At 41.1% G+C, this 118,405-nt stretch overlaps 3 protein-coding genes and 2 non-coding genes across 13 annotated transcripts; 3 read left to right on the forward strand and 2 right to left on the reverse strand.

Annotated features, from left to right (window-relative positions):
* The first annotated feature begins 1,243 nt into the window (after positions 1-1,243).
* LOC124626326 (U5 spliceosomal RNA) lies at positions 1,244-1,359 on the forward strand. Its single transcript, XR_006981086.1, has one exon. It is a non-coding gene; the product is annotated as a U5 spliceosomal RNA (small nuclear RNA).
* A 4,934-nt stretch (positions 1,360-6,293) lies between these two features.
* On the forward strand, positions 6,294-6,365 carry trnad-guc (transfer RNA aspartic acid (anticodon GUC)). The gene has a single exon. It is a non-coding gene; the product is annotated as a tRNA-Asp (tRNA).
* Positions 6,366-9,709: 3,344 nt separating this feature from the next.
* Positions 9,710-104,605, forward strand: fryl (furry homolog, like). 9 transcript variants are annotated; one of them, XM_017455657.3, is made up of 63 exons: positions 9,710-9,973; positions 21,816-21,914; positions 50,549-50,769; positions 51,868-51,921; positions 54,401-54,540; positions 54,673-54,769; positions 54,921-55,000; positions 55,584-55,664; positions 56,382-56,550; positions 57,941-58,033; positions 58,579-58,677; positions 60,134-60,235; positions 62,626-62,670; positions 64,105-64,208; positions 64,354-64,462; positions 65,212-65,298; positions 65,393-65,564; positions 66,032-66,164; positions 66,321-66,428; positions 67,074-67,311; positions 67,539-67,715; positions 67,806-67,892; positions 68,070-68,338; positions 68,750-68,966; positions 69,181-69,305; positions 69,456-69,513; positions 69,688-69,779; positions 71,291-71,463; positions 71,625-71,785; positions 71,972-72,082; positions 72,176-72,330; positions 72,412-72,511; positions 72,664-72,832; positions 72,996-73,252; positions 73,463-73,603; positions 74,312-74,477; positions 74,592-74,676; positions 74,788-74,900; positions 75,079-75,229; positions 75,507-75,610; positions 76,661-76,843; positions 77,030-77,225; positions 77,722-77,843; positions 77,965-78,152; positions 79,084-79,178; positions 79,310-79,950; positions 82,124-82,392; positions 82,488-82,628; positions 84,028-84,228; positions 84,346-84,507; positions 84,770-84,844; positions 84,944-85,120; positions 87,576-87,776; positions 88,733-88,915; positions 93,426-93,709; positions 96,046-96,253; positions 96,364-96,513; positions 96,772-96,870; positions 98,092-98,160; positions 100,627-100,644; positions 102,100-102,210; positions 102,790-102,983; positions 103,914-104,605. In XM_017455657.3, exons 3-63 carry the CDS (start codon positions 50,650-50,652, stop codon positions 104,197-104,199), a joined length of 9,195 nt encoding a protein of 3,064 aa, XP_017311146.1. In that variant the 5' UTR covers positions 9,710-9,973; positions 21,816-21,914; positions 50,549-50,649; the 3' UTR covers positions 104,200-104,605. The 9 variants fall into 9 exon arrangements, with proteins under 9 accessions (XP_017311146.1, XP_017311142.1, XP_017311140.1 ...); XM_017455653.3 differs by lacking the exons at positions 9,710-9,973; positions 21,816-21,914 and adding an exon at positions 26,668-27,376 and having other exon boundaries at positions 87,576-87,737; XM_017455651.3 differs by lacking the exons at positions 9,710-9,973; positions 21,816-21,914 and adding an exon at positions 26,669-27,376.
* Positions 104,606-106,919: 2,314 nt separating this feature from the next.
* zar1 (zygote arrest 1) lies at positions 106,920-108,705 on the reverse strand. Its single transcript, XM_017455676.3, has 4 exons — positions 107,973-108,705; positions 107,549-107,641; positions 107,398-107,472; positions 106,920-107,326 (listed from the first exon to the last, which is right to left on the reverse strand). The coding sequence occupies exons 1-4, from the start codon at positions 108,648-108,650 to the stop codon at positions 107,183-107,185; spliced, it is 990 nt and encodes a 329-aa protein (XP_017311165.1). The 5' UTR covers positions 108,651-108,705; the 3' UTR covers positions 106,920-107,182.
* A 1,068-nt stretch (positions 108,706-109,773) lies between these two features.
* slc10a4 (solute carrier family 10 member 4) lies at positions 109,774-115,692 on the reverse strand. Its single transcript, XM_017455663.3, has 3 exons — positions 115,036-115,692; positions 114,497-114,707; positions 109,774-111,034 (listed from the first exon to the last, which is right to left on the reverse strand). Exons 1-3 carry the CDS (start codon positions 115,485-115,487, stop codon positions 110,492-110,494), a joined length of 1,206 nt encoding a protein of 401 aa, XP_017311152.1. The 5' UTR covers positions 115,488-115,692; the 3' UTR covers positions 109,774-110,491.
* Positions 115,693-118,405: the final 2,713 nt, after the last annotated feature.

A 118,405-nucleotide genomic window follows, 5' to 3' on the forward strand; every position in this document is an offset into this window, starting at 1 on the left:
ACTAAGCATAATGTGTGTATTATGTTGAGAACTTTCATAACCATCAAAGACCAGTGTGTTGCAGGGGCAGCAGTGGTATTTACCTGCGCTGAATTATTCATGATCATATTCACACACCTTTTACAGTTTGTTTATAAAATAGTCCTATTAAAGATGTGTTTTTATTTTGTTTGTTTCTTTGTTTTAAATATCTGGTCACTGTTCAATATGTCATGTCCAGTTGAAATTAATATTTAGTGCTCAACTTGTTCTGCAAGTTACATTTTGCTAATTTAGTATATTACCTTTTTTATTAGGGCTGTGATGTAAATGAGTAAATAATTAAATAATATTGCTTCTTATGTTGAATGGTGGGATTTGTGTTTCACCCTTTCACACATAAACTGTTTAAAAACATATTAGGTTTTTTATTACTTAAAATAAATATCCCTTATATAAAAGTGAATGGATTGTCCATATACAGGAATATCATAAATAAAAATGGATAAAATGGATGGATAAAATTTTATAACTGAAATGAAAAGAAAAAAAGAATCTAAAACATGAACTGTTAACACTCAGATCTAAAATATTTATGTTGATGAAAACATTATAGAAAATATTATTTTTTTAACAAAATTTACACAGTGCAGATGATTTCAGAAGATTTTTTTAAACTTAGTTTTAATAAAGTTTTAGTTTTTAAAAAAATGCTATGGTATTCATTGCAGTCTAGCACTATTTTTTTTCTCTCTTAACTTGGGATTTTGTGTAGAAAGTTTGTAAAGATATACCAAATCCATAGACTACATAGTCTAGGAAAAGGATTTATGTTAAATTACAATAATATTCTCACCTGATTTGGAGGTGAGCTTATATTTTCCTTTAAATAGAATTAAATTGACAGTCTATAAGTGAGACCGTGAAAGAGTTAAACCCTTACAGATCACCTCCTGGGGCTGAATGTGCTGTCGAAGAACCTTGTCAGTGGGCGGTGCCTTTCCTTGTGGCTGGAGAAACACGTCACCAAACCAGGAAGTAGAAAAGGCATTCCCACAATGCATCGCGTGCAAACGCTTCATCAACTATCTAATTGGTTTTAGTTTATATATATCGTTAAATTAATGAATAGTAATATTAAAATCTAACTAGTTTTATATCAGGTGTTAGATATGGTGTTTTAAGTGCGTCATGTTCCGCCTACCTTCATTGGGATTTGTGTTGTTGTGAGTGCGGTGGTGGTCGGTCACTACATCTCGGCAATACACTCTTGTTTCTCTTCAGATCGTATAAATCTTTCGCCTTTTACTAAAGATTTCCGTGGGGAGGAACATTATGAGTATAAACTAATTTTTTGATGCCCTGCCTCACGGCGGGGCTTCCTTTACTGGTTAAAAAAACAGATCACTTTATACGTTATTGTTAGTTCGGAGATTTCTTTCTGAAATGATTAGAGATTCAAGTTTCCGTTTTAATACGTCATTCACGTGTGAAGTGAAATAAATACTCACTATACCCTGTCTACTAAAAGGGAGTAAAAGTTAGCTAGCTTGTTTAATGCTTAATTTGTTTATTCATTTTAAATCGGATGTGATGTTTCCCTGCTAAAAAAAAACCCAATAGAAACCATCACAGAAATTGGTTTCCAGTACAAATACCATTAAAACCATTACCACCATTGGTCCTTCATGGTATCCACTAGACATAACATGCCACCAACCGAAGGCATCAAATTACCAGTAGAGACCCACAGGGATCATTACAGTTTCCATTAAAACAAATACAATTCCCATAATAACCATTAAAACGATTTCAAATTCTGAGGGTTTCTTTTGTTTTTCTGGGGTTTTTTGTTGTTTTAGCAGGGTTCACTGTTCATGGTACCAAAAATAGCACGTAAGAGCAGTTTGATCAAACATATCTTACAGAAAGCGAATTAACATTTCGATTATCAAAGTCTCGCCCTGTATTTAGCGATTTCAAATATAAACAGAAACTCGAAAGACTTATGTCTCTTCTTCTTCCTTTTCATTATGAGCGCCGCCATGTTGGAGTGACGTCACAACCCGGAGAAGTCGGCGCTCTCGAAAAACTTTGACTTTCAGATTAGGAATTGCGAGTTAGAGAGGCATTCAAATGGATTTTTCCAAAGTTCACACTTGGTCATTAACGTAGCATTGGTGTATTATCAGCATTGGACTCTGCTGTGGACTCAGTTTCCCAGAATCCATCACAACATAGCCGATCCGGACTTCATTTCCCATCACACACAAACACTGGGTGTGTCTCAATCAGCTCCCTATGTCGTTAACATGAAATGTATTAAAGTAAATAAAACATCAAACAAATTATGAAACAAAAGTCAAAGTTTTTTTCAATTCAGAACAAAACTTTGCCAAGAGTGTGTGTGGTTAATGGTTAACAGCGGATGGTTTGTAATGGTATTTGTAGTGGAAATCAGTAGCATTTCTGTGATGGTTTCGAATTTACCAATAAAGGTACATCTATATTAATGCATCTTTTTTTTCACCAGGGTTGTGCTCCCCCTGGCGTTAGTTAGTTGTATTGTTAGTTTGTTTGTTTTCTCGTTTATTCTTTTCTATATTTATTTGCTGTTTGATTATCATCCACAGTAATGTTTGCATCACCTTATACTCTGACTTTCTCTGTAGGAAATACGAATTGCAGAGCAGTTCAAACAGCTACTTCCCAGTGGTTTTTCCCACATATGGGGTTTTCCCAGGAAGAAATAGCCTTTCTTGGTTTAGTTTAACAGGTCAGTCCAGGGGCCAGTACCATGAGACTAGTTGAACAAAATCAGATTTACGGGATTAGTTTCGAGTTGACAAAACCAAACCAATCTAATCAGGCTTTGTTGCTACAATGAAACTGGTTACCAACATACTCTGTCAACTCAGGCTTTGATCCTTAAACTATGATTAGTCCACGAGCGTGCGCGCATAAACGCGTGACGACGACACCGAACAGCCAATAGCGTTCATCATGGGGGAAAAAAGCAGGAGTGCACACTTCCGGTTGAAAAGCAAGAAATTATAAATATGAGGAATTTAAACCTACTGATTGTGTAAATGTGTAGGTTTACTTTTATAGGCTCACAATGAGAATAAACAGATTGAAAACTTAGAACCCCAACATCTTTCATATAATTTCATTTAAGATAAATGTGAATTGTTTTAATTAGATGTTTCTCTGCGAAGTGCTCTTCTTACAGCTTGCTCTGGGGAGTTGAATTAGTTGCGTCACTTATATGTCACTCTGCTCACAGCTGAATGGTCCAAATTGGGTTTGCGTTCTCTTGCCCAGAACATAGCCTGCCATGGAGCACAAGTTACTATGGCGATATGGCAATAAAAGCCGAGTCACTTTCATGGTAGCCTACTTAAAAGTCCAAGTTTGGCACAAACTAACTGAAACTTACCTGGCTAGCCACCTAAACCAGCTTCATGGTACAGGCCCCAGTGTTTGTAGGTTTTTTGTTTTGTTTTGTTTTCCTAGGGTGGATAGATGTTTAATATATCTATCTAAGAAAATATTTATAAGAAAAACTATAAGAAAATAAAGGCTTCATGTTTATGACTTGGTACTTGCTAGTCGCATGTAGGTGTGGAGCCCTGGCTAGCCAATAGAAAGCGCAGAAAATCCAGGAGGCGGGACGGACGAACCTATCGAAAAAATAGCGGTTGGAATCCCTCTTTGGCTAAAAAGTGATTTTTAAAAAAAACTTGTTTTTAATGTCGAATCCATAAAAATATGATAAACATATTAAAACAATATGATATACAAAAATAAAAGTAATTTCCTAAGAGATTTATTTGTTTAAGGTCAGCAAAATGTAAAAATGATCATTAATAAACCATTATTGATGGGGACATTGTCATTAGTAGTTACTATCACAAATATGTAGATATTTATATTTAAAATGAAAACACCGCACATTTTGATGTTTTGATCATGTTTTAGTATATTTTTATTGTATTGTTTGTTACATATTGTAACTATGTAATCTTTTTTTAAAAGAGGCATTGTCAATATTTACTATTTTTATACACTTTCAGTGTGTAAAATTAACTGTTAAAGGAGAATGTGAAATTCACTGTTTGGCAAAATTAAAACAACTATGTAAATAATATATGCAGAGTGTGTTATAGTAAGTTATTGGAAAATGTATTGCAAATAAGGATTAAGAGTTTTAAAACATTTACAAATACAAGCAAGATAAAACACATTTACAAATACACAAGACAAATAGCTTTTTTTTTTAAATACAAAGATGTCTGTACACAATTCCACAGTGGTAAAGAGAGAGGGGGGGGGGGGGGGAGCGAGCGAGAGAGCACGAGAGAGAGAGAGAGCACAGAACAAACAGAAACAGATTCATGAACAACAGTATTACACAGTAAGTGTTTGTGGATTTGTAACTATTTACTAAAGTCCAACCTTGTGCTTGGCGTGGAATCAGACATGCCATGCATAGACCTTAAATGCTGTGTTTCACAGCAAAGTTATTTTCTCTTTTCAACAATCCACCTCTGCCTCTCAGCCTCATAGAATGGGAACTTCTGAAACTCTGCCCATGTCGTCTCTGCATTCATTCCCTGTGCCTGATACAGGGAGAGCACTTTAGCAGGACAGTAAATGTATTTGTCTGCCACTCCAGGAGATACCAGTGTGGATATGAGGGCTATTGGGTCCTTGTTTTAGTGGCTGGTGGCAGAACCTGCACAGACGACCAGAAGGATGCTCCATTAATGATTTCCTCTTGCCTCTCTCTTCAATCACCCTCTTCCTCTATGCCCCACTCTGCTTAGAGGCCTCCAGCTCCCGCTGAAAGAAGGGAGTGTCTACAAAATCTTCAAATATGTCCCCAGAGTCTTGCATCATATTTTGGCTTTAACTTTAACTCACATGTGGAATCACATGAAGTGAACGTACTCACAACTGAGGAGAAATCTGATTGTCACCTAACTGTCTTAACCTAACTGGCACCTAACTGTCTTAACCTAACTGTCACCTAACTGGCATCCTGGGGTTGGTCAGACCCTCTGCAGAGTATACCTCAAAGACTTTCCTGGAGCAGTAGAAGTATTTAACATCACCAGCCTGATAAAAGAAATGCACCGAGGAGCCATCACCCAGGTAAAGAGACTTTGGCTGACCACAAGCTAAACAGGATCTAATTTGTTTTTTTGGTGTCTGCTGCTGCTGTTGTTGCAGGGCTGTCTGCTGCTTCTCTAGGATGTCTTTAACCATCTTCTCAACTGCTGCCTGTGTCAGAGGAACGTCTTCAGGAACACTCTTTGCAGGTGGATTGAACGGAGCAGGTGGCTGTATTGTTCCTGACCACATCTTCTCTTTGAGGTGTTGACTTGTCTCGTAAAGAATGACTGTCTTTAATCCTTCTTACCTCTTCAGATGGGTCCCAACATAAATGACCTGATGGGCCTCTCCTGAAGGACATGTTGATTCTCCCAGGGGGAAAAAATGTTTCCTTCATGCTGATAGCCTGAATAGTAACCATAGATATGAACAATTTACATAAAGAAATATATAAAAGCATTTACATAGTTATGCATAATGTTTTTTAAAGTAAAATTATGGTAACTGATTCTTTTAAAATGACTTGACAGTTTTCATGCTATAGTAAAAGATCAATGACCCAACATTTAATTATGCAACTATTGAAAAGACACACATCTACTCTAATATATTCTAACCTAATCTAATCTAATTGTGTGATCTGCTCACTTGTTACCAAAAGACTTTATTTTACTGTGTGTTTGACTAAACGTATAATAATTTTTCTGAATTGAACCTACACATATATCCTACAGTTACAAATCATTCAAATGATATTCATAATATACCAATTTTTTTTTTTTGAGTAAATAAGTGTACAGTTATCGCGATTTTTTTTTTTCAGGTAAAATGACGAATGTTACCCTAACCATAATTCGACGTATGGGGAAAAAAGAGAGAGAAACAAAAAGAGATGAAACCCGAAAAAAATTAAGCCGGTAAAATATTAACGGTTGATAGGCAGCGGAGGAAATATTTAAAATGTAGGTCTTTAAAAAATGATAATAAAAAAAATAATAAATAAAAATAATTTAAAAAAAAAACTTCGGAACAGCGCCATGGAATCAACATGTGGCCAGAAATATATTGCATCCGTAGAGATAAGAACTACCATTGAGAATGAACTGGAAAAGTTAAGAGAAGTTAAGCAGAACTCTTTTTGGTCTAAGCTATTTGTTAGCTTTGTTAGCTAAACCTTTAGAGGCATAGTTGTCTAATCCTCGTTAGTATAGTGGACAGTATCTCCGCCTGTCACGCGGAAGACCGGGGTTCGATTCCCCGACGGGGAGTGAGTCAGCATTTTTGTGTAGTGAATCTAATGTTATGAAATTATACCGTGTAAACACACAGTTACCGATTTATGATGCTCAAACAAGAGCGTTAGCTGTGTGTTAGTATTAGAGTATTACCCAAACCCCACCGCAACCGCCTGTAATTTTCTGCACTTCATCTGTCTGACCGCTAGATGTCACTAGCTTGTACTGTGTTAAAAAGGCTTCAAGTAATGACCTCTTAACAGTTGGAAAGAAAGTGCCATCTTTAGCCCTATTCGGATTGGTTTCCTTTATCAGGAAGACGACTGTAATTTTTTTTAAAATATTGTCTCCTCAGTGATAAAACTCTCGCATCTGGACAGCAATAACATTAACACAGGAGGAGCGTCATTAGGAACGGGCGGTGATACAACTAGTATGATTAGAATCATTATAATGATACAACTAGTATGATTACAATCATTAAAATGATACTAGTTGTATCATCTTTATCATATCAATGTTATTGTAGTGATAGAACTAGTATCATTTGTCATTAAGGAACTGGCAGTAATACAACTCGTAATTATTTACAGAAAACTAAAAGTCGATAACATTGTGCATATGTAAATATAAAGTAATGATTTATACCTGTTAACAGCGTATGTTAATGGATCCTTTAATCAGCCTGTGGGATCTCGCTATTCTTAATGCTTTCATATACTTTATCCTCCTTGAAATGCTTTCCCAGGTAGCATGTGTGGTTGAATGCCTCTTCTAAAGCATCCATTGTTTGATTCGCGATTCAGGAAGCATTTAATATCTAGGAGAGGGTCACTGATACACATGCTTCAAAAAATGCTAAATCGCTTCATGAATCAACATCTGGCCATAACTAGTTACCACTAGGGTTGGGGGTTGGGGATTTGATTTCCACCTCCGCCCTGTGTGCGTGGAGTTTGCATGTTCTCCCCATGCTTCAGGAGTTTCCTCCGGGTACTGCGGTTTCCTCCCCAGTCCAAAGACATGCACTGTAGGCTGAATGGCATTTACAAATCGTCCGTAGTGTGTGACTGTGCCCTCTGATGGATTGGCATCCCATCCAAGGTGGCCCCCGCTTGTGCCCCAAGTCTCCTGGGATAGACTCTGGGCTTCCCGTGACCCCGTGTAGGATAAGCGGTACAGAAGATGGATGGATTTATTATAAATAAATTTTATATTACTCACTTCTTACCATAGACTGTTTTATACTCAGGAGAGTGGAAAGTAACGGCCTACGTGTACTCTCCTTACTGTACTTATACAGTATACGGTTCTCTGTAATGGTACTATTTAAGTAAAATTAAATCAGAGCTAGCAGCAGTAATGTCTGAGACAGTGGAGTCAGATGAGCACCACTGGTCCAGTTTATCAGATATAATAGTTGTAAATGCTTCAGTTGTAAATGCTTCAAATAAACAGCATGATAGTGATGTGCAAACTGTGCACTCTGCACCCAAGAAAATCTCAACTTCAGTGTTCTGAATCCTTCAATTTGATTGTATCGAAGATAGATTAATAGACACGTTAACAGATCTTGAGATCGGACCTAATTATTGATTATTTACAAACTTCTGTTAATGTTATTTATTGACTTGTCAAATGTTTTCCTTTACATTTTTTTTTATCGATAAATTAATTTTTATTTTCATGTCCTTGTTACATGCCCAACGCAATAAATGTGATGCCTCGTAACTCATGCTTGAGTGCAGGTGTTATATTTTGACCCAAATGCCATTATGTCTGATGGCAATGTCAGAGTTAAGGGTGGGCGTGTTCTTCAAAATTCCTTTTTTCTGGAATATTCCCCTCATGTCACAGTTTGGCTGCAGTTTTAATGGAATAACCAAGATCTATAATTAAAAACACTGTATTAAAAACATTTGTTTACGGAAATAGATAGATTATATAGTCATTATGAAATGTTGTAATTACATAACAATAATATGGAATCCACAAAATGTCCAAGGTATATGCATGTGATAAGTTGTAATTACAACTGAAACCAAAATGATTATAGAGTGAGTTAAAGAAATGTTTTTCATGAGTTCATAATTCTGAATCAGTCAGTTCTATTAATTAAAATAAATGACTATTGCACTTCACTTCATCATTTACTTAAATTTTCCATTTATTTAAATTTTCTTGTTTTCCTATTTTATCGACCCCAGCATATGTTTAATCGTTTACCTGTTTCCGATTACTCAGATAGTTCCCAATCTCATCACTGCTTATGACAATGAAGAGGTGTGTATAAACATATCCAGGTGTTAGATTGGTCCAGGGGGTTTGAATAATATTGCTGGTTAATGCATACTAGAGCAATCAAAAGTGTCATTGTCGACGCACCGTCTCTTCCCATGCAGGAAGTTTACAGCCGTGCCTTCAGTGAAGTCAGCATTACTGATGACACCTCAAATTCAGTAATTTTCAGAAATGTTAAAGCAATTAAAAATATCATGACACACTGAAGTTTGCCTCTTTATTTGGGTATGAAAACACCAGACTAGATATTGACCGATACTGGCAAGAGCGAATCTACTCCTGGTTCAGAAGGATTTGACTCACACATTTAGGGCTAAAGTGCACCAATACACACTTCTATCCAAGATATTTCTCTAGGTTGGCAACTTTCACTTGAGGCTTGGCTGTTTTATAGGAAGCACCTGTGTGTTCTACTTTGTTTATTGTTGAAGGTGTGAGCGGCCATGTTGCTTTGACATCACTTGCTGAACTTGGGGTTGAGTAAACCGTCTGCCCTTGATTTTTCTTTGATTTTCCCTGGTCGGTTGAGTTATAAGCTTTAGCCGAATACAGTATTAAACTGCCACAGATCTAGAATGGATAGAAAACTGATTTCACCACTTAAAACCTGTATACAACCTTATATCAATATAAAAAATTAAATATGAATAATCATGGTATTCTTTTTAGCTTTCTCATAAAAATTTCTATTTACTACTACAGCTACGTACACTTCCCTTTAATATTAAATTAATTTGTTATCTTAACTTAACTTTAAAGTGTTACTAAAACGCTACAAACCCTGAACTTCTGAGGGGAAAAAACACGCCGTAGCTTCACAGACCAATGGGAGATGAGAACCTGAAAGTTTTGTTTCCTGATCAGCCAATCAGGTGCGGGTTTGTATAGCCTAACGTTCGATTCATCGACTGCTAAACGAATAGAACGGTAAAACAGTTCCGCGTTATAGATAAGGAGCACCAATCAGAGCGCGGTGAAGGTGGGGCTACACTCTATGCTCTCTGACAGCTGTCTCGTCCAATCAGAAGGCAGGACGGACACAGCCGTTAGATCGCGCAGCTCCAATCTGACGGACAGGGAGGCGGGCCTGTTCGCCATCCGTCGAGTTTTTTTTTTCTTTAGATGTTTTTAAAACGACAAAAAAAACCACAAACAAACAAACAAACATCACCATAAGGTGAAAATACAACAGCACGTATATAAGAAGTACGTTCAACATAGGTTTTAGTCTGTATTCCGTGGGAGTGTTTACAAAGCGCTTTGGGAGACAGGAGAAGAAGTCAAAGGGATTGTTTTAAAGCTAAGCTAAAGCTGTTGGAGAAACAGAGCAGCTCGTGAAGGTAAGAAGCGGCCCATCCATCCATCAATCTCTCTCTCTCTCTCTCTCTCTCTCTCTCTCTCTTTTTCTTTCTTTCTCTCTCTTTCACACACACACACACACACACACACATACACACATACCGTTCTTTAGTCTCCTAGTGCCGGATACACAGCTGATGCCACACGATGTGCCTTCATTTGGTGTCCTAAACACTTTACTAGCTGTGAGTTAACTAGTTAGCTGAAGCGCTCAACTAGGTATGTTAATCTAACTTAACCTAGTTAGCTACTTAGCTAGCTCCCTTTTCAGTCTAGTAGTCCCATGTCATGAGCTTGACGCTGAGCTAATCAGCTAGCGCTTCTGTACAAATGGGTTTCTGTTGTTTTTGTTTGTTGTTTAATACCAGATAGATAGATTACCAAGTAGAATGTTTAGAATAAAGGGATTAGAAAATTATACCCAAAGAGCTCCAGAGTGTAACTGTTATCGGACTAGTGCAGAATGAAAACACACACACACACACACAAATGCAGACATAATAATAATTATAAATACAACAACACTTTTCCATCCAAAGGTCAACTGCAAATATTAGTCATTACGTTATGAGGAATGAATAATGATTATGAAGTTGTATAAATTGTTTATAATTATTATTTTGTCTACATGTGTGTGTGTGTGTGTGTGTGTGTGTGTGTGAGAGAGAGATTTTTAAGGAAAATATACAATATAAATCAGCTCCAGGTTACTTTTAAATCATATCTTTACTAACGTTCTACATTAAAAAGCATGCCAGATCCCACTGAAGCACTGAAAACTGTTTTGGGGATTTATTTATTTGTTTAATCTATTTAGTTATTTTACCTGTGTAAATTTTGCACATGTTCGGAGTAGTATTGACTATTCCATCCATGTGCTGTTTGTTTAATATAAACAAATATATCAATTTTTGAACAGGATGAGCTGTGTAAATTGTTACTATTTTGTTTAAATATCTTTAAAAAAAAAAAAATTATTATTTAGTACCGCCCTTCAGACGCTAAATAAGATGGTATTTTGTCTTCTGGGAGACCTGTAACTAACAATTTACACTGATCATCTTGTTCAAAGTTTACACCCTTTGGCGTGAAGCAGAGTGCATTAAAATCATGTAACGCACACCTAACAGTGGATTATCTCGCTTGTACCGTAGTCATTTACCAGCATCGACAAGTTAAAGCGGACTGAAAGGATAAAAATGACAGTTAGTTTTTGTTAATTATTTTAGAGCTAGAATTTCACCCGCTCTAAATCATACAATGATAACGTAGTGCTATCAGATTACATTTATTAGAATGGATTATAATAACTAGTTATTAGAGAGAGAGAGAGAGAGAGAGAGAGAGAGAGAGAGAGAGAGAGTGTGTGTGTGTGTGTTTGAGTGGGAGAGAGAGCGGGGGATATTGCGTGTGAAATTACCTGCATCTAAGCCGCATCTTTACTAATAATGAAGCTGTGAGTTTTACTACTGTATGCCCTGTAACTGTATGTTACTACTGTTACAATTGAGTATATATATGCACATAAGAAGCTGGAAATGTTAATAAATAATTAATATATGAAAGGGTTTGGGCACCAGGACGCCCCAGGCACGTTGTAAAATATTATATTGATTTGGCTGGTTTACTCCACTAATTCTTGTCCGATTTCTTGTCATTACATGAACAGAGTAAAGATCGTCTTATCCTCTAGTCACACTTCACACCGCAGTTCTGAACTTACTGAAGTAATACGTCTTCGAGACATGTCTGTTAAAGTCATCACAGAGACGGCAAATGAATTTTCTGTGAGCAAAAGCCTTGACCTTTATTTTAAATTCCAGATTTTATAATAAAGGTCTATTATCACATTTGAACAATAGCGTTGTGTGCGACGTGCGGTGGCTATCGGTGGACTTTAGACGAGTTTTGTAGCAACGCTCACTCTTGGAGTTTCTGACACTGCCAGAACTTTGTCTTTGGACAAAGGACAATAAATGGACCATTAAGATCACTGATCTCAACTCTTGATCAAAGATTGTCCTCACACAATGTGCAATTTTTCTCTATGCGGCAGCAAAATTGGGCAGAATATCCCGAAGTGTAAAGCTGGCTTTGCCCTTCAGAAGAGGGAATGACTGAAAAGAGCTCTTCCTGAAGTGTCTTTATACTGAAGGAAAAAAAGCACAGGACATATCGGAATTTTTACTAACAGGATAGATGCTCACTGTCCACTTTAATAGGAAGCTGTACACCTGATAGCTCAACGAAACTGGATGAAAGCTAGGGTATCCCTTTAATAGTCCAGCTTCCGTGCCCACTGTAGCCTCAGATTGCTGACAGGACTGTAACCTCATGTGGCTGTTGTGGCCCATCTGTCTCAAGGTTTGACATGGTCTGCATTCTGAAATGCTTTTTTGCTCACCACGGTTGTAAAGCATGTGTATTTGAGTTGCCGTAGCCTTCCTGTGAGCTCAAAAACCAGCCTCATCATTCTCCTCTGACCATCTCACTTTTTTTAGTTTTTTGCACTATTTCTGGAGATCTACCTTCATGAAGACTTTAGCTCCACCCATAATCATGCCCACCTGACAATCTAACCTTAAGAAGTTCTTGATTAACTAAAATAGGTGTGTTCGAATTTGGTTGGAGATGAAACCTGCAGGAAGGTCCATCTCAAGGAAGAGGCTTGGTGACCACTGACCTAGAGATACTCAGATACTCCGAAACCAGCCCTTCTGGCAGCAACAACCATGCCACAGATCACCTTTCTTCTCCATTCTTATGTTTGATGTGGACATTAATTGAAGTGCTTGACCTCCTTGATTTTATTCATTGCACAGCTGCCACACGTACATTTTAAAACAAACCCAATCCAAACAGATTCTGAAACTATGTGCATTTAACACACTACTCGTTAGAGGAAGTGGCAGAAAATCTAAATTAGCTGCGCGTGCGACAGTGCCATGACTGTTTATGAGGCAAACTCACACGATGTTTCCTGACATTTCTGCAAGTTTTGTTCGTATTGCTTGGCTGTGTGTGTGTGTGTGTGTGTGTGTGTGTGTGTGTGTGTGTGTGTGTGTGTGTGTGTGTGTGTGTGTGTGTGTGTGATTTATTTATTTATTTTTTTTAAAAAATTTTACCTTCCTTTTTTTTTTTTCCCCTACTTTTTCCTCAGACTGGAGAAAAACCTCCAGGTGTTACGCTATAAACGTTCCTAAACACTTGGAATGATGCACACAGACCTGCTCTGTGAGACAGTGCAGTTTTCAACCAGCCTTCATAACTCTCTGTTAAAACAGAAAAGCAACCCTCTAAAATCTATAATCTTTCTTATTAACATACAAAAGGCTGTAATTGCTCCATTTAGGCAAATCTCATTTCACAGCAGGTATGCTAGTCACTGGGACGTCTGCCTGCAGGTGATGGCTCGTGAATGAACGTGAGATTTGGTGCAGTATAGTAATCGTCTCATGGGAACCGTTCAGCATTCAGAGAGAGAGACATACGGAGAGACACAGAGAGACACAGAGATGGAGAGGCACAGAGAGCGACACAATGGGGCTGGCGAATGCCCCGAGTGCTTTTCTTATATAGGTTATTTGCTGCCTAAATTATTCCTCTGTTACACTTGGGTGTTTATTATCCATAGACTAGATCCTTCCCACCTTTTTCCTTATGATAATCAGATCTTTTTTTTCTTTCTATGAAGTGTGTAATTAGTACAGAAAGTGCACAAGTTGCCCAGCCGTGCGTTTCTCTCGCACCTGGTGTTTTGAACGCGCGTCTCCAGCGAGCACTCGGATTTCATACAGCGTTTCCGCGTGGAGGAGGAAAGGCGTCGCTCACGTCAGTCTTCCTCTGCGTTTTGTTTCCAGACAGAAATCCGATCTCGTACACCTGTGCAGGCCCGTTCAATCGCGCATTCAGTCTGCTAACGAAACCTACAAAGCAACAGGAGACGAGACATCGAAAGGAGCTACGAAACGCAGCTGCTGTTAGCCTCATCTTTATCCATTACCGCTCAGTGCCATTTCTAAACAGTATCGCAATAGGTGCGTCTCAGTCAGCTGCCTAGCTCCCTAGGTAGTGAATCAGTATATGGTGTACACGAGGTAATGGTAAGAATCCTGTCGCACTACACAGTGGGACACTGCTGACTCAATTTCCTGTGATATGACTACATACTCGTGTTGCAAAACCTCACCACCGGATCTTATCAACATCAGGAAGGACCCATATCTTTCTGACGTTATACGCGTTATTTTGTCGGGAACGAACGTTCCAGTGCACTGGAAGGATTTTACGATTGAGACAGTCTTTAAAATGGCCGCCTCCCTGATCAACGCCCTGAACTAGGGCACTGATTGAGACACATCCAATGATTACATATTTTCCAGCCATTTCATCTAGCCCAAATACCCCCAAAATCATGGGCTAAAGAGGCATACACAACTAGGCCTAAAGCTGATTCACTTTACCCCAATCGATGTCTTTGACCGATATCTTTATAAATTTGTTAGCTTAATCACTGGAGAGTTTGTCTGCAATGTTTTCTTTGAACTGAGAGGCTTCAGAAAACAAGATGTCGTTTCCAGTAAGGGAACGTAGTGAGCATTGACGCTCCCTGGTTTTTGCGTTGCATTGTGGAAATTTGTAGGGTGCGAACGTTCTAGTGCACTGGAAGGATTTTACGATTGAGGCATCTTTTTAAAAAGGCTGCCTCCCTGATCTGCACCCTGAACTACTGAACTAGGGCACTGATTGAGACTCATCCAATGATTACGTATTTTCCAGTCGTTTAGTTGGTCCTTCGTTGTTCTCTGGGACGCTTCGGGATACTTTTATTCTGGTCATATGCGTCCTAGATCAGCTCTGAATTGTGTGATCGGTGTCACAACGCGGCAGTAGTTCAGAGTTAATGGATAAAGCCTAGTTTCGTTAACAGACCATGCAGTCGAAACCTTTGCTATGCGAGATACGAGTCTCAGGACACTTCTGCCTGAAGACTGACTCAATAAATGTTTGCGACCCCCCCCATCTTCAGGATAACGATGTCCAAACTCCGATCGCAAGCGCTCACTGGACCCATGCTCATAACGGCAGGTTTCATTTGACCGGGTCATTCCAGGTAGGTGGATGTTAATCCCGGGTGTGGACAGGGTCCTGGTCTCTGTGTTGTACAGTATATGCTTGATATGAAAGGATTTCTTCGTTCTTTCCTCGCAAATCTGCGCATTTAAAAAAAAAAAAAAAAAAAGAGAGCCGCTGGTACGTGGGGTTTTTGTTTTGTTGTATCAGATGCCTGGTGCATTGGTGCATTGTGTAGTTGTGCTTTTATTTAGCTATAGATGTTTGATTTTCTATAAAGCAAACAAAGAAAGGTAAACGCATCCTAGCATTAGATTGCAGGAGTTGGAATTGATGAGTGTGTAAAGACAACATAATGCAACCGACAATTCCTCTGTCTGCACTATTAAGGGATTAACTACTAATGGACTGCTGTACAGTGTAGAGATGTGTGTGCGCGTGTTTAATCCAGTCAGTGCCTTTAACGTGGATACGTTTGCTCAGTCGTCTGTCCACTCATGATCTCTGTCTGCTGTGTCAATGATCACGTACACGTTAAATTTCATGTGCGGTATCAATGCTGCCGTAATGGAAGTGGGAAGAAGTGCTGCTTTGTTTACTGCTTACGCTGTGAGCAGCCATTTTGATTTGACGTCACTCGCCGAACTCTGGGGATGATCTCCTCCTGGATTGAGAGGACAGTTTCTTTTGGGTTTTTTCCTGATCCAGGCTTGTAATCCTGTTTGAGGATCTCATGGACCTGAACAACTTCCTGTGAACGGTTACCACAGGATAGTTTTTAAATGTAAATTTATTATTTCTTTTGTTGTTGCTGAAATCAGACTGTGGTTAAGAAATGATGTTCTTCACACCGGATGAGGTTTTGTGTACTAGGACAGGATTTTCAGCTCTCCGGATTATGGACGTGGTGGATTCCTACGACAGGTCTGTGCCGAGTGGCTGAGCTTCACCGTGTGGAGTTGGTCAAGTGCTGTAATTAAACTACTGCTGGCGACGTGACGATATAAAAATAAATAAATAAAACGTCAACCTGACTGGAGACAGCTGGACCTTTTTTGAAATGTTTTCTGTTTTTCCAGACTGTTCTTTTTAAAATCTAAACTTATTTATGAATAAACAAGTGCATGTATTTTTTGTCTTTTAAATACAGCACTACTGTTTTGCTGGCAGGAAACCTATACACCATGATGTGTATCATGTATCTTAGAAATGCCTTTGAGTATTATGATATTTTTGTCACGTTTCCCAGATCTACCACTGAAGCTACGTTCACACGTGCAGCGATTTTATCACTGCGAGTCACCAGTCTCTGCACTACGAAGTCGCCAGTAGGCGTACCTGTTACTGGTTGCCGTAGTAACGCTTATCAGAGGGTGGCGCAACTAGCATTCGACTTTTGACAACAAATCAGTTTTCTTGCCGCTAAAATGAAACATTCTGGAGTGAGAGAGTTCGGATATGAATATAATATATATAATCATATCCTATGAGATGAAGGAGAAGCAGCGTGTGCTCTTTGACATTGTGGTCATCTCTCAGCAGACAGTCTGGGTCCAGGAAACAATTCGGACTCACAGGCAGCTTGGCAGATCACGCATCACGGGCGTTATACTGTCTTCACTCCCATTGGTACTCGTTGCACCAAGTCGCTCCAAATCATCTAGTTGCTGGAAGTCCCAAGCTCTCATTGTACAAGAACAGTCTAGTCGCTGGGTGTGTGAACGTTACCTTAAAGGCCCTTTCTCGATCAAGCGAATCGCCGATGAACACGGAACGATTGATAACATTCAACTAATTCATGCCTGCACGATAAGTGGCGCCGACCGAGAGTGCATTTTACTCCTGAACGATAGGTGGCGCCGACCGAGAATGCATTTTACTCCTGAACGATAGGTGGCGCCGACCGAGAATGCATTTTACTCCTGAACGATAGGTGGCGCCGACCGAGAATGCATTTTACTCCTGAACGATAGGTGGCGCTGACCGAGAATGCATTTTACAACTGAACGATAGGTGGCGCCGACCGAGAATGCATTTTACTCCTGAACGAAAGGTCGATCACTATTCAGCCGATCGGCCTATCGTCTTTGACCACCGATGAGAGGAATCACGTAAATGTCGGCATGTAGCTCCACAACACAAACTGTTAAGAAGCACAGAAAAAGAAAGAAAACTGATTTGAAAATGGATTTCGCTGTGACTTTTTATCATAAAGTTCTCTGTCCATTCCAAATCCATTCTCTTCTCTCTTCCGGAATACTCTTCTGTGTTTATACTGCTTTTCAAACCCGCTTTCTGTGCTATAGCACCACCTATCTCGCCCTTTTGTGTAACAGCAGCGGCTCCGGGCTCGTGATCTAAAGCTCAAATCTAATTGGACGGCCCATTTCATCGCAGTGCATTAGGGGGGATATCAGCACACTGGTTGAAAAGAAAAAAAAAAAAAAAAAAGATAAAAATCTCACTTTGTGAATAGCACCATCGGGATCTTTGTTTCGATTCAAGAGCGTCATCGTGCCGTACATTTGCGCCGCTTAATCGCGCTCAGTGTGAAAGGCCCTTAAGTCTTATTAATTTCATTGTGCGGTGTGCTGTATTCCTCTGCTCTACTTTTCTGAAATACTTGTTCCCATTGCTGAGGTCTATATTGAGACATGATGCTATTGATCTTTGCTCTTTTGTCCGTCTCTCTCTTGCCTCTCTGTTGTCCCCCGCGTTGGTGTTTCAGGTGAGAGAGCTGCAGTGCTTCACGTACAGAGCTGACATGCAGCAGGGGAAATTCTCTCTGCCCTCGGTGTATCATTAACCCTCACTCTCAGTGACCGTACGCCATCATAGACGAGGCTGTTACAATCTTTCATTTATTAATGAACGACACGTCACACATTTGAACAGTTTAGAGTTAATGTTGTGGAACGTCTGTGGAACAAGCTAGTTTCTATTAGCTGTGATAAACACCACTGCACCTCTTTCGTGCTCTCTCTCCCTCTCTCTGCCTCTCTCGGTGTGTCTCTCTCGGCCTCTCTCTGTCTCCCTCTAAGGTCTAAGTCAAGCTCTCTCTCCCCTTTACTCTCCCCCTCTCTCTCTCGCTCACGCACTCTCTCTATCTCTCATTCAATTCAGTTCAACAAGCTTTATTGGCATAACCATATACATGTACAGTGTTGCCAAAGCATTACAGGAATGTAGAACTGTTATTAATAAACATTAATGTAGTGCTGGTATAAACATATGAGTAAACATATTGTATTATTGTCCATATAGAAACATGGAGACGAGGGAATAGAAACAAAGCATCAATACAAATGTTGGCAATTTTAAAGAAGTTAAACAAAAAAAACTTGATAAAAGTAAAAAAAAACAAAACTATCTTTCTCTTTTTCTCTCTGTCTGTCTGATTAGTGTATTAACCGGGTGTCTCGTGTGTGTGTATGTATGTATGTATGTATGTATGTATGTATGTATGTGTGTGTATGTATGTATGTATTGTAGTCATAGGTTGGGAATTACGAGTTGTGACTGCAAGTCGCATGTAACACAAGCAGAACGCGTGTGTGTGTGTGTGAGAGAGTGTTGAGGAACTGAAGGCTCTGTTTGGATGTTGAGAAGCTCATCACTGGCTCTGCTCAGTATAAAGTAGAGCAGTCTCTCTGTGACTGACCCCCAGTGAGCACTTTATTGCAGAAGCTCTGAGCCCTTCTCTTGGAATAGTGATAAAGCATGTAGTAAAACATGTAGACTATAGAAAAGAAGCTGGTGATTGTCTTTCCTCTATCAGGAACTATAGCGCCCTGTGTTTATTCTGTTATTTATTTCCGCTTCATGTTCCCCTCAGTATTTGTGCAGGCAGTTACAGAGTGGTGAGTTTACATGGCAGGTGCTTTTGTGTCTGATCTTTGCCCGAGTACGTTACTGTGGGTTAAATATCAAACCGAAATGTGAACGGTTTCCGTTCTACAGAAATAAAGGATTAGAGAAAGTTTGTTTGACTTGGATTGCTCTCTTTACATCCTCTGCGTTATCCTGGTGGAGACGGTGAGAGCAGGATTTATGCAATTCTTTATTCTAAACTCAGGAAAGTCTGTATGAATTTCTTTTATTATATTTCCTAAAATATTGGAGGCACGTCCCATTTCTCTGATGTCGCATGCGGTAACGATTTATTTATTGACCCCATTTTAAAGTCTGAACGGTTTCTGCACTCATTGACCGTGCATTACTGTAAATGAACACAGAGCCCATGGAATTCTGGGAAAGCTTTTTTATTTCAAGATTTCATCTGAACATTTGAACAAATCAGTATAAAAGCGAACACGCAAAAATATCACGTCACACTGAAGTGTTACGCATTAAAGAGGTCAAGGCCGAGTATGGGTTTCTGATTGAATTGTTAATCATTTTTATTTATTCAGTTATTTAAGACTCATTAAATATTCCATAAATGAAGTTTATTTGCATTAAGTAACGCTCTGGGGTGGAATGTTCTACGTGCCACACAGGTCGCCTGAGACCACATCAGGGTTGAGAATCCATCCTTTTTTTTCCTTCCTTCATGCATACATCCATATATCTGTCCCTTAATCCCTCCTTCATACTTCCTTTGTCCAAACAAACATCCCTTCCTCTGTCTTTTTTCTTCTTCTACCCGTTCATCCATCCCATACACCCTCTATCCTACTTTCTTACCTTTTTTTTTTTCTCTATCCATCCAACCATCATTCTGTCCCTTACTCCCTCTCTTTTTTTTTTCTCTTCATCCAATCAAATATCCCTTCCTCTGTCTTTTTTCTTCCTCCACCTGTTCATCCATCCCGTACACCTCACCTACACCCTCTAATCCTACTCTTTCCTTCCTTTGTCTATCCATCCAACCATCCATCTGTCCCTTACTCCCTCTTTTTTTCTTCTTCATCCAATCAAATATCCCTGACTCTCTCTTATCCATCCATCCATCCATCCATCCAACCTATTTTTCCTTCTTCATGCATCCATACAGCCATCCATTTCTTCTGTCCTCTTTTCCTCCATCTATGTATCCCATCCTTTCTCTCTTGCATCCTTCACCCATTCAAACATCCCTTGCTTCCATCCATCCATCCATCTATTCCTTCCTCACAGTATTTCTTCTTCTTCCAGTCGAGTTCATTTTAAAACATACCACATGAGAACTTGTTAATAAAAATGGAATGTTTTCTTCCCTTGTTGTTGAAATGGGCAACTATGAATTAAAAAAAAAAAAAACAACAACCCTAATAGTGCTGACTCAGCTCAGAGATCATTGCTCTTTGTTGGTCTTCTTATGATGTCATGCATGTTGTGTCTGGGAACCGTGAGCATGAACACCCTCTATTAGCTGTCTCTAGAGCAGCAGCCTGATGTCAGAGCGCTGCAGGAACTGGCAGCAGTAATCACAGCTAATGACATGTAGAGATACTAATGCCTAATGCTCACCACATCTATAAAAAGACTGGTGGAGACTGTGGGCTATGTCTAGGCTGCTGGAGGACTATTGGTCTGTAGATATGTGTGTGTGTGTGTGTGTGTACGTGGAGTTGTTTATGTAGCAGACAGGATTGCTGTCAGTGTTGAAGGTGAGGCGGAGCACAAACGCAAATTGTGGCCCGTTTTTCTCCCCTCGTCGTCTTGGTGTTGTGACTCATGAATGGTGTAACTTTCAGACATAAAACATATCATTACGTTATAATCTCTCTGAAGACGGCAGAATTATCGACGACTTCCAAAATGAGGTTCGACGAGACAAGCTGTGTTTGCCGTTACCTCCACAATGCACATAAACAGTGACCTTAGTAGTCCGTTTTTCTGTTTTTGACCATGGCCCTGCATCAGCGCTTCCTGTTTAGTGTCAGGAATAGTAGTGTCATGCCTGATACAGATTAGTCAAAAGCTCCTAAAAACCGGTTTCATTCTCGAAAAGAAAAAAAAGCCATGTATGGTACTGCGCATGTAAAAGATATTTGTAATAATTACACCTAAAAAATTACATGCTAAAATGATTAGATAACATGTAAGTCACTTAGGATGTCTGATTAAAAAATAAATAAATACCGTATACACTGTGTAAGGCTTTGAGCTTGGTGAGAAGTCTGAGAAGTCTTTCATCCTTGTGATTATTGTTCATGACACCGATCAGCCATAAGATTAAAACCACTGACTGGTGAAGTGAATAACATTGATTATCTCGATAAATTGGCACCTGTAAAAGGGCGGGATATATTAGGCAGAAAGTGAACAGTCAGTTATCGAAATTGATGTGTTGGAAGCAAGAAAAATGGGCTATAGTAAGGATCTGAGTGAATTTGACGAGGGCTAAATAGTGATGGCTAGACGACCGGGTCAGAACATCTCCAAAACTGCAGGTCTTGTGAGGTGTTCCCGGTATGCAGTGGTTAGTACCTACCAAAAGTGGTCCAAAGAAGCACAACCAGTGAACCAGCGACAGGGTCATGGGCTCCCAAGGATCCCTGATGCGTATAGGCAGTGAAGACCAGCTCATCTGGTCCGATCCCTCAGAAGAGCTACTGTAGCACACATTACTGAAGAAGTTCATGCTGTCTCTGATAGAAAGGTGTCAGAACACACAGTGAATCACAGTGAAACACACCTAGTGCTTTTATGCTTTTAGATGCAATCAAATGATAATTAAAAGCAAACAAAAATGATGATGATGATTGCATTTCTGAGTGTTGTTTACATCATTTTGTTTTTGTCTTTTATTTTTATTTCCTCAAGTTGATGAGATTTAGGACTGCTGGACTGCGCTCGCTCTCTCTCTCTCTCTCTCCCCCTCCCCCTGACCTGCCGTCTCTGCCGCTGCTCTATGGATCACAGGTATGTCATCTGTGTGTGTGTGTGTGCGTGTGTGTGTGTGTGCGTGTGTGTGTGTGTGCGTGTGTGTGTGTGTGTGTGTGTGTGTGTGTGTGTGTGGCTGGTTTTGAAATGACTCCATCAAACCCTAAGTACTACTCTGCACTTTAGAGAAGCGAGCGATTGTGGTCGGAAGGCATTTCGGAATGACCTCAGCTTCCTAACTTAGCTACTGAATAGCGTAACTTCCGTTAAACGGTTCTGAGCCAGACAGAACAGCTGTGAACCGTGAACTATGTTTAAAGACAACGTGAAATCACAACTGACTTTATTTTACCTCATTAGTTAAAAAAAAAAAAGTATGCTTTCATCACTGAGTGGAGCAGGCACGTTGTTTACGGATTGTCCGTCCGTCTGTCTTCCCGAGGTTCCCGTTAGCGTGATCGCTCAAGAACGTGTTTTGAATGTTTTTGTTTTTTTCCCAGGATTGATATGGAATAATCATTTAGAACCAGCAAATATAAACTGATTTCATTTTGGATTGATCCAAGCAAGGACAACGTCACAGCAAGGTCAAACGGCTGAAATGTTTGTACTTCCTTCACGTTTGAAGTGTATTTAAAAGATCTTTCCGGCGTACGAATGAGTAAGAAGAAGGACCAGACGTCGATATCTATCTCATCAGCGATGTCATCAAGTTCGGCTTTTGATTTTGAGTATTCGGTGATGAGAATAAAAACTTGAATGGATGACCAGTTATAGTGAGACTGTTATGAGAAACATTTTACTTTTGCACGTGTATGCATGCGTGTGTGTGTGTGTGTGTGTGTGTGTGTGTATGTGTTAGACATGATGCAACTAGCATGAACTTCTGGGGAAATTTCCCTGGTGTGTAATAAAGAGGCTCACCTCTTTATCTTATTCATGTATCACTGTTAACTTTATTGTCCAAATTCTAAAAAGTTTTCCTGTTTTTCCCAGGCAGAGCAATGTGTGTGTGTGTGTTGTGGGAAGATAGCATACTGCCCGGTATTGTTCCCGTTGCTTCCTCCCTGACATTCCTGTGCTGATTGTGGCTCGGGGTGGGATGGGTTCATCTACTGGACAAGTGAATATAGTATCATTCACAATCGTACTGATATATAACTTTTTTTTTTTTATCTTTTTTAAGTATGATTTTTGCCATTTCGCAATACTGTGAGATGTAAGCATGGTTCAACCAATGGGTGTGTCCGCTAGGCTCACACAATATTAATTTTATTATCCCAAACACCCCACACCCTTCTCGTGATAAACGATTTCATTGTCAAGAACCTACATCCTAAAAAATACAGGGAAATGAGCATTTCCACCATTTCAGGTTGAAGTACAGTAGAGGAGCGTGTGATCTCATCAGCTGTGCAGTCAGGGGCTGCTTGCTGGCAGCGGCAATCGCAAATACTCAGCTGGATGTTCAATTTTAAGTGGTTACGTAAAAAATAAAATTACGTTTTCAATACAATCCTTTTCCAGGTCGGATGTTTCGTGTCCAGATAGTCGACCTTTTCGGCAAAAGTGTTTGAAAACGTATCTGATATCAGCTCCTGTAACTCCTTTTCTCGAGCTAATGCTCTAGTATGCTAAGGAGAAGGGATTAAATAAAGTTTTTTGCACCTCACTAGATATAAGCTGTGTTTTATGACTAAACCCGTACTTCACTACGCAGCCTGTCAGATGTTTGATACAGACATTGAAGGATATGATATTCCGCTAGCAGCACCTACTCCTTTAGTGTAAATGTGACCCGAACTGGACGACATTGTAAGCGAACGGATTAAAGTCGACATTATCCTGCTATGAATTTTGCGCACGAGCGTGAGCCGCTCGCTCTGTATTTCCACGTTCGTTATTAGCTAGTGGTTAACGATTAATTCGTTAATCATGCGCATCCCTTTTGTAGGGACTGACAGACAGTACTGTTATGCCATGCGTGTACAGTAGATGTACTAAGTCTACACACCCCCTGTTAAAATGGCAGGATGACAGTCTTTCATATTCTTCACATGCCTGGTCTATGGGGTAGGGTGACTAGTGAGAAGCCCTTTCTCACAAACTTTGCCAAAACAATCACCTCAAACCTTGTGGCAAAGTGTTGTATGGTCTGATGGGAATAATGTAGAACTTTTTGGATATAATTCTAAAAGACAAGAGAGCTTATCACCCAAAGATTACCATAACCCCCCAGTGAAGCATGGTGGTGGCAGCATCATGTTATATTATATAACTGCTTCTGTTCAACTCTAACTGGAGTTAGAGGGACTCAATCATGGATAGATCTAAATACCTGACAAAAACTGCAGGTGTCTGTTAGACAGCTGAAGATGAAGAAATAATTTCACCTTCCAGCACGATAACGATCCAAGGCACGAATCCAATTGCATAATAACGTGTGGAATGATATGAAGAGGGCTGTGTACAGGAGATCCCCTCACAATCCGATCGATCTGGAGTGCTACGTTGGGTAGGCTCTTACCCAAAAACACAGAGTGCTGTATTACAAGCAAAATGTGCTTTTACGCATACAGTATTAGTTAAGGAGTGTGCAGATTTTATACACCCGGGTTGTTTTATTTACGTTTTATTCTTTTACTTTATGTTTTTCCCTCTAAAATGAGGAGTTTTTCAGTCGAATTGTGCTGGTCACATTACAGGTGGAAAAAGTTCTGACATGATTTTATCTCAGTTTCATCATACAAACCTGCCGTTTCAGCAGGGGTGTAGACTTTTTACATCTCCTGTACTTGGTTTTGATAAACCAGAGACCAAGAAAGGAGGAGATCAGGTTCCTCTTTCTCCTCAAACATGTTGTTACACGATCGTGTTATCAACTTCCTCCGTTTCACTCTTTTCTACTTTCTACACCCCCCCTTTTTTTTTTTTTTAACTGATTTCCTTACTCTTTGTGTCTTTAACGTCATTTATTTAACATTTTCCTCCCCTTGCCAACACACACACACACACACACACAGATGAGTCCTAAACGTAATACAGACACTTTTACAGTTTCACAGTTTATAGTGTGAGTGAGAAATGAAGAGTTGCCCTGACAACAGTACAAAGCCCTTTGCTTTTCCGACCCATCAATACCCTTCCATTTCTCTGTCCACTCTTTTATTTATTTATTTATTTATTTATTTATTGGAAAAGAGAGAAAACGTATAAATTCCAGCATGAAGCCCCATGCAGGACGCTACATGTGGTGACTGCTAGAGGGCAGCAACTGGTTCAGAGGTCAGTGACATACCGTCGCCTCATTCTCAGTCGTTCTTCTGGGAAAAAAACCCAACAACAAACGGCTATCGAGTTGCTGTATGTGTGTGTGTGTGGGACACCGTTTCACACGTCGGAGGGCGGAAGTGAAACCGTTACATCATCGGCCTGACATTTTCACATGTCTCGGAGGGTGTGAGCGTTTCCTGTGTGAGCCTGTTTTCTCTCTGTCACTCACATATACACACACACGTCTACTTTCATATTCTCACGTTCTCTCTGCTCAGTCCAGTGTTATTTATGTAGGATGCTGAATCGGACTGCTTGTACAACACAATATGAGCCTCATAATCATAGAAAAGTAGAGTGTGTGTGTGTGTGTGTGTGTGTGTGTGTGTGGTATTTTTATCCTGTTGCCACTTCCATTTTGGTCTCTAGGTGGTGCTCTGGACCACAGTACCGCAGCTGAACTTCTGCGATCGTTGTCGCCTGTGACTTCTTCATATTTAACACAGACAAATACTGAGAAATGCTTCAAATAAAACCTAAAACATGCTGTTCAGTTCACTTTTGTCTTCAGTTCAGGTCAGTAACTTACACCACTGGGTTTAATCCCAAACTATTCAGCAGACTGTGTGTGTGTGTGGAGGGGGGTGTTAATGCAGTTTGCTTGTGTTGTGTTTGTTTTGAATGAAGGGTGGGCAGACGGAGTCGGTGGCATTATAACGATGCACGTTGTCAGCGAAAGCGGAGCCATTTGAATGTGTAGCAGTGAGTCAGCACAATGAGCCCTGCCTTTATGTAAAATGCCTTCCAGCATGAACTCTATCTTTGATTCCCTCGCATTACCTGAAATACTTTCCAGCAACTTTTCCCTTCAGCTCGTCTCGTATGGAATACATTTGATTGTAATATCCGATAATTTCTTTCTTTCTTTCGAATTTCTTCCACGAATCGGTGACGTGAACCTGTAACATGCAGCACACCCTGGAGTCAGTGTGTATCATACAAACACAACCTAGCTGATAATACGATCAAAACATCTGCTTGGTACACACATGCCCACAGAAATCGTTACTCACCATACACCAAACCTGTTTGTGACTCTTCCTCGTTTTAGAGTTTCATTTCGGAAACACTGCCTCGGTTTTTGTTGCATGAAAAGATTTGATGCATTCATGTTCATAAACAGTAATAAACTTAGTGTGAAAAATCAAAGACATGAAACTGGGCTTGTGAGGCTTTGGTAGAGGGAGAGGGAGGAAATCGCGGTATTGTCTTTGAAGCATGATATGCTAGTATTCAGTGAGTTATCAGTGTGTGCAGAAGCACTGAAGATGCCACACCCTCCTGCTTTGCACTCTTTCCCCAAAACAAGGGTGAATGTGTGTGTGTCTTTATCCCCTGAGAAGAAGCATGACTAGGCGTGGCTGGTAGAGCCTGTGTTTTTAATTGGGTGTTGGCCCAGGCGCATGTTATCTGCTGTCAAACATGTCCTGACCCCGCCCAGATAGTGCCTGGCACCCAACCTGTGCCACTCCGCCTACCAGCATTACATCATCACCCCAGAGGAAGCCTTGCGCTCGTTTCTTTATTTGTTTTTCCGTCCTGTCTACCCTCTGCGGACGTGCAGGTAGCAAGACGAGGTCCTTCGAAGCCACACAGAGCAGAATTTTAAGACAGTTGGACTGTGGGAGATGTTGAGGTAGCTGTGAGATGTTCCAGTGCCACACCGTACCTGTACCTGCCGCCGCCTTCTTCTGGTTACGACGGACACCACTGGTGGATTGTCCTTTCTCTGGATGTGAGAAATGTACTCTGGTTTTGTGGACGTTATTGAAGACTAAACACTAATACTACTGCATTTTAAGTGGGAAAGTACAGAAAATGTAACGTGGCTGTCGGGTTAAACGAGCAGTAAGAAGTCGTCATCTCTTCCTGGAGTGCTGGAGGTCAGGGGTCCTTTCAGGTGAAAAGATGGAAGGTCGTGGATTGTTTACCGTGCATCTGGAGTGAAAGTGCTGCACCACACATGGAGTTCCTCAAGAGCCTCGTGATCTCCGGGGACGGTGGAGGAGCGATGGAGTCTGGGGGGCTGTTGCCACGGGAGACCGGCCCGCGCTTACTCAGAGTGAAGCGTCTTAGTCTCTTGTCAATGGGCCCAACCATTGACGAAGACCATGAGGTGTCGGGCCAAACTAATCGACTGTCTCGACTCATCCGACATCGTGCCAAAGGTATAACGCCAAAATTGACATAAACATTCAGTCATTAAAACTGAAACTAATAGACAGTGTAAACTTATTTATTTAGTTATTTATTTATTATATAAGCTTAGATGTAGGTCAGATTTCAGTCCTTGATTAAGAGATGGACGTTACGGATGAAGGCCGAGTTTCATCATGCTTTGAACATAACCTTTTTTTGCATTTTGGTCATGTGGTACACCAAATCCATCATTGTGAAGCCCCTTGCGTAAATGAATAAATCAGGACTTTATTTCATTTTGGAGTTTAAGCTGTTTGTTTTGGACTGGTGGCACTAGAAATTCACCTTTCTATATTTCCTTTTGGTTTTTGGTCTTGCATTTATTACTTGAGGAAAATGTTATTACTCATAGGTTTTGAGTAGAAGGACAAAATTAATCATGTCATCTTTTACTTTTTGTCATAAGACCTGTTCAGATGGGATTAAATTTTCGTGGGGTCCTGGGGTGATCCCCGCCCCCATATTTTACAGGTACTAGTGTGATGTGGTTTGATTTGTGTCCGGATCGGCCACGTTGGTGTTTGTCTCCGTCCTCCGTCTCCTCACGTGCTGCCACTTGCTGTATTTAGTCCAACCATCTAGTTAAAAATGAAAGCGAGACTAAAATGCTAACATTCATTAACTTTCTTTTTGGAACAGACGATGCTGAGTGTCAGACCCCGTCGTCTTGTCATGTTTCAAGCATTTACTCTACTTTCTCTATAACACTCGATCCAGTCAAACGTGGCGCGGATGGAATGACACGACTTGGTTATAACTTGTATTTTCAAACCGTTGCTGGAACCTTTTGGTTTCTTCCCAAACTGTAATAAGATCCAGCGTGTCTCCTCTACTTCCAGCACCTCTTCGACTGCTTGGACACCATGTTGCGTGATCGTGTGACCACATGATGCAAGAACATCCACGTTCATAGAAAATGCAGCCCACTAGAAACTCGCTTCAGATATGACTGATATTATCGTACATCCCTAGTCTTTAAGATTTTCCTGAGATTTCTTCCTTTACTCTCCTGTTTTTAAGACGTTTTAGTTGACGAAATAGCTTTTTAAAGCTTGAGCAGATAATAGTTCGTACACACAAGCTGAAAGTGAGAGCAGTACGGACAAGAGAAGCTAGGAAGCGTCAGAGAGTGAGGTTTTGTTGCTCTGCTCCGAAGTCAGACAGCAGGTTATAAAAGTTTCCATCACACCCAAACACACCTTATGAAATCCAATCTGCTTTAGTTGTGCTCCAGACACTACGTTTTCCCCACATTGACATTTAAATCGTCCGACTTGATGAGATTCCAGCCGTTGCGATGGCAGTCAGCGATTCCCGGTACTCATGTCAATCATCCCAAGCCTAATACAAATCATATCATCGCTCTTCCCTAATGTATACGCACACGCAGGGCAGCACCGTACGGCAGATTCTGACTACACAGTCTCTGTCTCTATCCATCTCTCTATCTCTCCATCCACACATCCATCGCAATAGTTTGTTACACCGAAACAGTTGCTACATTTACCATTGTCTGTCAGTTAGTTTGTGCGTTGGTATGGCAACATGCAACGCTCTTTCCAGCTGTGGCTTCTTTGGGAACCATTTTCATCGTTGGCGCAAAAAATAACAAGATATTTGTCCATATTGTGTCCGAATTGTAAGTTATGTGGTATTACGTTTATTGTATATACTATAATATAGTATATAATTATAATATATATAAGTTTATTTTATGTTACCAGAGTACTGCTGTATGAAAGCAGGATGTACTTACCTTGTTTTGGAAAACAGTTACATTGAGAAACAAATTGAAGTTAGGATTTTTATGCAAATCCACACTCTGCAGTGTGTGTGAGCGCGCGCAAGTTTTCGCTCATAACATGCTTTACAAAGCTGATGACTCCCCATTGTGCAAACATCTTTGTATGGTAGCTTGCCTGCCATGACATGCACACAGTTATGGCTGTGTGTGTGTGTGTGTGTGTGTGTGTGTGTGTGCGCTCATGTCTGTGGCTGATCCCCACCTTGCCTCAATATGTTATATACAGAAACAGAAGCTAGACCCTGATCTACAGGTTTAAGAAGCTGCCTGACTGCTTTAATAACAAGGCCAATAAGACCTGCCTAGTTCAGTCACTTCTTCTGCACACAAGCTACAAACAAAACCGCTCATAATGGAAAGGGGAATGCCGGAGAGCGTACCACGTTATTAACACAGTCGAGCACAGCAGCGAGACGGTAGCGTGTGCAGTAAAGCCGCTATCATTTGAGTTTATAACCTGGCTTTCATAAATTCATTTGAATATGGTCCATGCAAAAGAATCTGCAGTATTATGCATGCACGTTACATACGGCGGTTGTGGGATCGTAGTCATTTTCTTGACACGGAGCTTTAAAACACCTGCGTCTAAAATAAAACAAAATAAAAGTCATAGTAACAGCTTTATATCAATTCAGATGCATTCGGGTAAACCTTGTTAAATTTTTGTTGTTGTTTGATTTAGTTTAAGATCTTAGAATACTAATTTCACTTTGAGTTATGGTTTAATTGCTATAAGGGTTAAAGGTTATGTGAAGGGAATAAGTCCGGTGGTAGATTCACTCCAGGGTGATGAATCGGCTTTGACGGATCTGATGCACTGTGGTTGTGTTTGTGCCGTAAGGCTTTCTGTTTAAGCACACCGGGTAATTTGAGAATTACGATATATTTGTTCTGTAACACGCTTTCTTTTTTTTCTTTATTGTAAACGTCATAAGAAGCAGTAGCTAGCGAACAATGTTTAGCCAGGCATTCATAAATAGCATCACTAACATTTCGTAGCTGAACGTCGGAGTAGACATCGGAAACGATTTACTCTCTCAGAAGTATTTGCAGAAATTATCTGTTTAATTGAGAAGAATAGTCTTGCAGTTAGAATTGGACTATATTACTTCAGCATGTTTTCAAGCCACCAGGTTTCGAGCAGTTTGACGATCTGTGAATGGAAATGATAAAAGAATTCCAACATCTATTTTTTTTCTGCCAGCGGAGAACACCCGGAGCCGCACCCTTTTCCAAATAATTCCCTACCACACCTATACCTATATTGCATCAATTATTTTTTTTTCTTTCTTTCTTTTTCTTTTCCTCCTTTCTGATATCCTGCTCTACTCTCCGTAGCTAAACACTGACACGAAGCTCCATGTAGGGGCTTTACTTAAGGTTTCATTTGGTTAAAGGACACCAGAGGATTCTCTGAAAGTATGTGAGCCTGAGTTTTATCGTATTTCATGTTCTTGGCTGCCGGGAGTGGAACGCTGTGTTTTTATTTATTTATTTATTTATTTATTATTATTTTTTTTGTAGCTCATCCGCCTCAAGGTTTTCTCAATGTGTTGCGCTTTCTGAGATGCTTTTCTGCTCACCACGGTTGTAAATTGTTACCGTAGCCTTACTGTCAGATTGAACCAGTCCAGATATTCTCCTCTCATCTCTCTCGGCAACAAGGTTATTTATTTATTTATTTATTTCCTTCTGCCACTCGCTGGATGTTTTTTGTTTTTCACACCATACTCTTTAAACGCTAGAGACTGTTGTGGGACAAATTCTCCGGAGATCACTGGCACCAACATCCATGCTTACTGTATTCTCAAACCTCCATTGTCCCGAACAGCAGGAAATAAATGACTAAATTACAAATAAAACAGTAATAATAAACAGCCTTAACAAGTTCGGAACCATAGCTTTGCGAGAAGCTTTGTATTAAGGCAAATACATCTATTGCCTTTGTAGTGTTGCTGCTGGTGTGTGTGTGTGTGTGTGTGTGTGTGTGTGTGTGTGTGTGTGTTGGTTTTTTATTTCTTTTGTTTTTTATATATATATATATATATATATATATATATATATATATATATATATATATATATATTAAACTACCACAATAGAAACAGGATTTAAAAATCCAGACTTTTTACTATTAAATGTTATTTATAGCCTACTAGTAGGCTTGGAGTCGATACCTTTTTTAACTTATAGATAATCTGTATATTTTCCTGATGATGAATGATTTATCTGCAGTTTTCAAATATAAATACCGGCTGCTGTAGCGCGTGCTTAAATCCATCAAGTAGACCTATGTGTATGCTAAACCACACTGACCGTGTCATATCATGAGAACTCACTGGATTGAGTCGTATTACGTGTTCATGATGTTTCTACATGATCTGTTATATCTCCCCCCTGTGGTTACACAAAGCCGTTACACCAGGCAATATTAAACAATAGTCTAATAGTGTTTCCTAACCTGGGTGCCGTGGCACCCTGGGGTGGCGTCTGATGAGACCAGGGGTGCCGTGTAAAAATCCTTCAGATGTTGCTAAAATGTGTATAAAACATTTCAAATATATGATAAAAATTTGATGTCCGAAATAATAACACAGACGTAATAAGACATACACATACACACAATAATAATAATAATAGTAATAAATTATAGTAATAAATTATATATTTAAAAAATTCCCTGTAAAAACCCCCCCCCCCCCCCCCCACGCTGATCTGTCAGCATTATGTCAACATCAGTATGTGTAACGTACACGTGTGTTTTATTCTAATAATTAGCGTGTGACGATGCGTGTGTAGTGCAAAAGATTATGGACATATCTCTTAAAAGAAAAGCTCTGGATGTTTCTGGACAATCAAGTTCATCCGCATGTAGCTAACGTTGTCTAGCATTAGTGTTTGTGTAGGGTGCCACAAATGCCACAAAGGGTGCCGTGACTGAAAAAAGGTTGGGAAACGCTGCTCTTAATGGTCTGTAATGTGAAACAGCTAGCAAACACAAATTACCCATTTCATGAAATTTTAACCATCAGTATCTCAAAGACTCATCGAGAAATTAACGTGCCAGTAAGTATATCAGAATATCAGTGTTTTTATGATGTCCCTAACTTCCAGTAATAAACTACGGAGACCCGCACATGACATGCGATGGGGAAAAAAAACAATATATTGTGGACACAAATGAAGAGTTCGTTCCCACGACTTATTAATACGTGAGCACTTTTTATTAACGACATACATACATAGTAGCCTTTATTTTTTATTTATTAACAATAATTAAATATTAATAATTAAATTATTTTTTATTTTATTTATTATTATTTTATTTTTTATTTATTAGTTTATTTTTTCACTCTTTCCCTCGTTTTAAGTAAACGCGTTTGCGGGAACGAATGAATAAAACATGGCCATGATGTATTGTTTTTTTTAACCCCCATGTCATGCATGGGGCTCAGTAATAAACTGCCGGCTGCCATCTTTCATCCATTTGCATTTAGCTGAGGATGGGACTTCAGTCAGGATCACAGCTAAATAAATTAAAGTGCACCTATTATGGTTTTGAAACATGCTGAATTTTGTTTTAAAGCTCTCATAGAATACATTTACATGCATAAAGGTCAAAAAACACTTTAATGTGCTCATAATTTAAACTGCAGCATTTCCCTTTTTTCCCCCCCAGTGTGGGGGGAACAAATGACTCGTTAAATGATTCATTCTAAATGATTCATTCTAAACTCCTCCTTTCAGAGAGCATACTCTGCTCTGATTGGTCAGACATCCCAGTCTGTTGTGATTGGTCTACTGCTGTCAGCAAGCAGAGGGTGCAGACCAGAGGTGGGGCTTTTTGTTACAAACCTAGGTAGGTTAGTACAGTAAGTAAGTCTGGAATCACAAACAAATCATTTCAGCTGTTCAGAATCGCTTCCTCTTTTGTCATTCAATAACTCCGTTTGTCCTGCGCTTTGATTTTTGAAACTTTGCGGACTTTTTACATTCACAATCAGCTCTATAACACACTACATGAAAGGTAATATCTGAAAAACCATAATAGGTGCACTTTAAGTACTTCTGCCATGTAGCTTGAAGTGTATCTAGCTACACGGCTCAGAATGTTGTTGTGTGGGTTTTTTTTTTTTTTTTTTTTTTTTTTTTTTCCCTCCCCTCCTGTTTGCTTTTAATGGAACCACATTACAGATTTTGAACAATAAGTTGTAAATAGCTTGCTGAAATGCGGTCTTATTCTGTATGATCTTCAGAAACCGCGATATCTTAATCTTCATCAAAGCTTTCCTACATCTTGTTTGAACGCTTTCGCCTGTTTACGAATCTGTCCCCATTGTTCGAGAACCTTCAAACAGCCGCAAACTTCCTACTGTTATTAAAAAGTCGTGAACGGTTCAGAAGTTCTGGGGCAGTTCTCAGAAACGCTTCTGACGCAGCGTAAATCCCAATCTGTGTTCCTCAGCCAGCAGGATTGATTGGGATGAAGAGTCTTTGTTTTCTCTGTCTTTATTCTGGTCTCCGGTGCTTTTCATTCACCCATAAGCATTATACGTGACACTAGCCATTTAAAAAGACTTACCATATGTGAGTAATATACTGAGGGAGCTACATGCTCTGGGATGTGATCTGGGATCTCTGCAGTTTTTGCCCATCAGGGTTGCACAGTGTTTCATAGATCTATATGAAACTTGTCACGTCCAAAGACTCCCCTGGAACCCTGATTATTGTTAAAACTGAGAGTGCCGGTGTTTTATAATTTGGAATTTATGGGAACTCTGCATAGGCCGATTTTCGTAGGCTCGTCTGGAGATTGTGGAATTCGAATCCCAACGATGCCACAGCCGTCCATCCACGGGCGGAAACCCATGTAAGCGTAATTGTCCGTGCTCTTTGATAAGGGAGAGAGAATATGCCCCTCCCACCCAGTCACAGCAAGACTAGCCAATTGTGGGTGTCTGTGAGCTCATGCATGCGGAAGAGGGCAGATAGCGCTTGTTACACTGACCTGTGATGCAGCAGAATTTTCAAAAGGGTGCAGTCGGCTTGCTTCACATGTCTCTTGCAGGACTGACCAGGTGAACAACTTGGGGAGAAAAATGGGGATAAGTAAGACGCAACACATCCAGGATTAATAATCATTTTGTTGTGATCTTGATGCAAGTTTTGGTGAGGAACACATCTTGGGAGAGCTGCAAAAATAATTTAAAAATCTGCCAATTCAGTGTGCACAAAGCGCAAAAAGTCTCTTTGTGACTCATGCTGTACTTTTTTTTATTATTATTTCTTTCTTTCTTTCTTTCTTTCTTTCTTTATTTAAATTCCACTGGAAAACAAGTGCCGTGAGGTCAAATGCTGGATAAACACGTAGTGAGAACGTCAGTGAGGAGGAAGCAGTACTGAAGACTCTGTAGATGGCCTGGTCAGTCCCGGGGTTTGTGTAAAGTGTGTTGGGGTAGTATTGGCTCAGGTAATACTTTTTAGAGTAACTTTTTAAATAATCTGACTTGTTTTTATATTCGTGTGCATGTAACGCACAATGTCTGCTGTACAACACAACAATATACGTGTGCACTGCGAGTTGATACCCTATGTAGTGACGAATTGGCGAATAGGAAGTCATTTGGGATTTGGCCTAACTGCGACATGTAATTAATGATGTCTTTATCATTTCGCACAATAAGAATATTATCATTTGCCTTCAAGAAATAAATGTTGCTGTTATTTTTATTTCATCTATTGTTAAAGGTGCAATAGGCAGTTGCACAATTTTTATTTCTTACTAGTATAAATAATCTGGGGGAAAAAATATATAGAAATGATTTTTAAAAAAGAAATAAAATGGTTTAAGCCATGGATTCAGAACAAGTGTATTATGTGGCTGAGAAAACCCGTTAGACCAGAAGGCTTGTTTGTGTTTTAAATAAAATTCTTGTCACTCAATTTATAAACCCTCTGTAACGCCCCTTCACTCCACCCCCCACCTCAGTCCCAAAATCAGCAAGCACCCAGCTCAGCCGGATAATTCTCCTGGGAGCAAAAAATTCACTCTGTGCTTCAAAACACAGTAAAGCCAAATTAAATACTGGTAGTGCTTTTCATTTATTATTGGTGAAGTTGGATGCCGAATTAGCGTTGTTGTCCCCAGACAGGTCTTTGAACGCTGTAAATCTGCACAAAGCTTTGGATTGTTTGATTGGCCGGCTTTCCATAACGAATCAATTAGATACGTGTGGGGGGGGTTGTTTTGTTTGTTTGTTTGTTTGTTTGTTTGTTTGTTTGTTTTTCATTTCATAATTTGTGACCTTTCTCATAATTCATTATGAGCCGAAGTGTGAGCAAGTTGTAGCTTTTGGTTTTCAAGCAGCTGAATGTCTCGTCTTTTAGCTAGCGATGCTAACATACTAGTTATCCTAGGTTACAAGAGCTGATTTAACCACTGTCAGGAAAAAGTAAAAAAAAAAAAATTAATAATAATTTTTCAGCATTTCAGCAAAAATCATTCAAATCTTATTCAACTCCACCTATTTGCAGTGCTGACAGGTGCGCTTGTATCCTGCAAGGTATGCAGAGTCCACGGCCCTGATGACATCACCTAAAGCCAGTGATGTCATCAGCGTGCAGTGCGGCGGTCAGAGTGGCGCCTCAGCAAGTGCTTTCTAAAGGTACTGAGCGCATCTGGAGGTCGTACTGACAAACAAGCCGTATAAGACTGAAAATCAAGGTTTGATACGAGAGGTTTAATACGAGAGCGCAGTTCAGGAAGCGCGTTCTGGCCGTGCAGAGTAGGGAGTTGCGTCATCAGGATGCTTTTTCCTGCTCTGTCCCGAGGAAAGCGAAGTGATTTTTGCGGGGTTAAATTACAGTTTGTATTGATTTCTACTTTGTTCTCATTCAGTAGTCCCACCCCAAATCCCTCTCTCTCTCTCTCTCTCTCTCTCTCTCTCTCTCTCTCTCTCTCTCAATCTTGATCTGTCAGTGAAGATCTGTTCAGTCCAGGAAGTGCACTCTCTTGGGGGGTTAAAAACCCTTTCACAGACAGCATGGAGACACTAGAGTCAGCTTTCAATCATACAAGGCGTGGTTCACCCACTCCACCTCAACGCTTTTATCGAATACAGCCCAGCTTATGTACTTCACATGACAGAAATCACGCAGTACACGGCATCCCGCTGTGATCAGTCACTTGCTCCTGGTGCTACGACACATCTCTGTTTCTAAATTGTCCGGATCTCGAGGTTCCAGTTCAGTACTAGGGCTGTAGCTGTACAGCGTGACGCGATGCATCGTGATTAGAGCTGCAACAACTAATCGATAATAATCGATTATGAAAATTGTTGTCAATGAATCTCATTATCGATTAGTCAGTCTGCGTGTGGCACAGGATACATTTACATACTACGTTACTTCTGTTCCGAAAACACACTCCGGAGAGTAAATACTAAAATTGTGTCCCAAATGACGTACTGTACACTTACACTATGCACTACATCCTCTACCGTCTAGTGTGTGAATTTTAGAAAGGTAATATCGTCTCAAATGGTAACTCTAGCGGGTTTTTTTTTTTTTTTTTTACTAACCGGAAGTATAAGCCGCTTCTTAGTCAACGCATGATGTCTTATGCACGTAACGTGACGCCGTTAGCTTTAGCCTTATAACCAGAGTCACTAACAATGACTTTCTTCAGTTTATTGTTTGTCACCTTTACCCTTTATAGCAAGTAATGCATAAATACTATTATATAATATAAACTGATATATTAGTATTTATGCATTATTTTTATGGATGCACAAAAAGCATTGAATTAAACTACAGTCCTAAGTTAATAATATATATTCTGGTGTGTATTGGGTTCTTTTCAGTCTTATATAATTGGACATACAGTTCTGTAAAGTTTTAGTCTGAAGTTTATATTTGTAACTCTGGATTTTATTTAATAAAAAAAAGGGAACTGAAAGTTTGCCCCCCCCCCCCCCCCCCCATCCAATTAATCAAAAATATAAAAATATAATCGGACAACTAATCGATTATGAAAACAATGGTTGCAGCCCTAATCGTGATGCAGAAAACGTGAGGTGCATTGTGGAAACGTGCATCATCTTTCTCTTTCTGTTGTCTGTCCTATATCTTTATGTAATGCTGCGCTTGCATTGTTTGAACACCAGAGATTCCAGTGACGTTTACAATCTCGATCCTCTGTTCATGGAAACTGAGAATGCGTTTAGTTTCCACCTACATTTTGCATTATTCACATTGTTTCACGCCGTGTATTGTACAGAAATTTAAAAGGAAATACGGCAGTTTAGTGGCAAGTGTAGTGAATGAGTCAGGAATACCTTTTAAACTTGCTCACAAAATAGGTTCATAGATCAGGGCCTGGTCTCCTGAATGCCCTAGCACGAAGCTCATCAACATCATCATTATCATCTGCCATTACATCATGACCGAACAGCCATTTAACCGGAGTTACTCTTCCTTGCACAACAATGTTTTTTTTTTTGGTTTGTTTGTTTGTTTACATCGTGTCCAATGACCAGTCCATACCGGATGTCTTGGAATTTTTTTGTGATAGTCACGACCAAAAATGCTCGATTTTGCCGCAGCATTTTTTTTTTTCCTTTTTCTTCTTCTTTTCAAAATCTGCGATACAACTTGTGGAGTTTTTTCTTCAGAAATCTACTCGAATTGGCGGAATTGCGATCTCAATTTTTAGTTTTGTGCGGTCTTTCACAGTGATCGTTGGTAAATGAAATCTTTTAGTTGTCCTCATGTTCGCACATGAATCGAAGAGGGCTTCGGCTGAAAGCTCAGCCCAAATCTGCAGAAACTCGCCAGTAATTTAGACAAATTGCAAGTTCCTCCGAATACTGCGGGGTTTCCTTGATTTTTGCGTTCATTTCTGCGATTTTGCGATCAAATTAGCAATAAAATTCGAGTAGAAAGCAGTCTAGGATTTTTTTTTTTTTGTCATGAGGAGAATGCAAGAGCCTTGTACTTCGGCCAATGCTTGTCATTTTTGTTGTTGGTTCTTTTGTGTATTTTGTGTGTGTGTGTGTGTGTGTGTGTGTGTGTGTGTGTGTGTGTGTAAGCAAGAGTGTATAAGAAAGCACATTGCTCTGTCACCTGCCACCCTGTGCTCTCTCAACAGCTTTAGTTTATTGATAGAAGAGCAGCATTCCAGGAGTCTCAAGCAGGATCTTACTGTTTATCCCCAAACACTCTGAGGGTGTGTGGGAGGGTGAGCGTGTGTGTGAGGAAGGTAGATAATGCTTGCAGTATGACCTTAGTCATGTTGCCTACTCAAAAGGGCAGAAACACTCAGTATTAGAGGGACAGACATTTTCAGAGGGACATGACCTCATAGGTTGGTTTGGCAACGTTTCATAAACCGGTGCATTTTTTTTTTTTATTTTTTAAAAATTTATTACATAACATCATCTGTCTTCGAGAACGTTTTCTCACCGAGGATGTGATGAAGATTTGGAAGAACTATTGGAAGCAGATGTCGTCGTCGTCTTCTTTGTTCACGAAGAAGCTAGAGATGTAAAGCCTGAGTAAATACTCTGAAGCCAGTCCCCATGTTTGGACCCATGTGTGTGTATGTGCGCAAGCGTGTGTTTTTGTGAAAGCCCAGTTCGTCAGTGCCGCTGTGGTGCAGCGTTTGAGCCACAATGCAGGCCTTTGTGCAGTGTGTTTGTTTACAATGATGCCCTCCTGCTTTGCATAACTGCACAAGGGAGGGCCGGTCATGTGATGGAGAGAATGTGAGCGCACAGAGAGAGAGAGAAGAGAAGAGAAAAGAAAGCAAAGCAAAGCAGTGATATTAAATGGACTATCAGTGCGGTCTGTGTTTGGGCCATTTATTTATTTATTTATTTTTTTCCTCTTCTCAGGCCTCAAGCTGGATGATGTCATGCACTTTGGGATTAGTGCTAGAAGGGAATGGGTCAGAAGTTATTCCAGAGCGATGCTGGGGTTAGCCACATTCTCGATTTCCGCTCTAATGGTTTATCACTGGGTTGGAGGAAAGTCAAAGGGTCATGCTTAATGTTGATGTTAAAGGTGGGGTTGTAATATTTGGTGACGTTCTGCTCACAGTGTAGCGACAGTCAGTAAATTATGCGCTCAGAAGAAAGACTTTGGTGTCTCTCTGGTGTCCCTCATGGGTCTAAAAACAGGAAGAGAAGCACACGATGTAAACCGTCCAGCCAGTCCAGAAAAGACGTTGCCCATCACTCGGATTGTCCGTCGATTCAGAAAGCTTTCCTTCACTGGTTGTAGTTGAAGTTGTGACTTTGGTGTATAAACCGAAGGGATGGACTTTTATCCATAGACATCATCACAGAGGACTAAATTCCACATGTAGATCCCTAATGAGGCGATGTCGTGAAGGAAAAACCCCCTGAGATGATAAGAGGATGAAACCCACCTCTTCCGAGTGACCCCAAATAATAAGAGAATAACTCGTTATAGTCAAAAGATGTGTAAATCGTTATCCGTCTCGCTCATGGAGGAGGTTCCATGATGGTTTATATTGATCTGACATTTTCTTTCCTTTCATTTTCCTCATTTCATGTTCGTTTATGTGCTAAAATAAACGAGTGTCTGTGAATCCGAACCGTCCGTTACCCACCGTCTTCCATATTAAGCTAGTCAGTAAATAGCTAGCTACATTTTTATCCCCCCTATGTGCCTGGCTAGTTAGTTTATTGAAAATCATCCTATTCAAAAGTTTACACCCCCCCCCCGGCTCTTAATGTATCGTGTTGCCTTCTTCAGCATTGGTGAATGTTTGTACCTTTTTGTAGCAGTTGTGTACGAGTCCCTCAGTCGTCCTCAGTTGTGAAAAGATGGATCTCAGCATCATATAGACACTGTTGGAAAGAGGTCAAATATGCAGAAGATGCTGGAAAAGCAGAGAATGTGCAGGACCTGGATTTTTCTAAAGAACAGAGCAGTTTAACTGCTCAGGACAAACAAGGGACTCATGACATAAAAAAATCACAAAACATAAACACATCATGTCGTTGATCATCCAGGTAACGAGACACAGTATTAAGAATCAAGGGTATGTAAACTTTTGAACGGGGTAATTTTTATAAATTCAGTTATCTTGTCTTGTGGACTATATGTAAACCTGTGTTATGTGAAATAGATTATTAAGGACAGGACTAAATAAACAACAACATGGGATTTTTATGATGCATATACACACACACACCCCAAGGGTGTGTGTGTTTTTTTTTGTTTGTTTGTTTGTTTTTTGTTTGTTTTTTTAATGAAAAAAACATTATTTTTTATGGTTTGGGTAAAAGTATGTATACGTATGTTTTTTTTAAGAAAGCTGACATCCTGTTTAGAATGGAGAAAAACTGCGTGAACAGCGAGTGGGTAGGAATGCGTCTTGATCCCCCCCCACACACACAACTGTGTTGTAACGCGTATAATACATCGAGCGTTTGCATGAATGACTTATTTGCGTCATCATGCGCTCTCTCTCTCGCTCTCTCTCTCTCCCTCTCCCACCCCACTGCGCTGCAGTCAGGGATGACGCATCAGCATCATTGTGGCGAATACAGGATGTACGTTTTGCTTCAGACTCGTAGACTGATCAAGAGAGTGGAAAGAATCGCGTCGGTTCAGGAGCCGTTCTGATTCTGTTTGAAGCGCTGGAGAGAAGCCAGTGAGCGTTCGCAACGTGCTGATGACATCATCCTGTTCTCCTCCCCTCCCCTCCGTGAGCCATTGAAACGAGCGCTTTATTTATTCCTTTCCTTTTTTTCTTTCCTTTTCTTTTTTTTTCTTCTTCTTCTTTTTTTTTTTTTTTTTTACAAACCCCCGAGAGAGAGTGCTAGCCAGCAGTAGGATGGGGAGGGGTTGGCTTCGAGCAAATGGAGAGGGAGAGTAGTGTGTGTGTGTGTGTGTGTGTGTGTGTGTGTGTTTGCTGAGCAGCAGAGGTTTGCGCACACAGGAGAAGAAAGACGAACGGAATATCACTGCTCAGCGCGACACAACCCCTCTCTGGTGCTGAAACGCACGCGACAAACTTTGCTCAGGATTTCTAATCCGCCGGCTTTTCTTTTGTCTGCTTGCGCTGACGTCCTTCACCAGGGTGTTTTTCTCACTCCAGCCTTTACTCTTCAACTTCACTCGCAGTCGTGCGTGCATGCGTGTGTGTGTGTGTGTGAGAGAGAGAGAGAGAATGCTGAGCAGCATGATTCCAAGCGTCGTACAACATGAACACACACCTTGCTGCGGAAGTGCGCGCGCGTCTGACGTGCTACTGGTGTGACGGACGGAGGCTCAGACCTGCGGGAGGTGACCTGGGAATCGTGCGCGTTTTGTTTTTACCCCACACCTCTGTGGTGACGTCATGCTGAGCCTGCAGGATTCTGTGTTCTTTGAGATCAGCATCAAATCTCTTCTCAAGTCATGGAGCGGGAATTGTGAGTACCAGGAGGAAATGCGCACACACACGTGCACACAAACACAAATTGAGGCTTCCAGAAGTTGAGTGCATGCCCGCTTCATGTGCAGTAACTAAGTTACAGCGTGTATGTGTCTGTTTCTTTATACTGTACAGGGTTTGTACCGTATACACAGCGTTTTCCTAGGGATCTAGAAATCTTATCTAGTAAAACAAATGCTTGTCTCTCTGCTTCCTAGCTCTTTCGATACACTACAGTAAGTGTACAGCGTACTACACAAGCCTGCGCGTATTCTCCCATCACACAGTGGATAGTTTTACAAGATAACATTGTCCTTGCATCATACACACGTGCACAACCCAAGTGCGTACATCGGAACAACACTTGCTTTGATATGACGAAGTAATAATCACGCTCTCTGTCTCCCTCCCTCTCCCTCTCTCTCTCTACCGCTTTCTTTCTCTCTCTCTCTTACTTCTAAAGCACGAATTTGAGCTTGAGTTCATAGTTTTAGAATATTTCGGGGTGGGTCTGCCACATCGCGAGGTTTTTTTAGGCACAGCTCACTTCAGACTGAGGTTTGTTCTTCCAACTGAGTCACATAACCAAACAGGCATGACTCAGAAGGAAGTACATGGGAGTGTAGCGCCGTCTAGAACAGATTCCAGTCCTCTGTAAAAAATAAATAAATAAATAAAATAAAAATAATAATCCATCACATCCAGACAATGTTGTAGGACTCCTGATTGGTGTCGAGTGGGGAAAATGTGAACTTGTGTAGGGGAAAAAACAAACACACACACTGGAGCCACAAACCCATGCTGTAGAGAGGGACAGTGCTGCTGGAAGGGGTGTGTGTGTGTGGGGGAGGGGGGGGTGTCAAACAATGAAAGGAAACATTAGAAGTCCCAGTGGATCTTTCAGAAATAAACTCTCACACACATGTATCTATTGCTGAAATGTGGTGGATTTTATATGGGTCAGGGGTCAGGTGACTGCACTAAATTTAGTGAGTATCAGTTAGTTATACCGCTTGTAAGGATTAAAAACGGTGGAGCGTGGTATGATGCGGCGGTGTGTAAAGCAGTGGGCCGTGTATGTATGTGATACAGAACTGCGATCTCAGAACTCTTTCGAACGTTTTTAAAATCTATACTTCTAATGCAGCAAAGTGGAAAATCCACACGATTAGCTGGAAGAGTTTTATCTGATCCTCATAGCTGTGTTTTTAACCTGTCATTTATGCATCGTGAGAATCTTATGAAAAGTGTATCGAGTAGGCATGAGACGATAAAGACGCGTATCCCAATGCAGGCTGCACATACGGCACGTCTGCCTCGTGCCTCCAGGTTTGGGGTTCGAATCCCGCGTGTACCCTGTGTGTGTGGAGTTCGCACATTCTGCCAGTGCCTTGTTCTTCAAGGGTTTCCTCCGGAGTCCAAAGACACGCGCTGTAGGAACGATTGGCGTTTCCAAATTGTCTGTAGTTCATGCATGAACGTGTGTGTGATTGCGACCTGCGATGGGTTGGCCCCTCCCCGTCCAGGGTGTCCCCCGAGTCCCCTGGGATAGGCTCCATGCGCCCCGCGACCCTGCGTAGGATAAGCAGTACAGAAGATGGATGGACATGTATTTTGTAATGACATCAAATCAAACCACTGCAATATCGATACGTTGTATTGTAAGAAATATACATCAAGGTTTATTATAAATTTTCAGTATTATTTTCTTCCCCGAGTTCATGCGGGACAAATGAAACTAGGCTGCAGGCCTCGTGTTCAACGTGTGCCATAACTCGTCCTTCTGATTAGCTACAAACGTTATGTGGTCATATTTGCGTCCCAGACCACCTTCGAACGTGGTTTGCATGATCGGATCTCTGCGCATTTCCCTGGACACCTCGGACCCCGATCGCACCTGTAATTAGCGCCGTCCACTTACGATCAGGTCACCCAGGCAGGCCACACCTTAATACCGGATGTGAACAAGGCCTGAGGCGACACTATACGAGATGTAGCTTAAATTGTTGCTCTGACTTATTGATGCTATGAGGGAAGCCAGCAGCAAATATGTCATAATAACGACAAATAAAAGCGTCAACTGAAAGCTCCAGTGCACTCAGTTTTAGTTACCTGGAGATCTAGTTTAAACAAGGCCAAAATGTGGACGTTAATGGAATCTAGTTGCAGCTAGGTCAGTGCGTCAGTACAGGGGAAGGGATGTGCGTCGCTCTGTGACGGTACTCAAAAGAGAAAACGAGTAAGTACTCGAATACTTTTCAATGTCTGTTACAGTTTTGGACATAGCATATTTACGTCTTCAACAAAACAACATGTGTCTGGTTGGCATTTTGGTTGTTGACGTAATAGTAGAAGTAATAATAATAATAATAATAATAATAATAATAATAATAATAATAATAATGATGATTCACACCAATCATCCTGTTGAAAAGATTCTGCGTTTGAGTGCTTTTGCTTTAACATTTCTTCTCTGCTCAGTCACAGAGCGTATTATAATGATCATGATAAGGAGTCTTTATTTGTCACATATACATTATAGCTCAGTGAAATTCTTTTCTTTGCATACCCCAGCATATCAGGAAGTTGGGGTCAGAGTGCAGGGTCAGCCATGATGCAGCCTGAAGCAGAGAGGGTTAAGGGCCTTGCTCAAGGACCCAACAGTGGCAGCTTGGCAGTGCTGGGGCTTGAACCCCCGACCTTCCGATCAGTAACACAGAGCTTTAACTGCCAAGCCACCACTGCCCCCATTATATCGTGTGTGTGTGTGTGTGTGTGTGTGTGTGTGTGTATACATACATACATGTGTGTGTGTGTGTGTGTGTGTGTGTGTGTGTGTGTGTATATGTGTATATATATATATGTGTGTGTGTGTGTATATATATGTGTGTGTGTGTGTGTGTATATATATATATATATATATATATATGTGTGTATGTGTGTGTATGTATGTATGTATATATGTCTGCGTGTATGTATATTGTAGTATTATATGCGTATAATAAGTACAGTAAGTTGATTGATTTTATTTGCTGTAAGGAAATATTCTTAATTAGCAAATATGGAGCTTTTATAATGCACAGTTCATTTAGCGTGTGTGTGTGCGTAACCTGTACAGGGCTGAGCAAAATGATCGTGTTAATAAAATGCTCATGACCCTTTCATACAGAGAACAGAGGTGTACATGATTTCACCGTCTCAGATTCAGAGTCTGTCTTTAAATAGCTGACTGTAACGTGAGATGATAATGGGACTGTGTGTGTGTGCGCCCCGTATACTCTAGGACACTTTATTAATTCTAGAGGTGTGTGCAGGAGTGTTTTTGTTTTTATTCCCACTCCCGCAGACACTCTTGACCAGTTATTCTTCTTTATTTTTCCTTCAGACCTTCGCGAGGCAGCCAGTGTTTATTTCCTAGCGAAAGTCATTCCTGGGGATTCAGCAGGGAAGTGCGAGCGCAAATGCTATGTGTTCTCCCCAAAAACCTAAGTTTATAGCAGTTTATATTTATAGCCCAATAGGCTTGTGCGTGGCTGAAGTCATGCAGAACCAAGAGGAAGACGAGCATTTCCAGCCTTATAGTCGTACGAGCTGTGCAGCCGGGAACTGTGTCGGTTGCCAGAACAATAATAATCATTTTATTTAGATGTAGTTCTGTTACAAATCTGCTCATTGAGCATCTGCAGTGAAATGAAAATCCAACCCAGCATATTTAATCCCTTTCTAATGATCATCACCGTTAACGTGACCTGTACAGTGATCGATTTGACACTGCGAGACCTTGTTTTTGCTCTTTCAGCTGAATAAAAGAGTCGTTATAAACCATTTTCAGTCCAATGTTTTTTCAGTGGCATATTGAATGATATTAAATATATACTTGCCTAATGTTCGCTACAGTTGAGGTCATAAGTTTACATACTGTTAATTATTAAAAAAGAATAAAAGAGAGAACGTAACAATTGTGTTTAGTTGTTTTTTTTTTTAATTTAGCCCTGCCCTGAATGAGCGATCTTCTGCATATTTGAGCCCTTTCCAACAGCGGCTATATGATGCTGAGATCCATCTTTTCTGAGGACAGCTGAGAGACTCGTACACGACTATTACAAAAGGTGCAAACATTCACTGATACTCAAGAAGGCAACACGATACATTAAGAGCCAGGGGGGTGTAAACTTTTGAACAGGACGATTGGTGCAAACTATTTTCTTTAAAAATCCCTTTTTTTCCATTTAGTACCGCCCTTCAGTTGCTGTCTAAGACTTTTACATATTTCCCAGAAGACAAAATGATAACAATTTACACCGATCATCCTGTTCAAAAGTTTACACCCCCCTGATTCATTTCATGAATCAAGAGCTTCACAAGTCGCTACACAGGATCAGCAATTTATCGTATGCATCCTGGTTTTGCTGTGACTCTTAATAAATGAGTGTCATTGGTGGTGTACTTTCACGTTTTAAAATCGGTCTGTTTGTGGAAAGAGTCCTTACGTGACCTGGTATTACACTCTCCATTATTTCTGTGACTGAATCGGAGGTGGTGATATTCTGACCACATTTTGCACCATTTAGCTTTTCCAGTCACGTCGTTCTCCACGAATATTGAGTAGGAAGGAGTTTACATTCCAAATGTTTTCTTTGTCACTAAAAGCGTCAGTTTTTATCGTGCATGGATCCAGTTTTATCTCTAAACGGTGTTGTCAGGTCAGCAGGTCGAGTACGTTAAAACACTGAATAACAACTTGATTTTTTTTCCCTCTCCTTCTCACTGTGTTGTGATGCGTGGAGAAAAGCCCAGTGTATTTCTAACATATTTATTATTTTGTCTACAGGACATGCCAGGCATCCGTCCCCGTGCTTCTCTCCGAGAGGCATTTGCTTGATTGCTCAGTGCTGAACATTAAAATCAGTTAAATCAGTCCATATAGGATTTCGTGGAGTTGATTTTTATCTTGTTTTTGTTGCGGCCAAAAATGCTATATTTTTGCTTTATTTTTCCCCATGTGAGGATTTTTTTTGAGTATGTTTGTTTTTTTGCAGAAAAGTACAATCCCAATTCCGAAAAAGTTGGGATAGTATGGAAAATGCAAAAAAAAAAGGGAGAAAACAACCAAAAAGAGTCGGTTGAAGATTCAGTTCACCCTGTACTATATTGAAAACACATTATTTGATGTTTTACTTTGTGAATGGAATTTATTTTTGAAATTATAAACTCATCTCAAATCTGATGACTGCCAAATCTGATGACTGTCCCAAAACACTTGGGACAGTCGACTGGTTAGCACTGTGTAACATCACCTTTTCTTTTAATAACACTTATTAAATGTTTGGACACTGAATGAAGACACCAGTTGATTAAGTTTAACAAACGGGATTTTCCCCATAATGGAGGCATTATGCATTTCTTCAGCTGCGCAACTGTACAGGGCCTTTGTTGCCTTATTTTGAGCTTCATAATGCGCCACACGTTCTCAATCGGAGACAGGTCAGGACTGCAGGCAGGTCATGCTAGCACCCGCGCTCTCTGCTTACGCAACCATGCTCTTGTAATCTGGGCAGAATATGGTTTGGCGTTGTCCTGCTCTGGATGGCAGCATATGTTACTCCAAAATGTGTACATATCTTTCTGCATTAATGGCCCTCACAGATTTTTAAGTTTCCCATGCGTTGGGCACTGACACACCCGCATACCATGACAGACGCTGGCTTTTGGACCTGACGCTGATAACAGCTCGGATGGTCCTTTTCCTCTTTGGCTCGGAGAACACGACGGCTGTTTTGTCCAAAAACTATTTGAAATGTCGACTCGTCGGACCACAAAACACGATTCCACTGTGCTACTGTCCACCTCAGATGAGACCGAGCCCAGAGAAGTCAGCGGCGCTTCTGGACAGTGTTGATGTACGGCTTCTGCTCTGCATAGGAAAGCCTTAACTTGCCCATGTCAGGATATCCATTACAGACTCAGGACGGTTTTTAAGACAGTGACGTCTGAGGGATCAGAGATCACGCGCATTCAGTAGTGGTTTTTGGCCTTGTCCTTTACTCACAGAGATTTGGCCGGATTCCTTGAATCTTTTAATTATATTGTGCACTGTAGAAGGTGAAAAGCCCAAAATCCTACCGATTTGTCTTTGGGGAATGTTGTTCTCAAAGTGTTGGATTATTCGCTGACGCATCTGTTGGCAGATTGGCGAGCCTCGACCCATCCTTGCTCTTGCAAGGCCTTTTTTGGAGGCTCCTTATATACTATGATTAGATGATTGCCTCACATGTTTCACATCACCTTATTTCAACTCGTCACATCGCTATTAGTCCTAAACTACAACAGTGTTGCATGGTGTGCAGTTTGCCTCCACGTTCATGTAAAACATCTGGAAATTGTTTTGCGCACTCTTTCACAGCGATGTTTGTTGGTAAACGAGACCTTGTAGCCGTACCCGTGTTCGACGAACGTGAATCGAAGAGGGCTTCGGCTGAATGCCTGTCGTGATGTCACACAACTCGTCTCGACCCAAATCTGCAGAAAATCTGCTGTAATTTCGAAAAATCCTCCGAATGTTGCGGAGTTTCCTTGATTTCTGCGATCGCAAAATCCTTCAGGTACTCGGGATCACATACAGAGAGATCGCGTACTGGTCATGTGATCTCATTCTTTTGTGAAGAGCCTACGCCATTACCAAAGTGGGATCATCGGCACTTGACTGATGGCTCCTGATCACAAAGACTGACCACGTCATAACTGACCCAGGAAGTCGGAGATTTAAGCTGTGTCTGAATATCCCTACTACCCTACTGCAAAGTAGGAGAGAAGCAGTACGCTAAAGGAGTCGTGTGTCTGAATTCTCAGTATTCATAAAACAGTAGGTGAGAAATTCCCAGATGAGCTACTGATTTTGTGGTATGGAACCAGTGGACACGGCGATATCCCATAAGGCAACGGGGCAGGCGCAGAAGAGCTGTCAGAATCAAAAATGACGGAAAGCAGTGTGTCGGCTTTTTTTTAAGTTGTAGGTCACCTGACTGTGCCAATATGGCGGATGCAGCGCGTCTGGATTGTATTCATGCTACACGTGTGTATATATACTGATCAGTACGTACTGAATCAGCGGCCGGGAAGGTAGGTGCCGTAGGTGCTGCGATTTCGGATGTGCAGTCACTTCCGGGTAAAAAATACGGCACCTCAGGTGCTCGTTGTGTCCCAGGTTGTAGACTTTTTTTATACAATCAATCACTTTTGATCATATTATACTTGAACAGGAGCCTGACCTCAGTGTCTGACCTCAGCGCGCTCTCCTGTGCTTGTGCTCTCGCCTCTCATCGTAAACAAATGCACGCAGTAGCTATGGCTAGCACTGTTCCTTAGAATCTGCTATAATCCTATATAATGTTCAGATAGAGCAAAAAAAAAAAAAATGTGTGCGATTCTTACCTAGCGTCTACACTGCTGGCGATCTATTTTACCAATCCTAAAGGAGGTTCTGGTTTCCTGCTTCGGACGCCATGGCGAAACAAATTGCATCATAAACATCTGCACAAGTGCGCCGTCTCAACGTTCTATATTTTGAAGTTGTCAGTAGTCAACAAACAGATGTTCAGATTCATGTCGCAACTGGAAAACACAACTAATAATAGACTATTAATGGTGGTCAGATTTTGGCTTTGAGCAGCAGGGTGAGTAAGGCAGCGTGTTTTGTAGTGAGGCTGAAAAACATTTCTCTGAGTGACCAGTCAGACTCCTGTCACATCTGTTCACTGGTGTTTGTGTTCTTCAGTATGTGTGTGTGTTTAACACTTGTTGCTGGGTGTGAGCTTTCAGCTTTCCTCTTCTGAAAAACTCATAAAGCTTTACAGGTCTTTTAGTCTCCTCTCATTGTTTTCTAGGCAATTTATTATTTTATTTTTTTTAACTTATCACAACTTTCCCAGCAACCTAGGGGCAGAGCAGGACAGGGATTTCCTCAACCGAGGAGGGGGGGGGGGGCAACGCTAGACACGTGACTCGCATTCTCTCGCTTGAGCCTTGGCTCTGTGTACACACGCACACACACACGCACACACACACGCACGCACACACACACACACGCGCACACACACACACTCCTCCCAGCATTGCAGGACCTTGATGAAAGCTCTCAGCTCAGAAGGATATCATATTTTACGAAACACCAGGTGCAGAAGAAGTAAAGAATTAAAAAGATAAAGCAGCCGAGTCTAAGCTGCACACGGAGCGAGGTACTGCGCTACTTCTCGTTTGAGTGCAGCTGTGGTATTTTGTAGAACCCACCTCATTAGAATGGTTCTAGAGCTGCGTGATTGACAGGGAGCTCCACCTGTTTTAACGTGCATGCTTTTCATTTAGGAAGCAGGAGATGATGACGTTTGCCTTGAATGCCGTTCAGAGAGAGAGGTGTTTTTTCACCTATTTCCCTAGAAGCAAACAAGTCACGACAGCTCTTACATCAAACATGTATAAACACACACTCACACACACACACACACACACACACACACACACACACACACACACACACACACATAGAGATGTATTGATGTATCTGAAGAAATGTAGTGTGCAACAAGCTCTGTTGTGTGTTTTTGTATCCAGGGTTATCTCCCCGTTTTGATGGCGTATAAACATTCAGCCTTGTGTGTGTGTGTGTGTGTGTGTGTGTGTGTGTGTGTGTGTGTGTGTGTCTTCATGAGGAAAGCTTTTATTGAAACATTAACAGTCATACTGTTTCCTTTTTGTTATTAAAGCGAAGGATACGGTTGGGTGTGTCATTAAATACGAAGCTGGTCTGAGCCTGTCCCTTGTCTCTGTGTCTGTGTGTGTGTGTGTCTGTGTGTGTGTGTGTGTGTGTGTGTGTGTGTGTGTGTGTGCACGCAGCCTCTGTCCCAGTGAGCAGCAGCAGCAGCAGCGCAAGTAGACGCCATACGGCTCTGTCCGTTCCACTCAGCTGGGAGAAGCGCAGCGTTCACTCCGTAGCCATGTCCAGCATCACCATCGACCCCGAGCTCAAACCTGGCGAGTTCGTCATCAAGAGCCTTTTCGCTGAGTTCGCCGTGCTTGCTGAGAAGAAGATCGAGGTGGTCATGGCTGAGCCGCTGGTCAGTACCACTGAGACACAAAACTGCCCTGAATAATCTATTTCACATGACAGATGTTTACATATAGTCCACAAGACACAATAATAACTGAATTTACACAAATTAACCAGTTCAAAAGTTTAAACACCCTTGATCCTTAATACCGTGTGTCGTTACCTGGATGATCAACGACATGATGTTTGTTTTGAGATAGTTGTTCAGGAGTTCCTTGTTTGACCTGCCCACTGTTCTTCAGAAAAATCCTCCAGGTCCTGCACATTCTTTACTTTTCCAGCATCTTCTGCATATTTGCTGTTAGTAAAAACAAGATAATCACCCGTGTTGAAGATATGGCGTTCTACATAAAGACAAAGTTTCATAAAGCCTCCAGTATAATCTTATGTGTTCCGACATAAGCCTTTCATCAGTTCTCCTGTATTTTGTCATTTAATATATAGGCTACATGTCATAATTTTATATATTTATAAACATTTTTTTAATGTCACCGCGGATTTGTTTGATGTTTTCCTTTCATGTCATTAGGGCTGGGCGATATGATAAAATATCTTATCGCGATACTTGAGGACATTTCTATGATACACGATGCAGCTAACAAACTGTCCGCAAAACAGTAGTAAAATAAACAAATAAACAAACAAACAAACAAAAAGCTTCAACTGAGTTTTTTACGATACTTTAATGCCTACAGGATAACAGTCTTTTTTTTTTTTCTTTTTTTTTTTTTTTAAATCACGGCAAATCAACGGCATCCATTCAGTACCATTTAATTTGTAATTATTAAACACGTTACAAAAACCCCATCACCATACCAACCATATCGTCATCTGAAATCCTGTATCGCAATATCGATGAGATATTGATTATATTGCCCAGCCCTACATCAGTTATCTGTACTGAAACGTCTGTACTGATGCTGATGCTCAGATCTACAGTCAGTCAGTTAATCAGCGGTTTTTGACGCAGAAAGTTTCTCATCTGAGAACTGGACGGCAGACATGACACATCTTGTCTTGTCAATTTCTTCCTAGGCGACTCTGATTTTGTATTTTGACTGTCGGAAATCCTGCCCCGTGACTCATTTATCCATGTTCGTTCCAGGAGAAGCCTTTATCCAGATCTCTGCAGAGAGGGGAAGATGCGCAGTTTGATCAGGTGAGACGTTGAACAGAAGCAGTAGATGTGCTGCGTGCGCGCCTTGGCCCCCGCGAATCGCTGCATCATCCCCAGCAATATATCACTGCAGGGGGTTGGAGCGTGTCGGCCAAATGCAAGCAGGGCAGAGAGAGCAGTTACATAACTCTACTCAGCAGCATCCATCAGTTCGCCACGCAGTCGTTCGCACTCGCACTCCCGCCAGGGTCGAGACGATTTACGATAGTATCAGGAATCGCCGATAGATTACGACTGTCATGTTCTTCTGAGGGATAGCGTGCTGCCTGCAGTTTTAAGATCCGCACAAATAAATTGTCTCGTAATATTCGTTTCCTTTTCACCTATTTTACATATTGTACACAATTTAATGTCGCCTGAATTTGTAGCAGAACAACAAAAAATCTTTCTCTGCCTTTTTTTTTTTTTTTTTGCTGTAATGATGTAACATTGCGTATATCTGGCCACACCCACCTTGGCCCGAGCATCGCTGCAGCAGTACGCCGCTCACACACAGTGTCTAGAGTCTACACCGTTCCAGAGCAACAATGCCGTACTTAAGGGTGATAGTTATGGGATAATGGATATTGTAGCAGTGCAATATCATGTAGAGACCATTAAATAGTTCTATCACACAAGACCACCCCCACCCCTCTCTCTCTCTCCCCCTCTGTTTTCATGTGATGTCACAAAAACCTGTGTACTTCACTGTCCACCACTTTGATTCCCCACACAAATGCAGAGTTTCTGTGCAAAGACTGCAACCCTGTGTAGAAAATCTGCCAGTTCGTATATATGTATATATGGCTGTTCCAATCCAAATCAAGTTAAGTTCAAATCAATAGCTGCGTTTACATGGACAACAATAATCCACTCTTAACCCGATTAAGACCATACTTTGATTAAGAAACTACCATGTAAACAGCAATTTTCACTTACCTTAATCTAATTAAGGTCATACTCGAATTAAGCTCTAATCGAATTAAGACATGTGGAGTACTCCTGTTTTAGTCGCATTATGGACGTGTATTACAGACATGTAAACACCTTAATCACATTATGAACGTCGTATGAGAGTTTTCACCACATTTTGCGACAGGACACGATCACACAAGCCAGTTCTCATTTTCTGGCGAACAAGAGAGTTCGGCTGCGTCCCAAACCACATACTTGTCTACTATAGGCCTGTAGTGGGGAAAAATACATGTATCTCGGCTACTATATAGACGGTAAGTATGTGGTTTGAGACGCAGCCCACGGCTTCAAGCAATTGTCTATTAGCACGTATAGTATGACAAATAATTAACTGCACTTAAAGCGTTCGTAAAAAATTTTTAATAAAAACACCCAAAACTGTATACGGTACCATAACGAAGACGAACTGTACGTTGATACGTGAAATTCTGGAGGGAACGTTGGACAGCGTGGCGTGGTGACGTAATGACGCGGGCTGTTAATCTAATTATGTTCTATAACATGTAAAACGGGAACATGACAGGGGTATTCTAAAAATGACTCATGTAAACACCTTAATCATATTACTATTTTAATCAGAGTAAGGTCAATAATTAGATTATTGCTGTCCATGTAAACGTAGTCAATGTGTTAGCCTTAGGGTTATCTATGAGCTGGTTTGCTCCAAAACAATGGCAGAATTTGCCTTTAGAAGATATATACACTGAAAATGTACAGTCTCTCTCTTGCGCGCTCTCTCTCTCTCTCTCTCTCTCTCTCTCTCTACCACCGATACGAAGCAACAATTATGATGACATCATTCAGTTCAGCACTACAGCTTCTCATCAGATTTTCTGTCCAATCAAATGCTCTCTAGAATCTGAAGTGTCCTGCCCACAACATTATAAAAATCCATGGTACTACCAGTCAAATACAGCTTAACCTGGGCTGTGGGGTAAGCAAAACGCTATTGGCTGTTTGAAAAGGGGGAGGAGCCACTTCACAGGGACTTTCAACAATATTAACAAATACCAAAGATCTTCCAGGAGTGAGCTCAACCTCCATCTGACTGCTAAAGTGCACGCATGTCCTGCATATTGAATGCAGGACATTTTTATGAGTAGATCATGATGTGTTTTAACAAAGCCGAAATTTGTTTTTTAAAAAACAAATAAATAAATAAGAAATTACCTGAAATATTTCGAATTTCAAGTAAGAAGGCCTCTCTGCATGACGAGACCAATCCATTAGGATTTTGGCTGCGTAGTTAGAAACAAGTTGCATTGTGGGTAATTACATAGTTCACACTGACGTCAGTGAAAACGAACGATCGTAATTAGGGAGGTTTTTCATCTTGTGACGTCTCTGTGTGCGGAAGGTGTAAATGTAAACTCACATAGACACATGGTGCGTTCATTCCGGTTAGGTTTAATGGTTTAGTAATGTGGTGTTGTTATTTTAACGTGTGAGTCGGTGTAAGACCTGACGAGTGCAGTAGGATGTAACGTGTGGATGTTGTGTGTTGTAGTTAATAAGCTCTATGAGCTCGATAGCGGAACACTGTTTGCCCTCACTGCTGCGCACACTGTTCGACTGGTACCGGAGGCAGAGCGGCACCGAGGACGAGTCCTACGAATACAGACCCAGATCCAGCACCAAGTCCAAAGGGTAAACATACACACACAATAATCTCATGCAGGCATGTTTTCCATGTTAGGTATTTTGTGGTGCGTTTTGTGCTTTTAGTATAGTCATTTGAAGAAAAAAAAAAAACCCAGTGATTTTGTTTTTCTCCTCCAGGGACGAACAGCATCGGGATAAAGACTACCTACTGGAGAGGAGGGATTTAGCCATAGACTTCATTTTTTGTTTAGTTTTAGTGGAGGTTTTGAAACAGGTGAGGTGTGTGTGTGTGTGTGTGTGTGTGTGTGTGTGTTAAGGAGTTTTCTTTAGGTGCACCTTTATCCACCCCCAGCTTAGCATTGTTTCGGTTATGCTTGGTGATGACACTGTCTTTTGTTTGTTTGTTTTTTTTTTGTCCTGCTCAGATTCCTCTTCATCCTGTACCAGATGCATTAGTACACGAGGTCCTTAACCTGGCCTTTAAGCACTTTAAACACAAAGAGGGGTAAGTGTTGCACACGAATCCGCACACGTCCCAAATTCCACTTTCTTCTCAAGCGGCTTTGGTGTGTGTCATAAAGCTAGTTTTGTCTCTAATGTAAATGAGTTTATCATAAATGTCATTGCGCTTAAAATAATAATGCCAGATTACCTTATTTACTGATTTCAGAAGCTGCGTTTGATTTACCTCGGAAGCAGAAAGTCGCAGCTCGTATTATAATGCTTGATGCTTCACGGCATGGCCTACGGCGCCGATTGTAGCGGTGTCGCGTCATCCTGTTTTTATACAACGCAGCTTTGAAAGAATATAAACTCAGTTTAACGTCATATCCCGTCACCGCCCGTATTCGGAGCGGTCTCCGAAGACATTTCTCCGAAGACATTAAATGAGTTAAGACATTTCTTAACTCATTTAAATGTGAGAAGTGCTGCCATGTTTAATTCTGCATTGTCGAGTGGGTGTTTTCTTTGTTGTTTTTTTTTGTTTTTTTTCCTCGGTCAGGAATTTCAAGTTACGTCCTCTACACAACAAAAGACAACATGCGCAGTAAAAAGGTGTGTATCTAATTTGTTGCTTTGTGTGACAGGTACTCTGGCCCCAACACTGGTAACGTGCACATCATTGCAGATCTGTACGCCGAGGTCATCGGAGTCCTCACTCAGTCCAAGTGAGTCAAGATTTTCTTTTGTATCTTTAGGATTTAAACATTTTTTTTTGAATTTGTGAGACCGTAAACTTCAAGGTGAAATCTTTTTTTTTTTTTTTTTTTTTTTTCTTCTTCTTCTGAAAAAGATAGTGGTCCTCTCAGTGTTGGACTGCTTTACATGGTTTACTTAAAACAGTCAGTGTTTGATGCAAATACCAACTCTAATGGCGTTTGTCCATTTATCCTTAGACCAGCTGGATTGAATGACTGGTCAGGATAAAACAAACCTGTTAGGCTTTACCGTTCCCGTTAATATCTCGCACCACCCCGAATAGGAAACGGATAACTAAGTACAGGGCATCCTGAGGAGCTCCTGACACATTTAGCGCTGCCATAATTCACCCTCAACACATGCTAAATCTCGTGCACAGTCACACAGAGCACCTAGTAATCTAATTTTACTTAGTGCTGCGATAGTAGTAATAAAAAGTGATTTGCTGTACGAGCGCTCCGTGCCTTTTAGCCTAGAACTGTTTAATCTTTTAACGTGTACAGAACATTATGTAGTAAGATTGAAATTGCTTGTAGCCTGGTGTCTGAATTTGATCGAAGCGTGTGGGAGTCTTTTGAATTTAGGTCACTCCATACCGATGTCTCACGCACACACGCATAGGAACGAATATCTTGGCGTAACGTAAGGTCTGTAACTTGATGTTGCGGATGTGCGTCTTTGTGCAGGTTTCAGGCAGTGCGTAAGAAGTTCATCACAGAGCTGAAAGAGCTGCGGCAGAAAGAGCAGAGTCCTCACGTGGTGCAGAGCATCATCAGCCTCATCATGGGCATGAAGTTCTTCAGAGTCAAAATGTACCCTGTGGAAGACTTTGAGGCTTCCTTCCAGTTTATGCAGGTCGGTAAACTCGTTTCATTTACATTTCATTTCAGTTAGTATTTGAAATATTGCTCTGACTGTGCAAACAGATTTTGTGTTTTGAATGTGGTATTTTTGTTGTTGGTTTTTTTTTTCTTTTCTTTTCTTCTTGTCACCATTCAGATACACTGCATTAGCGTAGGAATTCAACAGCAGACAGACAAACATCAGCATCTTTCTACCTCTGCTAAACAAACCAGCTGTGTTGTGTCTCAAATCGCATACTTGTATACTGTTCTAGACTGTTATCGAGTACTAACCCAAATCCTCCGGAAAGAACTCTGTTTTTGTGGACCAGTCTTCTGAATGTTCTGGATTAGCAAATACCTTTGATCGCAAGGTCAGCGTTTTTGATTCGCGACGCAGCTCATGAGCGCAATCATGACGACGGCAGAAAGTTTCAAAAAGAAACGGAGCTCATGCGTGAAACAGATAAACATTTTGCAGTTTGCCTCGGAAACCTCCGACAGTCTAACTCTAGCGGATAAATGTATTCGCTTTTTATTCCTCCAGATGTACGTACTTCAAGTAAGATACTTTATCAAAGCCGGATGCGCTCTTTCAAAAACATGTCCTGACTTTAAGATATTTAAGCTCGCCCTTCTCACAAGATTGGTAAGTCAGTGCAAGGAAGAATCCTTTGGTGTTTGGTGCTTAATGTTACAGTAGCCCTGAAATGTAAATCTTGAAATAAAAAAAAAAATGTTGGATGGTTGTTTGCCTAAAAACGTTCAGGAGCCCATGACTATGCACGTGTCTCTTAGCGTTGTTGTTTTTTTTGGTTGTTTGTTTGTTTTAGGTTTTTTTTTTTTTTGGGGGGGGGTTGTACACAAGACCAAAAGTATATGGACACCTGACCATTAAACCCATGTGTCTCTTTGCCAAACTGTGGCCACAAAGTTGCCACGAAGCACACGATTGTATTGGCTGTGTCAGTATGCTGTAGCTTTACACTTTCCCTTCACTGGAACTTGGATTGAAAGAACTCGAGTGTCCTGCACAACCCTACTGAACTGGAACACCGACTGCACCCTCGGACCTCCTCGTCCAGCATCAGTACCTGATCTCACTAACGCTCTTGTAGCTGAATGAATGAACACAAATCCAAACAGCCACGCTCCAAAATCTAGTGGAAAGCCTTCCCAGAAGAGTGGAGCTTATCCTTGCTCTCATAAAAACTGTTGGAGTAACAGTAAGAAAGTCCAGCCTGTGCCAGAAGCTCAGTGCAGCGTAATGCCTGTTTTTATTAAGTCGCAGTAAAACTCTGCACTCCGTATGTGTTCCACTTAACAAGCTCTTTAATTTTGAATGTATTATTGAGCCTATTTTTACAGTTGTTCACCACTGTGTATATTTTATGTTTATGCAGGAATGTGCCCAGTATTTCCTTGAGGTAAAAGACAAGGATATAAAGCATGCTCTAGCAGGCTTGTTTGTGGAGATCCTCATCCCTGTCGCTGCTGTAAGTACCTCACTGGCCATTTGCTACATGCTTACTTGTGTGTTTTGGTGTGTATGACCCTGAGAACCACCTGGCCCCGTGCTTTAGTCTCAGTGCTATCTATGTAAAATGCTCTCCGGAGTTGCGTTCCACAGAAAAAAAGGAACCGCAAAATGTGGCTTGTGTATCCCAGACACAAATATGCAGCCTTATCTTCGAGTCCGAGCCACATCCTTACTCCTCATCATACTGATTGCGCAAGCTGCAGCCTGGCGCTGAACGTTTAACAGCCACAACACTAGTGTAGTGGTGCTTTAATTAATTAGTTAATTACGCTTAACAGACTAGAGGAGAATTAGACTTTCAGCTCTGTCATTTTAGTTGATTTACACATTTTTTGAAAAAAATTAAATCTTTTTAGTTACTGAGATTAAGGTTAGGGGTTCAGTTTACTTGCAGGCATTGCATTAACTAGTAACAGTAATCATTATGTCCATGGAACAAACTCACAAAGGGGTGTGTTTGTGTGTGTGTGTGTGTGTGTGTGTGTGTGTGTGTGTTTTAAGGCTGTGAAGAATGAGGTGAACGTGCCCTGCCTGAAGAACTTTGTGGAGATGCTCTACCAGACTACTTTCGACCTCAGCTCCAGGAAGAAGCACTCCTTGGTAAACATGGAGCGCCTCTCTCTTTCTGGGATTATGCACAGGGAATCTGTGCTACAATCTGCCCCGTGATAAACAATCCTGTTTCAAAACAGTTGCGCTAAATGTCTCCTGAATAGGGCTGTGCCATATCATTATCGTCCATGATATACCGGTACGATTCCTCCCCGTGATAAGAATTCGTCACCCCGCGATATTGACTGTATAGTTGACGACATGTTTAGAATTTCTATTTGATGTTAATTATAACAGCTTCATATGGACTAGCTTCAGAATCATAGCACAGAACAGGGAACATAAATCACCTTAATTGTTGAAAAACTGGGTGATTAGCTGTCTTCCCTATCTTGCTCTCATCACCAAATTGGTCACTCGGCCTCGCCCCCCTCACATGTGCCTGGATTAAGGACTTTCTCACTAACCGGTCTCAGACAGTGAGACTTGGACCCCACCTCTCCTCCACTCGCACGTTGAGCACCGGTTCTCCACAGGGCTGTGTGCTGAGCCCTCTCCTGTACTGTCTCTACACCTACGACTGTAGTCCGGTCCACAGTAACAACCTTATCGTCAAGTTTGCTGACGACACCACAGTGGTCGGACTCATCTCAAAGGGAGATGAGGTAGCTTACAGAGAGGAGGTCCTAAACTTGACAGCCTGCTGTTCAGAGAACAATCTGGCTCTAAACACTAAGAAAACCAAGGAGATCATTGTAGATTTCAGGAAGCCCAACACTGAGCTAGCCCCCCTTTTCATCAATGGTGAGTGTGTGGACAGGGTCCACACCTTCCGGTTTCTTGGTGTCCTTATCTCCACTGACTTCTCCTGGACAGACAACATCACAGCGGTTATTATGAAGGCTCAAAAGCGGCTCCACTTCCTGAGGGTTCTCAGGAAGTACAATCTGGACCCCAATCTGCTGCTGACCTTCTACCGCTCGTCCGTCGAGAGCCTGCTGACATACTGTATTACGGTATGGTACGGCAGCTGCACCGTGGCAGACAGCGAGAGGCTACAGAGAGTAATAAGAGCACCACAGAAGATCATTGGCTGTGCTCTCCCCTCCCTCATGGATATTTACACCTCCCGTTGCTTCAGCAGAGGAAAAACTATCTTTAAGGACAGCTCTCACCCTGGCTCTGATCTGTTTAATCTGTTGCCCTCGGGGAGACGTTACAGGTGCATCAGAACAAGGACTAATAGATTCAAGAATAGTTTTTTCCCCAAAAGCTATAACCATTTTAAACACACACATGTACTGATTTCACAGTATAGGTATATAGTGTCTATAGGTATATAGGCACTGGTTTGAGAAACAATACCACCACCATGTTGGTGTTTTTCTCTCAGATATTGCTCTTTGGACTGCCTTTAGTCTGGAGAATGATGATCATTTTACTCCCACTAACTGAGTGTATTTTTCCTCTCTCTCTCTCTCTCTCTCTCTCTCTCTCTCTCTAGGCACTGTATCCTCTGGTCACATGTTTGCTGTGTGTCAGCCAGAAGCAGTTTTTCCTCAATAACTGGCACATCTTCCTGCAGAACTGCCTCTCACACCTAAAGGTACAACATAACCAATACAGTAAAATTCCTGGCTTCTAGTTTCCCTCGGTCGTATTCTTATCTTAACCTAGCATAATGCTTCAAAACTTAACCTCGGTCACGTATTTATCTAGTTATTACCCGTTCACTGCAAAAAAAAATGACAGCCGTAACTGACAGCTAATTAGCATCTAGTATTTCCTATTATAAGATTACAACAAACCAAATATATGATTATTAAACCCATTTCAGTATTGGTGGCTGAAATGAGCAGTGGTGGATCAGTGGTTAAAGGCTCTGGGTTACTGATCAGAAGGTCGGGGGTTCAAGCCCCAGCACTGCCAAGCTACCACTGTTGGGCCCTTGAGCAAGGCCCTTAACCCTCAAATGCTTGGTTTTATAAAGGAGATAAATGTAAGTCGCTCTGGATAAGGGCATCTGACAAATGCCATAATTGTAATGTCTAGACATGTGTTACTAAATTCAAGACAATTTTTTTCTTTCTTTCTAATTTTAGACATATTTCTAGGCACAATCACCTATCTATTTATCTGCCCGATAGAACAAGGCAACGTATAGCTTGAAATGAGTTAACGCATCTAAAACAGGCTGAATAATCATGTATTTGATTTGTAATGATCTCAAAAAAAGAAATTTTACATAAATCTGGCCATATTAAAGATATTTCCACTTTTTTTTGCTGTATGAATATTACGAGCTTGTAATGGTTGCCCTGGAATATTACCTCTAAGTGACAGAAGGTGTGATGTTATTTTGATGAAGCTCAGTTAACAGTTATAATGTATAATAGAAGGTCAGTTTCCCAATATAAGCAGACATTTTGTGAAGGAACTCTTATGCTACGAGTTAACACCAAAAAAACAACAACCCAGGGTTAGGGTTAAAAGGAAATTCTTCTACTGGACTGGTAGAAAGTGGAGGCCTGGCTTGTTTCGAGCCTGCAGGACAATAACGGTGTTGTGTTTAGTGTTCACTGCTTGTAAATGTTTAAAAGAATCAATTCGATTAATAATACATTACAGTAAGTACTTGTGTATCAATAATACTAACTTACTTTTCTTTGTATCGATACCTTAAATCATGTATGTGTAGGTGTGTGCACATGCTTGTGTTAATCAAAGCTGAAAATGAATAGACTGCTCAGTAGTTATTTGATTGCTTGTAAAGATTTTTTTTCTCCTTGCTTTTTCCTCCTGGTGACGTAGTATTGGGAAACACCCCCCCCCCCCCCCCCCCCCCCCCCCCAAATGATTCCCTGATTTAAAGTTGTGATCAGTGTAATTATTTTATTTGATTCTTGGTGATTGGGAGTAGCTAGTTCGATTAGCATATAATCCGAGCTTTGCTTCCGTTGTACGAGGCGTCTTCTGTCGCTCCTTTAATCCCAAACCGGTTTCTGATCCAATCTGAGCTGTTCCTTATTTTTGTGCATGAAATCAATGATTAAAGCGGAGTTGTTGTCCTCAGTGGTGGGTAGAAGCTTCTGTGGCCCACTGGGATTTGTAGGCTCAAATATATATGGTTCCTTCCTTCCTGATTGATCCATGATCTCTTCCTGTTCAGTTCTGCTCTGTACTACCGCTATTCTTACACCTTTCTCCTCATGCTTGTCTACGTCTCCCCCAACCAGTTGAACCCAACCAATTGAAGCCTTTAAAACCGCTTTGCCTGCTTCTAGTCACCTCATTTCTCATTTCTTTTTCTTTCCAGCTCTTTATTACTAATCAGTGCTCCTTTAGCAATAACGCTACCTTTACTGCTTCAGTTATGCTCCAATCCAAGTCAGTTTTCCTGAATTCTGATCAAAAACATGTTCCAGTGTTTTGGCTCAGGAAAAACACATCATATTCATATGGCTCTGAACTTTCTAAACTTTTAAAGAGGAGGTATGTTAATTATTTCTACACAGTTAGCGATGAGAAATAAGGCAGATTGATAGTCGTTTTTGCTCATAAAATTGATGTCACAAATCACAGTTACATTACAAAACCAAACTTACAAAGTAGTTAAAACACCTTTTCACACACTTTTATGACCATTCCAGTAAACAGCGCCAAGTACAATGGGTCACAGCATGAGTGTTTCTCCATTATCCTTGCGTCTTCTCACGGTTTAGTATGGAGGGATATGTACAGAATTTCTCTGAAAAGTCTCCTAACAAAACTTTCCCAAACCGCTATGCATGTTATTAGTGCTGAGGTATATATTTGGTTTATATGGGTTCATGTTTGCTCTCTCTAGTTCTTACTATCATCTTTTGTTCTTTTTTTTAACATGCATGTTTTCCTCCCACATATCAAACTCCCAACCCCATCTTTTTCTTTCTTGTTGTTTTTATTTTATTTTTCTTCCATTTGTTTTCCCCCCTCTCACAAATTCACTTGCTCCAGATGCCATCAAACAACAGCATCCGTAAGCAGATTGAGACTCTCCAGGTGAGTGGTGACTGACGCTCAGGGGAGCTGATCTTGTTTCTAGGAGGTCTTCTGATTGGCCTTGTTTTCTACGTGGGCTTATTTCACTCATGGATCATTGTGCTTTGTCCCCTGGAACTTTAATAGCAGGTTTTTACTCGTGGTTTTGAGTAGAAAAGCTTTCAGCGGTTGTTAATATTTGAGTGAGGTGACCACTGCTGTCATTTTGTAAAACCTCGAACACTGAGATGTTTTCATATGAAGCATTTAAAAATGCCACAGGTCAAGTTTCCTCCAACCCCCCCAACCCCCCCCCCCAAAAAATAAAATAAAAAAATCACGGTGTCCCTGTTACAGCTTATGCACTATGAAGTGTTTGGGCTGTTATAGAAAAGTGCTAGACTGGATCAAGTCGTGCTATCTGATCAAAACCATTTGGTCTTTATTTTATTTATTTAATAAAGAAGTTGTTCTTAAGTGCTTGTAGGTGTTTGTGATGGACCTGGGGCGTACAGGAGGAGTTGTTTAGTGCATGTTTGACAAACTGTCACGTGTTAATCTAAGGCTTATTTGCAGGAGTTTTATAAATTCTTTGAATTTTAATGAATCATCATGGATCGATAAAGTTGTGTTAAAATGATCATCGAGTTCTTGGCTTGTTAAATCATGCTGATTCCCCAACTATAACAGAAATCTGAATCATCAATGCATGTGACAATTAGTTTGATTTCATTCATTCAGATAAGATTTGATTTTATATATATATATATATATATATATATATATATACACACACACACATACATACATATATACACACACACACACACACACACACACTCTACCGGTCAAAAGTTTAGACACACTCATTGTTTATTTTTTATTTTTCTCTATATTTTTTTAATAATAGTCATCAAAACTCTGGAAGAACACAAATGAAACTATGGGAATTATGTTGTGATTTAAAAAAATCCAAAATAAATCAAAATAATTTAATATTTTAGCATTTTCAAAGTAAACACCCTTTTTGCCTAGAATTTCCAGAAATGTATTCTTGGGGTTTTCTTGACCGATCTCTTGAGGAATTTCCCTGAGATCCTTTTTAAACAGTATTAAAGGAGTTCACACCTACGCTGGAAACTTATCGGCTGCTTTTCGGAATATTTCGCTCCAAGACATCATTAAAAAATATTTGTTTGTAAATAAAATGTTAGTTTTCTAATGAAAGAAATGAATACGTCGACGCAATTATATATTTGTCTTCAACACCGATTTCAAACATTTACTCATACACCTTCAGATCAAAAGGTTATTAAGATCGTGAGAAAACATTTCAGTCGCGTGTCCACAAACTTTTGACCAGTAGTGTGTTTATATACACATGCGCACACTATATTTTCATAAATCTGAGATCTTATGCTCTTTAAAGTTTACCTGCATGTCTTCTGCTTTTAGAACAAAGATCCCAAAATGTCTCGTGTAGCACTGGAGTCCCTCTACAGGCTACTGTGGGTTTACATCATCAGGATCAAGTGCGAGAGCAACACCACCACACAGAGGTAACGCATGAAGACAAACCAAACTGGACCAGATACCTAAAATACAAAATCCTTGCGCTTGCGTAACCAGCCTTGCATGCTCTTCGTTACAGGATTGTTCAGTAGTGTGGTGAGATTACTAAGCTCTTCTCTCTTTCTCTTCCAGTCGCCTCCTCAGTATTGTTTCAGCACTTTTCCCCAAGGGCTCCCGCAGTGTGGTACCCAGGGACACACCACTTAACATCTTTGTCAAGATCATTCAGTTCATTGCTCAGGTAAACTGGGAAACAGAATTCACCTCAGTCATTCTCACTCATGTTGCGTGTTGATTTAGACTCCACTTGGGTGTGTGTGTGTGTGTGTGTGTGTGTGTGTGTGTGTGTGTTGGGGACAATGCCTACAGTCCACATTGAGGAATGAGAGGAGAATCTCAATTTATTTTAACCCAAACCATCAAAAGGGAATGTAGAATATGAATCGGGTGTTTTTCTACCACAGCATGGCGTAGTTAGGGTATAACGGTGTATTTGGGTTTGCGGTGCTTTTAGTTTTTTTTTTAGTTTGTGAAAGTAGATGAGGCTGAGACGGAGGAGCTGTAAGGGAATTTCGTTCAGGCGGTGGTGATTAATGCAGCAGGGGTTGAGGCACAGTGGCTTGGTGGTTAGCACTGTTGCCTCGCACCTCCGGGGTTTGGGTTCGCGTCCCGCCTTTGCCCTGCGTCTGCGGAATTTGCATGTTCTCCCCATGCTTCAGGGGTTTCCTCTGGGTTCCTCTTCCAGTTCAAAGACGTGTGTTGTAGGCTGTTTGGCATTTCCAAATTGTCCATATGAATGTGAATGGGTGTGTGAATGTGCCCTACGATGGGCTGGAACCCTGTACAGGATGTCCCCCCACCCCTTGTGTCTCCTGGGATAGACTCCAGGTTGTAGGATATGTGTACAGAAATTGGATGGATGTCCTTTCTGATCTCTCATGGTGTTGTCATTATTGATGGTTTGTCCTGTGTGTTGTCTGTGCTACACAGGAAAGGCTGGACTTTGCCATGAAAGAAATCATCTATGACCTGCTCTGTGTTGGCAAGTCCAACAAGACCTTCACCATCAACCCTGAGGTATATGAGGACACACACACACACACACTCAACAAACACAGCATGAAGCCTTTATTATTTTACCTCCCCTTCCCTCTCCCTCGGTCTGTCTCAGAGAATGAATATAGGTTTACGGGCATTCCTGGTGATAGCAGATAGCCTCCAACAGAAAGACGGAGAGCCGCCTATGCCCACCACCGGTGTTATTCTGCCCTCTGGTAACACTCTACGGGTCAAAAAAATCTTCCTCAACACCACCCTCACCGACGAGGAGGCCAAGGTCATCGGTAAGAGATCCCGTCTTTCCTGCTCAGCCTTTTGATTTGGCTACGAGGAAGGGTTTGTGTTCAGATATTACCCTAAAAAAATAAAAGAATACCTTTTGTTTGTGTCGTGCTTTCAGAACGATCAGTTTTCCCCTTTTTATGTACAAAGCATTGTGAGAGTGTTTTTTTTGTTTTGTTTTGTCTGTATTCTGGCCACTGTTGTTTTTTTTTTTGTTTTGTTTTGTTTTTTTTTTATTTTAAATCTCAGCCTATTGTTTTATACTTGAAAGCATTTCTCAGACATTTCTTGGCCATAGCTAAAGGGTTTTTTTTGTGTCTCATTAATGAATATATTGTCTGACTGCCTCATGGTATGTTGGGAATTATTATGCTGTGAGAATTCAAAACACAAAAAGGATCTTTTGTTCTGTTTAATGTATGTGTGTGTGTGTGTGTGTGTGTGTGTGTGTGTGTACGTCTACGTGTAGGAATGTCTCTGTACTACCCTCAGGTGAGAAAGGCTCTAGACAACATCCTCAGGCACCTGGATAAAGAGGTGGGCCGCTCCATGAGCATGACCAGCGTGCAGATGTCCAATAAAGAGCCAGAGGACATGATCACGTGAGTGCTCTCTGGCTATGTCTTGTGCGTTTCGTCGATTCGGTTGATATCTTTGCAGTTCAGTTGAGCACGGCATTACGGTTACAACGGGAATGCAGTTGCATGCGAAAAATTTACAATATTTTTAAAAGAGCGTGCACGTATTTCCTGTTTTAGTGGCGAGAGAAAGCCGAAGATCGATCTGTTCCGGACATGTGTAGCTGCCATCCCCAGACTGATCCCCGACGGGATGAGCAGACAAGACCTAATCGAGCTCTTGGCCAGGTAACAACCTCTTACTTTAGACCCGGAAAAATATAAGAAGTGGTTCATGTGGTTAAACCCAGCGTTTTTATGAGCTGAGCTGAATAAAAAAAATATAATCATTTCAAATTCTTTCTAATGCCCAAATTTTTTGAGTCAGTTCTCATTCTCAACTGTATACATTCATGTACATAGAGATTGTAGGTTTTTTGTTTCCGTTGGAACGTGGCATCACACCCAATTCTCACTTATTTGTAAGAGGAAGTGAAGCTAAATATCCCCTAAAACTCGTAGACTGATACAAGTAGGGTTCATGGGTTATTAAGGCAGCAGTTAAAAAAAGGGGTGTGGCATGTCACAAAGCACGTCAGGGCAAACATTTTTAAACGGCGTCTATTTTGGAGTGACTGAGAGCCGACTCAAAACGTGTTTTTATTCGTAATGGTGTGGTTCCACCTTCTGGTCGATTTTGAGATGGAATCGCCCTCCGTTTCTTAAAAATGTGAGAAATTTAATTCGGTCCCTGGACTATACTGTATCATTGTGTTTGTGTAATGGGTCAGGTTTGAGTTTCCTCCAGAGATATTTTCTCCGAACCTCTAATTCACACGAACGTTAAATCAAAGACGAGACCCGTGAACACGCCTTCATGTACGTTTCCTACAGACTGACCATTCACATGGACGAGGAGCTGCGCGGCCTGGCATTCACCACTCTACAGGCTCTGATGGTGGATTTCACCGACTGGAGGGAGGACGTGCTCTCGGGCTTTGTGTACTTCATCGTTCGGGAGGTGACGGACGTGCACCCCACGCTGCTGGACAATGCTGTCAAGATGCTGCTGCAACTCATCGTTCAGTGGAGACAAGCAGTACAGAGCAGCAACCGCACCCAGGACACACAGGTGTGTGTGTGTGTGTGTGTGTGTGTGTGTGTGTCCCTGCTCTTACTGTTTCTCTCTTCGAGTCTCTTTTTGTGTGTAAAGGTTAAAGACAAAATAGAGTATGAATTCATTTCATATGCAAAAATAGAATTTGAAAAAGGATTGACAGAAATCCAGCCTGATGAAATGTCAGTCATGTTATGTGAAGGAGTTATAACACTGTTTCTTTGTGTGTGTTTGTGTGTTAGGGCTCTAAGGGGAGTGGGTGTCTACCTCTGGAGCGCTCTCCTGTGGTGGGCGTGCTGCATGTGGTGGAAGGTCTGGCTCTCGTGGTGCTGTGCAGCTGTAGGCCGGCCACGCGCCGTCTCGCCGTCAACGTGCTTAAAGAAGTGCGTGCGCTCCACAATGCCCTGGGCATCGCCAAGGTAACCGCTGCCATGACCACAAAGAGCATCCTTGTGTCTGTATTTTTAATGACGTGGAACCGGAACAATGTGTTTCTCACTCTGTTTCAGGGTGATGAGGAGTTGGCTGTAGATGTGATGGATAGGGTGAGCGCTTCAGTACTGGAGAGCTTCATCCATCTCACTGGTGCAGATCAGGTAGGAAATATGTGCGCGCGCAAACACGCACACACACACACACGCACGCACACACACGCTTCATCCATAAGATTTCTCCACATGATATTACATTCAGTGTATAATTTTCTGTTAGTAATTTCATGCAAGTCTACCATGGTTCCTCATGTTTTGTTTTTTTCTTCTCTCTGTGTGAAGACCAGCCTGCTGTACTGTCCCAGCGGAACAGACCTCCAGACTCTGACCGAGTGGAGCTCTTCTCCAATCAGCCATCAGTTCGACGTAGTCAGCCCGTCGCACATTTGGGTTTTTGCACACGTGACTCAGGGTCAAGACCCGTGGGTCATCAGCCTGTCCAGCTACTTACGGCAGGAGAACCTGCCCAAGCACTGCCCTACCGCGCTGAGCTATGCCTGGCATTTTGCCTCCACGCGTCTCCAGCTGCTCTCTCCACAAGTTGACATCAAGTAAAGACGTCGTGATTAAAATGTTTGTTTGTCAGGTTGTGAGCGTTAAGACATTAGTATGAAAATGATGTGGTTGGCCTTTCAGGAGTAATATTTTAACGTGTTTAAAACGTAACAATAAACCAAAACTACTCCATTTGAGGTAAACGCTCTGTTTGAGCTTTCTGATCGTATGTTTATTTTATATTACATTCGTACTCCCAAAAATGTGTACTAAATGACACGACAGCCAGTTCATTCCTAAGGATGGTTTGGGGATTTTTCTGCACCTGATTGAACTAGTCGGTTAATTACCGGGTTTAGTAAGGTGTACGAGAGCAGGAGAACCACCAAACTGTTCTAGAGTGAACTACACACCTACAAGTTTTACACACCTACTAACCCCCTCCTCCCTTTTCCACCCCTCTGCAGTAGCCCTATCAATGCTAAGAAGATGAACAGCTTGAGCAGCAGCGACTCGTACGTCGGCCTGTGGAGGAACTACCTGATCCTTTGTTGCAGCTCTACGACCTCGTCTTCGTCGTCCTCTTCAACCTCCTCCTCATCCTCAGCCACCGGCTCTGTCCGTTGTTCCCCTCCAGAGACGCTGGCGTCCACCCCGGACAGCGGGTACAGCTATGAGTCAAAGGTCAGAGAGTCGCCACATTTCTAAACTCTGTCACCTGTTTTGGGCATCATGGTGTTCAGTATAAATCGGCTTGTTCAATTTATATTCAATAACTCAATTTATTAAATGTTAAATGACCTGTTCGAGGCGAGGACAAACACACTGTTGTCCTGTTATCTAGGCTAAGGATAGTGTGTGTGTGTGTGTGTGTGTGTGTGTGTGTGTGTGCGCGCAGATCATTGGCATTCCGTCCCCCTCTTCCTTGTTCAAGCATGTGGTTCCTATGATGCGCTCTGAGAGCATGGATATAACGGAGTCTCTTGTTCTGGGGCTTGGCCGGACCAACCCTGTCGCTTTCAGGTGTGTCTATATCTGTGTGTGGTATAATACAGTGTCTGCTGTGATTTACCCTCGTCGTAAACCGTGTGTCCCCCGCGTGCTGCTGTAAATGTTTACGTGTGCATGAAGTTCATCACAGTAACTCTATGTTTTTGTATGTCTATCTATCAGAGAGCTCTTAGAGGAGCTGAACCCCATCATTAAAGAAGCTCTGGAGAGAAGGCCAGAGGTGAGCAGATTATTATTATTATTATTATTATTATTATTATTATTATTATTATTATTATATGTATTTCTCATGCCACAGTTCCTAAAGATTCAGATGCATCTTTTTTTTTTGATAAGTCCACTTGTGCTATTAGCTATTTCTGCTTATTCATCACCTTACCCTCTGTTTATGTAGAATATGAAGCGACGCCGGCGTCGTGACATCCTCAGAGTCCAGCTGGTCCGGATCTTTGAGTTGCTGGCTGACTCAGGAGTCATCAGCCAGACGTACGGGACTTTCTCTTTATCATCCGTGCTCCTGAGCAAACATCTGTTCAAATACATAAATATATGCGTTATATAGCAAGCTCTATGGTTTATTGTGATTTTATAAAAATCTAGATTATTATATATTTGTTTATTTGAGTACATTATGCCATGCAAGAACAAAACGATTCAGAGATCTTTCCGAAAGTAGGCTCCACTCATTTGAATTCACTTCTGTTTTCGCTATACACTGAAGGCATTTGGGTTTGACATCGAAAGGTATACATGAGTCGATCGATCAGACTTTCAGCTTTCGTTTTCTATTCGTTACATCTAGATGTGTTAAACACCTTCAAACACGGCACCTTTGGTGGCACACTGTCTAATTTCTTGTTGCGCAAAAGTCTAGGAACTAAGTCTTGAAGTAAATAGCATTTAATATTTGGTTGCATAACCCTAGCTTGCAATAAAGTTCATCAAGCATGTGACATTACCAAACTGTTTTCAGGCTTTTTAGCGCAGCTTCTTTCAGCTGTTGTTTGTTTTGGGTGGGGGGGTTCCTCTCTTCAGTCTCCTCTTCAGGAGATTAAATGCTGCTCAGTTGGGTTAAGGTCTGGTCTAAAACCTTCTACTTTTTCCAGCCCCTGATAAAGTCCTTTGTTGAGTTGGCACTGTGTTTTAAATCATTGTCTTGGTGCATGATAAAGTTCCTCCTGATTAATTTGGATGCATTTCTATGTAAATTTTCAAACAGAAATGTTTCTGAATTCATTTTGCTGCTACCATCATGGATAAAGATTAGTGAGACTGTTCCAGAAGCAGCCGTGATGAATAGTTTGCATCTTATGTTATGGCCTCTACTGCTCTACTGTATATTTCTGCACTTGAAGTCTTCTTCGAATGGTGGATTGTGATATCTTCACCCTTGCCCCGTGGAGGTTGTTGATGTCACTCTCTTGTTGTTGTTTTTGGGGTTTTCTTCACAGCTCACACAATATTTTCTCTCTGTGCTGTTGTTTTCCTTGGCCGACCTGTTCCACGTCTTTTTGTTAGTACACATCAGTGGTTTCTTTCTTTTTCAGGACATTCTGAATTGTGTCGTATTGGATATGCCCAATGTTTGTGCAATGGCTGTGATAGATTTTTCTCTCTTTTCTCAGCTTCAGAATGGCTTGCTTTTCTCTCAGACATCTCTCCTGATCTTCATGTCGGTTTATCCTTTTTAACAATTAATGCAGTCTTTACACTCAAAATGCAGGGCTCAAATCAAGAGTAGACATTCAGAGCTTTTAATGTTTAAGCAGTCAATCTAACAGGGCACACCTGGACAACATGAAACACCTGTCAGTCACGTGTTCCAATATTTTTAATCACTTGGAAAAATGTGTGGGTTCAGTGATACTTTTCTATTTAAAACTCTCGAAGACCATAGAGCTTATTAGTTAGTATTGTGGCTGGTGCAGAAGTCTTTTTTTCTGTATATTTTGTGGTTCTGGGCTTTAGTGACTGTGTGTTTCTGTGTGTGCATCCAGTGGGAGTGGAGGGCTGGATGGGGAGAGCCATTCTCTGAACAGTACCCTGTTAGAGTACGTAGATCTGACTCGTCAGCTGCTGGAGGCTGAGAACGACAAAGACTCGGACACACTCCGAGACATTCGCTCGCATTTCAGCGCCCTGGTGGCCAACATAATCCAAAATGTGCCAGGTACATACAGTCACACACTCCAAAATATGCACTCATAGCACTGTATTATTTGGATGCACCCATTATGCTGTGTTGTTCCTGACAGTTTCATTCTTTTCAGGAAAAGCCTTCAAATTCTTTCTTTCTTGCTTATGTAATTCGTGTGCGTGTGCGTTCCACAGTGCACCAGAGGAGGAGTATTTTCCCCCAGCAGTCTCTGAGACACAGTCTGTTCATGCTGTTCAGTCACTGGGCCGGACCCTTCAGCATCATGTTCACTCCTCTGGACCGCTACAGTGACCGGAACATGCAGATAAACAGACACCAGTACTGTGCTCTCAAAGTAAGAATACACACACACAAATACACAATGCTGCAGCATATAATGCAGCACATCAACATATAATGACCAGTAATGGCTGAAGCAGACCAACTGTCTTACACAACTTTTCAACATGTGTAGAAAGTTTTTTTTGCTTTTTTAAATAAAAAAAAAATTTAAAAATTAAATTGCACTCGTTTCCTACAGGCCATGTCTGCAGTTCTCTGTTGCGGCCCGGTGGCTGATAACGTCGGCCTGTCGTCTGATGGATACCTCTACAAATGGCTAGACAACATCCTGGATTCACAAGACCGCAAGGTAACCCACACACTCCTTTGTTAAGGATTCTGAGTGAATGAGTGATTCAGTTTTGTTTCAAACACTGCGAATGTTGTGGCGTGTGTTTTGCAGGTTCACCAGCTGGGCTGTGAGGCGGTGATGTTGCTGTTAGAGCTGAACCCAGACCAGAGCAATCTGATGTTCTGGGCCGTGGATCGCTGCTACACGGGCTCCCGCAGGGTCGCCACTGGCTGCTTCCGAGCCATCGCTAACGTCTTTCAGAACAGGTACGGCTCAGTAAAAGCTTTACGATCAGTGCTTTTGAGAATAGAGTGTGTGATTTATTATATCTTGGTCATTTTTTTCAGGGATTATCAATTTGATACAGTGGTGCTACTGAACCTGATCCTCTTTAAGGCTGCAGATTCTTCTAGAGACATCTATGAAGTGGCCATGCAGCTACTTCAGGTACAAGAAGCTCATATAGTTCCTAACATTTCTGAATATATGACTTTTTTTTGTTTGTTTGTTTTTTATTAATGCATGTATTGGGGGGATTGAAAATCACTGCTTTAGTTTAAAGTCATTGGTGTTGATGATGTAATCTGCGCCCGTGTTAGATCTTGGAGCCGAAGCTCTTCCGCTACGCCCAAAAATTGGAGATCCAGCGCACCGATGGGGTCCTGACGCCACCTTCACCGCTGCCCCACCTCTACTCGGTATCTTACTACCAGCTCAGCGAAGAGCTGGCACGAACCTACCCTGAGCTCACACTCCCCATCTTCTCAGGTACAAAACAAAGCCCAGTGTTTTTTTTCATCGCGACTCCACATCATCTGCAGCTTTTGTGGGAACAATGTCAAACATCTTGTGAAACTATAGCTGCTGTAGATAAAGCGCCGGAGCTTCTCTTTTAACACTTTGAACTGTTCGTGTTCTTGTCCAAACACAGAGGTAAGTCAGAGGATCCAGACGGCGCACCCCGGTGGTAGACAGGTGATGTTGCACTACCTGCTGCCATGGATGAACAACGTGGAGTTGGTAGACTTTAAGCCGCTGGTACGCCGGCAGGAGGAGCCCGAGGACGAAGATAACGCACGCGAACGCGAGATGATGGTCAACAGTCGACGGTGGCTCCGAGGAGAGGGTTGGGGATCTCCACAGGCGACCACCATGATCCTAAACAACCTCATGTTCATGACCGCTAAGGTACACACACACTGTAGTCCTGTAGTCACAACCCCAGGGTTTTCAATGCTGACTCCACCTCAAGGATGCCATTTTAGCACTGACTATACCTTAAAGTTTGTGTTTTGTTTGTGTGTATTCAGCATTGTTAGTACTGAAAATATTGGAAATACATGTGTAGCCTAATATATATATGTGTGTATGTGTGTATGTGTGTGTGTGTGTGTCCAGTATGGAGATGAATTTGCATGGTCCGAGATTGAGAATGTTTGGACCACTTTGGCAGATAGCTGGCCCAAAAATCTCAAGATCATCCTACACTTCCTCATCAGCATATCCGGAGTCAACAGCGAGCCAAGTCTCCTGACTTATGTGAGCGTCAACTTTTTTTAATTTATTTTTTATTTTTATAGCCAATCACACATTTTTATGGTCGCATGAAGGTCTTAACCCGTAGCATTACACACTACTGGTCAAATGTTTGGAGACACTTGAAATCTTAAAAATCTTTTGATCTGAAGGTGTATGTTATTTTTGCAGACAAAAATATAACTGTGACCAACATCATTTCTTTCATCAGAAAACTACCATTTTATTTACAAAAAATATATATTTTTAAACGGACCACTCGGAGGGAAATATTCCGAAAAGCAGCCAATAAGTGTCCAGCATACGTGTGATCTCCTTTAATACTGTTTAAAAAGCAAGCAAATGCCAAGAATACATTTCTGGAAATTCTAGGCAAAAAGGGGGTCTACTTTTGAAAATGCTAAAATATTCAATTATTTTGATTTATTTTGTTTTTTTTCTTATCACAACTATTCCCATAGTTCCATTTGTGTTCTTCCAGAGTTTTGATGACTTTTATTATTATTGTTGTTGTTGTTGTTGTTGTTGTTGTTATTATTATTATTATTATTATTATTATTATTATTATTATTATTATTATTATTATTATAAAATAAAGAATGAGTGTGTCTAAACTTTTGATCGGTAGTGTATATCAGACCTGTAATACATTAAGTACAAGAGCTCCATGTATGATATTAATAAATGTTTTTAACGTATTTGTTCTTGCAGGTGAAGCGTGTGGTGGTGTACCTGGGAAGAGATAAAACTATGCAGCTTTTGGAGGAGCTGATGACCGAGCTGGAGCTGACTGACGCCGTGAGCTCAGCTGTGACCCACATGGATAACCCACCATATTACCGTATCACCTCCTCATACAAAATCCCCTCTGTCACTGGTGAGCATCACACAATACTCTCTGAGACTGTTAATATAGTCATCAACCCCCATCTTAATAGTGAATTTGTTTGAAAATAAGCATTTGTTGTTGTTGTCTTTTGCTAATTAACAGGCACTGCATCCAGCAGTAACACTATGGTTCCTGGGCCTGATGGTCACCATGACAACAAGATCAAAGATCCCAATATCGATGACAAGTAAGCACACCGTTTACTGCCCCCTGTCTTACACAGCATCACTGCTGATCATACGTTTACCCTGTGTGCACTGTTTGGTGATGATACTGATGCTCATCTCTGTGTGCACAGTTATTCTCATTTGGATATCTACAGTGGGTTAAATAGCAATCTGAACAGACAGCACCACCGTCTGGAATCCCGTTACAGCAGCAGCTCTGGAGGCTCCTATGAAGATGAGAAAAGTGAGATCTTTCTCGTTGTTGGTTTAAAAACATTTTTTTTTTTTATAAGAGTAAGGTTGTAGTATTGAATCATCTGAGTGTTCTTAACCAGAGTTGTACGTTAACCAGATTAGACTGTGTACTTGGGTTAAAACTCTCTTCTTCTTCTTTTTTTTTTTTTCTTTTTCCACCTTTCTAGGTGACTCTATGCCAGTTTATGCTAACTGGCGTTTGAAGGTCATGGAACATAACTGTCCTGAGCCCCTTCCATTCCCACCCACGGGAGGCTGCTGGTCTCCACTGGTTGACTATTTGCCAGAAACCACTGCACCTGGAGTTTCTCTTCACAGGTTATATATGTTTCCATTTATTTATTTGTTTGGCAAATGTCTTTATCCAGAAAGACTTACAAAAGACGCAAACCTGTAGCCATGCCAACAGTGATATAAATGCTGAAGGACTTGATTTCCATAATTTTAGTACAAGATGGTTTTGTGTTTGTGTATATATGGCATACCATATTTCATAGTTTAATATGAGACTCTGGAATATGTTTATAATAAACTGCGCCGTTCGTCAAGATCAGTGTTTTTTTTCCCCCCTGCTTACATTCCAACCTTTCTGCAGGTGTAACATCGCTGTGATCCTGCTCACTGACCTGATTGTGGACCACGGAGTCAAAGTGGAATGGAGCGCTTACCTCCATCTTCTAGTGCATGCCCTCTTCATAGGTAAATTAGTCACATGCTAATACAGTCATGCTGCAAAAATAAGTACACCCCATGGAAATTGTTGCTTTTTTTATATATACATATTTGGATAAGCAAACATTAAACTGTGTCTATTAATGAAGTTGATATACTTGGACAAAACCACGAGGAAAATGAGCATTTTCAATCATTTATTCAACAGAAATATTAATAGATTTTATATTCTTCTGTTGTAAAAGTAAATACACCCTGGGCCTCAGAAGCTAGCTTTGCCCCCTGTAGGCGTTTTGCATGATTGTCCACCAGGCTTGCTGGAATTTTTGAAAACTCTTGAATTGCAATTATATTTCAGTTGTAAGATCTTTGAGGGGTTTTCTTAAATGTCCTGCCCATTTTCAAATCCTGATTCAATTTCTGATTTTATGGATACTACAAAATGTCAATTGTATGTCATTTGATAATGTATCAACTTTTTTAATAGGCATTGTTTCAAAGAGCCAACAATGTCCATGGGGTGTACTTATTTTCTCACATGTCTGTATGTTTCCGACACTTGCCCTGCACATGCAGCTGCATATACTAACTGTATGCAGGTATTTATTTATTTATTTGTTTGTTTATTTATTATTTATTTATTTCCTTCCTTCATTGACAGATATTTCCTACAATGTTTTCTAACAATGTCAAGAAACAATGTAATTTCACTTATAACATTTAGGCTACTCTTCTAAACACCATGAATAATTGACCCAGAACAATGTAGCATTTACCTGGTGGAAAAAAATCAGTTTAATGAATGTGAAAGGATGTGAAAAAGCAGTTTGCTTCTAATATAATAAATTAGCCAATTTTCAGCTACTGAGCTGGAGTGTGGTTTTATTTTTCTTTCTGTCTGAAAAAGACCAAAAATGGAGGAACTAATAATTATGAAGTACAAGTCACACTATGTTTCCCTCCTTGTTTGGTCGTATTCATTTATAGCCACCTGATGAGAGGAAATAACCTACTATTGGTAAGTTTGTGCTGGCAGGTTGCTTATGCAGCAGTTTGTTTATTTCTGATTCTCTGTAGGTTTTGACCACCAGCACCCAGAGGTCTATGAGCACTGCAAGCGTCTGCTGCTCCACCTGCTGGTTGTCCAGGGAACCAACAACAGTGTCCAATCGCTGGCCTCCGTTCTGCTGCGTAACCGCGAGTTCCACGAGCCCAGGGTTCTCACAGTTAAACCCATCCCTCAAGAGTTCAACCTCACAGGTGTGTGTGTGTGTGTGTATATATGCACAATAGCTTGTAGATTAGTAGTTCATTTTTTTTACCCCCAAAGTAAAATAAGTTAAGTAACATCAGGTCAGATGTTTCCAGCAGGTTCATCTGTGGTGTTTTCTTTTTTTTGTTTGTTTGTTTGTTTTGGGTTTTTTTTTTCTCTCCTACCCCTCTCAGGTGTGTCAGAGTTGGCTCCAGAATACCAGCCTTCCCCAATGACAGACTCTGGTTTGAGTTCCAGCTCCACTTCCTCCAGTATCAGTCTAGGTGGCACAGCTCTGCCACACCTTCCCCACACGCTGCTCAGCGAGGTACAGCTGTCTGCCGAACAGGACGAGAAAGTTAAAAACCTAATCGAGTTCATCAGCTCCAGGTAAGCGTCGGTGCGAGGCGCACTTTTAAAACATGTGTACATGTGGTTAACGCTGTAAATAGCAGATAATACTGATTATGAACAACAGTGTGTAGGTATTTTTATGTCGTATGCGTCTAGTGTTCAAGTACATATCTTGAACCCGTGTCACCATTGACGTTGACACTGGAGGTGTAGATGGAGCCTGCTAACTTGTTTTGTGTGAGAGAATGTTGAGGAGAGCCTATGCACACAGTAGTAGTAAGCTGCAGACCTGTCTGTGCTGAGGCTTTGTTTGTTGTCTTGTGTCCACAGCCGTGTCTAACTGGAGAGGGTATTGTTGCTTTGCATGCGAGTGTGTGTGTGTGTGTGTGTGTGTGTGTGTGTGTGTGTGTGAACTCAGATTTTCGTGTGCAAATTCATAGCTGATCGTATTTTAGAAGCTGCGTGTCGATTTGTCGTGCTCTACCGGGTCACTTCCTAGACTTATCGTGATGTTCGTACGCCTGGTTCGTAGGAAGCGAGGTCCGTTGTGGAATCACGAGGACATGTCTCCTAAAAACACCAACATCAAGAGTGCCGAGCAGCTCAGCGTCTTCCTTAGACACGTTGTTACCGTCTTCAAACAGAGCCAGTCAGGTTAGTTTGTGCTTTCATTTGTTTGATTTTTTTTCTTTTCCCTATTCTCTTACTAATCAGGGATGTTGTGTACTAAGAGCAGTCTCTACATGATGGTACCTTCATGTGTGTTTATGAACAGGATTCCAGTTGGAGCAGCTGTTAAGTGAAGTGGCCTTGCAGACTGCTCTGTCATGCTCCTCTCGCCACTATGCCGGTCGTTCTTTCCAGATCTTTAGGGCTCTGAAACAGCCACTCACGGCCTCCACTCTCTCAGATGTGCTGTCGCGTCTAGTGGAAACTGTGGGAGACCCAGGAGAGGAGGCTCAGGTAGCAAACATCAGCAATGTAGAGCACTAGTCTTTTATAATGGTGATGGAGAAAAGGGTTATTAGACTTTTAAATATGAAAACCGTTGAGGTACTGATGAAGGGTACTTCTGTTCTCTTGTGTACGATTCATCGTTGCACAAAAAAGGATTTTGCATAATTGTCCATCGAGAAATAGTGATTTTTACCTGCATTTATTCGATTTTTTAAATAATTTTTTTAAGTCCGTCACCATTCACATGCAGAAAAAGAAAGTAATGTTAACAAATAATATCATTAGGTGCGTGCCGATTCATGTACTTCCCAATTTGTGCACTGTTCTTTGAGTAGTGTCTTCAAAATAAAAATTCCAAATAGAAAAACTACACTTTACATACCTGGATGATGCACTTAATAAACTGAAAAAAGTGTGGGATGTCAGACACTTCATGCACTCAACTGTCATAGGTTCAATTACATAGCAGAGGGGGAGGGGCTATCAGACTCCGATGTTGAATGAAAAAATAACCTTATAAAATTCATACACTACACGGTTGAGTGCAGAAGTGCATAGTGCAACATTTGGGACACAACTTGGGTCATGTTTAACTAGCACCACACACTCCACCCCAGCTATTCGTAAGTTCAAATACATACTGGTTCTTTAAGTAGCGAAGAAAACGAACAAACTGGTCCAACAACATCCAAACAGTCAGAACATGGCCACATCTCTCCTTCCCTGTTAATAATGATGCCTGCAGCTCTCAAAGCCTCCTGCACTAACAATCCTAGCAAGAATAGCTTAAGTATCATTAACTATACCTTTAATTACAGTAATGTGTTTGGGAACTCTTATGTTTGTTATTAAATGAATCAAGCAATCATATCCAAACACAATGCCTTACTTCCTTCACTCAAACTTACTCGCTTTCTCTTTCCTTCTGTCATCCCAGGGCTTTGTGATAGAGCTGCTATTAACTTTGGAGTCTGGTATAGATACCCTGGCTGATAGCATGAAGAACTATGACTTCCTCACGGCATTATCACAGTAAGTGATATTTAAATGGTTATTATTATTATTAGCACACTGTTAGGTTCTCACCTGGTAAAGTGGTTAGAAAAAACATAAAGGCGTTCACGAGCTTTTAAAGTCTAACTAACATTTCAACATTTCTGCAGAGCTTCGTGCCATGATCCTTTGCTAGGTACCAAATTTGCCATCAACAGGAAAAGCACGGGCCAGCTGAACTTGAGCACTGGTGGCCTATTGCACGTGCACTTCAGCCATATACGCAGTAACTCGCTCCGCGCCAGTCTCATGGGCGAGCGCAGGGGCGATCGGAGGAGGAGCAACACGCTAGACGTGGCCGAGCGCACAGGAGCCAACCACGGCAACCTGGCCCGCACGCGCAGCTTATCATCCCTCTGTGAGGGCGGCGTGATGGCTGGTGGGGGAAAGGGTGGCCCTGGCCCCGGGACTTGTACAGGAGACCCAGGCCCGCCTGCGGACCCCACGAACCTGCTTGCGACGCTCTTCTGGATTGCAGCGTCGCTCCTGGAGTCAGACTATGAGTTTGAGTACCTGCTGGCGTTGCGCCTGCTGAACAGGCTGCTGGCCCAGCTGCCCCTGGACAAAGCTGACAGCAGGGAGCGACTGGAGCGCGTACAGGCCAAGCTGCGCTGGTACAACTTCCCTGGCTTGCTGCAGCTCTTCCTCAAGGGCTTCACCTCAGCTGCCACGCAGGAGCTCACTATACACCTGCTGAGCAAGCTCATCAGTGTGTGTCGACACGCTCTCGTAGACCCCTCACAGGTGGCAGGTCAGAGCAGCAGCATCATCATCATAATAATAATAATAATAATAATAATTTGAACTTTGATGTCAATACCAGATGTAGTATTTTGAATGTCCGTATCAAATTGATGCATTTAAGCACGAGTGCAGTTATACTAAATACTGAATTCAGTACAACAGCATGATCCCGAGTGCAATATCGCTTTCACAGAACAACAGTTCTATAAACAAGCAATGAATATCGAGTACCTGACATTTCAGACACATTATGGCCAAATATTCTGTTTATTTTTGCTCCGCTAAAGGAAACCGATCCCGAATAAGCCCCAGATGGATAGAGGGTTGCATGTTGCCATGCCGACGCAGAGACTCACCGACAGCCCTTTAGCATGCGAGCTTGCTGCTCGTTGAGCTCACATTGATTTTGTACAAATCCTGCGAAATTGGCTTCGCTTCATCCTTTTCATCTTCATCTAATAGGCTTTCGTAATTTAATTCCAAAAATATATTCGCGAAAAAGCGATGCCCGCTGATGATGTCACTAACTCTACTGTAATAACCGTTTCGGCGCAGCACAGCGGAGTGATACGAACAGGAAAACACCTCAGAGCGATTATTTTTAATATAAATCGCTCTTGGATCGCTCCTTGTCCAATCAGATTAGTGAACCGGAATTAACTGTTGTATAAACGTAAATAAATACACATGCTCAGCACCCGCAATTCAGATTATTAGCTGTGAGCTGAATTATCATTTCTTTCTTTTTTGTAATGAATGCAAAGCTCCTCGTAAGTTAAATAAAACAAATATGGGATTCAAACTTGGTTTAATTTAATATTTTGTAAAGTTACATGTTGGAGACGCACAGCACTGACCCGGACTCAGGGGGCAAGATCTATTAAATGCTGTAAAGAAAGTTGCTTTCAAAAATAATGAAATGAACATTTTGTTTTTAGGAAATTAGCTGGTAACAAGTTTTACTGAGCATCCTGGAGAATCTTCCGCGCTCTGGCTGTCGTACAAACCCAGCAGCCATCGTTATTATTATTATTATTATTATTATTATTATTATTAGTAGTAGTAGTAGTAGTAGTAGTAGTATTTTATTTTATTTTTTCCTCTGAAGAGTGGTCTTTTACGTAATATGTCACTTTCTTTTCTGACATACAAACATTTTTCTGTAACATAATTTTTTTTTTGTCAGAAACGTAATGTTTGGAAATCTAAAATGACTTATAAGGCAAAAGTTTGGGAATCCGTGTTTTTAAGTAAATCAAAAACAACTTTGAAAAGAACCTGATGTCAGCAGTCCCACAGATTTAAATGTAAATTAAACAATTTTCCGTATACAGGTTTCAGTTTAAACACACCTTTCTCTTTTAGATTTTTCTATTTGTACCCAATTTAGTAATCTATGAAAGCCTGTTTCCACCACAAAGGAAAAAAATGTTTTTTTTTAAAAGATAAATGTGAATTTATTTCTCGCAATTGTGAGTTTAAATCGTGAGTAAATATGAGTTAACGTCTCATAATTCTGACTTTTTTCCCCTCAGAATTATGAGTTTATTTCTCGCAATTATAAAATTCTTCCTCACAATTTTAATGTCTCTCAGTTCTGAAGTTAGTCACATTTCAGGTACTTCATAAAGTGGACGTCTATATTACGAGAGAAAAAAAGTCTGAATTATGAGATTTACACTCGTAATTGCGAAAAGTCAGAATTGTGCTTGGTGGTTAAGATGATTGGAAGGTAGTGAGTTCAAATCCCAGCACCGCCAAGCTGCGACTGTTGGGCTGTTGAGCAAGGCCCTTAACCCTCAACTGCTCAGCGGCCCTTACCCCCACCCCCCACCCCCCACACACTCACACACACACACACACACACACACACACACACACACACACACAAACACAAAAGAAAAGGAAGTTCCTACTTTGAACACTGGATGGCGCTTTAAATACATACACCGAATATAAAAACAAATCAACTCCCTATTACCTTTTCGCCCACTTCAAAACATTAAAGTTTTATAGGCCGTACATATACAGTAATGTTACCGGTCTTTCAGCTGGACATGGTGGCACCAAACAATTTTACAGTTAGACGTTGATTCTATAAACGAATCTCTAAATCATTCTCTATTTTTCCCTCATAGTTTTCTCTTTTTCTTCTTCTTATTTTATTTTTTTACTTTCAGGTTTTCCACTGAATATCCTGTGCCTGCTTCCTCACCTGATCCAGCACTTTGACAGCCCCACAGCATTCTGCAAGGAGACAGCGGACCGCATCGCCAAAGTCTGCGCCGAGGAGAAGTCGGCCACGCTGGCCAACCTGGCACACATGATGAGTCTGTACTCCACACACAGCTACTCACGAGACAGCACCAACTGGATCAACGTGGTTTGCCGCTACCTCCACGACGCTTTCGCAGACATCACCTTTAACCTCATAACATATCTAGCTGAGGTGAGGCTAGAACTATAGCGTCGATTTATATTCAGGGTTTTTTTGTGGGTGAAATAAATGCACTTGTAAATTCTTCTTTGAATTTCTATTTTCAGTTACTAGAGAAAGGGCTACCCAGCATGCAACAGTCTCTGCTGCAGATCATTTACAGCCTGCTGAGTCACATAGACTTGTCAGCTGCCCCTGTCAAACAGTTCAACCTCGAGATCATGAAGATCATAGGCAAATATGTACAGGTGGGTACAAAACACAACATCCTTTTTTAGGCATTTTTCATACATTATACTGATTAAAACTGAAATGTTAGAGCATCCACTATATCAGCCTCTCTCTTTTTACCGTTCTCAACAAATGCTTGTTGCCGTATAAATGTTTGTGTCAGTGAAGGAGTCTGCTGTTCTTTACCTATGGCAATATCTGGAATAATACGAGACAATTTTAGCAGCTTGCTGAAAGAACTATTTAAGGAAAAGTCATGTTTATTGAATTGCAAACTTTGCGATGATGGTCTTGACGTGAGATTGTAAAGAAGTGGATGTATGTAGTTAGAAAATGGGCATGTTTTAAGTTTGGCACTGTATATTCATTGTTAAAGAAAAATACTACTCAGATGGGATACAATTTCCGGGCATTGGATAAGCGATCTTTATAAATCACAGAGGTGGGCGTGTCTTCACAACGTACGTGTGGTCACCTAATTAAAAATGCTACACGCATCTCTTATTAATACAAACTTTATTATAAGTGCTCGTTTTAGGGCTTGTGGTCCTGAGCATTTGTAGGTCACATGACCATAACACGTACAGTGCCCTCTACTAAATATTGGCACCCTTGGTAAATATGAGCAAAGAAGGCTGTGTAACCTTGTGATCTTTTGTTTAAAAAAAAATCACAAAAATACTCTGCTCTCATGGATATCAAACAATTGCAAACACAACACTGGTTTATCACCAAAAAAATATTTGTTAAATATAGGTGTGCAACAGTTATTGGCTCCCTTTTAGTTGTTACTTTGTGCTACCTCCCTTTGCCAAAATAAGATTTTGGTTCATTGTCCTGCTGGAAGATCCAACCATGGCCCATTTTAAGCTTTGGCACCCCTGTGAATTAATATGAAAAAAATATATATTCCCATTGATATTTTACATTTGTTTTAGTACACCTGGGTGACTAGGAACAGTAAATTGTTCAACCATGACTTCCTGTTTCACAGAGGTATAAATATGAGGTGACACACGGGCCAAATACCCTTAGCCATTCATAACAATGGGTAAGACCAAGGAATATGGATGTGATGTGCAGCAAAAGGTTGTTGAGCTTCACAAAATTGGAAGTGGCTATAAGTAAATGGCACAAGCATTGAAAATGCCCATTTCCACCATCAGGGCAATAATTAAGAAGTCCCTGTCAACTGGAAATGTTATGAAGACAATTTTTCACAGCCTTCCTTGCTCATATTTACCAAGGGTGCCAATATTATTAGTTGAGGGCACTATGTAAGATATACACTTTGTAAGAGTTTTAAACTCGACCTTTACTGTTGACGTTCCGATTAAACAGTCTTACAAATCATTTTTGTCTTATTCTCGTAAATGATCATCAAATCCATAACAGAGCATATGTGATTTAATCCAGAGCCCGTACTGGAAAGAGGCCCAGAACATTCTGAAGTTGGTGGTGTCCCGCTCCGCCTGTTTGGTGGTACCTGACGAGGTGCAGCGCTCCTACAGTGCCGAGTCGTCAGGCTCACCTGAAATCACCTTCGCACGCATCTTCAACAACGCTTCCAAAGAGCTGCCTGGCAAAACACTAGACTTTCACTTTGACATCTCAGAGGTAAACAAATTTTTTTTTTTTTTTTTTTATTTTCCCCTAATGTGTATTAGTTCTTCCAAGGTTAATATAATGATGATGATAACTATAATAACTCTCCTTTGACCTTTAACCTCCTAGACACCCATAATAGGGCACAAGTACGGAGATCAGCGCAATGCGGCCGGTCGTAACGGAAAACCTCAGGTCATTGCTGTAACCAGGAGCACATCCTCCACATCATCTGGGTCAAACTCGAACGGCCTGGTCCCGGTCAGCTGGAAGAGACCTCAGCTGTCCCAGGTACAATGATTAAAACCTTTTCATTCTTTCACCTCATTTTCCCAAACCTCAACTTCTGTAGGGCCATATCACTGTAAAAATATATACACACACACACACACACACACACACACACACACACACACATATATATATATATATATATATATATATATATATATATATATATATATATATATATATATATATATATATATATATATATTTTACACACACACACACACTAGTATGTTTACTATTTCCTTTGTTGCTTTGATTCCAGAGGAGAACTCGAGAGAAGCTGATGAACGTCCTGTCTTTGTGTGGACCAGAGACTGGCATGCCAAAAAATCCTTCAGTAAGTGTAATGACTGATTTCAGTACCATCAAGTCAGCACTTTCACATTCCCCTTGTATTGTTAGAACTGTTCTATGTAATACTCTGCTTTTCTTGCAGGTGGTGTTCTCCTCAAACGAGGACCTGGATGCAGGTGATCAGCAGACCAGCCTTATCCCGACAGTAGAGGAAGTGACACGGGAGGAGGATGGGCAGGCAGAAGACGCAGGAAGTGAGCAGCAGTTTGGCGTGTTCAAGGACTTTGACTTCCTGGATGTAGAATTGGAAGATGCTGAGGTGAGACCTGATCCTTGCGAATAGATAACATTTCAAGTTTCCTCGTTGTCCCTAATGTCTCTCGAAAGCCACAGGGAAGAAATGTGTACCGTCAGTTCATTAGCAGATATTCTTATCGATAAGATTCCCTGTAGCGTAAAACGAATACCCCTAAAATCTGTCGCCTTTTATACTCATACAGACTACATGCTTGGAAATAACGATAGACATCCCTAGATTTGATCTTATTTAATAAAAGAACATCTAAACTACGGCTTATCTGCGCAGATGTTTTGGTCATGATAAAGACTTGTGGTTCGCTATAAGGCTAACTTGCTAGTGTATGTTGGAGTAGTCGTGGGAGTATAAATCTTATATTTTTACCCGTATAACACCAACCATGACCAGCAAAACTGCACAAACTACAGTCCTGTACCATCCCACAAGTCTTTGATGCTAATATTAGTCCAAGGTAAAGACCATACAAGGCTATTCTGGTTTTGTGGCTTGTGATTATTTGCTGCTTAATGCATCGTGCAGTTTTTCTTTTATTACAATTGGTCTAAACCCAGCTTTACAATATTTTGCCCGATATTGCACATCGTAAAAGGATCATCTTTGGTTGGGAGTGTGTGACGCTTACTCTCCAATTTAGCCTCTTTCTGTAGACATCCATTTCTTATTTTGTGTGTGATTTCTGTGTATGAGTGATTTTTGGATGGAAGGTAAGTAGGTGCTATGTCAAACTTTGACAGCATGCATCTTTTGTTTTTGGGCTTTCTGACTCTCGCCTCTAACGCTGCTGTTGTCTTTCCCCTTTTCTTGCGTTCAGGAGATGCAGGTAAGTTCCTGTGTCAGGATGTGGGTTGTAGAGTGCTATCACTCCTTGCTTAGTGATCAGTTGTACTATTTTCAGTCATAAGGTGTTTATCCCAGAAAAAAACAAAAACCAACAAAGCCAGACAGTTCCTTGTTTCCCGGTGATTCCCTTAAACAGCCCATGTACATCTTATGGTGTGTCCTTTTGATTAGGCTTAGATTCTTAGCATTTCTATATTTAAAATTTGTCTTGGGCTGGTGACTTTGCATTGTGAGATCCTAAAATTAAATGATTTATTTTCTGTATTACTGTCCAAATCTGAAAGCTATGTGCATCATTTTATATTTGTGCTTGCTTGTGTGTGTGTGTGTGTGTGTGTGTGTGTGTGATATGTATGTATACTAGGGTTGCACTGTATACCGGTACTACGGTAATATCGTGATACTAAAGCTTTAAAATACTGCCGGCGCCACTGTACTTTTTTAAACAGTAGTATCATGTATACGGTAGTACCGTAAGTAATGTTGTGCACGCGACAGTGCTTAGTATTTTCGCTAAAATGACACGTCACTGTTTTTACAGAATACACGAAGGTTAGTGACACTTCATTTGAAACAGGGTTCATACAAGGTGCTTGAAGCGCTTGAATTTGGCTTTTTGAGATCTAAGTACCGGAAAATGGGCATTTTTATCTAGTGGAGCTTAAAAAGTGTTGAACAATAAAAAGTCAATAAATATGAGATTGCTAAATAACTTTAAAGGGAATTTTTTTTTTTGATAGAACACTAATACAATCTTATCAGTCAGGATATGTCTCCCCTACCCCCCCCCCAATCGTGCTCTCTCTCTCTCTCTCTCCTCCTGCTATTCACGCACTCAGTTTAACAGAAACAGCTCTGGTCCTCTTTTCAGACACTTTTAGCAACTTTTTTTTTTTAAAGCACATGGCGTCATATCTAGTGACTTTTTGGACAAACCTTGTCTACATTCTGTAGACGAGTGAGGCCAGTGCTGCAAGCGCGAGGTCCAGCTTTCCCCCAGAGACACGCCTCTCTCTGTGGCTACTGTGTTCAGTGAGGGGCAGAGACGAGCAGCACATTCATTCACTTCTAACTGTTTCTCTGACTGATCATCTTACATGTAAATACAGCCGAAATCACAGCAAAGCCGCGATCTTTAACTTGTGTGTATGATGATTTTATCAGAGAACGTTGTGGTTATAAATCAGGATTTTGTCAGTGCAGAGCAGCAGCTTGGAAGTGACCGCTGGTGAACATGTGGTCTCTTAATGCGCCACGTTTCAGTCACTGTTTCACACTCGTTCCGTTATCCGACAACAGAGACAGAAAAAATACGGAAATGCTTCAGCTGGAATAGTATCGTAAGATATGTTTATGGTATTGTGACAACCCTTATGAATATACACACACACACACACACACATGTATATGTACATGTGTTTTGGTAGATAGCAAGTTTTACTATCATTATCTCTCCCTCTGTGTTGTTTGTTGTGGTTGTTTTTCTTTTGTTCTTTCCTTCCATGCACATGCCTTTTCATCTCACGCTCATTAAGGATGATATGGAGACTAAAAAGAAAGATGTTTGTTGTGTGCTGTTAATCTCTGACTATGTCTCTGTATGCACTTTTCTCAGGGTGAGAGCATGGACAACTTTAACTGGGGCGTGCGGCGGCGCTCTCTGGACAGCATGGACAAAGGTGACACGCCGTCGCTGCAGGAGTGCCAGTACACAGGCAGCACGCCAAGCCTCAATCTGACCAACCAAGAAGATACGGATGAGTCATCTGAGGAGGAGGTACTGAGCGCTAGCCAGATTCTCACCCGCTCCAACCTAGTAAGTCCTCTACCCCCCCGTCCTATATCCGGGGCCCTTTCATTTACACGGGCCTCCGGCATGGTGTGTCTGTGCCGAGCTGGGCTTAGATGCTGCCATGTTTCAGCTGTGGGTGGTTAGACGCTTGCTTCTGCCCGTAGCACACAAAACCCAATCATCTTCCGTCCAGTACCTTCAACCCCCCTCTTCTGCCCAGCCACTGAACATTGCCTTCCCAAAGTATCTTTCTAAACCCCTTATTTTGATTACGCTTTTTGTTCTTTGGTGGTAAGTAAAGACAAACATGAGGTGTTTTTCCTCAATCTTTTCCTTCGAGTTACTTCATTAGAACCTCTTAAATATGCATGAAATTTTGAGAGTCCCTGACAACTAATTAAAATTCTTTAATAGCATGAACTCGTCTTTGAAACAATTTGGAACATGCTTTTTTTTGAGCATGACAAAGTATATCTGTTATATTTCATTGAAATCTCCAAGCTTTTCATAGACTTACTCTAACTCCTCTCTGCTTGCTATGGCGCACCAGCCGTTTTCCTGCCGAGCTTATATCGGCTGAGCTGACAGAGCAGTGGCGAAAAAGTTTGATGATCTTTTTATGCTTTGGCGTGGAAGCTTCCTTCCGCTTCCTTTTCCAGCTCTTACTCTTTCCATGCTGTGTGTGAGTGACCTTAAGGTTAAGCTTTATTCTGCTAGCATGCAGCATGTCATGGTGATCTTGAGAAATTAGATATTTAGGCGGACAAATGTCGCACTAGGACGTAAATGCTAGCAAAATGCTTGCAACTAGCAGGTTTTAAGTCATGCTTATTATTATTATTATTAGTATTTGGCCAGCGATGGCATGTTTGCATGTAAGGTAACGTGACTCAGGTATATGTATATATGAACATCTAGTCTATACAGTGAACATGCTTTGGTATTTTGCTAAAAGGTTCCCCCTTTGTGTCTACTCATAGCTCAATAGTGACTCTGCTACGGATGACGCCACGTCCAATCACATGGATTCTCTACAACAATCCCAGGAGTCTTCCAGTAGCATCCTCACTGAGGAAGCTCTGCCCACCCCGATATTGCCCCGCCCAGACAGCCCTATCCATGAGACCGCGCATTCTGACAGCAATATCAGCCAGCTGCCTGAGGTGGGATCGATCAGGAGCCTCAATCAATTCTGGTGCACGGGTTCTTTCTAGCTATTGCCTTTAATCTATGCAGTGTTGCTGGTGTTTTTAGCTGGTGTGCCTTTCTTATCCTTACAGCTGTTATTAATGGGTATCCACGCCCCTTTTTACTTTATCGTTTGCTACCAGGGACAGTCATGGTGTTGAAGCTGTAGTGGTCTTAAACTTTGACCCTGTGCAACACCATTCCCTGTTAGCTAGCTCTCTGTGTCGAATCACTGACACAGCAAAAGTCTTCTGCTGCTTTTCCTTTTTCCTGTTTTCATAGTCATGCTGTAACTGCTTGTTTTTTTCCATACTTGTTATTGTTGCAATTGGTCAACGATTTCTTGTTGAGTGCAGGGTTCGTACAGATGCTTCGAATTCAGACAAACGTTTAGAAGACGTTATTAATAAAATATAAGTTAGACTGCCGTTACATCAAGGGGCCAACTCATGGAAAGCATATCGCAAGATCTGCGTAAACGGTTATGATCTGTGCCAAATAACCTAAGGAGGCATCACTGAAATAAAATCATCGAAGCAATGTACAGCCAACTAGTGTTATGTTAACTAACATTGTTTATTTTAATGATTGAATTTACTTGAAGGTTTAAAGTGTGACATGAGTCATTAGTCACCAACTTGTAACTTGTACAGACAAAATCTGTCACTTTGAACGTGACCAAGAAATGAACTGAATTTAAAATCAGCAAACTGTACGAACCCTGTGTGTGGGTGGGGCTTGCTTGTCAGTTTGGTTGATTTGGGTGAAGATTGCTATTAGGAATGACACACCTCAGGCCCGCTGTGCTAAAAATTGGATTGCGAGAATAAACAAAAGCACAGAAATTAACTGTCTAAAACCCTCATCGGACAAACACCCTAGCCTGGAGCTGCGAGCATAGAGTGAGTATGTAGTAAAGCTTAACACACAGCATTGGGGTAGAGCAAACGATTGTGTCACTAACAAGCTTTGCATTACTTCCTACCGCATCTTACTAACACTGTCACTTAACTACCTGTTAATAGCTGCATCTGTTCCAGTAACTTTATTACAGTGCTACACAAACCACAGTGTTTATACCTTCTCCCAGCTACTCAGGTATTTAATATTCCCTAACAGAGGACTGTTTGGGGGTCTCTGGATGACCAGCTTAGGAAACCGTGCTTTACCAATATGCCACTGAAAATGCAAGCATCATGGTTTGTCCATTCTCAACCAGCAGGTGGATAAATGAATTCCTAGAGAGGAACAAATCTTGGTGTGATATAGAAACTCTGTCTGCTCTTTTGTTCTAACCTTTTTCATTATTTAAAAAACAAAAATGTTTTTTTACTATTCATAAGAAATATGCCTAACCAGCACCTTACCTCATTTTCTAGCTTCCTAGCTAACAATCTAATTACCCATCATATTATACAGTTTACATGTCTATTTAATTAGCAGTGAAAATGTCATCTGTAGTCGCTTTCAGATTTGTTCCACGATGAAACTGTAAAATGTCACATCACACAACAGCCTGAAACGTTCCCAGTCAGAAAACTAATTTCTAGCATTAATACAGTCCCCTCTGAAAGTATTGGAACGGCAAGGTCAATTATTTTGTTTCTGCTATACACTGAAGACATTTGGGTTGGAGATCAAAAGATGAATGAGACAATTGATCAGATTTTCAGCGTTCATACCTTGATATTTACGTCTAGATGTGTTAAACAATTTAGAACATGACATCTTTTCGTTTGAACCAGTCCATTTTTCAAGTGATCAAAAGTGTTGGAACATGTAACTGTAATGTTGTCCAAGTGTGTCCTGTTAAATTGAGTTTAGTGAATAGCTCTGAATATCTGCTCTTGATTTGAGCCCTGGGTTTTGCGTGTGAAGACTGCATTTTTTGTTAGAAAGGATACCAACATGAAGACCAGAACGCTGTCTATGGGAGAAAAGCAAGCCATTTTGAAGTTGAGAGATAAGGGAAAATTGATCAGAGCCATTGCGCAAACATTGGGCATAGTCGATACAACAATTTGGAATGTCCTGAAATATTTTTTATTATATTTTTGTGAGAGCTATGAGGGGAAAACCCCAAAAGCAACAGTCAGTGACATCACCAACAGCCTCCACAGGGCAGGGGTGAAGCTATCACAATCCACCATTCGAAGAAGATTTCAAGAGCAGAAATATACAGGCCATATCACAAGATTCAAACCACTCATCAGCAGTAAGAGTCGGAAAGCCAGTTTGGAATTTGCAAAGAAATACAGAGAGTTCTGGGGCAAGATTAACCTGCCAAAGTGATGGAAAAGCCACTAACCCCAAAGCTGAAATTCTTATGTTGTCTCATATTAATCTTTTGATCTCAAACTTGAATGTCTTCAGTGTATAGTTGAAACAAAAGAATTGGCTTTGCTGTTCCAGTACTTTTGGAGAGGACTCTAAATGATAACTGGAAAATGAACTAGCTATCCAGCAGTCATGGATGCAGGAGGACATTCAAAAATCTGGCTGTTTGATATTCATTCAAACATTAACCCGTGCAATTAAGCTACATGAATTGGTGCCTGTAAAAAATAAATAAATAAAAAGGCAGATATTTGGATACTTGAGGGACGACATTGAACCAGTCAAGAAAGTGTAAATATCTCTGATATGTTTTTGAATCCCGTGTGTCGAAGTATATCCTCGAGTACACACATTATTCATAACTGCATTAGTGGCTCTCAGTGAAAGCACGGAGCATTGCATAGTTCCTAATTATCACATGATCCTGACACCTCTAAATTCTCAAGTCCAGTCAGTCCTAGTTCAAACCAGTCTAGTCCTAATTTTAGCCCAAGGACATCTTCCATTGTCATTCCTCCAGCTTTTAGTGTAATGAGGTCTGATTAATCTCATCAGCTTCTCAATTACTGCCATTCCCCTTAAAAGCTTTCTATAATACTAAATCCTCCTTTGGCTTACTGCCACTATGCTTTCTATTAATGCACTACACTCTTAAAGGAAAAAGAAACCAGAAACTAGCAGGAAAGGTCCTGTTCCACATATACGTGTCATTCGTCCCTATTTAAACAGTGGGGTTTTGAATGACTTGGAGGACTCGCAATTTATTGTTTGTTGCATACTTGTTGTTGATTTCAGTTCAGTTCTGTTCATGTTCAGCATGGCAGATGGAACAGCCTTGTATTTAGGTAATGTCTTTGTTCAGCTACTGAATATCAAAGTTCCTCGTCATCCTGCAGGTATCATTTTATTTTTATTTTATTTACCCTGCATTTGAACTGACTGTATGTAAATCTCATTACTAGTCCAAGGAGAGAGAGAGAGAGAGAGAGAACTGTGCTTTATTTGTGATGTCCATAGTCTAGAGGTTACATTAGCATCATAAGTGTGTGGTGATAAATTAGCTCTGTGCCTATATTTATTGATATCTCTTGTTCGCTAAAAGGAGCGGCGTCTCCAGAATGGCAGGTCTATTTTACAAATTGCTGCTTCTAAGTGTCCCCTTGCGGGTGGCCAGGATTTGACCTCTGGCTAATTGGCTTGAATTTCTCTTGCAGTAAAACGTTGTGGGGTTTTTTTTTCTTCAGTCTTAGTCTTAAGTCAGAATTATATTTGCTTTTAACGATACATACTGTACACAAGTTGGCTGCTACATCTCTTGCTTTCTTTTCAAGCATCCTCAGAAATAATGCTACACACCCAAGTGGTGCAGCACTCATGTAAACAGTTTTATTTGTTTAAAAAAAATGTAAAAATCCATGTTTCATTAAAAAAAAAGAAAACCTCTCATCTTCCACACATATCTCCTGTCCCTTCCATCTGTGGGACTATCATAGGAGCACCACTCTGGTGGTGGATCATTCTCAGTATGGGAAAGTAACACATTAAATAACATGTCCATATCGAGGCTGAATCACAGTGTGTACACCTGTACAGTCCGACTTTTTAGACATGCCTATTGTAGCTGTATCTTGTAAAAGCTCATCTTTTATTTGCATGATCTGATCACCAGCCAATCATCAATGTCAGTTTCTGACTAGAGAACTGCTATTGGATGTTTTTGGTTTGGCGGATTTCTCTCAGTTCGGCAGTAATATTGAAGTCATTAAGAACTGTATGTATGTAATAAAACTCACCACACAGTATCATGTGTCAGTGTCTCAGCCATTTTGTGAATGATCCACCAACCAAATAATAACCAGATCTGGTTAATGGTGGTCCAGTTGTGGTGGTCCATTTCCACTTGTTTGGATGGATGGGCTACAGTAAGTAGTTGTATATCTATAGCTAAAACCTTAAACCTTGACTGTTTTTGGCCGAAGTGGGGAAAATGTACTTCCGTTATAAGACCCGAATGCATTGTTTTACTTTTTCTAAATAATATTTAATATATCAGAAATATTCCAATAGATGCCACATGTCTGTTATAAATAGTAGTATTTCTAACAGAGAAACATTGTCCTGCTCTTGACCGCCATTCCGTATTTACAGGACGCCAGCGTGACGGCAGTGGACGAGCTGAGCAGCAGCGTCAGCGAGGACACGGGTTTCTGCAGTGCCCCCCCTTTACCGTCAGACCCCCCAGAGCTGTGTGAGCTCCCTGACCCTCCTGATGACCCAGACCCTCCACCTCTAGGCATCGACAGTCCAACTGGCTCACTTTGTGAAGAGGAAACGGCACCGGACTCGGTGTGCGATGAAGACGTAACCCTGGCACTCAAGGAGCTCGATGAGAGGTGTGAAGAAGAAGAGGCTGACTTCTCTGGCATGTCCAGGTGAGCGAGAGCAGCAGGTGGGGGGTCTGTAATGCAGTGATGTACAGCTTAATGTATTACATCTGAGAAGTACTTGCTGTGCACAGTTTGTATTAGTCATACACTCGCCTTTTATTACTGCTCACTTTCAGGACTTCTGTTGGATGGGTTGTTTTTGGTTGGTGAACTGTTTATCAATCCAATTTATCAATGGCATCGAGTTGATTTTCCACCCATATGTGCACCTTCTGCTTGTGACTACAGTCAGTCTACTGCTTCCCTGGCCTCCGAAGTTGTCAATTGACTTCTGTCATGTCCTATCATCTCATCAGCTTTGGAGTGTGATATTTCATCCTCCTTGGCTTCTTAGCTCTAGTTGGGTTCCCTTGTTAGCATGCTAGCATGGTTAGTTCTCACTCACGGAGCTGTCTGTGTCTCACTCACTGAGCTCTCAGTCCCTGGTGATTGGAAGAGGGTGAAATATAATACTAGTTATATATGTAACTGTGGTTCTGTGAACACCAGATAACCCCCAGGTGTTCCCTGTCATTAGCACTAGAGCCAATTCAACAGGAACTCTGAGTATATTTTATATATATATATATATATATATATATATATATATATATATATATATATATATATATATAAAATTTTTGAAGGTATCCAGGTGATTTTGACTGCTTATAGTGTTTATTCGTTTCTTATAGAACCATAGTTACATACATAACTAGTGTTTACAGCCTGTATTAATCATTTTACCATTTCGTGATTAGTTTGGCTCTGTACTCGGGTCTCTGGTACGCTTAAGTGGCCGAAACATATTCCTTATGACAAGGACATTAAGAGCTTACATCAGCGACACAGGCATGGATTATGAGTTGGTGCGATGCAGTACAATTTGTCGCCTCAAAGTGGATTATTTATTTTATTATTCAGGATACCTTCTGACCAATCAGATTTGAGAGTTCAGCAGCACCGTGGTGTATAAACTGATCTAAAACCTGTGAGATATTTTTTATTTATTTTTTTTTTATTTTATTTTTTTTTAAACATGCAGAGGGGCAGTTGTAATATTGTTAAATAAACAAGATTAGTTTTATTTTGTTAATTAGTTTTTATTTATTGTACGTTTTCTGAGATCTGCTCCATCATACTGTTGGCAGAGTTATTATTTTAGGAGAGTCCTAGCTGTGCTTATGTTTGGCTCTGGTCCTGGTTCAGCTTTGGCACCAGGACATTGGTTTCAAGGTTGGCCAGTTTTTTGTTTTGTTTTTGTTGTTGTTTTTTTCTCCCGAACTTCAGCTTTCAGCAAATAAGTCGATGTGACGTTAGGCCGATGCAGGACAGATGGCATTCGTCCCTGTGCTGCAATAAAAATGCTAAAGCAAAATGTTTTCCATAAATTGTTTGCCCTCTCAGGGGGCAAACATTGATTAACATCATTGATTAACGGCATGCACTCCAGTTTTAACTCGTGTTCTAGTGTAGCGTAGGAAGCAAGGGTCTATCTCTGCTCTATCCGGCTGTAACGTGTGCCGGAGATCCGTTTCACACGTTGAAAACTGCCTCCGTGTGCATTTGCATACGGCGTAGGGGTGGGGGTGGGGTGAAGGTAATGTAAAACCATTTATAACGCAGTACAGTAAGGCTCATGGTGAGTGAGAGACGGAGGGGGATAGAGAGGGAGAAAAAAAACAGGAAGCATGGAAAGATGAAGTGAACAACAGAAGAGGCAGTGATTATGAAGACTGCAGAGAGAGAAAGAGAGAGAGTGAGTGCATGCCAAAGAGAGAGCGGTGCTGGGGTAGAGTGACGAGAGGAGGCTGCTGGTGAGGATGAGAATGAAGATGAAGACGGTGTCCTTCATGCCACTCAACAACGCAGGGTTTAAATACTTCTACTCCGTCTGCTTTATCAAGATCTTTGGCCCCTCTGGGCAGTAAGTGTGTGTGTCTGTGTTTGTGAGCGTAAGAGTGCTCATGTGGGAGAGAGATGTAGCGATGTTTTTCTTTTTCCTCTGCGGTACGTCCGGACTGAAACTACATTGCAGCGCAGAGCATCTGCAGTGGGAACAGGAGAAGAGGGGGAGGGGCTAGAGTGGGGTTGGGGTTGTGAGGAAAGGAGGTGAGGGAAAGGGAGAGAAAGTCTAGGGGGCAGTGTGGAGTCAGAGAGAAACAAAGCTTGCTGTGAGGTTTGTGTTTAGTTTTTAGTTTAGTTTTTTTCCTCTGTGATGAATTGTATCAAAGTGTGTATGAGAGATATGGATATGAGGAAAAAGAGAAAGAATGTGTGAAAGATATTAGTCAGTGAGAAGAACCTGTCTTTGGTGCTGATTTGTGTGTCTGTGTGTGCAGTCAGGATGAGGGTGATGCCGATGGTTTCCCTGAGCTTGAGTCCTCTCCACCCCCGTCTCCTTTTCTCTCTGCCATCCTGGCAGCATTCCAGCCCGTCACCTATGATGACGAGGAGGACGCCTGGCGTTGCCACGTCAACCAGATGTTATCCGATACGGACGGATCCTGTGCCGTCTACACTTTTCATGTATTCTCTCGTCTTTTCCAGGTGTGTGTGTGTTCGTTTTTTATAGCCAGCATCTAGCTTGCACTGATTTTGACACGCGTGTAAATATTTACATACATACAATACTGTTTTCTCCCCCCTGCTTTCTCTAGCACATGCAAAGAAAATTCGACTCGATTACCCACGCTTCAGTACGTTTTCTCGGTGATGGGCTCCAGCGAATGGGAAACCAGTTCCTCAGCTCCCTTGAGGTCATGACCTCCTGTTCGCAGTGTCCTACAGTCTTACTGGATGCAGAGACCGTGAGTTTGAGGCATCTTACAGCTTATGTTAAAGCTTAACGTCTTTGCAGTTGCGGTCTTGGCTATAACCTGAATGTCTTTTTGGGGTTTCTTAAAATTTTGAAAGGTTTTTGAATTTGAAAACCACAGTTTTTCTTTAAACATTACATATTAAAATTAGCACCTTTTAAATGATGTCATATTTGAATCCATTTACAGTTCTTTCCGTAATGTAAATAAAACGAGATACAATCCTGTTTGTCTGGGTGTGTGCTGCAGCTGGTTTCTTGTGGGCTGTTGGAGACATTAAAATTCAGTGTACTGGAGTTGCAGGAGCACATGGACACGTACAATGGCAAAAGAGAGGCAGCTGAACAGGTGAGCATCGAGGATCTGTGCATAATATAAATATAGACCCATTCATGTTCACAAAATTTGCTCTGTCTCGTCAGAACAGCTTCAAACACCACACTATAACATACTTCACCGTGTGTTTACAAAAGGTCATGGATCTTTTTGACCCTCAAGCAAACTCCATGTTCAAGGTTGTTACAGTTGTCTTGTATTGCCTGTCTGTTGTTGCTTAAATGGTCTTCCATGCTTTCTGGATTTTTAGACCAGAGTTCAAGAGAGAGAGAATAAAGCAGGCAGATCAATATTAAATACCATGGTCACCTCTGTAGTTGTAGTTCACGGCATCAAATCATCTCGGTATCTCAGGATGTGAGTGAATTTAGCCAGCATGGGTTTCCGCTAGCACCCTCCCAGCAATCACATTTGGAAGCTAAGAATAGCCCCAGCGAGCTCCCTAATCAGTTATATGGCTAAAGGGGAGGGGAACAGAGAAATTAAAGGAGTGAGCTGATGGGAGGGTTACGGAATAGGATGAGACGCATTGGAATATCGGGCCTCTCTTCTCGCTGCACTAAAACAGATCTATTTAGTATGCCTACTTCTGCTCTGTTCAGATTTACAACACGCGTACACACACATCTACCTTACTAACCTGCAGAGAAACACTGGACACATTCGATTTCACTTCAGATTAGCGTGGGAAATTATACGATTTTTTGGTATTTTAATATCTCTTCATAAACAAAAATATACGTGGCAAACGTAACGTTTTGCTGCGCCCTGTTTTCGTTTTGAATATTTGTTTTTATTAGACGCTAATACCACGACTGCCGTTTTTATTTTGAATAGTGTGGAAAAGAAAATGTAGGCAGTATACTTTTAGCTTTCGTTTGACTTGATTTTGTTGTTGTTGTTGTTGTTATCACATTAACTATTGTGTACTAGTCCAAAATGTTACAGTGCAAAATAAACACCGAAATTAGATTTATTTATTTATTTATTTTTTTCTCTCCAGTTTGTCCGGTAAAGTTTCTTAGCGGAAAATCTGACACACGGACTATCTTTCCTTTCTTATAAATGGGCCTCCTTCATAATTATGAGTGTGGTGATATGGTGCTGTTATTGTTGCACATACTGTTGTGTATGGCTGCTTGGCTGAACCTCCTGCAGATGCGAATGGTCTAATCTTTTAATTTAATTGCTACTCTTCCCCCCACCCCCGCCATGTTGTTTCTTTCTCCACAGTGGTTAGAGAACTGCAGAAAGACCTTTGGTGATAAAGACAGCAGCCGTCGACCAACCACTCAAGCTCAGGTAATACACACCCCCAGATCTGCACTGGCTCATCGTCGTATAGCAGAGAGCAAGGCCTGGGTTATACTTCTGCCAGAATGTGTTTTGCGAGCACGTCAGGGGGTTGTGCGTGGAGTTGACCCTCACAAAGGGTGAAGTCTGGAGGGTGGGCTAGCACAGTGGTTAAGATGTTGGATTACTGATTGGAAGGTTGTGAGTTCAAATCCCAGCGCTACCAAGCTGCCACTGTTGGGCCCTTGAGCAAGGCCCTTGAGCCCTTGAGCAAGGCCCTTAACCCTCAACTGCTCAGTCGTATAAATGAGATTAATGTAAGTCTATCAAATTTCATAAATGTAAATGTAAGTCTTTATACTTGCACTCAACGTCAAGATGTCCACTAGGGGGCAGTGTCAAATGAACAACCTGATCTGTTCACTCATTCTGTTTATTTGTAGCTGTCTGTTTGGAGAGTTTTATCAGGGACGTTTTTTTAAACAACTCCAATCTGAGAAACCAACACGGAGGTTTTTAGAGAAGGAATCGCGCGTTCATATAAAATCAATGATTGTCTTCACTTTGCCACTCACTAGTGTGAACCTAGTTTTACTCTGAAACCCTTGATTAAAACCAACAGAAGAAATCACAACATTAGCAAGTCATAACATAACGTGGACACACCTCCGCCAACCAATCAGCGCTCACATGAAAGCCCCTGGACAAACAGCCCCATAAATACACGTGACGCTCAGTTATGCAAGAGCATGTAAGTGTGTCTGAGCACCATGCGTACAGTACATACACATAAACCTCCTCTCTGTGTCATGACGCAAATACAACCCGCAGAAATATAAACCAGGCCAAAATGTTGCACGTTAATCTTTTCTGAAAACAGAAAACTAAATAAGTGCATACTTTTAATCTTGTAGTGTCTCATCTTCCTCCCTACCTCATTTCATTTTCTGTTCTTCAGATTATAATTGTTATTGGGTGTGAATCCTGATACAATCTATTAAGAGACAGTCAGACACATGCGGCTGTGAATTTATCACTGACTCTTAAAGATGAAGGGTGGAAATGTCTACAGACCTCACAATTTCATTTTCATTCTGCATGCCTCGCCGACAATTACAAATCAATTCCTTAAGCATCTTGAAACATCGCCGTTTTCTTTTTTTATTGCCTGCTTTATGATTTTATTTTCCCCCCATGACTGCTGAGAGGCTTAATGTATTAGGGGTTTTTTTGCTGTTTGAAGCCTAATGAAAGTGTTACTAACACATGCACTTAAAAACCTGTCTCTAAATTAATGCATGTCGTTTATGCCACACCTCATTTTTTTGACTGATTATCCATTTTCTGATTAATTCACTTCCAGGAGGCATTATAGGACACACTTTTTGTCTGTGATGTGTTAAATTGCATTCTGTATTGAATATACGACACTACATCATGTGTAAGGCAGTGGTGGCTTGGTGGGTAAGGCTCTGGGATACTGATTAGAAGGTCAAACCCCAAGCTGCCACTGTTGGGCCCTTGAGCAAGGCCCTTAACCCTCTGTACTCCAGGGGCGCTGTATCATGGCTGACCCTGCGCTCTGACCCCAACTTCCTGGAATGTGGAGAAAAGAATTTCACTGTGCTGTGACCAATAAAGGCTCATTATCATTACATCGGTTCTACATCACCGACCATCATCATGTTTTATCCTATGTAGTGAGCATATATAGTAAATAGGAAGCCATTTTGGAATCAGCCTAACTGTATTACTCCTGCATGAATAAGCAAGATTTGTTGGTGTGTGTGTGTATGTTTTGTTTTTGTTTTTTTTTGTTTTTTTGTAAGATAAAAGCAAATATAATATAGATATATAATTTATATATTTAATAATTTTGAACTCTTTGTAGATTTAATTTAAAATGGATTCAATTGACTGTTTTGGCCATTAGACCTACACACAATAACCCATAATGGAAAGGTGAAAACAAGTATTTATCATTTTTAATACATACATTTTTTTGTACAAACACACACACATTCACATATTTTTATTGTATTTCTTTATGTTTACTTACTTATTGAACCTGCAGCGGTCACGTACACCTCAATATCAGCATCACTATTTCAATTTCCTTTCCAGGGATTTTTTTTTCCTCTCTGTAAATCTCTATCTCTCTTCGGGTGTGTTGTCTGTTCTGCTTCCACTGTTTGTTGTTATTTTTGCCAAAGATGATGTACGTCATGATCGTCTGTGAGACTCGGCTTTCTTAATTTTAATTTCACGTATCTTGCTGTGATCTTTTTTCTGATAATGATCAAGTCCTCTGCACTGTTTGTTCTCTCTCTCTCTCTCTCTCTCTCTCTCTCTCTCTCTCTCTCTCTCTCTCTCTCTCTCTCTGTGGTTTTGAAGTTATACTCTGACTAATGTTTTTTATTCTTCGTCTCCTTCTGTTTTTGTTCTGTACGGTGACCTGTTCTCCCTCTTGCTTAGCAAATGGAGATTCTAGCAGTAAGTGGTTCTTGTATTCTTGACCTTTCCGTAATCATGTCATTGTGGCAAAACAACACTGATCATTCCATCCATTCATTATAAACACAAACATGTTAAGCAAATCGTTTTACACCAATCAGAGTTTTGAACCACAGTCCGCCTCTGCCTCTTATCTCTTACTGCTACAAACTTTACATAGTTATATTCCCATTTTCATCTATCAGTTCCTTGCCCTAAACGGATTTTGTTTTGTTTTGTTGACCTTAGCTACTTCTGCACACATTTGCTAATGATAGTGTTACTGGGTGTGTGTGTGGGTTACGGAAAGGAGAATAGTAGACCTGAATAGACATGAAACTGTAATATACATTATACCGATTCTGATTTTTCATTACTAGTCCTTCCTTTTCTTTGCTCTTTCGCTCTAGATATTCGGCAACTACGCTCTAACATTGACTTAGTTGCAGACCGCTCATTGCCATGGCCTTTCCTAATCATGATTAACGTTGATTAGTGAGCATGCTCAGTACAGGCTTTCTGTCCATGAGCTACCTGCAGAATGGGGGTTAACTCGAGGTTTCTCAACCTTTTTGGACTGTTAATATGCCTGAACTTATTTATTGTTTTATACTAGTTGAAAATTTACATTGCATTACTGTAAAGAAATGCACATGACTTCATAACGTTTATGATTCAGTTTTACTGCAGTTGTAGTATAGTAAACACTTTCACACATATTTGTATTCTTGCAGGGTAACACATCACATTTGATTGTCATATATTACAGAGGAATAATTGTACGCGCTCTTTATTTTGTACGTTTAACCAGATGTTATGAATCTGTAGTCACTGAGGACTGCTTTCACACTGCAGCTTATTGAGATCAGACGACGGTAGTCGAAACCGTGCGCATCAGCTATTGCGTCCAGCCTGGATCAGTATTTTTATTCGATACACCCAAGGACTCTGAACCCCGCCTCAAACAAATGATTCACTAGTGTATTGCTCATTTTACACCAGGAATGTGTCAGGGCACCGACCATTTGTTTCCGTGCTTTGATGTACGTGCAGTTATTTGTACAGACCATCAGATCATTATAAATATACCTTACCATCTCATAAGTTTAAGCTGCAGTCTGGTGCAAATTGGACATAGAAACTCCAAAATTAAATAAATAGCCTAGGCTGATTTAAACTTGGATAATTTTTTTTAAAAACATAAACATATTTACAGTAGGTACAAATCCCATGTGACCCCCATCTGCATCTCGGCCAATCCCAATGTAAGGTTGAGAACCTTTTGGTTTTAACTCTTCCATCCATCTCTCTAACCCTGGACCTTCATCCATCCATCCATCCATCCGTCCAGTCCATCCTTGTGATTATGTGGCCATGCTGCTCATGCTATTCACTGTAATAAACATATCAGTTAGTGTAATGAGGATAATAATGTTTGTTTCTGTGTCTCTGTAGGAGCTGGAGCTGTGTCGGAGGTTGTACAAGCTTCATTTTCAGCTGCTGCTGCTCTTTCAGGCCTACTGCAAACTCGTTAGCAGAGTGGAAACCATAAAGAGAGAGGCCGAGGTGTGTGTGTGTGTGTGTTTGTCTGCCAGAGGAAGTTGTATGATGTGTAGTATTACAATGACTACGAATGCCAATACCCACCCACTAGCTAACCACTTTCTCCTTCCTGTTGTAGTTTATAATATAGACACTTTCAATTTGTTTTTATATTATGTAAATGTAAGAAGTCTCAATTAATAAATGCATTAAAAGCCAGACACCAGCTTTCTGGCCACTCTAAATAATTAGTACATTTATTTGATAGCATTGTTATTTTGTCAGTATGATGTAAAGTAAGGTCTGTGTGCTCAGAGCTCTCGGACTGTAGCCGTAACTAAATTATTTCTCCGAGTAAGACTGATTAACTACAGGGCTGGGCCAAGCCGTTCATCTAATCACAGATCGATGTTAACAAAGTTAGTGATCCTTAGAGACTGCACATGGTGTGTGTTCTCAGTAGAAGAAGCCACAGTACAAATATAATTAGAATAAAAATATAGTATAAAAACAGTATAATTTCTTAAAGGTTTGTAGCGAGTAATCTGCTCGTCGTTAGAGAATTTTACACCGTATCTGTATGAAATGGTTGTGTTTTTGTAGGTAACCAACATGTCAGAGGAGCTCGCCATTTTGGAAAGCTGTCTGAAAGAGGCGGAGTTATTGAGCGAAGGACAGGAGGGGGTGAGCGTGTCTGCGGCAGTGCAGTCCAGCACAGAGACGGCTATCCATTCGCTGATCGAGAGCCTCCGAGCACGAGACTTCAGTTCTGCCCTCGCACAAGTCAAAGCCTTTAGGTGAACACACACACTCAAGACAAGTCACTAACTTGAGGTCACTGAAAACATATCGCTCTCACAGAACATTTAATAAGCCTTTACATCCACACGTAATCAAAGAAAGCAGCAGGTCAGAGTTAAGTTCAGACTTTGATTCAAATTGTTGATCAATTTACGGTTCCCACTACGCACAGTGATGTCATTGACTACATTAATTGTAGCCTGGAGTTGCAGAGCAACGTGTCTGTGTGATAAATGGTACACCATTATAGTTAATAAACACACATATTTGTAAGGTTTACTCACTGTCCCTCCGTCTCAGGTCACGTTTTGTGGCACACAAACTTGGGGCGGGGGAAAAGTTTGACTGCTGCTACTTGCTGTATTTAGTCTCGTAGCGTTTGTATCAGTGTACCTCGCCCAGAAAACATTCTGATTCACGATAAGAAAAAAAAAAGGATGCTTTATAAGAGGCACTAAACCCCATGTACTTGGTCTGAGCGGTACTGTATATTACCTCAACTGCACACGCTACCTGGGAAAGTTATTTTCACGAGGAGAAAGAAAATAAAATCATTAAGAAAAACGAGATCCCACAGGCTGATGGAAGGAGGCGTTATAACAGCAGCTACACGTGTAAAACATTACTTTATATTCGCGTACGCTCAATACCATCAGCTTTCAGTTTACTATAAATAATTACTAGCTGTATATTTACTGTTTATATACAGTATGACTCAAACATTCATGAAAATGCAACCTCTCCTGTGGTCATTTATTGCTGAAGAGACGTGTTGTAAAAAAATTTTAAAAATAAAAATTATGACAGACGTCCGTCTGATTAACCTAATCCAATCCGGTTAGCTATGTACTATAGTACTGTGTACAATCTGATCAATACTAATTTTTTTTTTTTCTTTTCTCTCCTCCCTCCTGTTCTTTTCTCAGATGCTTGTGGCCTAATGACATTTTTGGCAGTGAGAAGGATAACGCAGTGCAAACCTTGCTGCATATCTACTTCCGTCACCAGACGCTGGGTCAGACGGGTTGTGTAGCCGTGGTGGGGCCAAGCAGGGATCTGTCTCAGGCCAGCGGTCGCCTCATGGAGCTCAACTTGCAGATCTGCGAGGCTTTACGCCAGGCGCAGAGCACCCAGAGCCACATTTACAACCAAACACCCACTCCTGAGACCCAGATCAACTCCCACAATACGGTCCTCGGCTCAGGACTGTGAAAAGACCTTGTCAGAAGTCTAGGCTAGTGACTAGCGAGTGCGTTCCAGCAGGGAGCCGAAGTACGGTGTCTTTAGTGGGAGGGGCTAAGGGCTGGGGTATTTCTTGGCACTTCACTTTAAAGGGCTAATGGACGTGTGTGTGTGTGTGTGTGTGTGTGTGTGTGTGTGTGTGTGTGTGCGCGTGCAACGATTATATTGACTTTAACTGTGCTACAGACACAAATTCCTCTTCCTTTTCTTTTCCCTGCCAATTTTTGTTCTTTCTCTGAGATAACGTGCAACAGCTGTGTAAAGCACTGATGACCAGACTGAGGAAGAGATATCAGGTGATGATGATGCTAAACTGGGAACTTTAGCGGAACGACCTATGACCTCTGGTGTGTCCAAAAAAAAAAAAAAACAGAAAGGAAAAAAAAAAGGGTAGAGCACTGAGATGAACGGTTGTTTGGTGGTGTGGTTGCTATGGAAACAGTGTACAAGTCATATTTTAGTCATCCAACAGAACAAGTACAAAAGATAAAGGTTTTCAAATGCATGCTTAAGAAAGTGAGAAAGCGCTGCAAGAACTATTTTTTGAGAAATATATTTTTTATTAGAGCTAACAATCCTAGGTTGTAAATGTAAATGGTATTTAATGTATAATTGAGAAGCGAGGGCTCGACCCCTCAGACTCTGTATAAAGAGAGGATTAACTTTATTGACCTGCGTCGAGCAGAAACTTTAGCTTTCACTGGGTTGCTCTAACAAAACTCGTACTCTGTAACCAAATAAGTAGCCGCCTGTAGACAACCATAGACTCCGCGTGTGACGGGGCATCTGTGCGTTTGTGTGTGTTAGTGTGTGTGTGCGCGAGAGCGTTGCGTACGGCCGATCTTCGCACACACATTCTCACATGCACATTCGCACGTTAAAATGCGCGCACACAGTGCAAACTGGCTGCAACTCATTATGGAAATGTCAATAACTTATTGTACTCTGTATATATTTTAGAGAAATGTATAGTGTAAAAGCAGTATTTTTTCCCTTGTACATTTGTGTAATGCACTGTTCAACCAGAATAGAGTATGAAGCTAATGCAAAAAAAAATAAATCGATAAATAAAAATGTTTAAAAAAACAAAACAAAACAAAAAAACAGCTGTAAGAGTCACTAACAAACCTCTCTGCCCTAGATACACAGATCTAATGTTCAGCTTTTTCTTTTAACCAGCGAGTGTGGCTGGGAGCGGATGACGCTCTCTTGCCTTTTCCCAGCTGTGCTTGGACATATGCATTCCTTAATCTCCACTGTGATCTTCACGTTGGCTCGCAGTCTTCTGCCGACGCCATGCTTTAAAGTCCCTGCTGAGGGAGGAAACTGGGGGCCGGTGGTCATCCATGTTGGCTCGGTGTAATCTCCCAGACTCAGGGCTGCACTGATGATGGGTTGTTGTTGGCTCTGCTGCGCTTTTTTAAAAGCACTGTGCTTCATTTTCGCTTGGCCACACAACACGAAACGCTTCCTTACAGCGTTGGAGGGACATGACAGTGTCACGGCACTTTTTTTCTTTTTTTAAAGTCACTGTATTCATTCCTTACAGAACTTCTTTCTGTTGCTTGTCTGGTACATTTTGGATGCTGTTCTTAATTATTTAATGGATATATTATTTACCTGGAGAAAATAGTTTTTATTTAGAGGTGCATTATCCAATTTTTTTCTCATGTTCCTTTTTTCCCCCCTCTTTGTCATCTCACTCACCTGCCTTACCCTGTCCTGATTAAATAAAAAGCAAATAGAACATATGTCTCCTTTGCTCTCTCTTTGTGTGGGTGTGTTCATTCGTTCCCCAAAGCATTGTGATTAAAAGCAACTATACAGTTACACTAAACTACACTTGTGGGCTAAAACAAAATGAGCTACACATGTTGAATAAATGGATATTTAAAGTGCAGTTCAACATGAATGTATAAGAAGATCAAGGAGGGAAAAACCACTTGCCTGATATTCGCTGTAAAAATATGATGGGTCACAGACACGCTGGAGTAGAGGTGTGCATCAGAACTGATATCATGTAATCCTGCTACCTATTAATCTCACAGGAAAATAAGACCAATATGGAAGCAGGTGGTGCTTACTGAATTAATTCATCTTCAGTAACTTTCAGTTTTATCCAAGTCAGGTGCACAAGAACAAATTCATAAGCCTACATGAAAACTTGTCACTCGTGATTTTTTTCCCCCTCCCCTGAAATAATGAGAAAGTAATTGGTGTCCTTTATTTATTCAAATTTTTCACATGCTTTCATGGGTGCCATAGGTAAAAGTGGCTAAACATTTCTCTTGTGTAGCCTGACAAATTCAGGATATTTTAATCTAAAATATAAAGCCCCTGGTTGCCTCTGCCAGCTGGTTAAGAGTTCACTTTTCAACTAGCAGTTATTTGGCATAACACACACGTTCTAAATTGGAGAACACACCACACTTCCAGGGCAGAAGCCAGTTCCCACTAAAACCAGCCAATAAAAATTTAATAAAATTTAAAAGAAAAAAAAAAAAAAAAAAAAAAAGGGTAGGACTACAATGTGAAAGGTGCCATTAATCAGGTTTTGCAATGCATCAACCAAAGGTCAGGAGACCACCTTTTAATAGAGATGACATTGTTGGTTAACAGAAACTTGGTAAAGTTTTTGCATTTAAGTTTTTTTATTAAAATAAATAAGCCACCACACAAAGCACCAGTGCTGCTGTTGATTCAGATTTATTTTCACTTTTCCAAAAAAATGGTTCACTACTAGGAACTCTGTTCAACACAAGTGAACAAAAACAAAAACCATTCCACTCTTTGGCACTGGTACAAGGCCTCCCCCTTCAAGACTACAGCTTCAGTCTCCAAGGTTGTCCCTGGTAGAGGACGAGGATGGCAGAGATCCTTGCCCAAGCATTATAGTTATAACAGCAGTGAACCGCCATTGGGATGGATTGTGTGCAGGGATCAGAGAAATGCACTAGATGATGTACTTAAAACTGAAGGTGCTGTCGCAGGAGAGTCGTTTGCCTTTGCAGCGACCACACAGGTCTTGTCGGTGTGGCCGTTTAGGATCCACATGGCGTGCTGTTCCTGGACATGTACAGCGCGCCTTCTTGCAGCTCTGAAACAAGAAACCATGTCAATCTCTTTGATCGAGCTTTTAAAAAGAAAGCATTAAGGTGGTCAGCTTACCTGACAGGTTATGTCCTCTACCCGGTATGGGTTGAAAGCCTTCTGGCATGTTCTGCAAAACTGCTTGAAATAAACCTGTAAGGCAGGACAACATTTCTGGCACACTTATGGCCACACAACAAATGGAGGTGGAAATAAATCCTGCTGCTACCTTGTTGGTGCCCTGAACACACCACACGTAAGCACTCTCCCAGCGAAGGTTGCAGTCTCTGCAGTGGTAGTAGCCATACTTCTGTTCCAAAAACTAAAATCAGAAGGAGAGGTGGTGGTTAGGGAGTGTGCAGGTAGAGAGCAGGTAGCACCATGTGATTACAGTTACAAGACAATACTGCACATCAACTCTCGACCAAAGTCTTGAGACCTGGGGGTTTCCTGAGATACTGCCATCTTATGTTACAAGTAACCTGAAAGATCTGGCAGTCTGTAGCTATTCGAGCATTTCAGCAGGAAGTGTACCTTTAAATAAGATGCATGGATTCAACAGGTCATGGAAAGAACTTTGATTTGCAAATCTAAATAAAGCATGTTTCACCAAGAACAGGATCCACCTGGACCAAACATCTAAAGCAGCTCACCTGGAAGCGCACTCTCCCCTTGGACTTGGGCTCCTCCTGAACGCTTCTCTCGTTCTCCTCATCCACTTTTATCTGCTCGCTTTCATCATCGCTTTTACCAGGACTAAGCTTTGTTGGTTCTTTTCCCTCCACACCCTCTTCCAGCTCCTCGCCCTTGTCTGTGCTCTCGGCCTCTTCTGTTCCTCCTTCGCGCTTCTGCTCCTCTTCATCGTCATCATTATCTTTCTGGTCCTGCAGAAGAGCCGCGAGTCCCCGCATAGCGATCGGGGAGTACACGGCCTGCGTGCGCGGGAACCGAACCCCGGGGCTCACCGGGCTGCCTGGAGTCTGGCCATCCGGCCTGCGCCTGCGCACTGCGTCCCTCCAGCGTGCAGCCAAAGTGCGCGGTCCAAGCGAGCATTGCACCGAGGCGTCGGCCTTCGGGTTCACCTGTACGCCCACGTCTTTGGTGTTGGCTTTGCGCAGGCGCGGTGTGAGGTTCGGGTTGATCTGCGACAGGATGGATTTGAGCTGCGCGCGGTGGTAGTTGTCGAAATAGCTCTCTCCGTCGCCGTACGCGCTCAGGTAGCTCTTCTGCCGCCAGCTCTTAGGCCTCGGGCATCTGTACGAGTAAGGGTTGTACGAGGAGTAGACGTAGCTGTCGAGTGATTCGTCTCCGTACGTAGCCATTTTATTCATTTATTATTATGATTTTTTCCGCTTAGCCACTTTACCGAGCGGATAAGGGCAAGTTAAGTAGGCGGAGAGAGAAGCGCGTTAATTAGGGTCAGGTGCACAATTACAGCCAATTAACTCTGACTGCCTGCATCAACACAGGAACTATCATCTTACTCTAATAAACAAACAAGCACACACCTGCACTGCAGCTTTATTTAACCTTTCACATGGGTTAATACATGTTTGGTAGACCTTTACACCCATATGTGCTTCTTCTCCAAACTGTAACCACAAAGTTACAATCACACAACTGTATTGAATGTCTTTATATGCTGTAGTATTACAGCTTGTCTTCACTGGAACTAAGAGGCCCAAACCTGTTCCTGCATGACGATCATCCTGTGCACAAAGCCAGCTCCATGAAGACTTGGTGTGTTAAGGTTGGGGTAAAAGAACTTGAGTGTCTTGCACAGAGTCCTGACCTCAACCCCACTGAACACTTTTTAGGGTGAACTGGAATGACCTCCTCACTTCTTAACATCAGTTCTTGTCCTCACTAACGCTCTTATAGCTCAATGAACAAAATCCAAACAGAAATGCTCCAAAATCTAGTGGAAAGCCTTCCCAGAAGAGTCGCGCTTATTATAACAGCACAGGAGAGACTGCATCTGGAATGGGATGCTCAGGTGTCCACATACTTTTGACTATATTGTGTAAGTAGTACATCCAAAACCACACATTTGTCCCCCCCTTAGGCTTTCTTTAAATATAAATCATGCCTTAAAGCATAATGGGGGATATACAGTACAGTATATTGATGAAATCCTGTAATGTACTGAGTTTAGTTATAGCGTATAAACAGTATACCTTCTCCAAGTGAATGAACTGAACAAGGTTAAATCTAAACCTTTATTAATAATGTCAGCTCAGACTGACCCCATTGTAATCTGTTCAAAAAAAGGTAATGACCCTAACGATCGAATAGTTCGATTATGTTTGTTCAGAGGGGTCAGTGGAATTTATTTCTAGTTAAAGATCTCCCTGGCTGCACAAACGTTACTGAGAACCCATGCCCTGGAGTGTACAGAATACACACAACACACGATAGCATAGAGCTGGGCACTACACACAACACACGACCGCATAGAGCTGGGCAATGTGATGCTTTTATTAACAGTATATGTTCCTGACTCCTTTATCCCATTTGCGTTAAGCATATAAAGTCAGGTCAGTTCTGTATTTTAACAAAAGAAGTGCTGAACATCTTTATAAACTCCTTTATACACCTTACTTAGTACTTAAGAATCCCACTGTCCAGACATTGACTCTGGATAACAGTAGTGCGTATGGAGGTTCCTCCAGGCCTGTGACTTTATTACTGAGATTCTGTATAAGGCGTTTATTTGAAGAGTCCTATAGATGAATTTTTTTATATTTGATCATATTTATAAGTGTCATTACAGTGGCAAAATGAGCATTTAGGAATATGAATATATGAATTCCCAGGAAAGGGTTATCTGTTGCACTCGAAGTAAGCCTAAGCACAGATTGTCACTGAAGAAGGATCATTGTCCATATATGCGCGATTAGCCCAAGGTTAAGGTTCAAGCTGTATATCTATTCCATTGTTCTGAAACGTGCAGTGTGTTTATTAGGTCTCGTTTTGGATGAAAGGCTTCAGAGCCCTTAAAGGCTATATTACCAATGATGGGGTAATGAGGAACCAAATCTGCAATACAGCTATAATACTTCAGCAGTGATTAAGCGATTGGCATAAAAGCAGTGAACAAAGGAATGTCACAATGTATTGCACAGTTCAAGCATCTGTTCACAGTGATGTCCCATTTTTGTGTGTGTGTCTTCTACACAGGCGTTGGGCTACCTGTCCCTCCCTGTGTCTCCAGCTCAATGGAGTTGGGATTGTTTACGGTAACCGAACCGTACGCTGTGTCAAACGGCCCGTCTTCTTCCTCCTCCATTCTCTTGTACGTGACGCTGGTGTCATTATCGTCCCCATCATTCAGGTCCTGCTTGCGAAGCACCTCGCTCCTGTACACGCGATACACCAGGATGATGACGGCAGCTTCGGCTGCCTGGAAGAGTGCGTAGAGCAGCGGGAACATGTACATTGCCCCCATGAGCTGTGGAGGGAAAGCCAGCTTCAGGATGGCCGTGCAGAGCTGGACGTTCTGGCAGCCCGTCTCTAGTGATACAGTGCGGCAGCTGTTGGGAGGTAGAGAGAAGAACATGGCCAGCCCGTAGCCTGCTGCGTATCCCGCCATCGGCATGAGCACGGCTACTACGTACACCGCGGGAGGGATGGTTGCTAGCAGTTCGGGCCCCAGCATGAGACCTGTCATGATGAAGAGCAGCACCAGTGTGATGAGCATCAACCACAGTGACACCTGGTGGATAAACGGGAGCGACAGGTAAAAACACTAAGAAAGGAACTTAGCTAACTTTTATTTGATACAAACCCAGCACTCTTACAGTGATTTATATCTATTTTATTATTGTATATCACTATTTAGAGGTGGGCGATATGACAAAAATATTATATCACAATATTTTAAAGATATTTTTTAACGATTCCTTAACAAGCTTTTCTTATTGATACATGATATGCATCATCATATACAGGCTTGTAACGAACTACCAGCAATACCGTATTGTATTTGTAAACAAATTAGAACTTTTGATGATACTTTAATTTAATATGCACCAAAATTCAATTCAATTTTATTTGTAATAGTGCTTTTAACAATGACTGCTGTCACATCATCCAGGTGGATGCTACGCACTGGTGGTGGTTGAGGAGATCACCCCCCATACTATATAAAGTGCTTTGAGTGTCTAGACAAGCGCAATATAAATGTAACTGTAACTAACATTGTCACAAAGCGGCTTTACAGAAATATATAAGGACGAAACCTTGAGAGGAACCAGACTCAAAAGGGAACCCATCTTCATCTGGGTGACGCCAGATAATGTGAATATAAATATTTCCCTTCTCTAGCTGTTTTGTATAGTCAAAAAAGTGCTCATTGTATTAACGGGAATTTAGCTTATTTGACTTATGAGCGACTTATGAGTCTATTCTATTAAGCCATTAACTGTTCAGTGATGGAGACTTGAGTGCGAAAAACTGTTCTTTACAATTGCAGTCCTAAGGCTATCCAAGGACGAACATCTGCAGCCATCTTTAGGCTGTCTATAAGGGACAGCCTCCATATGTTCCCATTCAATCTATAAAATGGGTTGAAGCAAATAAAAAAGATGCCCCTGATTAAAAACTTTAGCATAACAGATTTATATATGTACGTCTGAGTCGGCGCTGTTTATCAGAGGACATCGAGCAGAGCCATCAGAGTGACCGTGCCGCCTGCTTTTATCCACTCCCTTTAATTTACAGCGCTCTCCTCCACCCCTCCCCCTCTTACCCTGTAAAACACACAAACACACACATCTTAATTCCCTTTATCACTCTGCTCTTCCTTCTTCCCTCCCTATCTCTATCTGTCATTGACCACCAGGCCCTTATCAAGCTGTCTGTCGATAAAATTAACTGAAAGAAGAAACTCTTGTTCAGTTTTGAACATCATTTCTGTCCCAAGGCTCCTGTCTAGTTTACTGCATTACTGAATTACTATTACCTGAACTGTGTGCATGTGCAGTGCATGTTTAGGGTAACTTAATCCTAAGTATAGCTATTTTCATTATTCCTTAAACATAAAGGTCTGTTGGTTTGTGATTGATTTGTCAAGATGACCAGAAGAAAGGTTCATTCATATGTATTGAAAAGAACTTTCTTAGGTCATCATTTGTCCAACAAATGGGACAACCTTAAGGATCTGGGTCATGTGAAGTGCCTAATATGAGATAACAAGCGTATCTTGTGTAAGCGCTTTACAGACCATCACATGATGTATAAATTAAGAATAAAAAATGATGGCGTGTTCTGTTATATCAAAATAATTCATGATAAAGTTGAATATTTGCCAATAATAGCACACCCTGTAGTGTTTTCTTCTTCTTATAACTCAGCAATTTGCCAACTCTAACCATTTTTTATTCATAAAAGACAGATTGTTTATAGTTAAATTTATATATATATATATGTATATATATATATATATATATATATATATATATATATAGAGAGAGAGAGAGAGAGAGAGAGAGAGAGAGAGAGATATTTGTCTGTGATATAAGTTATTTCTGGTTATCACTTACTTTATAACATCAGTTGTTTCTCATCAGCCTTTTTCTTTTTATCATTAACAATAATAATAATAATAATAATATTTTACATTTATGGTATTTGGCAGACACTCTTATCCAGAGCAACTTACATTTATCTACTTTATACAGGTGAGCAGTTGAGGGTTAAGGGCCTTGCTCAAGGGCCCAGCAGTGGCAGCTTGACAGCGCTGGGATGTGACCTACTCATGAATTTCTGATCAGAACTACAACTTCCCATCTTTCTCCTCTATGTCTGAGTTAATTACATAAATAATGTTATTGAGAAACCACAAAGTCCTCTATCCTGAAGATTTGTGTCAGAACAGCTTTTTTTCTGTATGTTAGGAAGGAACGACACTGGAGAAAATAATCTAAACAAAAAATAAATGCAAAATAAAAATGGACTTACAGAAAACTTTCCCATATGAATGAGACTTTTTTCTGTTGTTTATTTGTTTTAAAAATCTGTTCATGTGGCCTTACAAGTGTGAATTGGATGTAACTATATAAAAAATGATTACAAAATAGAACTAGTTCATTAATATAGACTAAACCTGTCATTTGAATTACAGCCAATAGTAAGGTCAGAGGTGTGCCGTTGTAGAAAATTTATCAGCACCTTCTAATCAGTCAGAATCTGGAATTTAACAGTGCTGTGTATAAAGTGTATAAAGATAAATTAAAAACTTAATAGAGTACATATTCCAAATAAAATAGACAATATCCACTGCCGATTAATATATAACAATATTCACCAAATTCATTAGCAATATACACAAAGTGTGTGTGTGGACACCTGACCATCACACCCATATGTGCTTCTTCCCCAAACTGCTGCGACAAAGTTGGAAACACAATTGTACAGAATGTCTCTGTATACTGTAGCTTTACAGTTTCCCTTCACTGGAACTAAGAGGCCCAAACCTGTTCCAGCATGACGATGCACCTGTGCACGAAGCAAGCTCCATGAATTCATGGTGTGTTAAGGTTGGGCTGAAAGAACTCGAGTGGCCTGCACAGAGTCCTCACCTCAACCCCTCTGAACACTTTTTGGATGAACTGGAACACCGAGTGCAAAGTGGACACAAAATCTGGAATGGGATGTTCAACAGGAACATATGGGTCATGTGATGGTCAAGTGTCCACAAACGTTTGAACATACACTGATCAACCATAAGATTAAATCCACTCACAGGTGGTGTGAGTAACGTCGATTATCTCGTTATAATGGCACCTATCAAGGAGTGGGATGTATTAGGCAACTACGTTCTTGAAGTTGATGTGTTGGAAGCATGCCAAAGAAAAATGGGCAAGCGTATCAGAGTGACTTTGACAAGGGACAAATTGTGATGGCTAGAGGACTGGGTCAGAGCATCTCCAAAACAGCAGGTCTTGTGGGGTACCTGTAGTACCTGTAGCATACAGTGTATATAGCATATTGGATAATACATATTAAATACTTATCTTTCTCCAGGATTGCATGCAGTCATTATGTGCACACCAGACGACAGGTGCAATATTCAGTCAGTACCTGTGTATGGTGGCCATACTATTCTGTTGTACTATTTAGTGAACCTACAGCAGTACCCGGTTTGGGATGTGGCCCTGAGCGTGTCGGATGTTACCTTGAGCACGATGTCAGCGGCGCGGGGGAACCGGGACCTGAGCGCGACCCCGAGTCCGATGGGGATCAGTGTGCTGCAGACGGTGAGAGTGACGGCGCCCAGCGGCAGCAGCTGCACCACCGGCGTGTCGATCCACGCGCGACTGTACAGCCACAAACACAGGGGCATGAGCAGCAGCGCCAGCACCGTGGACGAGATGGTCATTATAACACTGTCAACACACACACACACACACACACACATTACAAATGATGCCAGGCTGGTACGCTATGACCTAAATTATGAGTTGTGTTGTACCGTGAAAATAAACTTTAAATACATTATAAGTAGCTTCGTTAGTGGACACATTTTTTAGCTGTGGATGGAATATTCTAAAAGTGGATGACACATTTTTTGCACATTTTTGCCCATTATCCAAAACACTACTACTAATAATAATTGTAATAATAACAATAATAGTAATTATGATGATGATGATGATGATGATGATGATGGGAAGAAGAAGAAGAAAACTTGGAGGAGAGGGGTGTGTTGTCTACCTGAGGTTCATCTCGCCGTTGATCAGCAGGGTCATGAGGTTAGAGAGGTTGCCCCCCGGGCAGCAGCCGCACAGCAGCACCGCTACTGCGGCCACGTCGTCCAGAGAGAAGGCGAGCGCCAGCAGGAAGGCCACCAGAGGCATGATGGCGAACTGGCAGATAGCCGCGAGTAGCACCCCGACCGGTCTGCGCACGTGCTCGCCCATCTGACTGATCTCCACCGTGCAGCCGAGCCCGAGCATGGTGAAGCACAGTGTGAAGCCCACGAACACGTTCATGCCGTGGCTCAGCGGCGAGTCCCAGAACGGCACGGCCGAGCGCGCGGGTACCGCCGGTTCCACCGACGCGCTCCAACTCGCCAAGGCAACGTCCGGGATCTTGGATGCGTTCACGGCATTCCCCAGGAAGTTTAGAAATGCCGCAGTGTTGGGATCACTGCTGGAGTTCTCCATTGTGTTCTCAGATCCCGGGACAAAGCGAAGAGGAAACCCGGAGAACCTCGTAGCGACTGCGCCTTCAGCAGCGCGCGCTCATGGTGACGTGACGCTGGAGTGTGCGGGGAGTGCCTGCGCGCGTGCGCGTCCGTTAAGGCTGCGATGGCACCTCTGAGGGCACATGCATGAGCATGGAGACTTACATAGGATGATCTAAATAATCATTCGGTGATGAGAATTAGAAAAGGTGACTTTCTGTCCTATATCATGATACGCTGAGGGTAAGTCTGTAGAATGTGTGTGTGTGTGTGTGTGTGAGAGAGAGAGAGAGAGAGAGAGAGAGAGAGAGAGAGAGACATCCAGGACTAAGGAGGTGTTTGATGTTCCATATGCAGAAGATTAATGAAGTCCACACACAAAGTCAACAATTCAAAAATCAAAAACATCACACACACTCAGTGTGTGTGAGAGAAACATCACACACAATCAGGGCAAATCCAAACCGGAGTAAGTCAAAATACTGTACATGACTAGGCAAACAACAGGTCAAAGCCTCAGAACTTATGGTGAATGAGGCAAGACTTTATATTGTGCATCATTATGAATCTTTGACAAATATTGTGTGAAAATATTTGTAAAAGTCAAATCCAAGTAAACATTTATTTCATATTCACAAAAAAATTAAGCTATATTTTGTACTCGTGTGTATTTTGACGAAGGTGAACCACCTGTAGCATGCAAAGCACTTTCCTCACAGAGCTCATTTGCATTTAGAAACGCCCACAAACCTCCATGAAAGGTCAAGCACACAGAGAGCTGGAAGTGCAAAATGACAATAAAACAGCTAAGGGCTTATATCTATACACAGACAGAGTAAACCCATCCTCCTTTTATACAGCAACATTACTTTCATCTTAATTCAGGGTCTGGTCTGATTTGTCTTCATTTATGGATTTGTGTTGGCTTGCTTTCTTTAATTCTTTTTTTTTTTTTAATTAAATATACTTAATATAGTCATTAATATGAATCAACTGGTTTCCATTAAATGTTCTTTCAATTAGTGTGTAATTAAAATACAGGGTTGTAGCTGATATTGAAATCTTACTCTCTGAACGAGTGATCGAGTACGAGGAGAAGTTTTTGACAGAGATTACAAAGCACTTCTGAAAATCGCTCTGGATAAGGGCTTCTGATAAATAATTTAAACTTACATATTATATATGTACATACATATATGTGTGTTGATGATTTTTTTCAGGGTGTGGCTCCTCGACTCAGTAAGGAGAAGTACTCCAGAACTGGAGAATGAGAACTAACAGTTGAGTTTGGTTAGTGATTTTACATTCAGCATCAGAACAACACAGGAAGGTGCTCAGGTGAGAGTTTTAGGATTAGAGTTGAGGATTAGAGTTAAACAGTATTAATACGTCACAACAAACTAAATTCTGTCTTACATAAGTGTCATTTATTTATGTTATTCAAGCAGCTCCTTTAGTTTCTCAGGTGTCTTTCTGTACATTATATATATATGGTAAACTATAAACTAAAGAACTCCAGATACAAAATGAATGGACATGAAAAATCCTAATGTTGGAACAGTTTCCAGATTATCAAAAGGCCATAAACTGTGCTAAATGAGTATTTACTTATGTGTGGTATATCCAGCTAAGCTTTATTTTCTGTATGTTGTTGCTTGTTTAACAGCTTCATGCTGGTGGAAACATTAAACGCTAATGCTACAGTAGTGATGAATGTGTTGTCTGGTCTGAGAACAGTTTTGCAGTTTATTTTGTAATATTTCAGGCCAGAATGTGAATTGGGGAAGCTGCTCTTAGAGCAGAACAGTTTAAAGGCTCTTGTTCTCTAGAGTTTTTATTAAAGTTGTTTATTAAATTTAACAAAACCGATTGAAACAGTGGAACATGCAGTAATGTAAATCCACACACGTGTTAATCTGAGTGTATGAGCTGATCCAATTTTGACTTGTATTTAAACAAAACACGTATAAAGACAAGGTATATGATGTTTTACCTAAGCAACTGCATAGTTTATTTTGAAATTGATGCATGCAGCACGTTCCAAAAAAGTTGTGACAGGGGCAATTTAGGACTAATAGCGATGTGACGAGTTGAAATAAGAAGGTGATGTGAAACAGGTGAGGTAATCGTCTAATCATAGTATATAAGGAGCCTCCAAAAAAGGCCTAGTCCTTCAAGAGCAAGGATGGGTCAAGGCTCGCCAATCTGCCAACAGATGCATCAGCGAATAAGCCAACACTTTGAGAACAACATTCCCCAAAGACAAATCGGTCTTAATCCAGTGTTTATCATTAGCTGAATGAAGCAGGAACGGATCGAACAGCCATGTCTTTATGTCGTTTGTGTGAATAGGAGGAAGAGAGGAGCAGAGAGAGACACAGACATTCAGGTACTGAGAGAACATTTCACTTTATGTCTTTATCTTCATCAAGCTCCACATAAAGTTCCTATAAAGCTGTTATTGAACAAATACTAAAGATGTTTTCTCTTCATTTCTCTCAGCATGTTTCAACGCCTGGAGATGACACACACACAGCACTGAACCCCATGACTATGTCCCCGGATTATGACACTCTGCAAGTATGTATACTGTCTTTGTGTGTGTGTGTGTGTGTGTGTGTGTGTGTGTGTGTGTGTGTGTGTGTTTAGTTGACTAAAAACTTATTTCCCCCTAGAATGGTCAAGTCTCTGCCAGTGACACTTACACAACTCTGAACCCTGCAACCATGTCCTCAATGGTCGTGACAGTCGAACACAAGTTTTAGTAGTGTGCGTAACCTCTCTCTCTCTCTCTCTCTCTCTCTCTCTCTCTCTCTCTCTCTCTCTCTCTCTCTCTCTCTCTCTCTCTCTCTCTCTCTCTCATATATGGTATATGACACGTTTCTTAGGAAGAATAAC

The sequence above is a fragment of the Ictalurus punctatus genome, chromosome 25 (genome assembly GCF_001660625.3).
Source record: "Ictalurus punctatus breed USDA103 chromosome 25, Coco_2.0, whole genome shotgun sequence".
In the NCBI taxonomy this organism is placed as follows: Eukaryota; Metazoa; Chordata; class Actinopteri; order Siluriformes; family Ictaluridae; genus Ictalurus; species Ictalurus punctatus.

Coding starts and splice junctions, on each gene's coding strand:
- zar1 (XM_017455676.3), bottom strand. CDS start 108,650: ATGAATAAAATGGCTACGTACGGAGACGAATCACTCGACAGCTACGTC. Junction 107,473..107,548: donor GTGTTCAGGGCACCAACAAG/GTAGCAGCAGGA, acceptor CCTGCCTTACAG/GTTTATTTCAAGCAGTTTTG. Junction 107,327..107,397: donor TAGAGGACATAACCTGTCAG/GTAAGCTGACCA, acceptor TTCTTGTTTCAG/AGCTGCAAGAAGGCGCGCTG.
- fryl (XM_017455651.3), top strand. CDS start 27,172: ATGGAGTTCCTCAAGAGCCTCGTGATCTCCGGGGACGGTGGAGGAGCG. Junction 79,179..79,309: donor TTCCTCACGGCATTATCACA/GTAAGTGATATT, acceptor ACATTTCTGCAG/AGCTTCGTGCCATGATCCTT. Junction 96,514..96,771: donor TCTTACTGGATGCAGAGACC/GTGAGTTTGAGG, acceptor TGTGTGCTGCAG/CTGGTTTCTTGTGGGCTGTT.
- slc10a4 (XM_017455663.3), bottom strand. CDS start 115,487: ATGGAGAACTCCAGCAGTGATCCCAACACTGCGGCATTTCTAAACTTC. Junction 114,708..115,035: donor AACGGCGAGATGAACCTCAG/GTAGACAACACA, acceptor GTGTGTTGACAG/TGTTATAATGACCATCTCGT. Junction 111,035..114,496: donor CCGCTGACATCGTGCTCAAG/GTAACATCCGAC, acceptor TTTATCCACCAG/GTGTCACTGTGGTTGATGCT.